Source organism: Misgurnus anguillicaudatus, unplaced genomic scaffold, assembly GCF_027580225.2.
Source record: "Misgurnus anguillicaudatus unplaced genomic scaffold, ASM2758022v2 HiC_scaffold_28, whole genome shotgun sequence".
NCBI lineage: Eukaryota > Metazoa > Chordata > Actinopteri > Cypriniformes > Cobitidae > Misgurnus > Misgurnus anguillicaudatus.
In genome coordinates, this window is record NW_027395278.1 from 4,268,813 (window position 1) to 4,390,708 (window position 121,896).

Consider the following 121,896-nt stretch of genomic DNA (forward strand, 5'->3'; position numbering starts at 1 on the left):
ACTGAAATAAAATAGCGAGATTGAGCACGCCTTGGCCTTAGACATCGTATTAAACATAAGATGTTTTAGATTTTAGATGTAAAACCCTCTAAGTGTGTCTGACATATTTTCTTTTTGCATTTTTTTATCAGGCTCTTATGTTTAGTTTAAAGAGTACCTAATGTCTGACTCACACTTTTACATTTCTTTGTTGTGTAAGTGTGTATTAGTACATGTTAACGATATGCTAAAGCTACATACCCCAAAGTAAATGATGACATGATGACACGACTACAACAAACACACGGATTGTAGGCAACAGATTACTTCCTGGGATTGGTGATGTAGACAAGACCGACATTATTATAATTCCTCCCGCTTCGGACTCTGATTCCCGCATTGCATTGTGACCGAATCTTTCAAACAGGGTAAGGAGCGTCACATTTCAGGTATTCAGGCCAATCAACGTACAGATAACCTGGCCAATCAGGGACACAGAGCTTTTCAAATCTGTGCGTTTCAGGAAGAGATTGAAATCTAGAGCTACAAAAATTTGAAAAATAATGTTTTTTAACCATAAACCACGCAAACACATTGTATTATACCAAATACACAAAATAACGTTGTTCTTTAGCAATGAAATAGGTGCTCTTTAAATTTTACGTCTATGGAAATGAAAAGGTTATTAGTATGTAATTGAAATGCCTTATTTTCAAATGTGATGTCACATTAGTCATTTCATTGGTACTTAACAAATTTGACTGCCATATTTTGGCAAAAACCTTCCACTTCACTTTTCGGACAAGACATAATAAAGTCTCACATATTATTATCCTCAGACACTTTAAAGGTGCAGTGTGTACATTTTAGGAGCATCTAGTGGTGAGGTTGTGAATTGCAACCAATGGCTCAGTCCACTGCTCACCCCTCGCTTTTGAAACACATAGAGAAGCTACTGTAGCAACCACTGGACAAACGTCATCGTCTGAGACAACTTAGTAAAAAAAAGTTTGTCCGTTAAGGGCTTCTGTAGAAACATGGCGGCCCAAAATGGCGACATCCATGAAAGGGGACCCTCAATGTATGTAGATAAAAACGTCTCATTCTAAGGTAATAAACACATAACTGGTCATTATGAAAGGTCTTTATACACCCCTAATAATATAGTTTTGAGTATTATTTTGCATTTCTGTCAAAAGATCCTTCTAAAAATTACACACTGCACCTTTAATAAAGCAAATCTTACCTGTGTAAAATATTAACAACACATTACATGCCCCACCAGAGACAAAACTATACTGGACCACTGTTACACCACTGCTTTTGGATTCTCTGATCACTGGGGTTATTATTAGGATCTCGCCGCAATTGGTCGTCCTCGTGTTTTGTTAGCAACGCCCGACTTTCAACACTCCAGTCACTTCCAGATAGACGTTATCAAGTCAGTGACATTACTTTTTTTATTACTCGCTGCAGAAGCCATTTCACTTGGATGTGCATCATGAAAGGGAAATATAGACAGTAATAACTTCCATTTTATGCCGCCTTAAAGACATATTTTGTCCAGAGTTTACACTGTACATCCATTTGCAGACTGAACCTGCTTCTTCTTTATTTTTTCTTTCCAGTCTGTTTTGATAGTTTCATAAATTTTGAAATGTATCTGCCCTCAATGATAAAAATAAGTTGGTCGCTTTACCAGACTCTGTTGCAAAGTAGATCATACTTTATTCCAATAGTGCAAATCGGCCTCTGCTAGTCAATCTGTATGACTGACTGGTGTAGTTCAAACTGTGTGGACTGCTAATGGGTTTATGCTTTTAAAAAGAAAAGCGCTACCTTAAAGAGTGACAGCAGCTTAATGATTGTGGTGTGCTAACTGTTCTGGGCTTTGGGTTTTAATGAGAAGGTTATAAGTTCAGTCCTAAATTGGTATGAACCAGGTCTGAAGTTAATGAGATCACAATCCTTTTCTATCACCACTGTACCCTTCAGAGCTCACTTAACCTTGGGTTACACCAAGAAAACTGTCCTTGCAATTACGGTACTGTCATTTTCATTGAATTAAAAGCATTTGCCTGAATGGGTTGTAGACAAAAGATCTGTTGCCTGGCATTCATTATTTGACAATGTAGATAAAACAAAGTCAAAAACTGTGTAATTTCACTTATTATAAATATTGACAAACTTGATAAGAATAAATACAGAATTGCTTTATCTGATGATTAAAATTTGATGTTGTTGACAGCAGACGGCTTGTATAATAATTTGCATATCACACATTTAGTGGAAAGTGGCTCACTGTTGCCTCACAACAAGAAGTTTTCCGGTTCGAACCCTGGCTAGGTCAGGTGGCCTTTCTGTGTGGAGTTTGCATGTTCTTCTTGTGTTAGTGTGGGTTTACTCTGGGTACATGGTAGCCTGACTACGTCAGACTTCGTACTTCCGCTAAATTTCATTACGCTTCTGTACTCAGTCTGAGATACCTCCCATTCAAACCGTTTTCCACCGGTCTCAAAACGACCGTCCAATCAACGAACAGAGGGCGGGCTGAGAGCCGTGACGTAGACGCTAAACGTCGAATCACGGTTGAAGTCTGTTGAGGACATGGAGATACAGAAAGCTATTTGCTCTGTTGTGGAGAACCGGCACTTGCCAACTTAAACCCGAACAAGAAAAGTGTTTGTTAAACATTTGAATGGAGATTATGTTGTTGCCCTGCTCCCGACAAGTTTTTGGAAAAGTTTAATTTATCAACTTTACCGATCGTCAGCGAGAAACTGTGTGCAGCACAGCTTGACGTGCACAACGATCGAGAAATCATGGAAGGGAATTATATTGTTCACAGTTAATGGTGGAGGACGCGTGGGCAAGCATTCTTTGGTGACATTCCTGATTAACCAGAAAATAAGGTAGGGAGATTTAATTTACATATGGTTATGGTTGTCTGGTGGAAGAGTTTGAGAGGAGAGAGGGGCTTTCCTCCCGTTAGACGTGAGTGGAAAGCCACCGTAAGGATAGTGTTCAACTAGCTCTGGCACGATTTACTTTACATAATCTGCAAAAGTCGTTCATAGCCATGTTAACTCTGGTATTTCGCTCGATGGGTTTGTTTTCACATCATACGTGTATTTTACAGCAGAGATTCGATGCGGCTGATCCGGCGCATAAAGCACATCATATCCAAATGTTATGTGTGATTGGCTTACGTTTAGACCAATGATTTTAAACTTCAGACAAGCCCCTCCCACGAGAAGGAAAACGATTGTCAATTATGCCCAGCCAGACTCTGTCTATGAAGCGAAGCAAAATAGCAGAGGATGGTATTACCAGGCTAGGTACATGGGTTTCCTCCAGCCAAAAATGTGCAGGTTAGGTGAATTGAAGATGACAAATTTGTCCCTCCCCTAACAGGTGTATGGATAATGTATGTATGGATTAACCAATTTGTGCAATGAATACAGCCAAAGATGCAGATGTGTTTGCGTGGTTTATGGTTAAAAACACATTGGAGACGATAACTTGCGTCACCGTTAACTTTGGGGTATGTACCTTTTGCATATCGTTAACATGTACTAATACACAAATGTAAAATCATAAATCGGACCATAGTCGATCTAAAAAAAAAACTAGTGATGAGTGATATAAATTATGAAAATTAAGTTGAATTAGTTTATTTCAACTTTATGTATAATTTATAGCATCTCCTCACTAGTCAAGAAAGTTGAAATTAATTGTAATTTCAAGTTGATTAAACTTAAAAATGTAAGTGCAGCAAGGAATTTTTACAGTGTAGAATATGCAGGATTTCCCCCTTAGAAAATAAAGTATGGACTCGTTTTCTTTTCATCATGACAGCCATTTAACTGAGAAAGTGATGGCACCAAGATGCACTTTAGGAAATGGAGTGGATGGATGGAGTGTGATGCTTTGGGTAATGTTTGCTCGGAAACCCTGGGACCAACCATTCACATGGACATAAATTTGACCAGTGCTGCCTACCAAAACGTTCCGGACCAGGTACATCCCTTCATGACAATGTTTTTTTCTGGTGGAAGTTTCTTCTTACAGCAGGATAATGGACTTTGCCACACTGGACACATTGTTTAGAAATGATTTTAAGAACATGATGAAAAGTTCAAAGTGTTATCCTGACCTCCAAATTCTTCAGATCTCAATCCAATACTCTCAGAAATAAATGTACAAATGGTGTCACTGTGTGCAGTACCTGGACCTAATATGTACAATTTAGGTACAAAAATACTTTTTGGAAAGGTATTGCCGCAGTGACAACTTCTTGTAGCATTTTTCTTACAGTGAATTGAGTCAGTGGGACTTTCGGTGGTCTTGTAAAATGCATACAGTAGCTTGGTGGGTTAGTGCCGTTTTGCTATTTTGGCGAGAACAGACATAATGTTTTAGCTCATGAGTGTACATATTTATCTCAAAGGTAAGTTGTAAAATGCACCACCAAATTATTATTTCCAAACAAATTTCAAAAGCTTTCTTTATCTGCCATTGGACAAACAGCTAGTCCTGCCCCCACTTACCCCATTGGTTAAGACATTTTTTTGCATTGTCTAGTGGTACAGAAATGACCTAATTCCTATTTAACTTTAATATCTTTAAATGTTTAGGGGCTGTGAGTGATAATGAAGTGTCGTAATTTTGCTATAAAACAAACATTTCAATAACTATTTCTAATTAAATGTGGGAGTGTTGCTATTTTCGAAACTGAGCAGATTAAATTGTATTCAATAAGTTCAGCCTTAGAATGTTTCTAGTGAAGTTTGCAAACATCAGCTGCTACTTTTTCTATGCCGCTGTTTCCCACGTCCTTTTACCCTTTCAGAAGCATGATGAAGAGAAAGTATGACAGCGAATGAAAGAAATGGCAAATTATAGCGGTAAGCTCTGTGAACATTCGTCTGCATGTCTACTTCGATCCTTGTGGAGAAAAATGCACCCAAATACCATTAATGGGAGAATTATGCCTGTCAACACCTAAGTCGTTTAATGAGTTTTACGGTGGCAACATCTGAGAGCATTTAAAAAACGAGACCCTGGAGAGTTGCTTGTATTTATGGATACCTTGTCTGATACAGATTCCATAAACTAAAAATCTTTGTGACATTATCCACCACAACATCTGAAGTATTGTGAGAGGATTTCGATCAATACCAATGCGGCTTATAATTGTGTTGTATTTTTCACAGTCACAGCAGAGAGAGTCAAAGTGACGTAGATCTATCTTGCATGTATAGGTCGTTGAAAGTTGGCATGGTTGAGAAATGTTTTGTCGAGGCTAATGTTAGTAATATATTGCAGTTTTTCTTCTATAATGGTCAGAGGAAAACAAATCTTCTGGGGCAGCCCAGCATCTGGGTGCAGATATTTATAAAAATAAAAACAAGGACATTTAGCATATCTTCTATCAAACTAGCGCAACCTGTCAAGGGATCTAAGTTCAGAATCTCAGTGAATGTTTCAGGTGAAATGTTTGAATGACACATTGGGTTATAATGTAACGTAGTGGTTCCTGTGTCCCTGTGTTTTGTAATACTTGTGTTTTGGTTTATGCTTTGTCTCTGTGTACCTGTGTTTAACCTGTGTTCATGTATATCCTTGTTCCTAGTGTAGCTCCCTGTGTTAATTAGTGTCTCCGCCCCCTTGTTTGTTACCATGGATATTCATTGTGATCATGCTTCTCCCCTTGTGTGTTGTCCTAGTTACTCATTGTTTCTGCTCTGTCATTGGTCATTGTCTTGCATTTATACCCTGCCTGTTCATTCTTGTTTTGTCGTTCGTTGAATGATGTCGTTGTCCCTAGTGTGTTCCCTTGCTCTTGTTTTTTACCTATTTACCTGTATTTATTGGAATAAACTGCATTTGGATTCGTACTTCGCCTCATCCTGTCTTACCTGGTTCTCACCCGTGACAGAACGAACGACCACTTCAGGATCCAGCAGCAATTCCTCTTTCCCGTGATTTCCCGAGTTCCCTGGTGTTTTCCCTGTGTCCTTATGCTCCGTCTCAGCAGTGTCCGAGTGCACGTTTCACCCCCCACCACGGAGGAAGAATGGTGGAACGCACTCGCCGACCTGACTTCCCTCCGGCAACAGGGGCAACCTGTTCGCAGTTTTGCGCAAACTTTCTGGTCACTTTCGCATGGCCTGGACCTCAGTGACTCTGAACTGAAGAACTATTTTAATGAATGTCTCGACGAACCCGTGCCGCAGCAAGAGGACGGGCTGCGTATACTGGATTTCTGGGGTTTCGTCGGTTACCTGCACAACCGTAACCGATGGAATTTGTGGGAGTTCCCCGCCGAAAGACCAGCAGAGACTGTAAAGACACTCGAGCCAGTCAACATGAAGCCAGCGCATTGCTCACATCATCGGCGGCGAAGGAAGAGACCCAAGGCCGAGCAATCCGCTGTTAGCACGGACGCTGTTCTCACCAGTTCTGTTTCCCCTGTGTCAGCGCCCGCGCACAAAATGGCCGCCACTTCATCCCACTCCATACCTCAGTTCGCTACTGTTAATCCATCCCCAGTTTTCGAGTTTGCCACATCCATACCAGCTCCGATTTATCAGAAAGCCACCATCATCACTGTACCAGTTGTTAAAGGTGCGGTAGTTCCACCTGCACCCGTTTTCAAGATGGCTCCCATACCCGAACCGTCTCACATAATGACTGCCATACCCACTCCTCCTCACCAAAGTACTTTGATGAACTCTCCAACACTGCCAAGGTTCCAATGTCTCATCGCCAGCCTGTTGGATGCCCCATTAGTATCTGTACGGGTGGCTGGGGTCCCTCGTCCTGTGGTCTCCAGCTTCCTAACACCCACTGAGTCATCTGAGTCATCTGAGTCATCTGAGTCATCTGAGTCATCTGAGTCATCTGAGTCATCTGAGTCATCTGAGTCATCTGAGTCATCTGAGTCATCTGAGTCATCTGAGTCATCTGAGTCATCTGAGTCATCTGAATCTTCTGAGTTTCCCGAGTCCCCTGAGTCTTCTGAGTTTCCCGAGTCCCCTGAGTCTTCTGAGTTTCCCGAGTCCCCTGAGTCTTCTGAGTTTCCCGAGTCCCCTGAGTCTTCCGATTCCCCCGAGTCCCCTGAGCCGAGTGAATCTCCCGAGTCCTCTGAGCCGAGTGAATCTCCCGAGTCCTCTGAGCCGAGTGAATCTCCCGAGTCCTCTGAGCCGAGTGAATCTCCCGAGTCCTCTGAGCCGAGTGAATCTCCCGAGTCCTCTGAGCCGAGTGAATCTCCCGAGTCCTCTGAGCCGAGTGAATCTCCCGAGTCCTCTGAGCCGAGTGAATCTCCCGAGTCCTCTGAGCCGAGTGAATCTCCCGAGTCCTCTGAGCCGAGTGAATCTCCCGAGTCCTCTGAGCCGAGTGAATCTCCCGAGTCCTCTGAGCCGAGTGAATCTCCCGAGTCCTCTGAGCCGAGTGAATCTCCCGAGTCCTCTGAGCCGAGTGAATCTCCCGAGTCCTCTGAGCCGAGTGAATCTCCCGAGTCCTCTGAGCCGAGTGAATCTCCCGAGTCCTCCGAGCCGAGTGAATCTCCCGAGTCCTCCGAGCCGAGTGAATCTCCTGAGTTTCCCGATTCCCATGAGTCTTCTGAGTTCCCTGAGTCTTCTGATTCCCCTGAGTCTTCTGATTCCCCTGAGTCTTCTGATTCCCCTGAGTCTTCTGATTCCCCTGAGTCTTCTGATTCCCCTGAGTCTTCTGATTCCCCTGAGTCTTCTGATTCCCCTGAGTCTTCTGATTCCCCTGAGTCTTCTGATTCCCCTGAGTCTTCTGATTCCCCTGAGTCTTCTGATTCCCCTGAGTCTTCTGATTCCCCTGAGTCTTCTGATTCCCCTGAGTCTTCTGATTCCCCTGAGTCTTCTGATTCCCCTGAGTCTTCTGATTCCCCTGAGTCTTCTGATTCCCCTGAGTCTTCTGATTCCCCTGAGTCTTCTGATTCCCCTGAGTCTTCTGATTCCCCTGAGTCTTCTGATTCCCCTGAGTCTTCTGATTCCCCTGAGTCTTCTGATTCCCCTGAGTCTTCTGATTCCCCTGAGTCTTCTGATTCCCCTGAGTCTTCTGATTCCCCTGAGTCTTCTGATTCCCCTGAGTCTTCTGATTCCCCTGAGTCTTCTGATTCCCCTGAGTCTTCTGATTCCCCTGAGTCTTCTGATTCCCCTGAGTCTTCTGATTCCCCTGAGCCGAGTGAGTCTTCTGATTCCCCTGAGCCGAGTGAGTCTTCTGATTCCCCTGAGCCGAGTGAGTCTTCTGATTCCCCTGAGCCGAGTGAGTCTTCTGATTCCCCTGAGCCGAGTGAGTCTTCTGATTCCCCTGAGCCGAGTGAGTCTTCTGATTCCCCTGAGCCGAGTGAGTCTTCTGATTCCCCTGAGCCGAGTGAGTCTTCTGATTCCCCTGAGCCGAGTGAGTCTTCTGATTCCCCTGAGCCGAGTGAGTCTTCTGATTCCCCTGAGCCGAGTGAGTCTTCTGATTCCCCTGAGCCGAGTGAGTCTTCTGATTCCCCTGAGCCGAGTGAGTCTTCTGATTCCCCTGAGCCGAGTGAGTCTTCTGATTCCCCTGAGCCGAGTGAGTCTTCTGATTCCCCTGAGCCGAGTGAGTCTTCTGATTCCCCTGAGCCGAGTGAGTCTTCTGATTCCCCTGAGCCGAGTGAGTCTTCTGATTCCCCTGAGCCGAGTGAGTCTTCTGTGCCGTTTGAGTCCCCTGCGCCTCATTGGTATGCTAGTGTGGTCATCCCGAAGCTCCAAAGACTTTCTATGGTCACCAAAACTATGGCCAGTTCTCAACTCACCGTCTGTTCCAAGATGGCTGTCCCCAAGCTCCTGGCTCTCACTGTCTGGTCCATAATGACTGTAATGGTACTCACTGTCCCGTCTAACCAGGCCCAGAGGGCCTCTCTCTGTTCTCCTCTACCCAGGTTCCTGGTACCACCAGCACCGCCCTGGGTTCCCGCTCTGCCGGCTCCGCCCTGGGTTCCTGACCTGTCCAGGCTTCTTGCCCTGCCGGCTCCACCCTGGGTTCCTGCTCTGCCGACTCCGCCCTGGGTTCCTGACCTGTCCAGGCTTCTTGCCCTGCCGGCTCCACCCTGGGTTCCTGCTCTGCCGGCTCCGCCCTGGGTTCCCGCTCTGCCGGCTCCGCCCTGGTTGCCAGTTCTGTCGGCTCCTCCCAGGTCCCAGTCTTCCCCTTTGGCTCCGCCTGCGGCTCCTCCCTGGTCCCTGTCTCCGCTACGGCTCCTCCTTGGTCCCTGTCTCCAACTGCGGCTCCTCCTTGGTCTCTGTCTTCGCCGGCGGCTCCTCCTTGGTCCCGGTCTCCGCCTGCGGCTACTCCTTGGTCCCTGTCTCCGCCTGCGGCTCCTCCTTGGTCCCTGTCTCCGCCTGCGACTCCGCCTTGGTCCCTGTCTCCGCCTATGGCTCCGCCTTGGTCCCTGCCTCCGCCTGCGGCTCCGCCGTGGTCCCTGTTTCCGCCTGCGGCGCCGCCTTGGTCCCTGTTTCCGCCTGCGGCTCCGCCCTGGCCCTTAGACTTTCATGGGCTTGGCCCACCATCCCTCCCCCGGGTCCACCTCCATACCACCGCCCACCTGGACTTTTGTACTTTGGGGTTCTTGTTTCTGGTGGGCGTCTGGAAGCCGCCCTTTTGAGGGGGGGCTATGTAACGTAGTGGTTCCTGTGTCCCTGTGTTTTGTAATACTTGTGTTTTGGTTTATGCTTTGTCTCTGTGTACCTGTGTTTAACCTGTGTTCATGTATATCCTTGTTCCTAGTGTAGCTCCCTGTGTTAATTAGTGTATCCGCCCCCTTGTTTGTTACCATGGATATTCATTGTGATCATGCTTCTCCCCTTGTGTGTTGTCCTAGTTACTCATTGTTTCTGCTCTGTCATTGGTCATTGTCTTGCATTTATACCCTGCCTGTTCATTCTTGTTTTGTCGTTCGTTGAATGATGTCGTTGTCCCTAGTGTGTTCCCTTGCTCTTGTTTTTTACCTATTTACCTGTATTTATTGGAATAAACTGCATTTGGATTCGTACTTCGCCTCATCCTGTCTTACCTGGTTCTCACCCGTGACATATAAAGTGATTAATGAATGATTAATCGTTTTTTATGCTGGTGGACATAAGTATGTTCGGGCCATGTGAATATATCCATATGAATCTTATGCTTATATTTGAGTATTTGTGACCCTCATAAGTCATAAGTCGCACAGGTATATTTGTAGCAATAGCCAACAATACATTAAATGGGTCAAAATAAAAAAAAATTATACCGTTCACATGTAATGCAAGTGTCATACAGTATTGTGGTTTAAGTCAGCTCGGTTCCAGACAGGCTAACTATTGCGGCATAAGTATATTACCCAGATGAGTTATGTGAGTGCTTTAATCTAGACAAACTAACTATTGCGGGATAAGTACATTTAATGGACATTTTATGTGAATGCTTTGTTAAAGAAGAATGTCTTAAGTTTAGATATACACATTTGTGCTTGGTAAGAACAGGCCTTAATTTGGCCCTAACATTTATTTCTCAAAGTTTGTTATTAGGGATGTTCATATTGTCCGGTTAACTGAAGGTAAGAATTTATATATTAATATTATCAGTTAAATGAAAAAAATATTTGTTACGCACAGTGCATGTTGATGTGCCTACAGACATTTTGCCCCTTTTCTATCCTTAAAGCCCCTCTAACCTAAAAAATTCACTTTTAAATGTGTTTCTATCAGAAAATGAGTGTGTGCAGAAACATTATGTTATAATACAAATCCATCTATTCTTTTTTGTGTAATCTCTCTTAAACCACAACAGTCACACAAAACAGGCTGTTGGAGATCCCCTATCAATGTGATGTCACACTGATTATGTCCCACCCATGATCGCTCACAGACTTCACATTATGAATGGGTAGGTTAACCTTCTGCCAGACAAACGTTTTGATGTAGTCCAAAGCACATGTGTAACTGTGCGTTCACACCAGATGCGGAAGAGCCGGCAAAAACACACTATTTGTGCGTAGATGGACACTTAAACATTTTGAGTTTACTCGCTTCATTAAATTCGCATCATGGGAAAGGCTTATATAGCTCAAATTGAGTAAACTTACCAGATTGTTCGAACTCCTCACTAACATTCTTTCAAACAAGATCCTTTAAATTCCTGTAAAAGTATGAAGATGTCTCTTGTAGCGATAACGATTGTCTTGCATTGTTGTTTTGTTTTTTTGTTGTTCTGGCGCGAAAATCCACCAAAGTTCGGATTTTTTAACATGCGCGGATCATGTGTCAACGTTCCATCCGCGCCGTGCCATTCACGCTTACTGCGCCGCAGGATACCTATTCGCGTCTTTGCATTGACTTTACATGTAAATCACTCTCGCTTGCCCCCTCTTCCGCGTCTGGTGTTAACGCACCATAAGTGCTATACCACTTACTTTGCATTCAAATGGCCATGTTCAACATCATATAATGAAAAATCTGTGGTGTATTTGGAGCTGAAACTTTACAGACACATTCTGGGGATACCAGAGACTATTTTCTATATTTCTGAAAACACCTACATTAGGGGCCCTTTAATTTTTGAATGGCCTGTAAATGACGCAAATTATTGCTGCCCTGATGGTCCGGTAAATAGGCCTAATCATCTGTATAAGAAATAATTTTTACTGCATATGTGTCCGTGCTTGAGCATGGTTTGGAAGCAGCACGGAAACGCATGTGTGTGCGCAAGATGGCGCGGCCCGTCTCCTAGACCCTGACCATAAACTTCTCTCTTTTTGCACAAATAGAGAAAGACGGCGCAAAGCAAACTTTTTAAAAATGTGTCCTGCTTTAGAAATGGGCACCTTGGTAGATGAAAAAGAGACAATCCGCCCTCTTTAATATTATTTTAATCCTCTGGGCTTGATAATGTAATGTTGCTTGAAAATTGGATAATGAATCCTGGTTCTGTTATTGATCTGTTGCTGCTGTTTGCACATTAAAATTAAATAAAATGTTTGTATTGTTTTTACAGACAACCATCTTTACTTTTCCTCAATGAGAGTTTAATATTAAAATCCCATTAGTTAATGGTTAATGTTTTGGTACTAGCTGCGGTTGTCGTCAGAAAAATTACATGAAATGAACATCCGTATTGTTGTTTCATTCAGCTCAAGATACTCCATGCAGTTCTCAGTAAGTTTCAATAAAGATTTTTTTCGTTCATTTGTTGCACATTAAATCCTTAACACAGGTGAGAATTAAAAGCAAAGCACCGTCAAAACTAACATAGGAATACTGATAAAGCCATAATATCTTTTTTTTTTAGTTTCTTCTAAAGAAGGAGGTGAAAAACATACTGTATAAAAGCCTCTCCATGTATCCAACAACCCACATGCAGAGACCTTAAACAGCTGACTTGCTGGTTAAAAACATTTCTGAAATCCAGGGTTTATGTGGCCAGGGCTGTGGGTACATTTTTGTTAAACCCTGCTGTAGGCAACTAGGTCTTTCACACAAAAAAACCTCTTGCTGTCAGAACAGATTTAGTTGTAGCTTTAAATGTAGTTTCCTAGCCAAATACAGGTTGTACAACCTGGAAAGTCTGATTCAATGTACTTGAATAGCCAAGGTTCACTGTCATACCATTCAGAATTTGGTGCAGAGAGAGATTGAATTAAAAATAGCCTTCAAGGATATTTGTGTACGTTTTATTTCCTTCACCTTAATATTAGCCAACCGGGACACTCACTGAGCTATAGCACCATAGCAATTGTGCATGTTCTCCTGCACACAATTTAATAAAAAAAAATACATGGCAGTTTTTAGTGTTTTACACATGTAACTATTGAGTTTTTTCCATAATTCAGTGTGGAAAAATACAGTTAAAATCTGCCATCACACAACCCAGCATAGCATTGTTCAGTCACACGCCACCATCTGCTGGTGACGTTTGGGTATTTTCTTTACAAGTTACAATACAACCCTATACTGTGTGTGCAATCTTTCCATAAAAGCTGCAAGTGAACAAGTGCATTAATGCCTTCAAGTGACTCTATTATTCTCAAATGGGAAAATGACAAAGTGCAGCTGACAAAGCAATTTCTCTCTCTTTTCACACAGACCTCCCATCTAAATGAGATGACAAGACAATTACGGGCCTAAGATTGATCTTTCAATGGGCTCTTCATTTCTCTGGTAATTACATACTTGATATGAGGTCTAATGAAGATATTGTCAAGTATGTAACGCGCTTAAGAAGAAATAGAAGAAAGAAAGAAACTCCCGCAATTTCTTCTGCCTCCGTCCTAAGACGCTGTCTTGAAGCTATTAGGTTCACATTCATTACACAGCCGTCTAACGTAATTCTGAAGGGATTTTTCTCCCTCTACCGCTTCTGTGATTTCACATATGGAATAGTCCCGAAGATTAATAAGCTTACACTGGCTTTATGTGTGAAAATGTCAGCGGCAACTGCAGACCTCACTGAGCAAACAAGTCACATTTCCATATTTCATCAGTCTGTGGTGTACCTGCTTTGGCGTCAGGCATTATTGGGTTTTATGTCTCTGCCTTTGGAAGATATAAATTTAATGCTGCATTTCACTGCCAGAGTCTCATTAGAAGTGAATGCTAATGTGCTTCCAACCTGTTAGGGCTTTAAAGGTGGGAGCAGTGCGTGTACAGTATGAGCTCTAATGAAGTACAGCGTAGGAGACACACTTCCATCGATGCTGCCTTACCCACTCACATGAAGAGTGCTTTATGTCTTTATCTTATTATTCTGTCATCTTTAACAAACACATGAGAGAATGACAATTCAGCACATAAATCCTCGCTGTAGTCTGTCACGGAGCTCCACATGAGTATAAGCGCTGGTCTTAGGAGTTATTGCACTGTCAGATGGATTAATGATCGGTGGAAAAAACAAACGATGTAGCTGGTATAAGTTGCGTAACTATGAAGATTACCATCTTTGATGATGTAGTCTATCAGCTATATAAACAGAAACTGGGCTTTTGGTTATGCATTATGTCTTCATTAGTTTTTTTTAACAAAATCAATGGAGGATTAAACAAATATCAATCAAAAAGTTAAAAATGATACAAAAATATTCGAGGGCGCACGATGCGAAGTTCGTCATAACATGTATGTAGCCCGTCATGTGTGTGGTTCGTAATTTCAAAATATGTGTCACGTGAACCTATGTGCATCACGTGTGTTGTCAAAATAAGTGCCGGCTGCAGACGCCAGTGGCGGCTGGTGACTTCTTTTTTTGAAGCGCACGATGTGAAGTTCGTCACAACATGTATGTAGCTGGTCATATGTGTGGTTCGTCATTTCAAAATATGTGTTCTGTGCTTTGAGAGATCGTGTGTGCATCACGTGTCATGCCAAAATAAGTGCCTGCTGCCTTGAACTTGAACTTGAAAAGAGACGCTCACGTTTGCCAGATACTTGCATATTCTCATGCGTAATCAGAGTTTACTGTTAAGGGAGTGTCTTGCGTGTATTTTGGGAACGTAAGCGTCTCTTTTGTCATAAACGGTTTTGACGCGTCTGCAGCAGGCACTTATTTTGACAAAACACATGATGCACATGGTTCACATGACGCAACAAACACATATTTTGAAGACACGAGCAAACACATGACTCTCTAAACACATATTTTGAATTTGCGCCCCTCGGAAAAGCAGCCACGGGCCGCCACTGAACATACGTCATAAGCCTAAAGCCTGTTTTTATGAAATTTATTTTATCTGGTGGTGAGATTGTGAATTGCAACCAACACCAATTTCAAAACGCAATGCAAAATTGTAAAAAAAAAACGTGCAGCAAAGCTGGCTCTGATTGGATTGTAACTTGCTGTAAAACAAGTCTATGTAGTTTTCACTCGACTTACAGGACCGCAACCCGACGGTTGGAAACTTAAGTGCGGTTTTGGCTGCAAAGCGAATGTGAAAATGCCGTTCACCCTGTTTCGAGTGGATAAACAACTGAAACTTTTTTGGAAACGTTATTTTAAGGTAAAAAAAAAACCTCTTTGGTGTTGCTTTAACCTTTGTAGCTTGTTGTAGCTGAATTGGTAGAGCATTGTGTTAGCAACATAAATGGTTGTGGGACTGGGTTCAATTTCCATGGGAACACGTATAATGATAAAAGGTATAGCTACAGTACATTGAATGCACTGTAATTCTGTTTGGATAAAAGCGTCTGCCAAAAGCATAAAATGTAAATGTGTTCTGACCAGGCCCAGCTGCAGAATGAAATGACTGAGGGGGCACGTGAAATGTTTAAGAGGGCTTACTGACCTTACACACTGAGCTGCGTTACATGAGATGCACCCAGCATGATAGGAATTGTTATGCTGCCAACAGAAATCCACAGTTTTCTATTCGTTTAGGGCGATTATTCATATGCTTCATTGCCAGAGGCGCGTAGCCCTGTTGCATATAAAAAAAAGAAAATTAAGAAACCTAAATATACTTTCTTTAATATTTTTAGTTTTTTTGTAAACATAAAATACAGTTTTAATTAGTTATCTTTTTGTAAAGCCTTGTTTTTTAAACTTGCCATGAATACCAAAAATAAACTTAGGGGGCACAAATCAGATCTGAGGGGGCTATGCCCCCTCTTGCCCCCTTGTGGCGCCAGGCCTGGTTCTTACCATACAAAATAATTAAAGGAAAACACCACCTTTTTATATAGTTTGCTGTTCTTACCTCAACTTAGACAAATTAATACATACTTAATCTTTGTACAGAGCGTCATGAATGTGTTAGCATTTAGCCTAGCCCCATTCATTCCTAAGGATCCAAACAGGGATGAATTTAAAAGCCACCAAACACTTCCATGTTTTCCCTATTTTGAGACTGTTACATGAGTTGTTACACGAGTAGGTATGGTGGCACAAATTAAAACATGGCATTTTTTTAAGCTGATAAAAAATGAGAACTATATTGTAGGGTGGAAGAGCACTTAGTTTGCACTTCTGCCTCAGCGCGCAGTAACATCATCACTCCTGACTACTCCCCTTCTCGCTATATCTTCTGTCAATAATACTGCATCTGAGGTTGAAGTGCTGCAAACTAAGTGCTCTTCCACCATACAATATAGTTCTCATTTTTATCCGCTTAAAATACGCCATATTTTATTTAGTGCCACCATACTTACTTGTGTAACTACTCATGTAACAGTCTTTAAATAGGGAAAACATGAAAGTGTTTGGTGGCTTCTAAATTCATCCCTGTTTGGATCCTAAGGAATGAATGGGGCTAGGCTAAATGCTAACACATTCATGATGCACTGTACAAATATTAAGTATGTATTAATTTGTGTAAGTTGAGGTAAGACCATAATGAAATATTGAAAAACGGTGGTGTTTTCCTTTAATGTCTTCACGTCAGCTTGGTCCCTTAGTGTCGTATTCTAGCTCTTACATGTTGATCAGTGTGTATTTCTAGATTTATAGTCCCTCATTTATTTTGTGGTTTAACTCTTTAAAATGTAGGTGTAGTTCTGACGTACAAAGGTATTTTTTGGGTATTATTTGGGTTTCAAATAAGATAAGAATTGGTACATTTCAGGTTGCCAACTCTGTTCCTGGGGCACTTCGTCATTTGGATGTTTCATTTATCTGACACACCCACTCCAGGTCTTATCTAATGAGCTGATGAGTTTATCTGGATGTATTTTATTTGGGGATCATCCAAAAGTTTTACTGTTGGTGTGCTTCCACAAACAGGGTTGTAAAAATGTATCAGGACATAATATTTTGGACAATAATGGCTTGACGGGCACACAAATACAGCCATTGATAAAAGTTAATGTTATCCTGAGCATTTAAGTAAATCCACCTTACCTTTGATGTAGATATGCTGTTGCTGCCATTTGTTATATTTATTTTAATTAACATTGTTAAGGTAAACAGTTATACTGGCGTTTACTGCCCTGGACACATAAATTGCAATGGATTTACCTGTCTCCCCTCCTTTTCACTGCATCCATCAAAAGCTGTGCAAGGCCAGCAGGCAAATGTCTGAAACATAAGATGGTAACTTTCACAAATTACCCAGGGTGCCACAAAATAATCTAAAACATATCTGGCTAGACACCTAAACCGGATTCATGCTATAAAAGGCCCTATCAGAACCCCTTTACCTACACTCTAACATTAAAGGGTCTAACATTATTAAGACAAACAGTGCTGCAATATGATGTATATAGGGAAAATGCTTTAAGAATAAACTGCTTTTGTGAGCTTATCTTTTAATGAACTGACAGTCTGTTAATTAATATTAAAATGTTTATGCCACTAAACATGGAAGTGAACCATGTTATGTTTATTACTAAAATTAGATGTCTTACACTTGTTTTTTAAGCGTGTATTTACCTTTTAGTGATGATTTAATTAGCAGTTAAACATTGGTTGTAAGCAGTGGTTATTCACTTTTATAGATAGCTACATTGGGAGCAAGTGAACAAAGCAAAGATAACAACTATTTGAAAATGAATTTATGACAGCTTAATTTCTATTTTTAAAACGTAATTAATGCAAAATATAGGAAAGTATCCTAAGGTGTAATTTAAAGGGGACAATTCATGAAAATCTGACTTTTTCCATGCCTAAGAGCTATAATTGAGTCCCCAGTGCTTCGATCAACCTAGAAAATGTGAAAAACATCAACCCAGTAACTTAGTTTGGTAAACCATTCTCTGCAAGCATGTGAAAAAATAGGTCATTGAAATTTGGCTCCCCTTGTGATGTCAGAAGGGGATAATACCACCCCTTAATCTGCACTATCCAACCACAGCACTGCCATTTAGTGCAGAGATCAGGTCATTTGCATTTAAAAAGACACACCCAAAAACAGCACATTTTTGCTCACGCCTACCAAGTGGAAATTTTAACATGCTATAATAAATTATCTATATGGTATTTTGAGCTAGAACTTCAACTATATACTATGGGGATCAAATATTTATTTGACATTTTAAAAAAGTCTTGTGAAATGTCCCCTTTAAGGATAACTGTACTGTAAATTTGCTGGCATATCTGCTCTTTTTCTTCTCCCTTTATTCTTTGGTCACTTTGGTCATCTTTATTTTGATGGACATTTTATTTTATATTGGAAGACAACCTGTGACAGATTATGATCCCACATTACCAACGCTTTGTGTTACATTAACGGTCTGCACAACCGGAGGCTGCAGTTTCAGGACCGCAGTTCTAGGACCCTAGATTTTTGTGACAGCGCCATCTAGTGAAACTGCAGCCTCCGGTTGTGCAGGCAAATACTACTCGCATAGGCTACTTTATTTTTGCAATTCCTTTTGGTGTCGCTGGAGTCGCATTAGAGTAAACATGAAGATTCTGTAGCATTTATCTGAAACTCTGGAAATAATACTGCATCTGACACTATTTTATTTCACAGTTTTTTCCTGTTAGTGGTTTTGTAATTAACTAAAATTTTTTCCTGTACAAATTTGTTAATGAATATTTAAAATAAATGAATTGTTACCATACCTCATATCTGCTTTACAACGGAACCTTTTTTCGTGGCTCTGGTGTTATCCGGATCATTTAGGTGCTGTGCATGCAGAGTAGGCGGAGCTTAGCAGTTTTTGGTTAATGAAGTAGGTCGGTGCTGAAAGTGTGACAGGATCATTGCGAGCTGACCGCGAGTACGACATGGCACTAAACCTGATTATCAACAGCAGCAACCCACCTTTAGGTAAGTACACGTGCGATATTTTGCATTTAGTGCATGCTAGGTGCGCAAATAAGTCGCAACTGAGCTCGAACACAGCTCAATGAATTGACACACAGAAGATCCTCGTGCCATCGTGGCATAGCCTGCAATATCTGTTTGACTTTTTATGGGACGCATGGGCCTTTCTTTTCATTACAGTGCATTTTAAAAGAAAGAAAATCTAAGCAAGGGCATTTTATGGTAACTTGTATGATGGCTTTTGATTAATAGCAAATCAAACTCACTGTGCATGGACTTATTAGTATGGGTATGGATATTTACTCTCACAAAGAGCAGACTTCCGGTTGTTGTTTTAGAGCCGGTCTGTTATACAATTTTGGTATGTTATGCTGTTTTTGAATGAAATAATGTTAATGTTGATGAAATGAGTTGAGTTGAGGAGAATACCGTCCTTTGCTGGGGGAGGAGTATCACCGGCTGATGCAAGCCATTTGAAAGAGTATCCCACAGCTGTCAAACTCATGTGTTTTGTGCAGTAGGGCACCCTTTTTGTCGAAAATGTTTCTTTATATATTAGAGTGAGATTATATTGATGTGCACATGTTCGTAAATATTTTAAATTAGAAATTAATTGGAACAGATTAATAATATTATAACTGTTTCATTGCAGTAAATCAAAACCGAAAGTTAATTGCTTACTATGTTATCGTTACAGCATCAACATCATCGCAATGCCCGCATCATTCGTAGTCACGACGCAGAACAGCATTTTTTTTTAAGTGAAACTATTTTAAACCCACAAGTATTCATGTAATGCATAAGTTAATTCCTTTCATACAGAGCTTTTCAAGTCATCTAATGAAACATTTCTTCTGTTGCAATATACATACCAGAAAAAACAATATATTATTATTTTGAAATTGTATAGTTGTTATAATCAAGCATGTGTTTTAATTGTATGTATGCAGACATTTAAGGGATGTTTCCTTTCTGTATAAAGCTGTGTTAAGCTGCTTTCTTTGTAATTAAACAATTTTACATTATATACAATTTATTTAATTTATAGTCTCCCAAGTTTCTTGCATTTAGGGGCAGTTTTCCAGACAGGGATTAGACTAGTATAGACCAAATTACATTTAAGAGTTGTCCAAACTGAAAGCAACTTGCACTGACATATCTTAAAATACATCAGTGCCCTTTGTTTTGCCCCAAAATGCACACAAGTAATTTTTTTAACAAGGCATGTGTGTTAAAACAGTAGTTATATTTCCTAATTAAACTAAGGCCTAGTCTTGATTTAAGCTAATCTCTGTGCGGGAAACCACCCCTTAATAATTTATAGAAAATAGTAATTATGTTGTAGGCTAAATGTCCCAGACACTGAAGTAGATAAACTACTTTAGTAAATACATCTTATAATGTCATTTGAAAACACCTACTTTTTGTTAAAGCTCACGTAACACACACTGTGTCTGCATTTCTGATGTTAATCTGGAGTACCTATAAAGTAGTATTACATCCTTTGTATATCCGAAGAGTCTTTAGTTTAATCAGATTTATAAAAGAAAGATTAGCTTTACTAAATCTTTCCGATAACTTTCCAAAAAATGAAGGAGGAGGAGTTATATCGCGGGAGGAGCGAGTACGAGTCATGCAACACTATACAACACTGTTTTAACTAATGATTGTGTTTTGGTAGTCGGCCCGTTTCCTTTTCCAAAGCGTTTTTCAAACATCGTAGACTCCGCCTTTAATAGTTAGATAATAGAGAGAATTGGGACCAGAATAATTGATGTACTTTTATATATTATTTCTTCGAGCCATTTCAAGCCTATCCTTGTATCATGTACTAAATAGGATTTAGAAAGTAATTAGTAATAAGTAATTAAATACTTTTTAAAGAGAGTAATTTGTGAAGTAATCTAATTACATGATTGAAGATGTAATTAGTAACTAGTAATTAATTGCTTTTTTTGAGTAACTTACCCAACACTGTGCAAGTTCTAGCGTCTCCCGCTGATTGACGGGTGGGCGGGGTTTTCCGGGGGAAGTGCCCATATAAAGAAGTGATACGTATAGAAAACCCCTGAAACGTCAGCTGGACCTGTAATCGAAAAAAACTTTCCAAAACTTGTACGAACCCTGGCGAAGTGCATTCGGCCCAGAAATACTCTGTAACACGCCCAACTGCTTTTTTGACACTTTGGCTACGTTTAGCATGAGGAAGCAACTCTATAACTGTGTTAATAAGTCAGAATGCTTGAAATACCATTGAAAATCCCCTTTAAATCTGAGGTTGAGCTTTTTATGTTTTCATGGCTTGCACATACCTCCACCCATGTTTTTAATTCAAGATTAAAGAATGAGTTTTATGTTGTTATGGATGTTTCTTCAGTCATTTTTACTTTATTGCCACTATAGAATTTCCCAAGTTAAAATATAATAAAAAAATTAACAAACAAATATTTGTATGTCATGGCTCCAGATTGCCACCAAAATTTGACAGTGTGCCACTGAATTTTACATCCAGTCGCACATGTGCGACCAGTAAATTTGACCTTTTTTTGTTATGTGACACTGAATTTGAAAACATCGCATTGTACTTTCTGCATCTATCAAAAAGGATTTTCTTTTTCCATGTTGATTTACGGTGTGCTCCTAAATTTTCTGGTTGCGCCCCTAAAACATTTTTCAGTTGGGGGCCACCGTGCTCCTAGTTAAAAAAGTTCGTCTGGAGCCCTGTATGTTAGTGTATAAGCGTTATACGCATGATTCATAAGATACTTTTTTTTGGGTAGGTCACTTAGGACAGCATATGTCGTTAATGTCAGATGAAGAATTTTAGCAGTCAGACTAAACTGAGTTTTGACATTTTTATATCTCGTATTCTTTTTTTGCCTGGTTGACATGAAAATAGCTAGTCATTGTATGGCATAAAAAGCAAGCAAACAAAGATGGTTAGAAATAGGCAGGCATGTCATTTTAAGCTTGTAAATTCAAAAAAAAAAATGGCTTGAATTTCCATGGCAGATGCTTTTATCTTAAGCGATTTACTGTAAGTTGCTTTGGATAAAAGCATCTGCCATATTCTTATGTAAATACCCTGCTTTGTTTGGTATGGATTTGCATGCAACTTTAATTAATTTCATTACTCTGCCTGTAGGGGCGCTGTTGGCTGCTGAACATGTGAAAGGCAGTGTCAATCTTTCTGTTGAGGAGGGTAAAGACACAATGCTTCTTGTGTCTGAGTGAGTATAAAATCAGTAGATTTCCTCCATATAGAGTAAAACAGATGCTGTTTTAAAATATATTATTTACACCTGGAATATACTTTCTTTTTCAACTATTTTATTAATGTTTCTCCTTTTCAGTAAGGTGCAGTTCAGTGACGTGAACTCCATCTCACGATATCTTGCTCGAGTGGCTCCAGCATTGGGACTGTACGGTTCTAACACGATGGAGCAAACTGAGGTTAGGAATCATTAATAACACCCAACTAGCTGCCATTCCATTAAAGATTTGCACAAAACTTTTGCGTTATTTTCTAAATGTCGACAAAAAACTTTTGCAGGAATATCAAAGTTTTCATTAACCGATGTACTGAGATTAAAACACAATTTTATTGTCTCGCGATAAGTTATTCCAAAAACAATAGCCATGGGTGTGTTTTATTTCATACAGTGCCAAGCAGACCGACATGCAGATGACATCAAAATATAGCGAGATACTTAAAGGGCGTGTTGCAGGTTAACCACCACTGTCGATTAATGGGTACATAAATCACTCAAGATATATATATATATATCATTTTTAAAATGTCTCAATGTCAGATGAGACATTTATTGCCATTTAATACTTACGTATAGAGTTTGGAAATCATATATACATTGTAGGAAATATATAATGTGGTATACTGCAAAGTTACCATGCTAATTATTATTTATGATATATGTGGGGATAAATAAAACTTCGCAAATCTGCTTATTTGATCCATTCATGTCCTGACCACCAGGCTAGAGATTTTTAAACATCCTTAATCCACACTTACTAGTCTATCAAATAATATCTCAAATATATTGTTTTGTGAAATAAAAGGATGCTTTGTTATATTGTTTATGCGATCATAGCGAATCACATGATCATTTTATACGCAGAAGCCGCGGTCAGCAGCTGCAGCACACTCGGATACGACCGCATACTGTAATAAACAGGCGTTCTGCGGCTTTTTACATCAAATGATGTCAAAGGCTATGCCATTTGAGGAGGAACCGCTCATTGAACACCGTATTTTTATAAATTCCTGTACATGTTTGGTCCTGCTGAGCAGGTTGAGCACTTTTATATACTTTGTTGAGCAGAGAGGCTGCACAGTTTGACCAGCGGGCTGCGGGAACCGGCCGCACATCACGCCGCCAGACGGTGTTGCTAATATAACTTGAATGTATAACTATTATCAGATCAGCCCACCGTAATATGGCGTAATGGCACTTTTGGGAGTACTTTGACTCGGCGCAGTAACACCCTCCCTCTCCCATTATGAGAGTGAGAAGGGGAGCGGACTTTTCAGGCGAGTCAAAGTACTCCCAAAAGTGCTATTACGCCATAAAATATAGTTCCTCTTTTAAATCCGCTTAGAAAAGTGCTACGTTTTATTTTGTACCACCAAACTTGCTCGTATAACTACTCGTCTTAAATAGGAAAAACGTTGATGTGTTTGGTCACTTCTAACTTTATCTCTAAATGGTACCATTGAATGAATGGGGCTAAGCTAAATGCTATCGAAGCGTCGCAGCGCGCTCCAGCGCTTACGTGCACGCACACAGATGATAGAGGGATGATTCAACAGTTCTAAGTTAAGGTAATAACATATTTTAATATTGAAAATGAGTAGACTATTCCTTTAAATGAAAAGGATTGGTTTATTTTGCCAGTAAATTATGCACACTCCAAAATATAAACTATATACACCATCTATTACAGTGGTTCATAAACTTTTTCAGCGTGCGGCCCCCTTTGTGTACGATGCATTCCTTTGCGGCCCCCCAAAGAAAACAGTTCTAAAACTTCACATTTTAATTAAACAAAACATTATATTACACAAAGTAGTGCTGCCTTATTTTTTTAGATTTAATTTCACAGAATTCATGATAAATAATGTATTTTATAGAATGTCATAAAACTAGGGCCCCCCGGCACAATCTCGCGGCCCCCAGTTTGAGAACCACTGATCTATTAAACGGGACATATCATGAAAATCTGATTTTTTTTTCCATGTTTAAGTGCTTTAATTGGTTCCCTGGTGCTTATATCAAGAAAATGTGAAAAAGATCTACCATTCTCTGAAAGCATGTGAAAAAATAAGTAATTGAAATATAGCTCCCCTTGTGATGTCAGAAGGGGATAATACCTCTCTTTAATCTGCACTATCCAACCACAGCAACAGCTCATTTGCATTTTAAAGGAAACACCCAAAAACGGCACATTTTTGCTTACACCTACAAAGTGGCAATTTAAACATGTTATAATCAATAATGTATATGGTATTTTGAGCTAGAACTTCACATACTCTGGGGACACCAAAGATTATTTTTTCTTAAAAAGTCTTGTGGAATCTTCCCTTTTACCATATTGGTAGATATTTGGAACTGATACTTGCCAGAATGGGCTGTTACGGTGATTTGTTAACGATCTCAAAATGTTCAGATTCAAAATAAATCGGTCTATTGTGGGAAATGTTCTTAAAATTGCTCTCTTTCTTGCAGGTTGATCATTGGCTGGAGTTCAGTGCCCGTCGTCTCTGTGGTCAGTCAGATCTGTCTCGTGGTCTGCTTGAGCTGGATAAAGCTCTGGCACTGAGAACCTTTCTTGTAGGTCACAGTGTGACATTGGCTGACCTCTCTGTGTGGGCTGCTCTCAAAGGTAAGTTTTTTTTTTGTGTGTGTGTGAATAGCGAATTTTGGTAGCTACAAAAATCTGCTTTTGCATGATGCTCCATCTGCTATGCTAGATGTCAGCAGTGCAACAAAAACAAGTATGCTGCGTGTAATATCATTTAGTTATATATATATCAAAGCTCAAGTGTGTCTTTGACCCTCAGGTAATGGCGAGTCACACATCAAGTCAAACTCATACCCAAATCTGTGTCGCTGGTTTTCCTTCCTGAGCTCTCAGGTGCCATTTAGTTCTGTGGGTAGTAAATGGGCAAGCAAGATCACTGCCAGCAAAGCCAATGTGAGTGTACCTTTTCACTTTAAATAATAAAGCTCTAAATAAATAAAATAATTGAATAATGAATTTGCATAATTTTTGTGTAACTTCTTCTAATACATCTACTTGAATTTCTCTGCGTGTTCTGTCGTTTGTAGGCTGTGCAAAAGGAGAAGAAACAAGATTTGGGAAAGTTTGTGGAGCTTCCTGGGGCTGAGGAGGGCAAAGTTGTTGTGCGCTTTCCCCCAGAGGCTAGTGGGTACGTAGTGTTCATGTTAATCTCTGACTATATGGATGTGGGATACTCTAATGTACATATCTCTTCAGGTACCTGCACATTGGCCATGCCAAGGCAGCTCTGCTCAACCAGCACTACCAGGTTACTTTCAAGGGCAAGTTAATCATGCGCTTTGATGACACCAACCCTGAGAAGGAGAAGGAGGACTTTGAAAAGGTATGACAGTAGTGTTACGTAATGTTTTGTTGCCAATATACCTTTATGGCTCAGATCCCATCCTTTCAATTTAAGCCTAACATGGGAGCATAAGATGGGATCTTTAGTCATCCACAATACTGTATAATTTAGCTCCAGGGTTCAACATACCTGCTGTAACCGCTAAGGCTAAGCCATGACTCCCAAGTTGCTAAAGTAACGGTGGGTGCTTTCTTGCTGCAGGTGATCCTGGAGGATGTAGCCATGCTACAAATCAAACCAGACCAGTTCACCTACACAAGCGATCACTTTCCCGCCATCCAGCGGCTGGCAGAGAAACTTCTGCAGGAGGGCAAGGCCTACATAGATGATACACCTCCAGACCTCATGAAGCAACAGAGAGAGCAAAGAATAGAGTCGCATAACCGCAGTAACTGTGAGTGCAACACATGTTTTTACTTATTTATAGAATATATTATTTACTTAGGAGTGCTGGTTTAATATGTTACCCTGAACGTGTTTTTGGTGTGCCGCAGCGGTGGAGAAGAACATGCAGATGTGGGAGGAGATGAAGAAAGGTACTGAGTATGGCCAAACCTGCTGCATGAGAGCGAAGATTGACATGAACTCCAACAATGGCTGTATGCGTGACCCCACATTGTACCGCTGCAAAAATGCTCCTCATCCTCGCACTGGAAGCACATACAAGTAAGGCATTGTTCAAGTCTCTACTCTAATAAAACTACAGGCAGCTTTTGGTTTTTGATATATGACATTTAGCCTTTTTGGTGACAATTGTGTATGATTCATGTACCGTATTTTCCGGACTATAAATAACACTTTTTTGCGTAGTTCGGCTAGTCCTGCGACTTATAGTCAGTTGCGACTTATATGTCAAAATTAATATGAACCAAGAGACCATTACCGTCTACAGCCGCGAGACTCCACTATATGCTGCTCCTATATTTATGTAATTCAATGGATTTAGTGATGTGGAATGATGAAATTTTGGCGGTATGATAAACTTAAACAAAAATACCACGTTTTCGCGATTTGGCAGTATTGCCATTGCAACACTACAATTTTTTATTTTCAAATGTCTACATATACAAACAACAACTTTGTACACAATACATTTTATTTTTAAGCAACATACAACATGTATGCCTGGCAAAAATAAGGCCTTCAATTATAATATTCTTTCAAAAAATTATACAAAATTATAAAATTAAAATGTATTAATAATATTAAATGTTAACATTAAATCAATGACATGACTTAATTATTTAACTTAATTTTGTGTAAACACAGCTTATACCTTGAAAACGGTATCACATAAAATTTTTGTGGTTTTGAAACCTTGACTCTTTAAAACCTCGGTATACCTTGAAACCGGTAACCGGCCCATGCCTATTTGGAAGTTTAGTGAACTTGATTTGGCTTGTCATGTTACCTTAGCCTATTCAGCCTCCCAGGTATGTTCTGTATGCTATTGTGTTGGCTGAATAACTGTTAATGTTACGTTAACATGTACAGACACCTGTTCAGCCTGCTTTTCTGTGTGCTATTGTTAAGTTGAATAACTTGCTTTTCCAGATTAAATGTCAGTTCTTGGATTTTGTGAAATAGTTTTCTAAATTAAAGCCACTTATAGTCCAGTGCGACTTATATGTTTTTTCCTCTTTATTACGCATTTTTGACTGATGCGACTTATACTCTGGAGCGACTTGTAGTCTAGAAGATACGGTATTTCTTCTGAAGTGATTTCAAATGTTTAAGACAAGTTGTATAATCTGTTCAGTAGAGCTGTGACAGTGGCAGTATTTTACCACTATGATGGTAATGCACGAATTCACCACAGTGGTGTGGCGGCAGACGCTCTGGAGCACCCCAGCTTGAATAAAATGGAAAGCGTTTTCTGTGTGGCTTTAGACGCGAAATGCCCCTCGCGAGAGCCACTAATTGGAGAGGCTCCCAAATATCAAAAGCGTTTTTATTCAAATCGAGCATATGTGCTTGCTTGGCCATTTCGGTGGGTGCTCGAGCCGAGCCCTGGAGCACCCATGGGATCAGCAGCTATGTGCGTGTTTATTGTAGCACTTTCATTCGTGAAACAACACACGGTTCAAGTTATAATGGTTTTCCAGCCTCGCTGGAAAGAGGATATATTGCCTCATTGTTCTTCCCCCAAGCCAGAAGGTCATCACTGATATCAGCTGCCTACCCTTGTAAATGGCGCACTTGGAATAGCGACTCAGAGTCTCGCTGGGCGAGGTGATACTTTATATTTTTATAGTTTGTGATGTGAACACCACCGCGATGGCACGTTGCATGGTGCAGTTGTTATGACAACCATCACAGGCCTACTATTCAGTAGTTTATACATGCTATACGTATACATCTCACAAAATGCTTTGTGCCTGTATATGCAAGAACCAAATGACAAAAATATTTCTGGAAAATAGAGACGTTCTTTAAATGTCTTATCTTTTTTGTTCTCCCAGAGTGTACCCCACATATGACTTTGCTTGCCCAATCGTGGACAGCGTTGAGGGTGTGACGCATGCCTTGCGTACGACCGAGTACCACGACAGAGACGAGCAGTTCTACTGGGTAATAGATGCGCTGGGTATACGTAAACCCTACATCTGGGAGTATGCCAGACTTAATCTTAACAACACTGTGCTCTCCAAGAGGAAGCTCACCTGGTTTGTCAATGAGGGCTATGTGGATGGCTGGTGAGTTTCATTAACACATAATGCGGTGGTTTCCCGGACAGGGATTATCTTAAACCAGGACTAGGTCTTAGATAAATTAAGAAATATAACTAGTTTTAACAAACATGCATTACTAAAAACATAACTTGTCTATTTTAAGATATGTCAGTGCAGGTAGTTTTCAGTTTGGATGGCTCTTACATTTATTTTAGTCTAGGAATAGTCGAATCCCTGTCTGGGAAACCACCCATAGTGTTTGAGTTTGAGTATTAAATGTCATGGTTATTAGATCTTACCGCTTTTCCATTCCTTCCTACAGGGATGATCCCCGTTTCCCAACAGTCAGAGGTGTTTTGCGAAGAGGAATGACTGTTGAGGGACTTAAACAATTCATTGCTGCTCAGGTGTGTTTAGGATTTTTTTTAACAGCCAAAATGCTTTATTTGTGACAAACATGAAAAGAGATTATCTATTTTAGCGTTATTTAACCTTAGTCTCATCCATTTTCTTTTGTTTATTCTACACTCAGGGAGGTTCAAGATCTGTAGTCAACATGGAGTGGGACAAGATTTGGTCATTCAACAAAAAGGTAAATATTGTGACCACACCCAAGATTCATCATGACTGCACCTGTTCTCCAGCTGGTCCTTGTGATCACATTCATTCACTTGTTAAAATATCTTAAACTGATTGGCTAGGTAGTCGTTTTACATTCTAAGTTAATCTTGAAGGATTCAGGTGCTAATCTTTGAAGTCGCTGGTAAGATTTTATTCAGATGTGGTGTTTTTCTTTAGCGTACCCCATAGCTTACCACTCACCTACTAACTCACCCCTGCATCTGTTTTTGTTCTGTCAGACATCGCAGTGCTTTTATCATTTACCTGTTTTCACAGCTTTTGCTTTATACCTGGCTCATGTTGTCTTTATTGATACTTCTATCTTCAAGTCATATTAACAGCCATCTTTCAAAAGCTAGAAACATGTTTGTAATATTGTGTATTTTATTGGTTTTCTGCATGATTGGTCATCTTCATCAGCCATCATCTTCTTACTTTTTTGCTATTCATTCTCTGCTTTTTTACACCAAAATTTCTCTACATTCTTTTTTGTTTGAGAGCAGGAGTGTTGTTTTTATGGTCAGGAAATATAATCTTTAGATAATTTTGGCTATTCAGTTCAAGTTTTTAGTTGCCGCTCATGGGCCTGGTCCTTATATTAAATAAGCTGAAAGAGTTATTGAGATATGCACACTGAAACCCTTCCCGTTCTGTCCATCTGTGAGCTGTGTGTCGCGTTCTGCATTAAAGTGCATCTCACTCTTCTGTTTACAAGCTGCCAGTTAGCTGTAAAAAGGTATTCCTACTCCTCCTTTTCCTCCTTCCTTTTTATTTCTTTTCCTCACATGTCCCCTGCATTTCCCCTCACTTTCTATTCCCTTATCTCTTTAACATAATCTTTTTATCAATATTCTGCATTTGTTTTATGAGAAAAATCCATTATCTCTTTCAGAAACTTTTTTTTGTGCAACAACGTGGACAAGTTGTTAAGCTCTCCAAAGAACAAATATCAGCTAAAGTCAGATTGATTGTTTTCTACAGAAAATCATCATAAATAATGTGAAGGAACATTCTGTGAAATTTAGCCTTGATATCTACAAAGGTCATGTTAAAGATTGAAGTGAAATCATATATGATGCCTCTAATCTTATAATTAGCCAGGATTTCACAACTCCCAAATTTTTCTTGGGAGCTAAAATGATTAGTGTGCGAGTCCTATTGTATTTAAGCATTGACTTCTCTTGGTCGAGTGTCTTCTCAATACATTTTTTTATTTATGCGTATTATGTGGACACTTGGCACACAGAAATGAATTATACTCCACATAGGCCCCCGTACACACCGCAAAGTTTCAGGAGTGACAACCACATTTAAATTCAAGAGTGAATCCCCTAAATGATGGATACATGTGTGTACAGAGCAAGACTTGCTTCCGCAAATGCCATTGACATAAAGGTAACCATAGCAACGATCTGCCACCTTGCATACTTAGCATGCGCTGTTTTACCAAAGTAATATTAAAGGGGTCATGTGACGGTGCAAAAAAGAAAATTATATTGTAATTGTATATTTTTTAAAAACACATTATTTTCTACATACAATATAACATTGTTGCTTCTCTATGCCCCGCCATTTTGAAAAGCGCGTTGTGCTCTGATTGGCCAGCTCTCCAGTGCGCTGTGATTGGCCGAATACATCAAGCGTGTAATGAAATGTTACACCCCAAAGCACAGCTGCCAAAGCACAGCGTCTCCACGACATGGCAGCTGTGGTAAGAATATTTGAAGAGTTTGGTTCCAAAACGCAATAAATCCATTTTGACAAATTTCGGTAAAAACTTGTTTTCTATACCAAGAAAGTGACAAGATGAAAACCACTATTTTCTGTTACAAACTTTCACATAGCATCTTTATTTTATAAAAACATAAACAATTCAAATCCATAACTTGATGTTCAAAGATTTATTACAAAAACTAATTATTTTTTCCATAAAATGCAATAAATCCATGACAGTTTTTGTTTTTAAAACGCTTCGAAATCTATTAATTCAATGTACAAATGTGCATTCATCTTTGCCATTTTATATTCATTTAGTTGAACAGTTGTACACACTGACTAAAAAATAAACATTAATGTCATTAATCAAAACACTTACTTTGTCATATTAAGATCACTGTCATATTGCTGCGGTTTTACTTGAGGTCGTCGCTTAGCATTTTTCACAGCGATCAGCTGTAAAATGTTTTGGTCCTGCTCGATTTTCATTGACTTTGAGTAAAATAATGTAAAGTTTTTCATAAGATCCTCTGGGGTCAATGTGTTAGCATGAGAAACTTGATGCTGTCGGGAGATAAGCACCAGTCTCCCGAGTGCTTCGCGTAAATTATTAGATGTTGATGGCGTTTCTTTCCCGTCACAGAAAACCATCACAGGTTTATCAATGCCATTAAAGTATTATTTTGTTTTTGTTTGTTTGTTGATCACGAAGTACAAAGTAGATGAGGAAAACTCCGTGGCGTTTATCGCATTTTGGAAAAAAAGGGAGAAAAGATGACAGAATAACACGGCGGATATTGGATTTTGCATAAAATTAAGAATTTACTTTTAACTACTGACCTGATATAATACTGATTTTGGCAGTAAATTTTTTTTTCAAAAATGGCGTTTATCGCGTTTTGGAACCAAACTCTTCATTTCTTTGCGTATACATTTGGGCAGTGTTATGCAAATCTTCCTACCCAGTGCATAGATATGTGTTTGAATGAGACATTTTAGGGAGACGTGGATAAGCCTTTACAGGTCTTCTATTTGGATAAACAGCTTTTAACACTCCAAAGACAAAATAAAACATGAAGTCGCATCATATGACCCCATCTAAAGATGCGCTGTCTTATGTCCACATATTTTTGGGGCTTAAATGTTTTCGTTTTTGGCTCAAGTTTTTGGAGTTTTTAAATTGGAAAGATGCGAGTCATGATAGTTTTCTAACGTAATGCATTTGGATTTATTATGGGTTTATGATGGTTTTGTGCTTGTTTGCTGTTTTTTGCACAAGATCTGGAAGCACGAGCAAGTAAACACTCCTACATGTTTTCCTGTGGTTTTCTGCATCAAGCATACCGAAGAGACTTGTAATGTTCCTGTCGCACGTATATCAACATCTACAGTTCCGTTCTGTACGCTGCAAAAAAATTGTGTAAAAGTGGTTGTCACTCCAGCATTTTGCGGAGTTAATACTGTTGTTGTCACTTTCATACAGAACAGGATTAAGCACTAAACGGTGAACCGACAAACGAATTTAGCTGCAGGTGTATGGGGCCATAGAACAGCTTAGACATGTTTTTGTGTTTCACTGAATAAAGACATCAGGGTATTAAAAGGTCATAAGGGTTGTTTAAACAACAATTTGAACTGGTTTGTAATTCACCCTTAAGTAGAGGTCGACCGATATGCTTTTTCTCTGGCCGATGCCGATTTTTTAGAAATGAGGGCAGCCGATGGCCGATATGTTTGGCCGATTTTCTATATGTACATAATAATCAAAATGTTCTCATCATTATTAGCAGATATTTTAAATGCAAAAATGTCACTATTTAAGTCAAAGTATTTAAAAATACATGACTGGTCTTTCTGAAGAGTTTTACAACCTCCTCTGCACCATGCATTTATCAGACACAGATATTACCTGACACTCTGCTGTCATCATCTTTGAGTTTTTTACCATGGCTTTTATTGCTTTGTAGGATAAAATCTTTATTTGGTAGACCTGATAAAATATTTATTCATCATAAAGTTAACATAGTAAATGTCTAATGTTTTTTTTAGTTGAGACTTATTTAGGGCAAATCTTTCTAAACACATTTACATTATCATTTCTGAGATGCTAAAAGTGACTGATTGTGCTGACAGTGACGTCTTGTGAGTTTAGTGTTGGGACAGATCTGTTGTTTCAACCGTTCATTCAAACGAATCCGTTCAAAGGAGTCAGTTTGCGAATCGGACGCGCTGTGTTTTAATCCAGGCTGAGCAGCGCAAAACTGTAAACAAAGTGTTACTGTAACAACACGAAAAACATTTCCTTTGTGGATATGATTTGGTCTTCCGACCTTTCGCCATTGAGTCAGTTTTGCTTTGAGTAATAAAAGCAGGGAGACAGAAAGCGTGCGCGCGCGGCTCTTCTCTCTCTGTCACGCAAACAAAACTCATCATCACTCATTAATCACATGAAATGAGCCTAATCTGTTGTACTGGCTGCTTAATTCGCGCGACCCCGCCATCGTTTACTAAAGCTGTTTGTGAACAAGGCATGGCTGCACACACACGAGACAGGAGCGATCTGCTTGCAGCAAGAGGCAGCGTCACGAGTTCTACAACAGCGCTTAGGTGCCCGCAGATGCGCCTGCCTATTAATCGGCCTAATTTTGCAGCAAAATCGGCCAAAGCCGATTTTTTAAAATATGCCAAAAATCGGCCAATTAATCGGCCGGCCGATAAATCGGTCGACCTCTACCCTTAAGTAACATTTTAGCTAGATATTTATTTTTGGCACATTTCCGTGAGGAGACTATCCCATGTACATTCTGTGTTTGTCCTATAAATCATTCTCTCCCTCATACAGCTTCTGGCAGATATCATTGAAAACAAAAATAACTTAAATGGCTGTCACACATAATGACTCACTCCTGTCCCATTTAAAGAACATCAATGCTTTAACGGTTAATGTAAGCTGACCCAACTAAAGCTGCACATGTGTTTTGGGCAGATATCATTATTTATACAGAATCTGTTTTGTATACAGTATAGTACAGTGTTTGGCTTCCCTTGCTCTTCATTTCACACTCATTTTCAGTATCTATCCTCTCTTACTTCATCTCATCACATTCTTTTCCCTCCATCATGTGTTATCCATTTAAGTTGCTTTTCTGGTCTCTGCAGAACAGTGTGTGAACAATAAAAGACTTAATAGTTGGGTTATTTTTTTTTCTTGCATTAATAACTTCTACTCTGGCCTAAATAATTGTTTCATTTATTTATTTGTTTTGTGTCACTGTGTTAGGTCATTGACCCAGTAGCCCCAAGATACACTGCCCTGCTAAGCTCTCAGGTCGTTCCAGTCCACGTTTCTGAAGCCAAGGAGGAGATGAAAGAGGTTGCCAAACATCCCAAGGTAATAGATGCTGCACACATGCATTCATTAAACTTGTCAGTAGCATAAAAAGATGTGTTTTTTGACAATGACAAGACATTTAGCACGGAATTCCCATTTGAATCCCAAAAAAGCGTTCTTGGAATTTGCATCTATTTGCCTTTCTGTAGATTTGTCTAACTACCCATGCCTGGTAAACTGGGCCTTGTCTGGTGAAAATGATTATCAGTTGGAATTTGTGGAATTTTTCAGAATGCAGATGTGGGAATGAAGCAGGTGTGGTTCGGGCCAAAGGTCTTTATCGAGGGTGCTGATGCCGAAACGTTCACAGAGGGTGAGATGGTCACCTTCATCAACTGGGGAAACCTTATCATCACCAAAATCCACAGGTAAAGCCATCTGTAAAACATGCTGGGCACACAAAGCACAATATTTAAGGAATAGTTTAGGAATTCTTCAGCATCATTAACTTCCTTTCCTTGGCCGAACACATTTAGAGCTATTAAATAATATCCTGGCTCTTTCTAGCCTTTTAATGGCATTGAATAGTGGCTGCTTGTTTAATGCACTCTTTCGACTTTTTCTTTGTAGGGACAGCAGTGGAGTGATATCCTCTATAGAGGCTCGTCTGAACCTGGAGAACACAGATTATAAAAAGACCACTAAGATCACCTGGATTGCTGACACCGCCCATGCCCCCCTTGTGCCCACTGTATGTGTGAACTACCAGCATCTCATCACCAAACCAGTCCTAGGCAAAGATGATGATTTCAAGAGTTACATCAACAAGAACAGCAAGGTATGTTGCGTGCGTGCGTGCGCGTGTGTGTGTGTGTGTGTGTCATGGCTTGGTGCAAAAATATAGTGTCTGAAATTAGCTGTTAAAAAGTTTTAAATAAATTTTGTTTAAAGGAAGGATAGGTAGGAATTATCAAAAAGAAACTTTTTTACAAATTTGTTTAAACTGTCTTTATATACCAATACAATATAAGTAAAATGTTAGTACTCTGAAAAAGAGAGTATAAAACTCGAGCGTCTGTAGACCTCTCACCACTGTTTTAAACACAGCTCATTTTTCCATTCACTTCACCCCCTCCCTTCTGGGTTTCTTCTAAAGCCACACCCCCAAAACACATGAACGCGCGATGCTGACCGGCTCTGCTGGGAGCAGCATTTACCCTAAGATGAGTGGAGAGGAAGGAGCGCGGTGCATGTAGTAACATCATGTCAGAATCACATGTAATAATACACCTAACTTTATCACTATGAATATAAACAAATAGGATGGCTTTTAGTACTCTCTATTAAGCCAGTGTTTTGCATGGAAGAGTTTCCGTGATGAAAGCATTGTTGACTCTGATGAGGACTACACTCCGGAGACAAAACCGCTACCGCATCGTTGATATTTACTCTCGTTTGATTTCTTCGTCTATTCCTTTTTTTGCCTCGTTTGCCTTCGCTGACTGGATATGCAGGTACTGTGAGTTTTGAATGCTCTTTCTCTGCCGTACTTTTGCTCTTCCTAGAGTGCCTCGTGCACGTTCAAATCAATCGGGTATGCGCATGTGTGGGCAGATCCCATAGCAACAGGGGTGGTGCCATGGTCGCTAGAGAGAGTGATAGTCGCGCAAGCCAATCATTTGTTTCGCCCCGAATGGAAATAATGAGGTGTGTTAAAAAAAAGGCGTGAGAAGTCTACAGACACTCGAGTTTTATACTCTCTTTTTCAGAGTACTTACATTTTACTTATGTATTGGTATATAAAGACAGTTTAAACAAATTTGTAAAAAAGTTTTTTAGATAATTCCTGCCTATCCTGCTTTTAAATGGAAAATTGGATTTGCATTGTGAATGTAGCCCAGCTACTTATGTTGAGTTTTTCATCTTTTCCACGCTGTAATATACATTTATGTGATATTTTGTTTCCAGATGGAGGAGAAGATGCTGGGAGATCCTTGCCTTAAAGATTTGAAGAAAGGTGACATTATACAGCTGCAGAGGCGGGGCTTCTATATCTGTGATCAACCCTATGAGCCAATCAGGTTACCCAATGAATCTATTCTAACTTAATCATTTAGTCTCTTAATCTACTCTTTTTGCCAGAAACATATTTAAAGGGGACATTTCAAGACTTTGATGTCAAATAAATCTTTGGTGTTCCCAGAGCACATATGTGAAGTTTTAGCTCAAAATACCATATAGATACTGTAATTTATTGTTTATTATATTAAAATTTCCACTTTGTAGGTGTGAGCAAAAATTTGCCGTTTTTTGCAAATGAGCTGATCTCTGCACTAAATGGCAGTGCTGTGTTTGGATAGTGCAGATTAGGGGGCGGTATTATTATTATTATCCCCTTCTGACATCACAGGGGAGCCAAATTTCAATTACTTATATTTTCACATGCTTGCAGAGAATGGTTCACCAAAACTAAGATCTTTTTTTACATTTTCTGGGTTGATAGAAACACTGGGGACCCAATTATAGTACTTAAACATGGAAAAAAGTCAGATTTTCATGATATGTCCCCTTTAATGCAATACAGAGACAGGAACGCTTGACTACAGATGTAATGATGCATAAAATTGAACTTGCGTAACTAGAAATGCTAGTTACATACTTGCAGAGATAATTTTTCTGGTGTTAAATAAGACTTGATTTCAGTTGATTTTAATCCCTCCTCTATTGATTAAATGTTTGATTTTTATCATTTTTGTCTGTCTCATTTATGGTTAGCCCTAATAGCTGTAAGGAGAGCCCCTGTGTCCTGTTTTACATCCCAGATGGACACACAAAAGATATGCCCACTGCTGGATCCAAGGACAAGAGCAAGAGCCAGGCTTCTGCTAAACCAGTGAGTACAGAGAAATGTCCATATTCTTTACACCAACTGCTTTGTTTGTTATTTTTACGCATAAAAACCCTTTCCATTTTGTTTTTTGCTGAAGGCCGAGTCTGCTGCTCCCAGTAAAGCCAAAAAAGCTTCGACCACCAGTCCATCATCAGCCAGTTCAGGAGATTCTTCTGCCCTGTTCTCTAGTATTGTAGCTCAGGGAGATCTAGTCAGGCAGCTTAAGACAGATAAAGCCCCTAAAGAGCAAGTTGACGCCGCTGTAAAGCATCTCGTGGCCCTCAAAACTGAGTTCAAACAGCTCACCGGACAGGAGTACAAACCTGGCATGACACCGCCCACTTCTGCTCCAGCACTAAAGAGCTCCGCCCCCACTCCTGTAGGTGGAAGTCCAAGTCCTGTTTCCTCTTCTTGTCCTTTCACGCGTGTTGCAGAACAAGGGGAGGTGGTTCGAAAACTGAAAGCAGAGAAAGCACCCAAGGTTTGTTTATGTAGCTTTGTTCTAAAACTTGATATGCTGCGAAATGTATAATGCTAAATTATATATTTAATTTATAAATTGTTAGACAGTAAAGTCATTATTGGCAATGTCAACACCATTTTACAGGAGCAAATAGATGCAGCAGTGAAACAACTTTTGGCTTTTAAAGCGGAGTTTAAACAGCTTACTGGTCAGGACTATAAACCAGACATGGGTCCACCCACAACTCCCCCACATTCTGCACCTTCATCTGACTGCTCATCTGCTGGCTTATATGCACGCGTAGCTGACCAAGGAGAGGTGGTTAGAAAGCTGAAGACTGAGAAAGCACCAAAAGTGAGACAAGGAATTTTTTTATTTTGATCAAAATCAGTCAAGCAAAATAATGACACCTTATCAAACCTTCCCTTTTCAGGAACAGATTGATGCAGCGGTAAAGCAACTTATGTCGCTAAAGGCAGATTATAAGAAAGTGACGGGCCAGGATTACAAGCCAGGAGCTCCACCAGCTGGTGCTTCTCCATCACAGCCTGCCAGCACTACACCTGCCGTGTCAAGCACCTCTGACGGCTCCCCTGTGGCCATTTATGAACGTGTAACTCAACAAGGAGAACTTGTGAGGAAGTTGAAAACAGACAAGGCGCCAAAGGTTTTTACGTTTTTTAAATGTTGGTAAACATTATTTTGTTTTCCAAATGTCAGTGATATTTAACGATCCTCAATTTTTCTAGGATCAGATAGATGCTGCTGTCAAGCAGTTGCTCAGTCTTAAAGCTGAGTACAAGCAGCAAACTGGACAGGACTACAAACCAGGCGTGCCTCCTTCGACAGGCCCTGCCCCTTCAAAATCTCCCCCCACCCAACAATCAACCAGCTCCTCCCAACCTCAGTCCAGCTCCTCCCCTCAGGCTCAAGCGCTGTTTGCAGATATAGCCCAGCAGGGGGAGCAAGTTAGACGTCTCAAAGCAGATAAAGCTCCTAAGGTTTGTTTGCTTTTGGGTATTCAGTTGTTCTAGCTAAACTAGGATTTAGAGATGTGTTGCTTTGTTCTTTCATATTATTCGATTTTTGTATTTATCTCTTTTCCCTGCCGGCGTTTTTTTTTTTTAAAGTTGCCAGCGCCAGCATTTTTTTTAAAGATTTTTACAAAAGTTGAATGCCTTCAGGAAAATGTTCTTCTTTGAAATGTATAGAGCTGCAACAACTAATCAATAAAACGATAAAAATTAGATGTCACATGCGCCCGCACCACCGTCGGCCAAGGTGCACATGCATCAGGTGCTGTTTCTTCATACGGTGGGAGCTGCCTGCTCAAAGTCAGTCACGTTTTATTCATAGCCTACAATGCAAGCTGTCACCGCCTTCTCTCCGCCTATTTATCTAATCTGAGGTACTAAACACAATGTTTTACGTCTTTTCTGACTTCTGGCACAAACACATGGTGTACAGCGCTATTTTTAGCCTTTCATTGATAAAACTAAAACGGCTGATCTCCGTGTAGTTTCATTTTGCGAGCGTGTGAAAGTTGCGCGATCTTATTTCATCAATTGCGCTGAAATATTAGCGAAAGCTCTAACATATTCATGTACAAAACACTGTGCCGCATGTTAACTTACAACGCAAGCAGCGGATTCCGACAAAATAGTAGTTCGCGTACATATAAACTCGTCATTACTCCCGCTCGCGTTTAAATGACAGCAGAGAGACTCGCCCACAGACCACCCCCTCAAAGTAATCAGGACAGAAGCGGTCAAAAGTGGACAAAAGAGACTGATATAAATACCAGGTGTAAACGTGATGTGTCTCTCTCGTCCACTTGTGATTTGATCAACGAAAACACATCTTAATACCAAGTGTAAACAGCCCCAAAATGTCAGGTGCTGTTTCTTCATACAAACACGCCCCTACCCCAATAGAATCTGCACCTTCTGTTGATAGACCCACCCCACACATACGCAACCCGGCAAGGATGTCGGTTAGTAGACACGCTCCTTACTGCTGATTGGCTATAAGTGTGTTTTGGTAGTCGGCCCGTCTCCTTTTCCAAAGCGTTTTTCAAACATCGTGGACTCCGCCTTTAATAAATGGTTGTTTAATTGTTGTTGGGTTTTCATAAAAATAATAATGAACCACAAGCATCTGTTTTAAAGTAATTTTTTACTGTAACAATGGATGGTATATCACCACTTTCATATCGTAATGGCTTATTTATTTAACAAAAAATCTTAATATTCATCAAGGTCTAAAGCTGAAGATTAAAATTAGTTTATTATATCTGTGGCAAAATTCTTAGCACATCCCTAAGACTAAATTTATTTAGTTAATTGATATTTTGACATTTAAAGATGTTTTACTATTTAAAAGCTGCACAAACTTTTTAATTTAAGGCTTAAAATATCTTAATCAAAATAGTATATTAGTAAAACTCTGTAGTAGTGTGTGGCTTTTGCACTTTTAAAAGTACATTTCTACATGTGAATACCCTAATTTAGTGCCTTATTTAGCTATAATATGTGAAAACATCTAATTAAGTAAATATTTATATTTTATCCGATTAGTCGGTCAATCGAAAAAAGAATCGCTCGATTAATCGATTCTGAAAATAATTTTTAGTTGCATCCCTAGAAATATATAAACATACAATATATCAAATGAAAGAACAGACCCCCTGCTTTCAAACAAAAAAATGTAATGTTTCATCCTATCTTCATTTGTCCTCTTTTTATCACCTGTCAAATATGGGTAGATTTCTTCAAAAATACCTAATTTTGAGCAAAAAACTGAGATAATTGCATTTTCGTAAAGGACTTTTGTTAGAGATAGGATTCAGAGCGATAATCAAAACATACAAAACAAAACATGGAGTTTATTACCGTAAAAACTCATCATTGGCAGGGAAGCAGTTTCCCAATCCAATCCTTGATTCTGATTGGTCAATAGGTGTGCTTTATTTACGATAAAGCACTGCTATGACCGCTTCACCCAACGGTTCTATTTAATATCACTGCGCCCTTAGCAACACCCTTAGCAACACATATACATATAATGAGACAAAGTCTGAGAACAGTTTGTTGTTTTTATTTGAGCTTTCATGTTATTGTTCGCAGTCAGGGACTATTTTTTCTAGCGGAAGGAATGCTTTTATTGATTTAACTTCATGAAAGTTGCACTAATATTTTTTTTTTCTTTAAGATTGTGTGGTAACCATTTTATAAAAGCAATAAGGTACTCGAGGCAAGTGCTGTATCGTGAATAAGTAACGGCTGAAGGGGTTACTCCGCTTCGCGTCGTGCCTAACAACGCCCTTCAGCCGTTACTTATTCACGATACAGCACAGCCTCTCGTACCATATTGCTTACATATGGCTGTATTTAATGCTCATGGGATTGTATGATGTATTTGTTCAGGAGCAAGTGGATAAAGCATTGAAGACTCTGCTGGAGCTGAAAGGTCAGTATAAAGCCCTCACCGGGGAGGAATACAAACCCGTGACAACACCAGGAGGAAACACAGGAGGAGAAGACAAGAGCCGCAAGGAGCGAGAGAACAAGTCTGAGAAGCAGGGAGGAGGTGGAGGCAGTGGAGGACGCAAGCAGCAGAAGGGAGCAGAGAAACCTCAAGGTCAAGATGCTGGAGCAGGTGGATCAGGAGATGGCCAGGGGCCAAAGAAACAAACACGGTGAGACATTTATGAGATGTCTTAAGATAATTGAGTCTATTTAAGAGGTGACAGAAGACAAATGGTCCGATATGTAGGAGTACCTGAAAGCTAGTTAAAATAATAAGTCCCAAAAGGTTTACTTGGCTGATAGGACATTCTAGATCGGAGGCTTGAGAAAGTTATGCAGTTTTTTTTTTGGTACTGCCACAACTGGTTCTGTCCTCCAAGATTAAACATCAAACACTGCAGCTCTGTCTGAATGATTTATTCAGACCATTAGCTGTGTTTGTGAACACTTCATTGAGGTCACAGATGGCTACAAAGATTATGTATTTGAAAGTGTTGAAAGCAAGAACAACAGGTTCACTTTGTGTTTTTAATGTAGGCTTGGACTAGAAGCAAAAAAAGAGGAAAACCTGGCTGATTGGTATTCACAGGTACGTCTGTGCTGTTAAGTTGCAAGTCGCTTGATCATAAATCATGTGCCTAGTTGTCAGTTTGATTTCACTTTCGGTTTTCAGGTTATCACCAAAGCTGAGATGATTGAGTACTATGACGTCAGTGGCTGTTACGTGTTGAGGCCCTGGTCTTTCGCCATCTGGGATGCCATCAAAGAATTCTTTGATCGTGAGATCAAGAAGCTGGGTGTGGAGAACTGCTACTTCCCCATGTTTGTTTCCCAGGCTGCCCTGGAGAAAGAGAAAACCCATATTGCAGATTTCGCTCCAGAGGTGAAAAAAATTTGAAGGGTGGTTTCAAAAAGTTAATGGTTTATGGCATAACTCAATGCAAAGTGGCTTACAGAATAAACCATTAAACTGGCAAGTAGTTGGGTTAGACTAGGCTGTTGTTATTATCTGTGGCACGACTCAACTTTTAATCTGCAAATTCTCATTAGGTTGCTTGGGTGACAAGATCAGGAAAGACTGAACTGGCTGAGCCCATTGCTGTACGTCCCACTAGCGAGACGGGTGAGCGAATTTTGCCTTCACATTAAAAACTCCTCCAATAATTAGACTCTTGTCTCATGTACTTTCCACTGTGTTTTTGCAGTGATGTACCCCGCTTATGCCAAGTGGGTTCAATCGCACAGAGACCTGCCAATCAAACTTAACCAGTGGTGCAACGTTGTGGTGAGTTTTAACCTCTGTGTCATGAACTCCATATCCCTTTTATGAACATAAAAGAATTAGCTGTTGGCTTCATAATCCTCTCCTTTTCTTCTTTTAAGCGTTGGGAGTTCAAGCACCCACAGCCCTTCCTGAGGACCAGAGAGTTCCTTTGGCAAGAGGGACACACAGCATTTGCTACAAAGGAAGAAGCCACAGAGGAGGTTAGTTGTGCCTTGTCATACATCATTCATCAGTTGCATACCGATGTTGTTGAAAGCCGTTCTGTGTTTTTGACCTTCCCTCTCTATGTCTATCATGTGGGTAGGTTATGCAGATCCTAGAACTGTATGCTCGGGTGTATGAAGAGCTGATGGCCATCCCTGTCGTCAAGGGGAGGAAGACAGAGAAGGAGAAGTTTGCAGGAGGAGACTACACAACTACTGTGGAGGCTTTCATCTCAGCCAGCGGCAGAGCTATTCAGGTAAACATTTGATTTCTAAAGCCCCCTTGCAAACCTTTTCAGTAACGCTTTACTAGAAGGGGTATTCTTAAGACTGACATGACACCTTCATAATCATGACTAGGGATGTCCCGATGCCACTTTTTCATTTTCAATCCGATTCCGCATATCAACGGATACCGATATCTGCCCGATACTATTGTAATTAAATGTTTATAGTGCTTTCTGCTACATCTAGTATTATTTTAAATGTTAAAATCAATAATTTAAAATGATTTACAGGAAACATCAGTAAATATTAATCATGACAGTGTTTAGGAGAACATATAATAGGTACGTTTGATCAATTAAGTATGCTAAATATTTTTTCTTATTTGCGTAAAACTTATGCGTTTAACCGGACTTTTTATGCACATTCCGGGTGCAAATTGATGCGCCTAAGTCATAACACGCTACGTTCGTGGGGTTTCTGGGTGCAGAATTGATGCTCTTGAAGCATCCTCTCATGGGAATCCTCGCACTGCAATGGAAAGTTTATAACTGTTAAAACACAAAGAGAATAAGTGCATCGTGTGCGCAGCACATAGTGAATTGCATCCATCCAACGGCATACTGAGACTGTAGGCTATTTCAGATCTTTAAAATAGCCTGCAGTTATTTTGTGTGTGTGTGTGAATGACGCGTTTTATCCGTCCGCTTCACCAGTGGATTAACCCAGTTTGCGAGTAAGTTAACGTTACAGTGTTTCTGTGATCTCAAATATCTTTAAATGTGCGTTTGTTCCTTCACATGAAGCTGTTGAGTGTATTAAAAGACTTTGAATATAGTGCATATAACGTTTAGGGTGCTTTTATAATACGTTGTCCTTTTAATAGCTTGTCAGTAACAACCACGGCTAACGCACATATCGGAATTGGATCGGTCATGTTGTCGGTCAAAGCCTGGATCAGAACCGATACCGATTAAGCATATCGGATCGGGATATCCCTAATCATGACATGACACGTGTCATGAACATCAAGGAGATTTTATTTTATGTTTATGTCATTTAAGTGTCATTCGTTCAATTATGTCATTTTTAATTCTAAGATGACATTGTTTGGGATATCTTCATGACAACTTGACATAAACCAAAACATCATAACTTGTCATAATTTCTTGACATTACCAAGACAATATAACTTGACATAGCAGATTGATGAGCAAACCTAAGAAAATACTAGGACCTGAATGTGCATAGCATGGACTCCTTTTAGCACCTGAACTTGTAATACGCGCGGCTCTGACATTTCCTTGCACTAGAGAGGTTGTTAGGTGCGCAGAGGGTTAAAACCAGCAAGTTTGTTGTTCCCACTCCCTGAGACACAGTAAATTTTTAGAGCGCCTGGACTTAATGATGCAGATGGATTAATGGCATCAGTTTTTAGAAGGTTGCGGTAATAACACTGTTGCTCTTGCTTCTTTTCGTCCACCAATCAAGTCACTTGTCATAAATAAGTGAAAATGAACAAATAAATAAATAAATGAGTAAACTACTGCCTTGCCCCCCGCCCCCCGATACTATTGTGTATCGGCGATCTCACAGGCTGACAATAGGACGAAGTGACTAGTGGGATTGGCTGTCTTACCCGCCACAGCTGAAATCTACCCGCATTTGGCGAGTTGGTGGGTGTTAATGCCAAGCCCTGAGTATACATATTGTGGACAATGTTATTTTATCACTGTTAGGGTAAGCAAGCACCTAAGATTATTTGCAGTAATTGATGTTTCTAATATTTATTCAATTACCATAAAAACCTGTCGCTGTGAGACGTTAACATTGGAAAGACCACACAGATTTTTGTCTGAAATTTGTGTAGTTGAATTTTAGCCCAAATAGACTAATGTGCTCTCAGTCCCCAGGGATGTGATTTTTCCGTATAAATAAGGATTTCCGTTTTTTCTGACCTTGGTGGGATGACCCGTCTGAATCGCGTAAATCCGATGAGTTTTTTTTTTTGAGGGGGGGGGGTAATCACGCGCGTGTTGTTGCAAGTGCTGTCTCAGTATGTCTCAGTATGCCTGTGTTGTCTGTATGCGCGCGCTGTCTTTGTGCGCGAGCTTCGCCGTCATCCAACATGGATCCCAGACGTTTTCTGTGTTCTACGTCATACAAATCAGGCATGAAAATCCCTCACCTTTCGGCGAAATTCGCCGTTTTGAAGCCAAAAAAGGTGACCCACGTGAATCGTGTAGATTCGATGAGAAAACATTTTCGGGGGGAGGGGGGTATGCGCGCGTTGTTTGTAGACGCGCTCTTCCCCGTCATCCAACATGTATACCAGACATTAGATTTATTTGAGTTCATGCTGCGCTGCAAAAACGGACAGGCAGGCGCAGGTGACATCAAAGTATCACGAGAGCGAATCGAGATGTCATAAGGAAGTCTGCTTTCGAACGGCTCTCGCGCTACTTTGATGTCATCCGCATTTCTGTGTTCTTCGTCATACAAGCTTGTTGAAGATGCGTAGAGCGACTGCCTTCGGGATGTAAAGTCAACACAAAGTGCTGTAAAACTTTCATTGTTGAATACTAAGGCATCAATCAATTAAAACAACATATATACACGGACTGACATTGCAAAGTGACCTAAAAGATTTTTTGTTGGAATGGATTTGAACGGATTATGGACATACTCCTCGCTTGTAAGTCACATTGGTCTAACTAGTCTACGGCTGAAGTACTTAAATGTAAATATGGTGAAACTGCAAAATATTGCATGAAATGCTGTAATAAGAACATACTGACATACTGTTACTAATACTGTTAATAAGAAAGTTTACAGTAACATTTAAGCGATTTTAGACTATTTGATCGACAAAGATGCTAAAGTGAACTGTTTTCAGTGCGCATACGCGCATAAACTCCAAAGCCCACTAGCGTTTCAAAAATCACGCAAACACATAATTTCTTTGGGCTTGACAGGAGATATGCGCAAAAACTATATTGTAATGTCACAGTCGCTGTAAGTATTCTCACGGTGTTAAAGGGACAGTTCATCTTATAAGAAATGCTTATGTTTGAGTCATTATGTTAATCAAACTACAAGACAAAAGGAAAATCACTTTTATAGCTTTAAAAAGATCAATTATATTTAATTTAAAGAATGAAAACAGTGTTATATATTAATTTAATACAGTTTCTCTACCTAATCAATACTGTTAGATCATCTTACTTTATTTGTAACTTTGTTCTTTTCTATTTTATATGCTTGTAATGTCTTGATTTGTTCTTATTTTATTTTCCCACATCACTTTTTTGCTTATCTGAAAATTATTCAACCCATGACTCAAAAACCATAATGCAATTCATTTCACCAGTACTATATTGTAAAATTAATTCATTTCAAATTAGATGTAGGCCTTCAGGTCCACCTTATTCCAAGGCCAACTTAAAATGGTATAACCTTGCGAGTGATAGTCAGATTATGGCAAAATAAAATTATTGCAGATGTAAAATAGTAAGGGAATGCTACTTGTTACAGCTTTCCACATTTATCAACCCATTTAATTAAACATGGTTTCTGTCAAATGTTTACATTTTAAATTTGAAATCTAAATTTTCCGTCAGAATTAAATAATTGAAATAATGGTCATAATGTATTTTCTGCGTATGTTATGGTGTGCATTTTGTTTCTGCCCACGTGAAGGGATGTTAAGTTCCTTCCTTCTTTTTTGTCCTTGGCCAATCACATGCCTGAGTCCCGGAGGATACATGAATGAACTATTAACGCCCTGTCATACATTTAAAACCTAACTTTTCGTATCACTCCTTCAGGGGGCCACATCTCATCACCTGGGCCAGAACTTTTCCAAGATGTTTGAGATTATCTTCGAAGACCCTAAAAAACCAGGCGAGAAGCAGTTTGCCTACCAGAACTCATGGGGAATAACGACACGTACCATTGGAGTCCTAACAATGGTTCATGGCGACAACATGGGCCTGGTACTGCCACCCAAAGTAGCCTGTCTACAGGTATGCAGGTATCTTGTTTTTCTAAAGGATGATGGACAGTAGCATTGGATGCTCATTTGCACACACTGTTTCTCAGGTGATCATCATTCCTTGTGGAATAACAGCCACTCTACCAGAAGCAGAGAAAGACCTTATATTGGCCCAGTGCTCCAAATATCTTTCCAGGTTGCAGAAGGCCGACATCAGAGTAAAGGCAGACCTACGTGACAACTACTCACCTGGCTGGAAGTTTAACCATTGGGAGTTAAAGGTATGGAGGTTCTCATCTGTGGCATTACTTGCTGAATTTGAATTTGAAGTTGAACTTCCTGTATTATAATTGCAGGGTGTACCCATAAGGTTGGAGGTTGGGCCAAAGGACTTAAAGAAGGGCCAGTTTGTTGCAGTAAGGAGAGACACAGGAGAAAAGATCACCATACCAGAGGCTGACACGGAGAAGAAAATAGCAAACCTCCTAGATGAGATCCAGAACAACCTTTTTAAGAAGTATGTACACATTATGATCAGAAAAAAAAAAATCTTGATAATTGGTTGAATAACATGTCCTTGTTATTCACCTGGCATCCTCACCACATTAAAGCTGTGCCATCTCTCGTTGCCAGCAGATTTGTAATAATGACTCATGGATGGATTTTCCTCTTTTTTTCAGGGCGTCTGATGACCTGAAAAAGCACATGGTTGTGGCAGACAGTATGGATCAATTCCAGAAAGAACTGGACCTGGGAAAAGTAAGTGAACACCATAGATCTTTGATGGAAAATTAACATTTTGATAAGCTAACTATATATTTTTTCTTTTAGATTGTACAAATACCCTTCTGTGGAGAAATAGAGTGTGAGGACTGGATTAAGAAGACAACAGCCAGGTTAGTGACTGACTGACTGACTTGTGGTCTCGTACACACTGCAAACTTTCGGGAGTGACAACCGCATTAAAATGCGGGAGTGAATCCCCTAAATGTTCGTTTCATGTCTGTTCGGAACAAGACTTACTCCCGAAAATGTGATGATTGACACAGAAATAACCATAGCAACGTTCTGCCGTCTTGTGTGCTTATCACTCACAGCTTTGACCAACATAATAACAGCATTGTGTTTTGCAATAAACCTCCGTCTTGGCGTTGTGTATTTTACGCTTTTGTGAGGCTGCTTTCTTGCACTGTTGCCAGGTCCTCGTCTTTTTTGTATGTAAATTCTGTTTTGGCGCTTAAAGGAATAGTCTACTCATTTTCAATATTAAAATATGTTAGTACCTTAACTAAGAATTGTTGATACATCCCTCTATCATCTGTGCACGTAAGCGCTGGAGCGCGCTGCGATGCTTCGATAGCATTTAGCTTAGCCCCATTCATTCAATGGTACCATTTAGAGATAAAGTTAGAAGTGACCAAACACATCAACGTTTTTCCTATTTAAGACGAGTAGTTATACGAGCAAGTTTGGTGGTACAAAATAAAACGTAGCGCTTTTCTAAGCGGAGTTAAAAGAGGAACTATATTTTATGGCGTAATAGCACTTTTGGGAGTACTTTGACTTGCCTGAAAAGTCCGCTCCCTTTCTCACTCTCATAATGGGAGAGGGAGGGTGTTACTGCGCCGAGTCGAAGTACTCCCAAAAGTGCTATTACGCCATAACATGTAGCTCCTCTTTTAAATCCGCTTAGAAAATCTCTAAATGGTACCATTGAATGAATGGGGCTAAGCTAAATGCTATCGAAGCGTCGCAGTGCGCTCCAGCGCTTACGTGCACATCAACAATTCTTAGTTAAGGTAATAATATATTTTAATATTGAAAATGAGTAGACTATTCCTTTAACCGTTTATGGCTTTTGGCTCATGAAGCGATCAAGTTTTTGGTGTTAATAAAGTGTGAGGGTGCCGGTCCCAATATTTTGATCTTTGAGGTAAAGCATTTAGATTTATTTCGGTTTATTTTTTGATTTTTCTTGTTCGCTGTATTTTTTAGTGCAAGATCTGGCAACACTAGTCAGCAAACGCTTGTTCCTCTGTCATTTTCTGAACCACGCATACAGAAGACTTTTTCCTCTTCTAAGCATTTATTTTTTCAGACGAGAGACCTGTCCTGGTTATGATGAACGTTTAAACACTTGATTAACTACTAGTTGTTCAATTCGGTTATGTACACACTGTGCAGAGTTTTTGTAAATTCGGTTGTCACCACCTGCATTTTGCGGGAGTTAATTCGGTTGTAGAATGCTCTTGTGAGTTCCGTAAATTACTGAACTGTGTGTGTACAGAACAGGATTAAGCATTAAAAGGTGAAGTGACAACCGAATTAATATGCAGTGTGTACGGGACCTGTATGTCTAGGCCCTCAGGTTATTGTTTCTGTGATAACCAGTTTCTGATTAACTGTACGTATGCATACCTGCAGACATGGACCGTATTAACACACCTCTCTCACTCTCTCTTCCAGGGATCAAGATCTGGAGCCTGGGGCACCTTCAATGGGAGCAAAGAGTCTGTGTATCCCTTTCAACCCCTTGAAGAAACTGCAGCCCGGTCAGATGTGTGTTTGTGGGAAAAAACCCGCCCAGTTCTACACGATGTTTGGCCGTAGTTACTAAGAGCTTGTCATTCATGTCTATACCAAACTAGTGGCTTCCTTTTAACAAATGTACTAGCAGGATTTGTTGTAACTTGGAACTGTCATCTCTAAACTCTCAAAATACTGCTGTCTACCACATTTAGGAGGAGTTCACCTTTATTTTTCTGGTCATATTTTAAAAGCTAAATAAGCAGTTTGAAGCTGGGATTAGGTATTCTCTGTGGCTAAACCTTTGCACATCTTTGTCCTTTATTAAACAAAAATTGCCTCTAATAAATTAAAGGATTCTGACTTTCTATTACTTTGTCTTTAATTGTGAATTTTGTATGGGGTTTTGTTTTTTGTTCTCTTCAACCACAATTGATCCAGTTAAGGTTTGGTCAGGCATGCACACACAATTTAATAAAAAATAATAATAGGGAATGCCCTAAATAATTTTTTTCGGTGGGTCTTGTGAGGTCATTTTAAAGGGGACATATCATGAAAATCAGACTTTTTCACGTTTAAGTGCTATAATTGGGTCCCCACCCAGTGCTTGTATCAACCTAGAAAATGTGAAAAACATCAACCCAGGAACTTAGTTTTAGTAAACCATTCACTACAAGCATGTGACAAAATAGGTTATTGAAATTTGGCTCCCCCTGTGATGTCAGAAGGGGATAAAACCGCCCCTTAATCTGCACTGTCCAACCACGGCACTGCCATTTAGTGCAGAGATCAGCTCATTTGCATTTTAAAGGACACACCCAAAAACAGCACATTTTTGCTCACACCTACAATGTGGTAAATTTAACATGCTATTATAATTTATCTAGATTTTGAGCTAAAACTTCACATACGTACTCTGGGTACACAAAGGGGCGGTTTCTCGGACAGGGATTAGCTTAATCCAGGACTAGGCCTTAGGTTAATTAGGAAATATAACTAGTTTTAACAAACATGGCTTACTAAAAACATTACCTGTGTGCATTTTGAGGCAAAACAAAGGGCCCTGATGTATTTTAAGATATGTAAGTGCAAGTTGTTTTCAGTTTGGACAGCTCTTCTAAAATGTTTTAGTCTAGGACTAGTCTAATCCCAGTCCGGGAAACCACCCCAAAAGGTTTATTTGACATCTTAAAAAAGTCTTGTGAAATGTCCCCTTTAATGCTTATGAGAGTGTTCTGAGACCATCCTTACTTCAAACACTGGTCTTGCCACTGTCTGAATGTACACTTTCAAGCTCTGATTTTAGGCTGGACATTTGCTGTGACCCTCAGCAATTGCATAAACAGCATTACATGAAGGACTATAGCTGAACATGTGCTATTCAACTCCTGTGGGAAATGATACATATAGGGGCAGTTTTTTGGATGGGATTTATCCTATACCCAGACTAAAATGCATATGCTGCCTTAATTTGAAAACAAATTGCATTGACATATCAAAGCCATTGTTTTGTCCCAAGATGCACACCGGTATTGTTTTGTAAGGTGTGGTTGTAAAAAAAACTACTTGTATGCCCTAATATAACTAAATACTAGTACTGGATTAATCTAAACTTTGTTTTGCATACACTCGTGTCGTGATCATGCACTATGCTTGCAAATAGAATTCTGTATTAAATAAATACAATTCATATCATATATAGTACAAAATATATCTGGCTCGTACGAATGTTATTTTTCATACAAAATATTTAACCTACTGTTGATGATGCTGCAATACGGCGTTACCTGTGCTGAGCGTGTCGTCAAACAGAAAGGTGTGCGCATCACTGGCCCCGCCTGTTATTCTGACGTCAAATAACGAGTGTAAAATGCGGAAGCGCTACGTGGATAATCATTTATGTCCACTTTATACGCCATTCGCTAATTATTTAACAAGGTAAGTGGGCTGTTGTTATTTATTTATTTGTTTGCTTATTTGAACACAGGACGTTATGATTCGGTTAAGAGAACATGATGTCACGTTAAAATGTTTGTTTACCTGCCGGTTGAGAGGGCATCGTTGTAAAAAGGCAAAGCCAAGAAACGATACCTGCTTAAAAACGATTGGTCTCAAAAATCTGTCTTTGTAATATGTATGTTTAATATTCTGTTAAATACTGTATATTGAAATGTTCATTGGTATTTAAAAGTTTAACTGCCATCTTTACTATTTTCCACATTTAAACAGTAAAAGGATGTAAAAAAGACAAGTGGATTGTTAAACTATATATAAATCAAAACTTTTTAATATTCTTAAAATAGCCAGTCTTTGCCCAGAGTTCAGGTCTGTCTTCTGCTTTTTAAACCATATGCCAAGAGTTCACAATATATGTGATCCAGTCTGTAAAAACCGAGATCTGTGATTTGCTGTTGTACATAAAATCATCACAAAAACAAAATGTAAAAATGTTCTGTGGAAAATAATCTTGATATTTAATATTGAAAGATTGAAATTTAAAGTTAAATTGGTTGGTGAACTCAAACTTTAATGCTCATAATCTGTAAGTCTGGTTTTCACGGGTCACATATGAACTGTATTGTTTTGGGCATTGGATAGTTTCTAGCATATGCACAAAATAAATGAATTTTTAAGCATTTAATATTTAATATTCTTGGACCAAATAACCATGTTCTCTCTCTCTCTCTCTCTCTCTCTCTCTCTCTCTCTCTCTCTCTCTCTCGCTCTCTCTCTCTCTCTCTCTCTCTCTCTCTCTCTCTCTCTCTCTCTCTCTCCCCCTCCAGATTCTCCGGCCCTTTTTTGGAAAATCGAAACAAACCAGCCAAGGAAATGCAACAGCTGCTTTTGTATTTTAAAGGAAGCATGTGTCACTAAGCTTGCATCTGAAACACAATTGAAACTTGCTGCCTGCTGCCAGAGATCCAAAACCACAGCTTAACAAAGACAACTAAAGTTAGGTCTGGCGTGAGGCTGGTGGTTGCTCCAACAATCCGTGTTGATCCTGTTAAAGTTTGAAAAAGACTGATGTAGAAAGGACTTTCGGAGTGTTTATTGTATTCATCTGAATACCTGAATAATAACAGGAGTAGTTTTATGTAATGGGTGAGTGTGTGTTGGACAGCTATGGTGAAGATGATTTTCAGAGTTCTGAGGGATTTGACGACGATTGGTCCACCTTTAGCTCTGCAGACTGGGCAGAGCCTCGACAGGACAACAACAGGTCAGACTGGGCTGAATTCCAGGACAATACCAGGAAAGAGGAAGAATTATCTTCCATACCTGTTGTAGAAACAGGAACTTCAGCGCTTCCCGAAGAAGTATGTTTTTTAGCTGTAGTGGTAGTTATTTGCTGTATTGTGTGGTGTTGTAGCATTTAACACTGCTTTGGTTTACAGACGGAAAATGGGAACCAGGCAAATGTCCAGTTTGTTTTTCGTGAGTCTTTTCATGATGGTGGGGCAGAAAAAGAATCTCTCAGGATGGAAATCCCTACACTGTTCCAGCTACTGCACAGCAAAACAGATCTGGCCTCTCAGCCTGTAGAAATATCAAGGTACGGGTCTATGGCTTTTGCCAATTTTAACTATGAGTGAACCAGATTGTGTGTGGCTGTCATCATGTAAATATTGGGTGTCTTGTGCAACTGTGCATTATACTGCAAATTATTATATTATAGAAGGATTTTATAAAGATATATTTGATAAAGGTATAAAATGTATGTAAGCAATAATGCTTTACAATAAGGCTGTAAGTAAACATTAAAAAGAATAAAAAAGTTTGAAAATATTTCAATATTTTAGGTATTACCAGTTGAAGTAATTGATTACATTTACAGAACATTTTAGGTTGAAAATTTAACCTATTAACTGCCCCCCCACACACACACACTTAAGTGTGGGGGTGAAAAGTTTCCAAAAATGGTGATGATATAAGTTTCCAAAAATGGTGATGATATATGAAACCTACACTATTAGAGCTTTCCAATCATATATTGTTTGTCAAAAGTGTTAGGTTTAGAATAGGGTATTCATTTTGTAATTTTGTAAATAAAACAATGTGGGCCTGCCTGAGAGCACGTGACCTTTTAGAAAATGACTTGCACTTATCCCAAAATAATGATGACAAATAAAACACTTCATTCTTAGAGATTTCCAACAATATGTAGTTTGTCATAATTCGATAAGAATTCATATGCAAAACACTAAAGTAAAAGTAGGTGTCCCGCTGGCGGGACAATGACATTTAGCAGGATTATCAATGTTTTAAGGCACACTCATTTAATAATTGAATCGCTTACTCTCCCTACATAATTTCTTTTATAAAACACTGATGATTTCTGTATTCTAGAGGCTTAGACAGTTTGTCATGATTCGATAAATATTTACATCCAAAATATTGAAGTAAACTCAGGCGGAGGAACAGGTGACAGTTAAGTAATTTAATTATTAACAGTTAAGTATTAATTCTTGTTATTAATTCATGTTAGTTAAAGTCGCCATGAAACGGAAGTAGCGATTGCCTTATTTTCCCCGTGGTGAGGTATATCCTAATGAAACGGCTTTTGAGATGAAATAAGGCAGGGGTGGATTTGAATTTGTCCATTGAGATCTGATTGGATCGTTTGAAGTTGGGTCGTGTTGCTAATTGCTAATCGCTGCGATCTTCTCCCGGACCCCGACCGGAAGTGAAGAGAGATCGTTTTGAGGAGGGGAGGAGATTTGCATTTTTGATTAAAGATTATGAGCACACACGAATTTTTAAAAAATAATGAAGCTCACAGATAAGTCATTTGTTAATAATACCACAATATTAAAAAATACATATAGTTTTTCATTTCAATTTCATTGCGACTTTAATGTCAATACAGTTATTCAAGTTCATAGTGCATTAATTAATGTTAACAGTTACAACGCTTGATTTTAATAATGCATTAGTAAACTGTTGAATTTAACATGAACTAAGATTAATAAATGCTGTAGAAGTATTGTTTATTGATTGTTTATGTTAGCTAATGCATTAACTAATTGTTAACAAATACAACCTTATTGTACCAGAATTACTGGCGACGGGCTGTTAAATTATTTAAAAATTATTTAAAGCAATTATTCCACAGTTGTACATAGAATAAGACATTTTTCAGGTGTTTTATATAATTTGTTTTTGTCCTTAAAATGCTGTTGTGAGTATCACTAATTTTATGCGCATGTCATTTAAAAGCCTGTGGAAATTGCTTTTTGTGTTCCCTTTTTTATTCATTCTGGTTGTAAAACATTCAAAATGCACCTGTTTTAAATGATGTGGTGTGGTAAAAGATTATTTGAAGGCTTCTTTCTTCCTATTCCCCAACAGTGAAGCTGCAAATTTCTGGTGTCATCTACAGTCAGATGTTCTCAGACTGTCAGGCATTAGACCCAAATTACACTGCAGGGAAAAACTCCTGAAAACACTCCAGCTCAGACAACCTGACACAGACACTTCCTCACAGGTGGGTTTATAAAGGTTGTGATAGTGAAGAATCTATAAAGAATACAAGTAGCACTATCTAAGATGGAGTATCAAAACGTAATGACTACATTAAAAATAATGCTACCCAATATTAAACCATTTTGCTGAATGGTTCCATAAAAAAATCTTTAACTTCTGATTCACAAAAGGTTCTTTGTATTGGAAAAACATTTTTTAGTCTATAAAAAGGTGAGAAAATGGTTCTCCTCGGAACCTTTGATTAAATGGTTCTTTGGGAAAACAAGTCGATGTTTTATGGCATTTATGTAAAAAAAAATTTTAAGGGCGTAAGACAGTCATCGCAATTATTATTATTTCCTGATGAGATTTAAGTCCAAACCACTAGCTATAGCACTACGGGGCGGTTTCCCGGACAGGTCTTTTCCTAGTCCCAGACTAAAATGCATGTGTGAACTGCTTAATTTAAAAACATCTTGCACTACCGTATCTTAACACATATCAAGTGCCATTGTTTTGTCTCAAGATGCACACCAGTAATGTTTTTTGTAAGTTATGTTTGTAAAAACTACTTGTTTTAACTTATATTAGACTAGGCCTAAAACCTAGATTAGTCTAAACTTGTCCGGGGAAACTGCCCTTAAATGATTAACCCTGTATATTTTTGCCACTGGACCAATGAAAAGTGATGTGATATAAATTGAAGTAAGCAGATAACTATGTAAACAATAAAATTTACAAAAGTTGTCTGGAATTAGGAATTTTAGAGAAGAAATTAGTTTACAAAAAATTAAAATCAGTCGTCATTTACTTGCAGTTCCAAATCCAAATGACAAATTGACAAGCACCACCAAGGTCATCGAAAAACCTAAAACTGTACTTACTACATCAACTTCCGACACAAATGTAAAGCTCACAATACATCGCAACATAAATAGAAAACAAAATAAAGTAGAAAAAAGAACATGGTATTAACTTCTATTGTGGTTCCACTAATCTAAGCAATTTTCCCCTTTTTGCAGAGCTCAATTCTTTCTGATCTTAAACTAGAAGATCCTGAAGACCTTCCTGTAGCACTTATTCAAACCAAGGTTAGTCTTTCTTTATCTACTATGTGTCTCAGTGCCTTCATAGATGCAGCAAATGCAATTAATTTGTTACCAAGAGTAATAATAATTGGTAATTAATTAACAAATAAAGAGTTTGATTCCAAAACGCTATAAATCCATTTGACTAATTTGGGTAAAAACATGTTTTCTATACCAAGAAAGTGACAAGATGAAAACCACGATTTTCTGTTACAAACTTTCACATAGCATCTTTAGGTTATAACATAAAAAATTCAAATCCATAATTAGATTTTTAAAGATTTATTATAAAAGCTGATTATTTTTTTTCAAAATGCTATAGATCTATTGAATCAATATATAAATGTGCATTCATCTTTGCCATGTTATATTCATTTAGTTGACTAGTGGTATACATGGATTTAAAAAAAATAAACATTAATGGCATTAATCAAAACACTTACTCTGTCATATTAAGAACACTGTCATTGCTGCTGTCATCCTTGGGATGTCGTCGCTGAACTTTTTTGACAGCGATCAGCTGTAAAATGTTTTGGTTCTGTTCGATTTTTGTTGACTTCGAGTAAAATAATGGAAATTTTTTCATAAAATCCCCTGGGGTCAATGTGTTCGCATGACAGAAGCTTGATGTTGTCGTTTGAGGACAAGCAACAACTGGCATTTTTCCTTCGCAACTATTTTTTTTAAATGCCGTTTAGTGAGTTTTGGAACCAAAATCTTCAAATTTAGATCAAATAATTACCTTAATTCAGCATACACTAAATGTTTTAATTCCAATGCAAAGGCAAAATAATAAACATGGTTCATTGACTTCTGGTTTGTACTTTAGCTGCTACCACCATCAAACTGTCGAAATGCACCAGGATTCTTCTATCAGATCTCACAGCAGTGGCTCGGCCAGCACAGATGGAACCAGAAAAACCCGCTACAATAACTCACAATCACATTTACACATCACACTATTTACAAAGACTAAAAAAAAGAATAGTTTACCCAAATCTGTCACAATTCACTCATCATGACATTCAAAACTTAATATGTTGTATGTTTTATTCTGTATAACATTTTAAAGGAGCTTAATTAAGTTGCTACTGATCATAATTGTAAAGCTTCCAATAACCATAAAAAACACCATAAAGTAGTAGTAATTCTTCATAGTACTGAATCAAACTACTAAATGAGGAACAGACCCACATAAAGGAACTTGAGTAGCATTCAAATCAGATATGGTAGCTATAAATAACCATGAGATGCACGACAATCATTTGGTTAATCTCAATGATGTTCCACTTGCGTCATACATTGTCGAAAAAGAAGACAGAAAATGATCCCTAGCTGTCACTGGGGCAGTACCCTTACAAAAAGTACACATTTGCATCAAGGGTGCATATCTGTACCTAAATGAAATATATTAGGACCCTGTTAAAAGGTGCTGTACCAGTGACAGCTTGGGACCATTTTTTTTTTTTTTTTTTTTCTGACAGTGCAGGTGTTGTATTTAATTTGAGAGCTACATTTGGATGAAAATTATCCTCACACTTCAGTTCACTTGGACTACATGCAGATGTCATGTTATCTCTTTGCGTTACATTGAAAAACCAGTGGGAGTGAATAATGACATTTTTGGATGAACTGTTTCTTTAAATGCAGTCAACATTATATGCACACTGCTAAAACGTGTACAAACAGTATAAACAAACACAAGCAAGGTCTTCTGACAGAAACCCTGTCATGCACGACTCCAGGAAGAGCCTGTTACAAAGAGTGCGGCACAAAAGCACGAAGACGTACCTCTATGCACAATAGGTCAGGAAGGAATTCCTTACATGAAGTAAACGCATTGCACAAGCTATTATAAATAGCTCATGGACTATAGAACGTGCGCCTTACAACAAAATACTGTATGCTCTTAAAGAGAGGAAACGAACAATGATTTATATATTTTGCTGCCTTAGAAGACTATGAATGCTATTTTATTACATGTGCACTGCCATCTAAAATGTTTTACTTTTTGATGTTTTTATATGAGTAATATTTAAACTGGAATATGTACTGTATGTATATTATTAAATAATAAATAACTAATAATTAAAAGACAGAACAACAAAATGGAAAAAGTTGTAATAAAAAACAACATTTTAAATGATATTCTGTGTAATTGCATTGTGTAAGTAAAATGTATGTTTTGATAATCCTGAAAATTGAATTATTTCAGCTTTTTGCTAAAAAAATATTTTTGAAGAAAAATACCCATGTTAAGAGTTTATAAGCAGAGAAAAAAACATATAGATAGGATGAAAGTTTTTTTCCTGTTTTGTTTGTTTGAAAGCAGAGGGTCTGTTCTTTCATTTGATATATTTGTATGTTTATATATTTTTAGAGGAAATTTTCATGGAAGGCATTTTGTGAAACTTGTGAAAATCAGAAAAAATGCTGGGGGCCACCTTTGCAAAAAAAAAGGCTGATGGAGAATGAGTTAAAGGATAAGTCTATTTAAAAAAAAAACAGATAATTTACTCACCACCATGTCATCCAAAATGTTGGTGTCTTTCTTTGTTCAGTCGAGAAAAAATTATGTTGCTGTTTTTTTAGGAAAACATTCCAGGATTTTTCTCATTTTAATGGACTTTAATGGACCCCAATACTTAACAGTTTTAATGCAGTTTAAAATTGCAGTTTTTAAAGGACTAAACAATCCCAAAAGAGGCATATGGGTCTTATCTAGCGAAACGATTGTCATTTTTGGCAAGAAAAATAAAAAATATGAATTTTTAAACCACAACTTCTCGTATTCCTCCAGTCCTGTGACACGCCACCGCGACCTCACATAATACGTCATCACGTCAAGAGGTCACGGATGATGTATTGAAACTATGCCTGTGTTTTAAACTATGTGTATTTTAAACTGCATGAAACTGTTAAGTATTGGGGTCCATTAAAATTAGAAAAATCCAGGAATGTTTTCCTCAAAAAACATAATTTCTTCTCGACTGAACAAAGAAAGACATCAACATTTTGGATGACATGGTGATGAGTAAAATATCTGGATTTTTTTAAAGAAAATTGACTAATCCTTTAATCTATTACCTGTTTGGGATTAGAGGGAGAAAAGCATCTTTTAGATAAATATTGCTGCTTTATCTGTTTAAGAATTTTGTTTATTAATATACTCAAGACAATAGATGTCATCAAAGGTTGCTTTAATACGACAATTTTGACAAACTGATTTTCTCCTGACTAAATCTATAGTTTAGATTCAGTATGGATGGCAATAAATGGATCCTCCTCTGTGTGGCTGATGTAGAAAGTGGCGCGTCCATCTGAACCCACTGAGATAATTTTCCCTGTGCAACTGTCGCCACTCTTATCTCCAGAGATAATTTCACAGTACGTTCCTTCAGGCAAACCGGTGTTCAAGGTCTCATTCAGGTCCCTGTGGTATTGGTAATAATTAATTTAGCACTTATTAGATATTTCATTCAGCACATTTTTAACATTTAAAGGGATAGTTCACCCAAAAATAAAAATTCTGTCATCATTTTCTAACACTCATGTTTTAACAAACGCAAACACAAAGGACGATATTTTGAGAAATGTTTGTCACCAAACCGTTCGTGGACCCCATTCACTTCCATAGTAAGAAAAAAAAATACTATGGAAGTAAGTGGGGTCCACGAATGGTTTGGTTATAAACATTTCTCAAAATATCTTAATTAGTGTTCATCAGAACAAAGAAATTTTTACAGGTTTGTAACATAATGAGTGACACATCATTTGTAAATGATGACAGAATTTTTATTTTTGGGTGAACTATCCCTTTAAGTGTTAGAAGAGTCTCACCAATCATCATTGTTGATCACAATGAATCCTTTGCTGCCACGGCTAAAACTGATCTGACTATTGCCATTGTCCCACCAGTTGCTAAGAGGCTGACCATTGACCACATTGCGAAAAATGACCATATTTCTATAAACAGACAGCACAGAGTTAACATAAATGACAGGATTTTGATATTTAATAAGGGTTGCATTCAATCGCACCAACCTGATTTGGCGCCATCTGTGCTCACACACCCAGTTGTCCCCACATGTGGTGTCTGGATTAATGGGTACTGGTTTAGTGGATCCATCAGAATAGCTTGGAGGGCCCATCCAGTCATTCTGATCCTGCATGTAATGTCACAGAAAAAATTAAAGGAAAACACCACCATTTTTCAATATTTTACTATGTTCTTACCTCAACTTAGACGAATGAATACATACCTATATTTTTTCAACGAGTGCACATAATCTTTCTACAGCGCTAGTGAATGTGTTAGCATTTCGCCTAGCTCCATTCATTCCTATGGCTCCAAACAGGGATGAATTTAGAAGCCACCAAACACTTCCATGTTTTCCCTATTTAAAGACTGTTAGTTACACGAGTAAGTACAGTGGCACAGAATAAAACTTTTGTTTGGAGCCATAGGAATGAATGGGGCTAGGCTAAATGCTGACACATTCAAGAAGCGCTATACAAAGATTAAAAGTGCACACATTGAAAAAATATAGGTATGTATTAATTCATCTAAGTTGAGGTAAGAACATAGTAAAATACTGAATAACCGTGGTGTTTTCCTTTAAGATATTCACTTTAAACTTTTGACTTGTATCAATATACTATCAGACTAAACTTCTAAAATCAATATTTTCTTGAATGATGCTTTTTACTTTTCCATTCACAAAGTGTCGATCCCAGCGGAAGCTAGACATCACTCTGGTCACACCGTATGGATGAGCCAACATGAGTCCTGTACCGATCTTGTAAAGCCTAAAAATACACAGAAATGTATAAAATACCATTTATAGTACGTCAGGAAGAGTATTGACTCGTCAACAACAGCTTTTATTAATAACAGGAGAATATAAAACGGTTACCTGGAGTCCCAGAATGTTAAAACAGAAGCTCCACCAGCACCGTGGCCTCTCTGATTATCATGATTATCCACAAACACCACAGCTTTATCAGAGGGCATGAAACCCCAGCCCTCTCCCCAGCTCCTATAAGACAAAATAACATTATTTTACTGTAATTACAGACATAAGAATCACAACTGACATCACCAAACACACATTAAGAGTAACTGCTACATACTTCAGGTAGCTTAGCTTCTCTCCGTCCCATTTACGTATGACTGTCCCCAACTTTGCACTGTGCTTGAACTCTGTCACTCTTCCAAACCCAAAATACTCATTGGCTTTAATGGGCTCACCACCTAAGTCGATAACCTGATAAAAAAATGAGTTTTATCTGTTTCCTGATTTATTCAAGAATCAAGTCAGCTAAAAAGATATGTTGGTTCAACTTAAGTGTTTATGCTGCTTTTAATTTTGAGTTAAAGGGACATTCCACATTTTTTGAAAATATGCTCCAGCTCCCCTAGAGTTAAACATTTGATTTGTACCGTTTTGGAATCTATTCAGCTGATCTCCGGATCTGGGGCCTCGTTTATAAAATGCTGCGTAAAAAACATCCTACATTTGATCTTATGATCATTTATCAAAAATGCGTACGTGTGATTCATAAACCGAACGTACGCGCAGAAAACGCGCGTACCCCTTTCAAATCAATAAATCGCAAACGAACTTGAACTTGTGCGCGCAGCCGAGCAGTTTCAGATCTCCGCCTTTAAACAATGCCTAATTAATGTCATTGACAAGCGCTCTTTTATATGTCTATGTTTAAACCCAATTCCAAACAGCAAGAATGGTTTATATTTCCAAAAATCTGCAGCAACCAGACAAGCAAAAGTGCGTACGTCTGCTCAGACCCTGACGTGGCGCTAAGCACTTTTCCACGTCAAAGACAGTTTTTATAAATATGAACTTTGCCGTATATTTTTGCGTACGCACACTTTACGATCAAATCTGTGCGTACGCATGCTTTATAAATGAGGCCCCTGGTGCTAGCATTTTTAGCATAGCTTAGCATAATCCATTTAATCTGATTAGACCATTAGCATCGTGCTAAAAATAACCAAAGAGTTTTTATATTTTTCCTATTTAAAACTTGACTCTTTTGTAGTTACGTCGTGTACTAAGACCGACGAAAAATTAAAAGTTGTGATTTTCTAGGCAGATATTAGCCTGGATGCCAGCCGATCTTAGCACCGCCCACAAGATTTTGAGAATGGGAAGATGGGTCTGGGGTTTCTGCCGTCCTTCCTACGGGATTCGGCAAAAGTTGGTCGCAACTGAAACTGGTATCAAGGCTATGCAACTCGGCGTGCATGACGAGATGGATATAATTAGTGGTCGTTGCCAGCTTCTTTTCGGAAGCCCGGAATCATGGTTGCTGAATAAGTGGAGGGACATGCTAGGCTCCAATATTTTCAAGCCAACGTAATGGGTATCGTCGTGGATGAAGTTCACCTAACGTACAAATGGTAAGAGATAGTCTTACTGTATGACTTAGTAAATACTTAATGTTGTGATATAAACGAAATGTTGTAAACATAGTAGGTGTTGATGTACGTTCTCTAAGACTTAGTATAATCACAATCTTAGTGTCATTGTAGCGAAATAACTAGCAGTTCGGTCAGGCTGCAAAAGACGTAACGTACGTCACACACTCCGTTGCTCTGATTGGTCGTAGGTCTATCCAATTGAGTGCAGAGGCATTTTTCGGTTGAGACACGCCTCATAATTATAGCTCAATGGAGCGGTATCAGACTCAAATTCTGACTAGAATTGAGTATGACAACGTCAGGCTAGGCAGATATGGCTAGGAACTATACTCTCAAACTGGCGTAATAATCAAGAACTTTGCTGCTGTAACATAGCTGCAGCAGGTGTAGTGATATTAGGCACTGCCCGAAAATAGTCCACGATAGTACACGATGTAACTACAGAAGAGTCAAGTTTTAAACAGGAAAATATTGAAACTCTTTGGTTATTTTTAGCGAGATGCTAATGGTCTAATCAGATTCAATGGATTGTGCCAAGCTATGCTAAAAATGCTAGCGCCAGACCCGGAGATCAGCTGAATGGATTCCAAAACGGTAAAAATCAAATGTTTAACTCTAGGGGAGCTGCAAAATGAGCTTATTTTCAAATAAGTGGAGTGTCGCTTTAATTCAACTTTTCAACAAGTATTAGTTAAGTCAAAAAACTATGTTTTTTAAAAAAAACTAAAATTTTAAAGCAGCACAAACACCTACTCTTTTAAAGGGATAGTTTTAAACAGGATTTAAATTTAGTTTTACCCAGCTTTGATCAGCATGTCAAATGTGCAACACGAGGGAATAATATACTGGACTGTGTATATTCTAATATTAAAAAGGGATACAGAGCCTTCCCCCTCACACACCTGGGACAGTCTGATCACTTGTCACTATCCCTGATTCCAGCGTATCGCCCCGTTATTAAAAAGCAGAAGACTATTGTGAGAACTGTTAAGAGGTGGCCTGGGGATGCATCTCTACAGTTACAAGACTGTTTGGAATGAACAAACTGGACTTTTTTTTCATTCACTTTTTTTTTCATTCACAATCAGGATGTGAATGAATATGCTTTTACTGTTCTCTGTTATATTAGGTCCTGTGTTGATAACATCACTATTAACACAAGCATTAGGATCCCTCCCAATAGGAAACCTTGGATGACGGCAGAGGTCCATGTCCTTCTGAGGGAGCGCAACACAGCATTTAAATCAGGGGACAGAGCATCATATAACACATCCAGCTTGAAAACTTGAAAAAGGGCATCAAGCGGGCAAAAGCAGCATACAAGGAAAAGATAGAGGGCCATTTTGCCAATAAAGATCCAACACGTATGTGGCAAGGAATACAACAAATCACCAATTACAGGGGCAGTCGTGAATCACATACAAACATTAATGCCTCCTTGGCAGAAGAGCTCAACCATTTCTATACCCGTTTTGAAACATTAGGATCAGATAACGGAACCGCTCCTCTCCTTGCTGATACAGACCCAAAATTTATGGTAACGGCAGAGGAAGTGAGATGCAGCTTTAGGTCTGTAAAAACTAGAAAGGCTGAGGGACCTGATGCGATTCCGGGGAGAGTGCTCAGAGAATGCGCCTACCAGCTCGCAGATGTCTTTGCAGACATATTTAATATGTCTCTGGCCACATCAACCGTACCGACCTGCTTTAAAACAGCAACTATCATTCCAGTGCCCAAACAGAGTCACGTCAGCACCCTGTATGATTACAGACCTGTGGCGCTCACCCCCATTGTCGCAAAGTGCTTTGAGAGACTGGTGATGAAGCACGTTAAAACTGTCCTTCCCATCAACTTGGACCAGCATCAGTATGCCTATAGGGAAAATAGGTCTACAGAAGATGCTATCGTTACAGTCCTCCATAAAGCGTTGACACACCTTGACAAGGGGAAGACATACGTGTGACTCCTTTTTGTTGATTACAGCTCAGCGTTCAACACTATCATTCCTAACCAGCTGGTCACTAAACTTCTTGACTTGGGCCTCAGCAGCAGCCTGTTTATGTGGATCAAGGATTTTTTGACAGATCGCTCACAGACAGTGAAACTGGGCCCACACCAATCCTCAAGCCTGTCTATCAGCACTGGAGTACCACAAGGCTGCTTGCTGAGCCCGTTGCTGTATTCCATCTACACGTATGACTGCATCTCCACCCACCCTTCAAATACAACGATAAAATTTGCAGATGATACAACCGTGGTGGGAGAAATCTCAAATAACGATGAGAACGCCTACAGAGATGAAGTTGACAGACTGACAGGATGGTGCAAAAACAACAACCAGACTATGAATGTCAAAAAAAACAAAGGAGATGATAGTGGACTTCAGACGGTGTAAGGAGGCCCCCCAACCCCTCATCATTAATGGTGAGGAAATGGAAAAGGTATCTTGTTTTAAATTCTTGGGGATACTGATCTCAGAGGACCTCAAATGGGAGATGAATACAATCGCTATTTTTAAAAAGGCGCAACAGCGACTTTACTTTTTAAGAACACTTAAAAGGAACAACCTGTCTGCTGAGCTTCTTAAAGTCTTTTACCAATGTGCCATTGAGAGTGTCATAACATATGGGATGACTGCATGGTATGCCAACAGCACAGGGAAGGATAGGAAATCTCTTGACAGAGTTATAAGATCTGCTGAAAAAAATCATTGGACTTCCTCTCCACCGATTGGACGATATTTACAAGATCCGCTGCCTCCGCAGAGCACATAACATTCTGCAAGATGAGACACATCCCTCAAAACACCTTTTCTCTCTGCTCCCATCTGGCAGACGGTATCGTGCTCTCAGAGCACGTACTTCCAGGCTGCAAAATAGTTTTATCCCCAGGGCCATCACAGAACTGAACAACCATGTACCCCTACCAACCTGTCAGCACATTTGCACTTTATAAATAGGGATTTTATTTAATGGGACTTAAGTGTAAAGATGGATGCCCTGTTTTTTATATATTTTATATTTTATTTATTGTGTGAGTGTGTGTTTATGTAAGCAGTGTTGGGGAAAGTTACTTTTAAAAGTAATGCATTACAATATTAAGTTACTCCCAAAAAAAGTAACTAATTGCATTACTTAGTTACTTTTCATGGAAAGTAATGCTTACGTTACTTTTAGTTACTTTTGCGTTACTTTTTCTTGGCTAAAGCTTGATCTCTTTCAGGCCTTGCAGGTGTTTTTATGACTGAAAAGTTCTGCCTTCAGAAATTGCATATTTCATCACAAAAATGTTTAGCTCTGGCCTGCCATCTCAGTTTCTGACTCAAACTGTTTCCACACAGGCACAGAGAGTGCATACGTTTAGTTTAATTCAGTACATATTTTTTAATCAAATTAATTAATATAAAAAAGTAACTTGAGTTACTTTTTTGAAAAAGTAACTCAAATATTAATGTGTACATTTAAAAAGTAATGCGTTACTTTACTCGTTACTTCAGAAAAGTAATATTATTACGTAACTCAAGTTACTTGTAATGCGTTACCCCCAACACTGTATGTAAGTGAGTATTGTTAGAGGTTGCACACGTAAATTTCGTTGTACATTACTACTGCACAATGACAAATAAAGTCTATTCTATTCTAGTCTATTCTATTCACCCAAAAATGAAAATAATTTAATTAATGACTAACCCTTATGTTGTTCCAAACTCGTAAGACTTTCGTTCATCTTCGGAACACAGTTTAAGATGTTTTAGATTTAGTCCAAGAGCTTTCTGACCCTTCATTGAAAATCTACGTACGGTATACTGTCCATGTCCAGAAAGGTAATAAAAACATCATCAAAGTCGTCCATGTGAAATCAGTGGGTCAATTAGAATGTGTTGAAGCATCAAAAATACATTTTGGTCCAAAAATAACAAAAATTACGACTTTATTCAGCATTGTCTTCTCTTCTGCGTCTGTTGTGAAGTGCATGTGTGAAACTAAAGTCATGTGACTGCAGCGACACGGATGACGTGTTATCTATCCTCAGACATGTTTGCGAAGTTTTTTTTTCAAGCTTATAGCGTACTTCTCCCTCAGACTGTAAACGAAGCTCAGGCGCACAAAAAAAACAGCTGGGGCGCACCAGATAACACGTCAGCCGTGTCACTGCAGCCACATGACTTTAGTCTCGCGCATGCGCATCACAACAGACGTGGAAGAGAAGACAAATGCTGAATAAAGTCGTAATTTTTGTCATTTTGGGACCAAAATGTATTTTTGATGCTTCAACGCATTCTAACTGACCCACTGATGTCACATGGACGACTTTGATGATGTTTCTATTACCTTTCTGGACATGGCTAGTATACCGTACATAGATTTTCAACGAAGGGTCAGCAAGCTCTCGGACTAAATATAAGACATCTTAAACTGTGTTCAGAAGATAAACGGAGGTCTTACGAGTTTGGAACAACATGAGGGTGAGTCATTAATTACATTATTTTCATTTTTGGGTCACCTATCCCTTTAAGTTGAACCAACAAATATTTTTTAAAGTGTGGTCAGAATGCACCACGGTTGTTACCTCTTGATATATGAAAGGTTTGGTGCCAGATGGAAACCATTTGGTGTTCAGGGTTTTGAGTCTCCCAAAAACATTACTAAGATCACCAGGCCACATGTGCTTGCAAGCATCCACTCTGAATCCAGCCATACCCATGTCAATCAGTTTGTTCAGAAATTCAGCCACTTTTTCTCTAACGTAATCCTTCTCCAGGGCCAAATCCAGGAGATTTACCAAGCGACAATCTCTGACCTGTTCAATATAGCAGACAAATCAAAAGAAAAGCAGATTAGTCTGCTTGAATTAGTTTTTGTTCATACAATATCTCTATTGTATGTGCTGTGTTAAAAAGAACCTGGTATATATCATGGTAGTTCTCAATGTCTCCACTGCCAGTTTTACATTTGTAATCATTGAAGTCCAGATATGAGTAGGGGACAGAAGGGAAATCCTCCTTGTGGGTGTTGAAGTATGATCCACAGCTGGAGTGAGTGCCCTCTCCACCAGCAGCTCCACACATGTGATTAATCACCACATCTGCATACACATTCACCTACAGTATCATACAGAGCAACAACAGTAACATTACAACATTTTATTAGAATTGTTCAAACAAAAATAAATACAAGCATCAAACTAAATTTTATGAAGAAACAACAATACACGTACACAATAATCAAATACTAATATAAATAAATAAATAAAAATAGAATATTTAATACTAATATATATACATATATATTTAATAATACTAATATATACATATATATTGTGTGTTCTTTCCAAACAACTCAATTTTGGTTTCATTTGTCCACAGTATGTTTTGCCAGTAGTGCTGTGTAACATCCAGGTGCTCTTTTGCAAACTTCAAACGTGCTGCAATGTTTTTTTTTGGACAGCAGTGGCTTCCTCCGTGGTGTCCTCCCATGAAGTCCATTATTGTTTAATGTTTTCCTTATTGTAAATTTGTCAACAAAAATGTTAGCATGTGCCAGAGATTTCTGTAAGTCTTTAGCTGCTGACACTCTAGGATTCTTCTTCACCTCATTGAGCATTCTGCGATGTGCTCTTGCAGTCATCTTTACAGGACGACCACCCCTAGGGAGTGTAGCAACAGTGCTGAACTTTCTCCATTTGTAGACAATCTGTCTTACCGTGGACACATGGACATCAAGGCTTTTAGATATACTTTTGTAGCCCTTTCCAGCTTAATGTAAGTCAACAAATCTTGATCGAAGGTCTTCTGAGAGCTCTTTTGTGCGAGGCATGGTTCACACCAGACAATGCTTCTTCAGAACAGCAAACTCAAAACTGGTGTGAGTTTTTTATTGGACAGGGCAGCTTTAATCAACACATCCAATCTCATCACATTGATTGGACCCCAGGTTGGCTTACTCCTGGCTCTAATTAGCTCTTGGAGAAGTCATTAGCCTAGGGCCTAGGGTTTCACATACTTTTTCCACCCTGCACTATGAATGTTTACATGTTGTGTTCAATAAAAACATGAAAACGTATAATGTTTGTGCGGTATTAGTTTAAGCAGACTGTGTTTCTCAATTGTTGTGACTTAGATGAAGATCAGAACACATTTTATGACCAATTTATGAAGAAATCCAAGTAAGCCCAAAGGGTTCACATACTTTTTCTTTCAACTGTGTGTATATATATATATATATATATATATATATATATATATATATATATATATATATATATATATATATATATATATATATATATTATATATATATATATATATATATATATATATTAGGGCCGGGACTTTAACGCGTTAATTAAGATTAATTAATTACACAAAAAATAACGCGTTAAACATTTTAACGCATTTTAATCGCACTTATTAATAGAGTCATTCGTAAATGCTGCAGACCCTGTTTTAGTTCGAGAACTCCGGGGTTGTGATGCAGTGTAAATAAAAGTAGACGGAACCTAAACGAACAGCTGATTTTAACGTGACAACGCATCAATTTCAAAGTAAACATGATTTATTCTGGTAAATGGAGGTTTGCAACGGAGGTTTTGCCCAATAAACATCTACCAACAAACTACAGATTATTTTAACATGTATCCTAATGTCTGTTATATGTTAATGTTTGAGTATTGTTGGGTTTAAATATTGTTGTAATGTTGTTTTGTTTCAATTTAATTAGTTTATTACGAGTTTAATTTAAGTTTTGTTTGCTACTTTAAAACGAATTTCGTTTCAAATAATTTGTCTCGTAATTATAAACAATGTTTTGTTGTTAGGTTTTGTGAATATAAATTAAAAAGAACATTAAAAGCAACACCGTGCATCTCATTGATGCATATGCTACCGAATGCCAAAACATGCAGTGAGTAGCCTATATCACTTACTTTTCAAAAAATCAGCCTGGCAGTGCCCAGAAGTTAAATTTACACGCGCATTTAGAGCATACTGTAGCAGCACGTTTGATTCGCGGTGTGCTTAAGACTTTTAAAAATCAACTTCATATTAATTTTAATAGGCTACTTTGACGGAGGACACGCACAGAGAACAGCGACGGCAGGTAAAGGAAAAAAGTTAAACAAATAGAGTCAGTTTGTAAGAACATTTTAAATTGACTATAAGATCATCAATATGAACTCTGAACAATGAACTATTATAAACATAACAGCAAGAAAAGCTGAAGAGGAACTCGCAACATTAAAGCAATAAGCATTTATGTAGGCTAAAGCTATATATCACCTCTTATTTTTTTTTTATTTAGTTAAGTTTCAATGGTAACACTAAAGGCGCGTACATTATGCAGCGCTTTTCACATCCGAATCCCACTTAAGAAACCTATAAACGATGTGCAACTTAAAAAATATATTATGCACATTTTTATATATTTTAATTTTAATATAGGCTATATAGTATATTATGTTTTGTTGTTTTTATACGCGAGGTGGGGCATCCGCGCACATAGGTACCAGAACACAGACAGTCAAAACCTGAGAAGTCCCGAACCCTGCAATATTAAACAAACTACTTTAAGAAATGCGGGCCAGGAAGCGGGTCGGGTATAATATATATATATTTTTTCTTTGCGGTCCGAGTTGCGGGCGGGTTGTTTATACATTGACCCGCGCATCACTGGTAAGCGTCGATAAGAGCATGGTTGTGTGTAAGATATGCAACAAGGAATTCACATATCACCGCAGCACATCGAGCCTCAAGTATAATCTCAATGCAAAACATACAGCAGCTAGCTTGGACATTAGCCCGACTCCGGGTACAACGACTTGGTTGAACAAAAATAAACAATATTTTGTTAAGCTTATGTATTCAGTCATTATTCATAAAAATCCATGTAAAAATACTTCTTAATGTTCTCAGGTCAAATATTTATATGAGATTAAAATGCGATTAATTTAGATTAATTAATTACAAAGCCTCTAATTAATTAGATTAATTTTTTTAATCGAGTCCCGGCCCTAATATATATATATATATATTATATATTATTAAATATTCTATTTTTTCGATACATATAAACCTTATTACTATTGCTTTTTGCTAATTGAGGTCATTATTATTATTATAATCAGTATTATTATTATTATTAAATTTTATTATTATTAATATGGGTACACACCACAAAATTTCTGTGCTGAAACCAATATTTGATTACTTGGAATGACACCTATTCCGATACTTTTGCTTTTTACTTCTTATTTCACAATATTATGTAGTGAAATCCTAGAAATGCAGACTGTACAAACTGCAATTCTGTTGTCATTGTCACCCATTTCACAATAAATGCTTTTATCTGCCGATACAGATTATAGGCAAATTAATCAGTGCATTCATAGTTATTATGAAAGTGGTAAAGAGACTTATAACTAGGGATGCACCGATACTGGTATCAGGTATCAGCCTCGATACCACATTTTCTAAAGTACTCATACTCGTTAAAAGTCCCCCGATACCAGGGATCGATACCACGGTCTGAGAAATGTCTATGTTTTAGCGGCGTGTAAGGGGTTAATGCCTCTTGTGTTGTCCAAAGAGGCAGAGTTTAAAACAAACTGGAAAACTAGTCCCGTTTTTTTTTTTTATTATTATTATTATGACTAAAGCTGTTAGCTGTAAATTTTAATCATGTTTTTTTTATTAAGTACTCGGTATCGGCATGTACTGAAATGCAAGTACTCGTACTCGTACTTGTATTCCAAAAAAGTGGTATCGGTTTATCCCTACTTATAACGTATTCAGAGCAATGTCAACATGGCAAATGTGCAAATCTGGTTGAGATTACTGATTGGTTGTCATTTTTATACAAAAACATCTGTGTCTGCTGTGATGAAGGGAGAGGTGGTGGATGGCTTATAGAGGAGAGCATTTTCTTAGTCTTGATGTTCTGGCTTTGTAGTGTCTGATGATGTAATAGTGTGAAAGGGCTGTGATGGGGTGACTGATGTAAGGAATAATTGATGACGGGCCATTGAATTATAAAAAAATAATGTACACCCAAGGCAGTGGCGGATGCAGAACGTGACAAATGGGTGGGCATGGATTAAGTCCGGGTGGGCCTGAATCTATGGGTGTCACTTTTGAATAAGAAACTATAACAAGTCTATAAAATTCGTCAAAACTTCAGAACACTAATTTAAACAGCATACACACACACCCGAACTGCACGTCACATTTTTGACATTATTGATACTTTAAATTGTAATGCAACGTGACATTTATTAAGCCTTTTTGGTAAAACAAATATTAGCCTACAAAAAAGAACCTGCACACAGTGACAGGAAATATAAATGAACCCAAAAAACCTTATACTTTTTTAAATAACCTATTAAAGTGTTCAAATAAATACGGCTACTAAATGCTTAAAATGAAGCTTCTAACATCATATTCTCTTCATGCAAATCACTAAAAATATATTTTCGTTCTCACATAAGTTAACTTACTAAATAAAAAAAGAAAAAGGGAATTGCTAGAATAATGTTAGACTCTGGGGTTAAACGAAATGACAAATAAATAAACATTTAATATACTTTTTGATGAGCACAAGAGCAAGCCTACTCGTGAAGAGCGGAGCCGAGGAGCGCGCATATCAGACGTGAACGAAAGGAATAATGGATTTAATGCCTTCACTTCATTTCCTGACAGTTTCACGTGTTAGTGAGGATAGTAATGGCTAACAAGATGATGCCGAATTACATACAACATAATTACCTAACTAAATCTGAGAGAATGCAAACACATTACAATATTTTTTCCTCCGCCCGACGGCCAAGGCGCATCATTTTTTTTAGCCCGACAGGAATTCGCCATAGCCCGTAATGGACGTCGGGCAAGCGATTTTGCGAGGTTTGTTTTGTAGAAAGACTTTCTTTAAAGTAAATTTCGTTTTGTATAAATTGTATCTTAATATTAATCAATGTTTGATCAAACAATTGCTTCGATTTAATAAATAAGAAGCAAACCAAGAACGTCAGTGTGGATTGAAGTGAACCCACTATATTTGCGCAGCCTACGTCTTTCTGCTTTAATGCATTTCTTAAATTAATGTCTCAATTACACAGTAGGCTTATAGGTTGTTATGATAGGCTATGTGTTGCTTAAAAGCAATAGGCTATATTGTATAAAGTGTAGCAATAAACGTGGCGTGACTTATAGTGCTGCTATATCGCTATATCAAACAACATCACTATGATCAGATGTTTTCTTTCTATTTTTTACCCCGCTGTCATATTTGTTGTGTGTTTATGTTATTGAGAGGAAAGCACGCAGCACATATTTATAACGTGTTGTTAATCAAAATACTTTTTCTACTAGTTTTTAAATAGTTATCAGGCTTACTTATAATTTTACTGTTTTTAACATAACATGCAATAGATAAATTACACCACATAAAGTAGTATACATGTCTAACTATACAGAGTAGTATTTTTTACATTTCTGATTGGGCGGGCCAGCTGTCAATCTGGGCGGGCCCAGGCCCGCCCAGGCCCGCCCATAGCTCCGCGCCTGACCCAAGGTGGTTATGCAGCACGACGTGAAGCAGAGGTTACACCGTGGGTGTGCATTATTTTTAAATAATTCAATTATTTTGCTTATACCACAGTTACCAAAAACATTGCTCTAGTGGATATATTTAAGACATTTGAGAAGGTGTGCGGTTTATGTATGGACAGGGACTATTTTTTCTAGCGGAAGGAAAGCTTTTATTGATTTAACTTCATGAAAATTGCACTAATTTTTTTACTTTAATATTGTGTGGTAACCATTTTATAAAAGCAATAAGGTACGAGAGGCTGTGCTGTAACGTGAATAAGTAACGGCTGAAAGGGTTGCAGGCACCCCGCTTCGTCCCAACGCCCTTCAGCCGTTACTTATTCATGATACAGCACAGCCTCTCGTACCTTATTGCTTTTATAAAATGGTTACCACACAATATTAAAGTAAAAAAATTATTAATGCAACTTTCATGAAGTTATATCAATAAAAGCTTTCCTTTCGCTAGAAAAAAATAGTCCCTGACCGTGAACAACAATGCTCCAACTTCCACTGTGTAAAATGCATGAAAGCTCAAATAACAACAATTTTTTTTTCTCAAACTGATACATGTGGTTGCTAAGGGTCTTGCGCAGTGATAAATAGAACCGTTGGATGAAGCGAGCCGTGTTTTAACGTGAATGAAGCACAGCTATTGACCAATCAGAATCAAGGATTGGAACTAACCGTTTCATAAGTCTTATTAACGGCTCTTTTAATGGTTCTGGTGATTAATAAATACAGTATATTTTACCCCAACATTGTTACAGCGTGTGATCATGTCCCTTAGCTCAGCCTCTGTTCCTGATCTGGAGCACAAGTTGTAGCCTATTGGCTGATACCTCTGCCACCAAGGATGCCAAGGATTAGTCAGCGTAATGTGTTCACTGGGTGGAGAGATCTGCCAGACAAAAATAATTATAAAAGTTTACAAATTTGTACCATAAGGTCAGATAAATATGACTTCACAATTTAAAGGTCCAACTTGCCACACATGAGAAAGGCTAATCATTACAACCACTATTGAATTGATATTTTAATAAATCAGCCAAGAAAACATTTAATATTTAAAATAATAACTAATAAAACATTTAGTAAAAATATATTTCTAACAGTATTGTGCATTTGGTAGCAAGGCTTAAAGGGATAGTTCACCCAAAATGAAAATACTGTCATCATTTACTTACTCTCATGTTGTCACAAACCCGTATAAATCTCTTTGTTTTGATGAACACAGAGGAAGATATTTTAAGAAATGTTTGTAACCAAATCATTCGTTGACCAAATTTACTTCCATTTTTTTTTCTTTTTCCTACTATGGATGTGAACGGGGTCCACAAACGGTTTGGTTACAAACATTTCTCAAAATATCTTCAAAACCAGATGTGTATAGCTGTGTATAGCTCATGAAAGTGAGTGATATATATATCATTCTCACGAAACCATTGAAACACCACGGCACTAATGATTTTAGCTTTAAAATGTGTAATATAGTAACATTAAAAAGCATCAGAATTAACACAATACTGTGTTCTACCTTGCACAATGTGTGATTTCAACATAAGAATTTATAATTGTAAATTTTATCTCATTTCTGCTGAAATTCTCATTACCGCAATGTGTCCGGCTGTGTTTGAACATGTGTTATGTTGTAATTTAATCAAATTAACACAAAAATATTAAGAAAAAAAATAAATGGATGTTTTGCTAGACTACTTTAGATGACAGAAAAAATATTTACTGAATATTCATGTATAATAATAATGAAGAAAAATTAGGAAAATGATGTGTCCATGCCTGATGTTCTCATCCTCAGCAACACTTTTTGAGTGATCATATATAATTGTTTCTCAGTCTCTTTAATAAAATACATCCAGAAAATACAGGAAATGTATATAGTATTAATAACTATATAAAAATGTAAACTGATGTGTCATGTTTTTAGGGTAAACTCCCCTTCCACTTGAGCAATAGCAGGAAACTGCAGGATATATTAAACCTAAATAAAATTAAATCCTAATTTCAAATTTTTAAGAAATTTGTCTTTTTACTTCATTCTGCTCAAAAACACTCAAGATGTGTTTAGTGCCAAGAGAGGTCACACTAAACACAGACGATTCCTAAAGAAGACATTTAGTCCTGTTTTTTTTTTTTTGTAAATATTTCTTGTATTTTCTGTTTGTATCTTAATAAAATAGATTGAAAAATAAATATGGATGGATATTAAAACTTCTAAGACTGGTGGTGGTGGCCTAAGACTTTTGCACAGTACTGTGTCACGGTAAAACTTAAAAGTTAACTCAACTCAAACCATTTAAGGAAACCCGTTGCATTAAACCATTTAAGTTTTAAAACACACACATTTGAGTACTGTGAACTTAAACAAATTGAGTCATATGCAGTTATGCACTTATATTAAAGTTCACATTACTTAAATATAAGTGCATAATTGAACATGACTCAAGTTCACAGTACTCAAATGTATGTGTTTTAAAACTTAAATGGTTTAAGGCAATCAGTTTCCTTAAATGGAGTTAAGTTAACGGTTTTACATGTATATATAATTGGAGCACATACCTGAACTCCAGCGTAGCCATTAGGTGCCAGGTATCTCTCACATTCTGCAGCTATGTCTGCCCAACGCCACTCAAACAGATGAACAATGGAGGTCCTGCCATGTTTAGTGTTTGGGTCGTGTTGGGCAAAGCAAAGCCCAAAGAGAGCAGCCACAAGCAAAAGCTTCATCGTGTGTATGCACACAAAAAATCATCTAAGGGTGAATAATCCTACTCTCGTTTTATAAGATGTCAAGCCCATGGGAAATGTACCCCTTTAAACAAATGCCTTTATCATATCAGTTTTTGGAAAACCACAGATGTTAACTGGTGAGGTGTTCCCATACCAAATTCTCATATTGGAGACTGGAGAGTGTCGTAACACATTTTGTAGTAACATAACTATCAAACTGTGTTGTGTGTAATATGTTATATAAAATGAATGACAGCAATGATCTGCATTATTAGTTTTGGTTTTTATTTCAATCAATTTAATGCTCACTGAAATCAATAGCATACAGCACAAAGAGTCAAGTGGTGGACGTTAAATAATTTATTTCCCTTTTATTGATCATACATGCTTTTGTATAAATTGGGAAAATTACCTATACATCTATGTACAAGAACTGTTATCATCACCATTTCAAATAAAACGTACAATAAATATTAGAGGTGCCATTTAAATGAGAAATTGAGATTTTAATTTTTTTTAGTTCATCCAAATATTAAATTGACCAAATGCTTCCCAGAAGAAACTGACTGAACACATACTGTTTTGTCAAAACAGAAAGAAAAACAAAAAAATGCTTGTTTATTTGAATATTTTAACAATGCGGAAAACTACATACAGGTTTTGTGTCCTTATCTTAAGATAGATGTGCAGTATAGACTCCTGTAATGCAGCTGCTTAGGAATGTCGCCTGAGCAGCTTAACAAAACTGACAAAGATAGATTAGGGATAAAGAGCATCATTTTCTAGAATCACTGAAATATAAAGTGCAAGTGGTAATAAAAACCACACACTCCACGTTTGAGGACTAGTTTCTAACACGACAACTGGAAAGACAAAAGCTACACAATATTGTGTTACTTGAACGCCAGACAAATTTATTAGTGCTGTTTCGAATTTGAAGAAGTATGTTAGCCATAACTCTAGTTATATATTTGACATGTTAAGCCTTTATGTGTAGATTCCACAGAACTGAATGTTCATGTGATTTTACAACCCAGGGTTAAATTAATTCATGAAAATTTGACATTTAGCATAAACAACTAAGCTTGTTTTTTGACAGCCTTTCTTGCATGGATATTTTTAAAATCAATAAGTGCATATTTGGCAACTCTCAGTAGCCCACTGTAATGTGAATATTTTTTTTTTACTTTTTAATAATAATTTAGGGTGGGCTAACAAATTTTTGAGGTGAGAGGTATCCAAATAAATTTTTACAATGTAAACATTTGAAATGGAAACAAAGCAGGCCTTATTTTCTTTATCTTTATGCAAAATATAATTTCTTCGGCAAAATCAAAAAATGAAAAAAAAAACATAATCAGGACACTTTGAGAGATTCACCTTTTGGACAGCTTAACATTACACAACAATGGTCACCAGCATTTCTTTAGAAGTGAACAAGCACTCTAGGTTATTTTTGACACATAATGGGTAAATATCGGACAGAACACACAGCTGGGTTCAAATTGACCCAATGCTGCGTTGTTTTAACCCAACTGCTGGGTTATTATTCCCCATGGTTGCATAACAACAACCCAACATTGGGTCATTTTTAACCCAGCGGTGTGTTCTGTACAGTATTTATTTACCCATTAACTGTAATATAAAGACACTACTAGAATGTAAACCGGTGGGATGAAAAAACGAATTCATTAGAGCTGTGCATCTCCAGTTATGTGATTCAATCTCTCCAGTTACTGTAGATATCATAAAGCGGTGTTAAAAAAAAGCATGAAATAAACTTTAGTCTCCTCTAATGCTTCATTTGGAGGTCAAACTTTTTCTACCACAGCCTGTGATCGTCTGCCTCCAAAACATCATGAGCGCTTTATACAAAAGCATAAGCAGAAAACTGAAAGTGGCCACATATCACCTTTACAGGCATTAAACACACTATTCAAAGTCAGCACGTGTACTATGGGCCGATACGTCAGCTTGAATATCATTTAAGATATGCGGGGGCAAATTTGCGAGAGCCCAGCTCATTCTTCCCCCAAGCGCCACTTCTGGGACTCTTCCTGTCGTGCGTCGGGGTGAATCTGGTTCCTCATGCCTCCCAGCACGTTGGAAGTTGCTTCTGTGGCAACGATAAGAGGTTTAACGACTGCAGGAGGAAGCTGACGCAGGACTCCGCCCACAGCGCCCGTCATGCCCCTTTGTTCATGCTCGCGTGTAGCAGTGTCATAAATAGTCAACGCTGTGTCTGTAATGCCCTGTAAACACATATTACAGTTAGATTGTGCGTTAATGTTTATACGTATACAGTCTGGAAAGTTTTACAATCATTGTATATTAGGAGGCAGGTCATACCTCTTTCACTACACTGTATGCTTTGGCTACTCCCTCTCTGAGGTCCACTGGTTGATGTGCCAGGCAGTAATGTGAGTACCGTTTAATCTTTTTACATTCATTCTCATCTGGAACTGGAGAGACCATGTCATAAGCTGTTTCAGCAGCCGCCTGCGTAAAAAACACAAAAAAAATCAAAATATCAAATAACAGATCCGGTGCTATTTATTTAATAACTGATTTATCATAATAAAAAATATTTTACACCAAAATCTAAATAAAAATTGCTTGTGTTTTCCCCAATAGGTTTTGTGACTTTAACCAAAGAAGCATAACAATATAGCGTGCTGATACACTCACCTAAAGGATTATTAGGAACACCTGTTCAATTTCTCATTAATGCAATTATCTAATCAACCAATCACATGGCAGTTGCTTCAATGCATTTAGGGGTGCGGTCCTGGTCAAGACAATCTCCTGAACTCCAAATGTCAGAATGGGAAAGAAAGGTGATTTAAGCCATTTTGAGCGTGGCATGGTTGTTGGTGCCAGACGGGCCGGTCTGAGTATTTCACAATCTGCTCAGTTACTGGGATTTTCACACACAACCATTTCTACGGTTTACAAAGAATGGTGTGAAAAGGGAAAAACATCCAGTATGCGGCAGTCCTGTGGGTGAAAATGCCTTGTTGATGCTAGAGGTCAGAAGAGAATGGGCCGACTGATTCAAGCTGATAGAAGAGCAACTTTGACTGAAATAACCACTCGTTACAATCGAGGTATGCAGCAAAGCATTTGCGAAGCCACAACACGCACAACCTTGAGGCGGATGGGCTACAACAGCAAAAGACCCAGTACCACTCATCTCCACTACAAATAGAAAAAAGAGGCTATAATTTTCACAAGCTCACTAAAATTAGACAGTTGAAGACTGGAAAAATGTTGCCTGGTCTGATGAGTCTCCATTTCTGTTGAGACATTCAGATGGTAGAGTCAGAATTGGGCGTAAACAGAATGAGAACATGGATCCATCATTCCTTGTTACCACTGTGCAGGCTGCTGGTGGTGGTGTAATGGTGTAATGGATGTTTTCTTGGCACACTTTAGGCCCCTTAGTGCCAATTGGGCATCGTTTAAATGCCACGGCCTACCTGAGTATTGTTTCTGACCATGTCCATCCCTTTATGACCACCATGTACAAATCCTCTGATGGCTACTTCCAGCAGGATAATGCACCATGTCACAAAGCTCAAATCATTTTAAATTGGTTTCTTGAACATGACAATGAGTTCACTGTACTAAAATGGCCCCCACAGTCACCAGATCTCAACCCAATAAAGCATCTTTTGGATGTGGTGGAATAGGAGCTTTGTGCCCTGAATGTGCATCCCACAAATCTCCATCAACTGCAAAATGCTATATAATGCTATCAATATGGGCCAACATTTCTAAAGAATGCTTACAGCACCTTGTTGAATCAATGCCACGTAAAATTAAGGCAGTTCTGAAGGCGAAAGGGGGTCAAACACAGTATTAGTATGATGTTCCTAATAATCCTTTAGGTGAGTGTATATAAAGAAATAACTGATATGGTCACATTTTGGAAACGTGTAAAAACAGTATTTATGCACATTAGTAACTACATCAATTACATAAAGTTTTACATGGGCAGTAAACTTTATCTTACACATACATGGTGCTGTGTTTTACCTGTATTGTTCGAACCATGCGATTGGTTAGTTCCAATGCCGCCATTGCAGTGGAGGTGCCGAAAGAGGCGGTGCCTCGCTGGAAGCCACGTACTATTCTCCCATCCTTCCGGTACTGCTCAATGGGCAGCCACACTAGATCCTTAAAACCCTGAACTATACAGAGAGTACAACACTTCTCAACACACTGAAATTACTGGACCATTGTTCATTTACGTGGTCACAAAAAACAAAAGCCTTTCATTCACTTGGTATAATATAAAAGTGTGTTTGACCTAGCTGCACCAGGGAATGTATGGGTCCCACCCCTCCAAGGATCCCCGGCAGCTGGTTCTTCTTTATGTCATTTAGCCACTCGTTAATGGCATAAGAAAACAGCTTGTCAACACCCAACAATCTATAAAAAAACAAAGAAAAAATGAATTTATGAGCTGACTCGAATTGTTTTGTGAGATAAATTAAGATGACTGTTCTTACCCTTGTCTGTAACACAAGCGCCGTAATTTGAGTTCTGAGCAGTTTAGTTGTGTCAGTCCAATTACAATACCAGCAAATGTGCCCTGAGAAAGTAATAGCACAACATCATACCCAGAAATCATACAATTATTTAATCATATATTCTCTCAGAAAAATGTCTGGGTAATATTTTACTCAATAATCAAAAGAATAATATTAAACATATATAGCTGCAAACAGCAATTACAGGGTCAAGTCCAATAAGGGTAGAGTTTAAGACAGAGGAGTTTATAGAGACAGAGACATAACCTGAAAACCACGCCGACCGGGGCGGAAAACAATCCATCTGTCTCCATTGACTTTGTATTGCGAGAGGCCGCCTCCTTGTCATTTCTGGCTTATAACAAAAAACAGAATAATGCCTAAAAGCTGCTGTGTGACAAGATGTACAGCTAACAAGCCAAAAAACCCAGAAATAAGTTTGAGCACAAAAAACGAGCGTTTAAAGACACAAAAGTGGAACCAGGCAACTTTTCATAGTACTCCCCTTAGTAGAACTGCGTCCACTAGGGGGAAGCGTAGTCGGGGACCCACTTAGCTTGACAGCTTAAAAAAACGTATTTCTGGGATTTTTGGCTTGTTAGCTGTACAACTTGTCACACAGCAGCTTTTAGGCATTAATCTGTTTTTTGTCATAAGTCAGAAATGACAAGGAGGCGGCCTCTCGCAATACAAAGTCAATGGAGACGGTTGGATTGCCCCCCCCCAGTGGGTGTGGTTTTCAATTTTGCATAACTGCACTCTGTCTCTATAGAACTAAGACCTCATGATTTCAGAAGAAAAAATTATGATTTTTTGGGATTTTTGGAAAATTGGTTATGTTTTATATATTTGCACCAGTAGGTGTCACTGTGACAAACTGTGCATGCACTTTCAGGCCATCATAGTGATGACATGTTTCCAGCTTCATGTCAATACACAAAAGTTTATCAATGATTTAGCCATTGGAGTGCTTTACAGCTGTAACTGGGCAAACCATGCTTTGTCATTTTGTATTTAAAATGACGGCCATGTCTATCAAGGTCCACAAATGACTTAATGGACTATGATAGCAACTGAGACAAGGACACAATTTTTAAGTTAATCCGACCAAAAATACTGCAGTCGCAGCCAATTCAATGCAATTTATAGCCAGCAAATGGAGCAGTCACCCCACCTTTTTTATGTGTCCTCAGACTGTGCCCATACCACAGTGTCAAATCTGGTGATATAATATATCTTTATGTATACAAACACTAAAAAAATATGTAATGACACTCTAAGGGGGCGTGCACACCAAAGCTTTTAGGCCGGCGCATGTTTTCAATTGTTTCCAATGGAAGCGCAACGTTTTTCAAAAAAGCCATAATTACGAAGTACCAAGTTTCATGTCAATACGCCTTGTTTTTTAATGTCAAATCCGCTGGCGTGCTATATGACCGTTTACTGAAGTTATCAAAAATCCTTTAATAACTTAATCCTGAATGTCTCCAGATGCTACATACTCCATTTTATGGCAATTGGACAAACACTGTAAGAAGAGTTTGAAAAAATAGGTTAATCATATATTTTTAATAATGTCATAGGGTGCAATTGAATCGTCATTAGCCAAGGATTCTGAGGATTATAGGACGCATTAGAAGTTATAAGCTTGACCCCTAATAATATAAAGATTATATTTTTGCAATTAGTGATTTTTTTGTAAATATATAATTGTGACTGTAAATGGTTTATAAATGGGAAGTCATTCATATCGCACCTGCTCCATTGCCATGTGTTTTCCATGGTAGTCTAATCTGATCGGCACCTCTGACGTGAATAGGAACTCTCTGAAAAACAACCATCACCAAACATTTTGTTTGCTTTAAGTAAATGATTCATAACTTCTAACTACTTGTTTGATGATTCAAACAGTTTGTTTCATGATTTAAAGGGGACATATCATGAAAATCTGAGTTTTTCAATGTTTAAGTGCTATAATTGGGTTCCCAGTGCTTCTATCAACCCAGAAAATGTGTTAAAGATTAACCCAGTAACTTAGTTTTGGTAAACCATTTTCTGCAAGCATGTTAAAAAATAGATAATTGAAATTTGGCTCCCCTTGTGATGTCAGAAGAGGATAATACCGCCCCTTAATCTGCACTATCCAACCACGGCACTGTCATTTAGTGCAGAGATCAGCTCATTTGCATTTAAAAGGACATTTTGTGTCAATTTTAACAATGAATTATCTATATGGTGTTTTAAGCTAAAACTTCACATGTGTACTCTGGGGACACCAAAGATGTATTTTACACCTTTAAAAAGTCTTGTGAAATGTCCCCTTTAAGATCATTAACTAGGTTTCTCTCACGCAAACACACCTGAAGAAAATAGGTTGGTCTGTGAAAGATGAGGAAGCAGTTGTGTCTGTCTCAGCAGCACCTCCTTGGCTGCAGGTGCTGATGAAACTTGGACTGCTACGTGCTTGCGTTGGCACAGAGATGATTGGAGCGGGGTCCTGACTCGTCCCACCATTGTATTTGGAAAAACTACAGGAGACGTCAGGGCCGGGGGGCTTCTTTATTGACATGTAGAACACTGCAACACAAATCGATAAATGATTGCAGTGATAAAACACTTCATAGTCCCTCGTAGTTTGTGTTTTGCATGCTGTGCATCACCTTCTTGCTCTGGTGGAGAAAACAGTTCAACTTCTGTTGACAGACTAGTGAAGAAGTTCTTCAGAAAGAACAGAGCATCCTGTTAAACAGTTTTTACAAACATGTTAGAAAATAAACAGCACTGGTGTGCAACTTGAGACAAAACAATGGCACTGATATATGTTAAGATATGTCAGTAGTAGGTGTTTTTAAAAATTAAGGCAATTCAAACATGCATTTAAGTTTGGGATTAGGATAAGCGCTGACTTGATTTTGTTTGTGTTGTGTACACAAAGCAGAATGTGTGGGGTGTGGTGCTCTGTACCTGGTCGATGTTCAGACGAAGGGGCATTAGAGATACACGTAGGCAGCATTCCTGAGGTGCTTGGCCCACCTCTGGACACAGATGCAGGGCTCTGATGGTCAACTAAACACATAAACACTCATTTAAGACTGTATAATTTGTGTTATGTATGGCTTATGAGTGATGCTTTAAAAACCATGCTGCAACCATCTGCAGATCAGGTGAGATATTTGATCATTATTTGTCTCTCACCATGTTGGAGTGAGCCTTCCTGGGCATCTCCTTACTGGAGTACAGGTAGAGGAACTTGTTCATCATGGAGGAGGCCAGCCTATCTCGTATCTCAAGGTCTTGCACAGAGAACACCTGTCTAGACACAGGCTTCTCTGCTGAAACACCTGCCTCTGGTGCCATCTGTGAATACACCTCATGCTGGAACCGCACCTGTACAAGATTCAAGCATAGACTGTATTAAATACGGACGTGGGGTCTGTGACGTCACCCATAGGTTTGTGAAGAGCTTTTTTGAAGCCATCACAAGGGGCGCTAAATTTCAATGCCCAATTTTTTCACATGCTTGTAGAGAATGGTTTACCAAAACTAAGTTACTGGGTTGATCTTTTACACATTTTCTAGGTTGATAGAAGCACTTATAGAAGCACAGATTTCCTTCCATACACTTGGGACCCACTTATAGCACTTAAACATGGAAAAGTCAAAAAGTTTCATGATATGTCCCCTTTAAAAAGTTTATGTGTTTGTCACTCTTAAGCATCCAGATATAGATGGAATTCAAGCGCTAAGAACAAAACACCAGTTTCCAATATAACCATATTAACCAGTATTAAGATTTTGCATCCAGTGAAAAGACTTTCTCACCTTACTGAGCTGAATCTCCATGAGAACATCAGCATTTCTGCTCCACCCTCCTCCAACACGGGAGCTTCTTCTGGCCTGTCTTACAGGAGTCTGTGATGGAGAACTGTGTGGAGTGCACCTACACACACACAAATCAACATACAGCTTTCTGAATTGTCATACTGCGCACGCACAGATTTATTTCTATGAACCGAAAACTTTTCCATACCCTCGACTGCGAGCTGGCGAAGAGGAGAGTGCCCCGCCTCCAAAATCCTTTCCTCCGTACAGATGCCAAACCACTGAGATCTCCTTGACAAGATATCTGACTTCAGGGATGGGGAAGTGAAGTGGGCCCCTATTAGAGCTGCTGCCCTCTATAGGCGCATTGAAGTAGTTCTCCTTTAATAATATGGGTTCTGAGGTCAACTTCTTTACCACAGGCTCCTCATCCCTTTCCTGAAATAAATGCCACATCTTAGCAATATGTAGTTAAGTCTGAATATTCCCATTAAAGGGACAGTACACTTTTTTTGAAAATATGCTCATTTTCCAGCTCCCCTAGAGTTAAACATTTGATTCTTACCGTTTTGGAATCCATTCAGCTGATCTCCGGGTCTGGCGCTAGCACATTTAGCATAGCTTAGCACAATCCATTGAATCTGATTAGACCATTAAGCATCGCACTTAAAAATAACCAAAGAGTTTCAATATTTTTCCCATTTAAAACTTGACTCTTCTGTGGTTACATCGTGTACTAAGACCGATGGAAAATTAAAAGTAGCGATTTTCTAGGCAGATATGGCTAGGAGCTATACTCTCATTCTGGCGTAATAATGAAGGACTTTGCTGATATAACATGGCTGATATTACGCAGTGCCCGAAATTAGTCCCCTGCTATTGAAAGTAACCAAAAAACTATTTTCGGGCAGTGCTTAATATCACTACGCCTGCTGCAGCCATGTTACTGCCTTATTACAAGTCACTGATTATTACGCCAGTTTGAGAGTATAGTTCCTAGCCATATCTGCCTAGAAAATCGCAAATTTAAATTTTCCGTCAGTCTTAGTACACAATGTAACTACAGAAGAGTTTTAAATAGGAAAAATATCGAAATTCTTTGGGTTTTTTTAGTGCGATGCTAATGGTCTAATCGATTCCATGGATTGTGCTAAGCTATGCTAAAAGTGCTAGCACCAGACCCGGAGATCAGCGGAATGAATTCCAAAACGGTAAGAATCAAATGTTTAACTCTAGGGGAGCTGGAAAATGAGCATATTTTCAAAAAAAGTGAAATGTCCTTTTAAAAATTTGCGCAAAATTTGGCATCATTTTCTAAATGCAAACCAAAAAAACGATTGCTAAATGACAGTGTTTAACTGATGTTATGAGACTAAAAAGTAAATGTATTGTCTTGCGATAAGTCATTCCAAAAACCATGGCGAAGGGTGTGTTTGAATTCATACAGCGCTGCGCAGACCGGCATGCGGATGACATCAAAATATCACCAGAGCAACTTGAAAGCATACAGAATAGTTGACTCCTGGTATTCTGATGTCATGCGCTTGAAGGTCCTTATGACGCCACATGAAGTTGACCACACCTTTTTTGTACCTGTAAATGTAAAAAAACTTTTCTGTTTTGCAATATATTCCTTTTTCAAATTGTCTGAAAAACCACCTTACCCGAGCTTATAAACCTTTTTGCGATATATGGGAGTGGCATTTTCAATTCGCCATTTCAATTAGTCTAATTTGAAGGATAATGGAAACGCAACTAATGATGTAACTCACCATTAGTTTGGAGCTGGGTGTGTCCAGAATGCAAAAGTCATCAGAATCGTGTTGCAGGGAGGGAACGGGAGGAGAGATGAGTGGGGAGTGCAGGGTGGGGTATATTGGGCTCGGCTCCTGCCCCAGGTTTCCGCTCTCGTCAGGAAAAAGGAAGAGATCTGAGCGGGGTGGGTCTTGATCATGGGAGTGATTTTCATTGACACCTGCAGCAGAGATCAACAGATTCAATGGGAGGAAGACCAGTGCATTACAGCATCCTTTATGAAAACAGCATGCAGCGAGTTAAGAGGTTCGATTTATTTATGTTAGCCTACTTACGGAAAAATTTAACTGGAATTGACTTAGTAACCCCATTTATACATGGTACTACAAACATCTATCTGTGAGCAGAGTCTGACCGTTTTGCTGAAGCGTGTGAGACTGCAGGCCGTCTGTCTCCTCCATAGCATCGCTCATTAGATCCTGAAGAATCTGTTGCTCTGCCTCAGGAAGCAAAGGAGTCTGAGGCGGTGGGCGGCTTCCCGCTTCAGTCTGAATCAGCATGAATCATTCATAAACAACAGCTCAGTGCATCCTCAACAAGACAGGTTTATTTCACATAATAATAAAAAAAAACTGTGGATAAATGATTAAATATCGCATATAAGACTTTGAAAAAAGATTAGGTCCACCTGAACTGACCTTCACTCTCTGCTTAGTGCTTCTGCTTTTGCTCTCCAGTCCAGAAGGGGGCAGAAGATCCCCATAACTGGCTATGTACTGAATAAGGTTCATAAGAGCGGCGCAAGAGTCAGAACAGGTGCGAATGTGAATAACATCACTTGAGCAACGCAGCTCAAACCTTGGCTCCGTCTAAAGACAAAAACAATACACACAGCATAAGATTAAGATAAAAAACTCAGTGAGATTCATGAGGGAAAACATATTCCTACCATTTTGCCATCTGTTCCTGGTTTCACTGCTGTGATCCTCAATTCCAGAGTGCCCATATCAACCACCTGTACATAATCTAAGACATAAGAGTATAGGAAATGTTAGTGTCTATTATAGGAAGACACATTCTGATGCTGCATTCAACATACAGTATTCAATTCCTCACCTCGAGCCAGATTGACAGACACAGCATTGATTTTGTCAGACAGAAACAGCGCTGCCTCATCTAAAATGATTCTGTAAAAGAGAGAATGGTATAAGCAACTAGACTACCCATGTTGGAATTAAAGGAAAACACCACAGTTTTTCAATATTTTACTGTGTTCTTACCCCAAATTAGACTAATGAATACATACATATCTTTTTTTAATGTGTGCACTTAATCTTTGTACAGCGCGTTGTGAATGTGTTAGCATTTAGCCTAGCCCCATTCATTCCTTAGGATCCAAACAGGGATGAATTTAGAAGCCACCAAACACTTCCATGTTTTCCCTATTTAAAGACTGTTACATGAGTAGTTACACGAGTAAGTATGGTGACACAAAATAAAACGTGATAAAGCGATAAAAAATGAGAACTATATTGTACGGTGTAAGAGCACTTTGTTTGCAACTTCGACCTCAGCGCGCAGCAACATCATCACTCCTGACTACTCCCCCTCTCACTTAAACTTCCGTCAATATTACTGCGCCCAAGGTCAAAGTGCTGCAAACTAAGTACTATCTGCTAAAAAAATCCCCACGTTTTATTTTGTGCCACCATACTTACTCATGTAACTACTCATGTAACAGTCTTTAAATTGGGAAAACATGGAAGTGTTTGGTGGCTTCTAAATTCATCCCTGTTTGGATCCTAAAGAATGAATGGGGCTAGGCTAAATGCAACACATTCACGACGCGCTGTACAAAGATTAAGTGCACGAATTGAAAATAAATAAGTTTGTATTAATTAGTCTAAGTTGAGGGAACATAGTAAAATATTGAAAAACTGTGGTGTTTTCTTTTAAGTAATGGCTGGTGTAGATGTTGACATGATCCAAGCTTTACCTGAGGTTAGAGGAAGAGTGATCTAAAGATACGCTGCTGGAGATGCTGAAGGTCTCCACAGTCAACAGAGATCTCATAGGTAGGTATAAGGGTCTATAGAAAGCATAATAAAGCATAATGAATATCTATTTGCACAGATTACAAAATAAATTACCATTTTAAGTGGAGAAATATTTATGATATTTTTTAAACATACTAACTAAACCATGTAGAACCATGTAACTAATTTGTTTTATAATATTACTTTAATGTTACTTTAAAATCATGGCAAATATTTACATGATAAATCATACAGTAAAATTAAATCATGGCAAATATTTACATGATAAATCATACAGTCATACTCTGTCAACACATATTTCTTACAATAGGCAGCTGTAATTTTTAAAGGGATAGTTCAGCCAAAAATGAAAATTACCCCATGATTTAGTGCAACCAAAAACGACTTCATGATTTACTCACCCTAAAGCTCTTCCTCTTATGTATATGGATCATATTTTTTCCGACAAACACAGGCGGAGTTAAATTAGAAAATGTCCTGGCTGTTTCTTTATAATGGTAGTAAATGGTAGCCTGGTCCAACCAGACTCTCGTACATTCATTTCATTTGTACAGAGTCTGGCCACGCTCCATTGCAAAGCGTTACTTCCGTTAAGGAGGGTCCTCTGTTGAAGTTTAAAACTATTGGATCTGCCCAGAGTCACTCAGGATCTGCCATAGGCGATCGCTAACGTGTGGTCGTGACATATATCATGCACCGAAACCGTCCGGAAACAACAAGTCAGAATAATCAGACAAACAAAACTTAGCAAACCTGGTTCTTGCTCCGGCTTTAACTTCTGTATATTCGGCAGTTTTGCAACAATGGACCGAATAGCTTTTCTCACAGGTTTCTCTGCTGCCATTACTGAACTACAACTCAAACTGACGCACAACGTCATCGTTCTTAGCCACCCCCATCTGTTCGCTGATTGGTCCTGCAGATTTTTGCAGGAGAAAACAAAACTCTACAGAGCAGTCCCAGACGTAGTACTGAAGTGAAATGAAAATTAAGCGGAAGTACGTAGGAGGGCGGAGCCAGGCTAAGTAAATGGTGCTTCTGATTTGAAGCCCAAAAAGTCTGTTTACTACCATTATAAAGCTTGGAACAGCCAGGACTTTTTCTAATATTACTCCAATTGTGTTAATCATAAACATCAAGGATGGCTTGAGGATGAGTAAATCATAGAGTAATTTTCATTTTTGGCTGAACCATCTCTTTAACTGTAAAGTTTACATTGAACTATAGGTAAAGGCATCACCTGTAATCGAGAGAACAGCTCCAAAGGTGTAGGTGAAGGGTAGATGCTGAAGTTTGGGGGTTGTAGCCAAGGACTGGCTCATCTGACACATTTAAAAAGTCAACTATCTAAAGTGGACAGACAACCAGAAATGTATAGCACAGATACACACTAAAATCAGCTTTATTGTATTATCAAATCAGATGTCAGCTCTTGTGTATCATTTCATCTTGATAGAAACTACACAAGTTGTAACAGAACAGGGGCTAAAAGCTTTTACTTTAGGTTTGCACATGGTTCTGGTTTACTACCTGATCGTACCATCCCAGACTTGAAGGCACCATTCTGTGCTGAAGTGTGACCCCCCTCATGCCAACGGCTATAAGGAACTCCTAACAACACAGCAACACATATCAAGACCTCAGCAATTTTAAGAAACTTTTTTGAAAAAAAAAAGACATTCAATGGAAAAAACACCAAACTGGAAGGCATTAAACTTTATGAAAATCATAAAAAATGCTGGTGCTGGCTGGCAACTTAAAAAAAAAATGCTGGTGGGGAAAGAGTTAAACATGCTTCCAAACATATTTGATCCACACTTCAACAGTTGCACGATATAAATGTTATTTATTCATGAAAATAAACACCACAGTCTTCAATTATATTTTCATTGTGTCTTTGCTGTGTCTGTTTTGCTTGGGAACCGTGCTTGCAGCCACACTTGATTCTGAGGAACTACTTTGTTTGGCGGAAGAGTAACAGTGCATTCACACGGGGCGTAAGCGTTAACGCTTCCCATTCACTTTCAATGGGTGACGTCATGCATTGCTGAACTGAATTGTGGATCCGTCGGCGCCGCGTCAATGCCAGAAGTTGAACATTTCTCAACTTTTCAAGCGCCAACACGTGCGTCAGCCAATCAGATTGCCTTATGCAAAAAACCTAGGCAAGGCCAGCGAATTACATTTATGGAAGACCGGAACATGTGTTGCAGCCACTGTGATTGGCCGTTGGCCATGCTTCAGACAAGCCTTCCGTCAAGCGTTAACGCTTTCGCTCCGTGTGAATGTACCGTAATATTTGTACTAAAATAATTATTTGTGTTTTATTTTATGAAACCCTGCTATCAATGCATATAAAGTAATCGTATTATAAAAGCATTAAGCCCTTATAGCTTTAATAATCTGCCCACAGTTGCTGTGGCTCACCTTGACATTGCGCTCAGTGTTGTGCGAGGAGATTTTAACAGCGACAGACAGCATGCTGTGAGGCTCCAAACTGAGTCCCTCAGAAGGAGACGCCCTCTCAGGTGCCGATTCAGACGCATACATCACAGGCTCCAGCCAATGAGGACGTGTCCTGCAGGGCAGAGTAACACTCCAGTCAGGGGCATCTCCATCCACTGAGCCTGAGGAATTCAAAAACAAAGAAAAACTTAAATAACAATCGAAATGAACAGAATTCAATAAGTATGATTAGCTCATTGAGAAGAACAAAGATTTATTTACCGTGGTGATAAAGGCAAGCCTGCGATGTATGAAAGCAGATGTAATGTTGGTCTTTGTAGCCCTCATGCTGTGTCACGCCAAACAGAGTCCCGTTTTTCACTTCTAACCAAAACTCTCCGTGTTTGTTTGGCAACACACTATTATCCTCCTGCTGGAAGTATTGCCATTTGTTAAATATGTAAGTAATGTATCAATAACTTAAATAATCGCTATTACATTATTGATCTAGTACTCTAAATGGCAACTATGCAAAGGGCAAAAATATACTACACTGAAAAAAATGATCATTGAATTTAATAAAAAAATTTAAGGTAAGTGGTTGCAATCAATTTATTTAAGCTACATTTAAACAAAAAAGATTAGTAACAAAAAATAAAATATAAAACTTTTGTTTAAATGTAGCTTAAATAAATTGATTGCAACCACTTACCTTAAAAAATTTATTAAATTCAATGAATAATTTTTTTCACTATAGTGGGCAACAATTTGGGACCCTATATATTTTTTTTTTACGTTTTTATCAAAAATGTGGAGCAAACACATCAAGGTGGGTTGACACATCATTTAAGCTGGGTTCGCATTGGCAGCTTTCCTTCATATCTGTGTGATACCAATGTAATACCTTGATCTGTGTGTGTAGAGACAGCAGGCCGTGGTTTACAGACAAGACAATGGAGAAGAGGCTCTGTGAGTTTTTGGGCTGAATCTTACTCCTCTTCTTCCTCCTGCTCCTGTAGCCAAGCTCAGCAGGAGTGTAGTACTGCAGGGCTTCTTCTTCAGAACCACTGTCTTCCTCTACGCACACAGACAAACAAACACATAAGCATGTTTAAGGACTTAAAAGAGGCACTAAAACACCCCAGAAAACATTATCATCTGACAAACAGCATGCTTTCAAATCCAAGTCTTGGCAATGAATGTTATATTTTCATTATGTGTTGTTGTAGGGCTGGGCAGTATACAGAATATTGGTAATATATCAGTCGTCTTCTTTGCAACAAAACCTCAACCAGAAATGTACACTGGGGTCAGACATAAGCTTTCTAATCAGCTTGCATTGTAGGCAGCTGTGTATGGGAGTAAACACCTGCCTTTAAATTTTATTTATTTTCATCATACGCTGTTTGTGGTGAATGTGACTAACATGAAGCTCTGACTTACATGTAAATGTTTATTCAACTTTGCAGAAAATACAACCTGATCTCACGAAAATCCGTGTTATAGTCACGGAAAATTTTATCACTTTATCCGTGTCCATGTCACGGAATTCAGCTTTTTTCTGTGTCACTCCCACGGATTTCTCTTGTCATTTTATGTATTGTTTTTTTCATTGTTTTTTCCTATTTTCTTACCATTGTCGCTTGGGGTTGGGGTTAGAATCACTTTGTTACATTTTTAGACATCCTAACCCAAACCCCAACTCTAACCCGAACTCCAGGCGAGAATAGTTTTAAAAGCGGAAGAAAAACATGTAGAAACCAATACATAAAAGTACATTCTACTAACCCAAACCCCAAATCTAACCCCAACCCCAAGCGACAATGATTTGAAAATAGGAAAAACAATGAGAAAACAATACATAAAATGACATGAGAAATTCGTGGAAGTGACACGGAAAAGATATCCGTGGTCCCGTCACGTAAAAAAACTGAATAAGTGATCACATTTTCTGTGACTATACCACGGATTTCCATGAGATCATGTTGGAAAATATTGATATATACCGTATATCGCCATTCATCAACAAAAAATATTCCTATATATGATTTTGGTCAATATCGCCAAGTCCTAATATGCGGTCTGGATAAAAAAAGTGATTAAGGCCATGTAGGGTTTTGAATGGGATGTGCTTTTACCTTCAGGGCAGGTAGATCTGAACTGACTAAAGCTGTCTTTATTGTAGGTGTTGATGAGTTGACTGGCTACAGACAGACCAACACCATATGGGATGTTCTCCACTGTCTCCACTGGTGATGGGGCTGTGGGCTCCCATAGCAGCAGGTCATTGTTAATCCTGTCAGAGGAATAGAGAGGATTGTTGGACAAACTACATTTTTGTTTTAATTATATAAAGCAGTAACAAAGTTTTAAAGAGCACCTATTATCCGACTCACGATTTTACATTTCCTTTTCCTTTTTCCTAAGTTACAAATCCCAAAGTATACGAATGAGCAGGTTATCATCCCCAACTGAAATCTCTTTTCTTAGATTACAACTAACGCAAGGATTGTAGGCAACCGTTTACTTGCGCAGACGAATTAGGTAATCGTTCCAATCACAACGCACTGTATAGCTGGCCAATCGGAGTACACGGCACCTTTCAGAATGATATGCTTTGTACAAAATCTATGCGTTTTAGAGAGGCAGGGCATGAAGGACAAAAATATACAGTATGTTAAAAATAATGAGTTTTTTAATCCATAAAGTTTACCATGCAAACACAATGGGTCTCAATCACTAAGCATGCGTATGCACAAATTTGTACGCGAGATGTGCGTACAGATGTTTTCACAAACAAAAACTTTTGTATCAAAATGTCTTCTAAATGTACGCAAAAATTCAAGAAAACTTAAAACCACTTGTACGCAATAATTACGTACGCTATAATCAAATACTAGGCTATAATTATAATGTGTATGATAATGTTGATATATAAAATTTACATGATTATATTTTATATTATAATATTTTCTGTACAATATATTATTATATATGATCTATATTATTGTTATATACATTATATTATACATTAGCCTACTTATTTTTACTACACATATAAAGATGATGCACGTAATGACAAATCTTCACGCTTTTCTTCTTCACTTTTTAAATCTTTATATGAAAGCGTCTGCTTAATGCCTAATGTAAACGTCATGTAAATGTAATAAGAAATCCAAACGTCAATCACTTGATTTCCTGTCTGTTTTATTGTAGATACAAATGCGAGCTCTGTCATATTAATTAACTCTTTTCCCGCCTTTGACGAGATATCTCGTCAATCAAGACAAAATGCTTCCCCGCCAATGACGAGTATTTCCGTATTTCCGCAATACCGCTATTATCCACTAGGTGGCGCCCTTCCACAACTTTTTAAAACCGGAAGTATTGCACTATGGCAAGCTGCTGCATGTCCGTGTCTGTTTTAAAGATCGCTCTGAATGGGATCTCTATGAAAAGTTCGTCACAAAAATGGAATTATCTCTGCTTTTTGCTCAAAATGTGGTGTTTTTGCAAAAACCTACCCATATTCAAAAGCTGATTACAAAAGGTCTACTGAAGGTAGGATCAAAAGGGTTTTTTTGTTTGAAAGCAGAGGGTCTGTTCTTTCATTTGGTACATTGTATGTTTATTTATTTGAAAAAGAACATTTTCTGGAAGGCATTAAACTTTTGTGAAAATCATGAAAAACGCTGGCGCTGGCTGGCAACTTTTTTTTAAAAACGCTGGCGGTGAAAGAGTTAAATGATATATTTGCTAACACATCCAATACTTATTTAATGTTACTCTGGTTGGTGAACAGCCTTGGCTTCCTCCAGCGACAGCAAAACCTCCCAAATAAAAAATGCAAAGCAAAACGTAACTTTACCAATAATAAATATGATCACGGATTTCTTTTCGAGCTCTTTTGCTTCTATGAGAAACTGCTCTAGAATTTTCTCTGGACTAGCGCTACACTGTGGAAAACACTCATATGGAGCTGGTTTGGGCGTGTTTAAATTACCAACATCGTGCACGCGGCCGCTCATGTAGAACACTCCAAATTCACTAACGTAAGAACAAGTATAAGAACAAACTCATGTGCGTACTATGCACGTGTTGTGAATTAGGCAGAAAGTTTTTGCGAGAAGTGTGCGTATAAATACGAAAAACGTACGCAATTATTAGTGAATGAGACCCATTGCATTAACCAAATACACAAAATAACATTCTTTTTAGCAACATATTAGGGGTTGACACTGTATGTAAAGGTTCATCAGTGGACTAACAGTAATATTGTTACCTGTTGTGTAATTTCTCATAAAAGGCTTTATTGGGCAAAGCGAGCTGAACATTGGGAAGAAACAGCTCCAGGATGTAGCGAGAGTTGCTCATGGTTTTTTCCTGGAATTCCGTCATTTCCAACACATCTCCTGGGATTACCATCTGCATCAAAACATTATGAAATTAACAGCATAATAAATGAGATAAATCTATTTACATATAAGTGTTTGTGACTGCCCCTGCAAAAAATTAGAATGAAAGCTGTCAGTCATTTTTTATTTACTTTCCTCGAAAAAAAAAACCTATCAAATTTCTCATCACTAACTTAATAACATGACTTTATTTCCAAAGAAAAAAGCAGTTTCTACCTCTTCGTTCTCATACATGACACGCCGTGATGAGAAAGGGGAGGGCTCAGCTTTGCCAAAATCACACACGTCCTTTAAGGAGTGGGCGGCTCCTTCCTCCTCCTCTTCTTCCTCCTGTGAATGACCATCCACCCCTTCCTCCTCTTCTTCGGTTGTTACACGCTCTAGGATGGAGTGCACGGCCTTGGGGTTCACCTTCAGAACAACTCTGAACAGTAAAAGAACCAAAACTTCAGCTTCTGAACCTGGATGATTTCTACAGGTAATGTTTTATAGAACAAGCTACAGATTCAGAGAGCCTAGCGCAGCATACCTGGGCCAGTCGAATTTGCCACAGTCAGAGGACGTCATGTCCTCTTCCATGGTGTTAGCTACTCGTAAGAATCTGGTTGCAGGGTGATCTTTGTCTTTTTGGAACGACCCTGGTACAGCAAATTAATAATGTTTGGCTGAAAATTGAATTGCCTTTTGTAGGACACATTGTGAATGTTACCAAATGCAGATAAATTACTGAAATATAAAAAGTCACCTTAAAACTTTTTAGATTATATATTTGTGTTTTAAACTGATTATATAAAAAAAGTAAATTGATCACTTTTTTATCCACTTTGCTTTATCTTTAAATATGACAGGTAAAAACTAGGTTCTGTAAACATAAAACTTTCAAGAAGTACACCTGTATATCTTTGCAGAACTGAGTTTTCTATGTTAAAAAAAAAACAAGAATTGAGGCTTGTAAAAGTATATCTGCATCCTATATGTGGAGAGCACAGCAGCAGTGTATTCATTTAAATAAATCAATTACCTAGACTTCCTGTCTAGGGTCAATTTACAGAACTAAACCAAAATTGCATTTAAATTGTGTGTGTCTGTAAGTTATTACCACTGAGCTCTTTGAACATGAGCTCCATCTTGGTCTGTTCTGATGAGTTTCCTCCAGTGAACTCTGTCTTGAACTCTACGTCTTCTAGCTCCAGACACAAAAGCTCTTTCTGCAGGGATTTCTTAAACCAGGGGCCCCTCTCCTGATCCGAGCGTAGATCTGGGATGGGAAAGCGCACCACCAGCGCCAGCAGGGGGGCGTTTATCGTCACAGACACATGACACTGCGCTGGGTTACGACTATCGTCCAGGAAGACTTCTGCGAATGCCTTGTGCTTGTGAGGAAAACACACAACTGTGAATCAAATGGCTACACAAGTACAGAGGCTAAATAACACAGAGTAGGGTGCTAGTGTTTCTCACCAGACTGACGTGTTTATTGTAGGATGTGTACATGTGAGACGCCATCATCTCTGTTGTAACCAGTTTCTGGGGCTGGAGCAGAGAGTTGAGCCTGTCCACGATACTGACATCACACTCAGAGCGAACTTTACCCAGCTCAACCTGCAACTCTGCCTTACGAGGTATGGCACTTAGACGTACCTGCCCGCCCTGGTGAAAACAAAATGCGTTTGTCAGAAACATTTGCATTTATTTAATGGAACTATTAAGTCATGATGTCAAGTAAGCAGCCTCAATTTACTTTAGAAAGACGAGGTTAAGGTAATATAGTGCTTTAGCTATATTACTCTAAGTGAAATATTACATTCAAATCTGTTAAGAAGTGTTGCATTATACTGATCAGTTACCTGCGGGCCTCTGCGTTCTGTTAGTTTGTAGAGTAGATGGAGGCAAGTGGGATGGGGAGATTCACTACTACTGGTTGGGACGTCAAAAGTAAGAAGCTGATATTTCACACAAAAGACACAAATAATTTCAGTATTTAATCAAGGAAAACATGCCGTCAGAATGTCCTCTAAGTCAACAGTTCTATGTATGTTATGTTAGCTACAGTATGATTGTGACTTATCTTCATGTGGGTGTGTATATGTACCTCTGTGTATTGTGCTCCACTCTGTGTAGTGCGGCTGTCAGCAGAATACAGGCATTCCAGCAGCTCCAGCTGGCTCAGGGAAAGATCAGTGTTTAGTGTCCGTACACTGGAGCTTTGGCAGTGCTCATAAGTCACTTTTAATTTCTGACCTATGAACCTGAGGAGGTAGGAAATACATTATCAAAAGTTACCCTGTATTTAGTGAAACACCTTCTTTCCAAAACATTATGGATATGAGGTTCCACAAGGCTCTGTCTTCGGTCCTTTACTTTTTTTATCAGAATAAGTAAAAAAAAATATTTTTGTCCATTAAAAAAATACTACTAAAACTTTTGATAGCTTTACATATTACTTATTAAATTTTGTAAATTACCTTCTTATAATTTTACCTGAGATGATCATGTGGACAGGCTTGATCAAAGACAGTTCGTGATTGGATAAAACCCCCTACAGTGAGTTGATTTAAAGACAGTATACGGAAAAACTCTGAGGCCATTGGTGCAAGAGGGTTGAGGGAGGAATCTGGTGGTGGGAGAGGGTCAATATGTAGGACTGACAGACAGACGCTCCCCAATGACAGCCTGAGAACCAGCTCAGGCCTGGATTCATCACAGTGGCCCTTAGATGGATGAGCTAGAGATCACACAGAAATTAGATTCTATTGGTTAAGAAAACATAAAGGTGAACAATTCCAATAAATGCTAAGACTGAGATGAATCCCAAAGGTGAAGTTTTACAGAAAAGACAATTTAACTAAGGCCTAAACCCGGCCTAATCTTAAAATGAAATTTAAACATTACTGGTGTGCATCTTGAGACAAAACAATGGCCTTTAAATATTTGTAAGCTTTTGTAAGAAGTCTAGTCTAATATGTAAAACCAGGCAATAGGGTTAGTTTAGTTTAACTCTTATTGACCATAAACGAGACTCACATGTCTGCCGAAGTAGCTTTTGGGGGAACTGAGAATCTCTGGAATGCTGTGGCATCTCATTAGTCTGTTTCTCCTTTTGTTTAGAAACATCTATGCACTCATCCCACACAGTCTTGAAAAACACAATATAAGGCACATTAAATATCTGCATATGCATCTCATCAAGTCATTGATCAATCATCATACATTTACAAAGATTATTTTTGCAGACAACTTTATTTAACAACGCTTGTATTCAAATGTGTGATATGACCCTGTAAATAATATTAATAAAACAAAGAGTTCACTACTAAGGTGAGCAGTGGTGACATACTGATACATTTCCAGTCGGCGACTCCCCCAGGGAAGTGGAGTAGTTGCTATTTAAAGACAAATCCAGATCCACGGTGGGTGGATCTCCAAGAGGTGGAAGAGATGACAGGCTGTGTGACATGTCCATATCAGCCATAGAGAAAAAGACATCCTCTGTCAGACCAATATAAAAAGACACATATCAGCAAAGTAAGCTACAGAAACAGAAAGCAGTGAGACTTAAACGATGTGCTGAACTAACCCCTGCTGGACACTGTTCTGGTAGTCTGACTCTCAAACAGGTCCTGGTCTGTGACTCCTGAAATGATGTCCTTCTTCATGCAGCGGTTGAGCTCCATTTGAAGGCGATATTCATCCTCTTGCTGCATAGGACGATTCTTCCTATCTTTTCCTAAAGCAGACCACTCCTGCCCTGCTAGATACACATGATAATTCAATCACACTTACTGATTGCACTGGTGCCCGTTTATGATGAAACCGTATGAGTGAATCCTGTGTGATTGAAACTACAGGTGTCACCTGAGCTGGAGAAGACACCAAACATGTCCAGTAAAAGGTGAACTTGACGTGGTGACAGTAACATGATTAGAGATTCAAACTGTCCATCGATGTCCAACTGTGAAAACCAACCATGAAACATACCAATAATTAACCACTTTTTATTATTTTTATTGAAAAGTTCACCGCAAAATGAACATTAGCCCATATTTTATTCACCCTCAAGCCACCCTAGATGTAAATCTTCTTTCAGCCATACACAGTTGAAGTTTATTACAGTTCAATTTCGCATCAAATTTATTTTTCCAAACGAAAGTGGCCCAAATCAAATGTCCTATCAAATGTGTTAATAGCTGTTCATGCTGAAAGCCAAATGACAGATCTGTGTTACCAAATAAATCAAAATGAAGCCGCAATCCACTGGTTTGTGAATGTAGATTATGTGTTAAAGGGACTTAAGCAATGAACACTGGTTCTTATTTACTAACGCACAACATGTGCGTATTCACATGAATTTATTTTTATCCTTGTTCTTATGTTAGTGAATTTGGATTGTTCTACATAACCAGCAAGGTTGGCAATTTGCATAATACACTTCCAAACCAGCTAAATATAGACCCTTTTACAGTCCACGTGATCAAATAGCCTGCACGCGCATTTTGGCAACAGAAGTAGTGTTATTCCCATTGGTTCTAACGTGGAAAAACTCAGAAAGTTTATTAAAACCGTTTCCCAAATGTCTGGTTGTTTCGTTTGGTTGCACTAATATAATCTACTAATATACGTACAGTATATATGTATCTGGCCATCTGCTAACGTCTTCTATCCACTCCACTATAGTACACAGATCTGGTAGCTGTGTTGAAAAAGCTGATAAGTCAACTTTTTAAAATAACTTTCTCTGTCTGTGTTGCTTCACTGCTGATTCTTGCCATACTTCCGTTGCCTAACTGTGCGTGCATACGTTGCCATGTCATCATTGTGTACAAACAGTAAAAGGGTCTATTAGGGCTTTCCGCACCGCTTGTCCCCAGACATTTTTGGAGCAGTTTGTCATTGAAGCAAAAGAGCTAGAAAAGAAATCCATGATCATTTATCATCTGTAAAGTTCTGTTTTGTTTTGCATTTTCAATATGGAAGGTTTTGCTGTCAGTGGAGGAAGTGAGGTGCACTGTGTGTCCTCCGGAATAACAGGCAGGGAGCTACACTGCGACCAAAATGGTCGCATATGCGACCTTTTGAACTGCAGTTGCGACCCTAATTTTTTATGGGTCGCAAATGTGCTACCTAATGTTTTAGACAATATGCTATGATTTACTATGAGCATTTATTAAAACATAAATGTGGATTTTAAGAATACGTTTTATAACGTGCTCTGAGCCATCAACACGTTGGCTTCATTTTACGTGAAAGCACGTCGTGTCTCTCCCCATCAGTGTGCGTTTGCGTGCTCAGCTGTTTCTCAATGAATTGGGTGCGACGCGACGCAAGCGCAGTGTCTTCTATGTTTCTGAACTTGAGCAGAGGTCTTTCTTCACTGAGGACACGGGACCCGTATGGTTCCGGGTTTATATTTTAAATGGTCTGTCGGGTCCGGTTAGGTCCTAGTTTAATTACTTTGGGTCCCAAGTCTGCTTAATATTGAGTTTATAACCCGAGTCGATCGGAAAACGGCCATGAGCGCTACCGTGCTAAAGCTCGAGTGCAGTTTAGCGTGCCTTCGGTTTCTATGGCGATGGTTCTTGTTACGACAACGCGCTGCGTTTTCTTTCTCACATGTTTTTAATAATCTTATTATTAATAAACCATATATTTTCTAAAACCATATCCATATTAAGTTTGCACAGATTGTAGCAAAAAAGCAGTGCTTAATGTCAAGCCCATTGCACTAAACGAGCAAAGCAATGTAAAGTTTGTCACCGGGACAGCAAGTAGATTTGAAAATAAAATAAGTGGAATAATATTATTGAAATAATAAGTGTATTAAGCTTTTTAAATCGGCAAGAGAGAAATAGAAAGATAGAGCAGAAGCAGTAAAAGTGCCTATTTAATAGAAATTATTACCATTATAACATCAGTCATAACATCAGTCACATTTATAATCTATAGACCTGCACTGTCTATTAATATACTATACATAGTATTGTATTATATTGAGTTTGATAAAAGGGGTCTAATTGCTTCATATATCAGTGCAAAAACAGTAAGTGTTTTCGTGGTGCTTTGACAAACAGTGTCAGCTTTGTTAATGGCAAAGAAAGTTTGGAGTGTTTAGATTAATGAAATATAATGTGAAATTAATATTAATTTTCAATAAATCAAAGTATTGTGTTGTGTCACACATTATTAGTTCTTCGTCATATGTATAGTAGACCATTATTTGTCAGTGGGTAATGATTGCCCTTTTTACCGGCTACCACCACCAAGTAAATTTCAGATCTGTGGGAAACACTGACTGCAACGTGTAAGAAAACAAGGCGGCATATGGTTTAAAAGATGGCAAGTAAAATAAAAAGCATATCTGTATGCAATACAGTTTCATTATTGTTCATTATTAACCAGAGCGCCTTAATATAACTTGAAAAAAATATGTGCGACCAAATCATATTTTGCGCCAGTAACTGAAAAAGTTGGTAGCGCAAGTGCCACCAGTGGAAAAGGTTAGTGTAGTTCCCTGACAGGTATTGGTAAAAAAGTATATGAGATGAGATAATGACTTAACCAGAGATGCGCATCTGTAAGCTCTTTAAAATAAAACAGACAGGAGACTAGGCATGTGCGGGTATAAGATTCTGGCGGTATGATAACCTTTAGCAAAAATACCATAGTATTGCCATTGCAACACTAAAATGTGTTATTTTCAAATGCCAGCTAAAAATAAAGCCTTTAAATTATAATATGCTTTCAAAAAATATATACAATTTTCCTAATGTATATTAAATGTAAACATCAAATCAATCACATGACTTAATGATTTAATGAAATTTGTATAAACACAGCTCATACCTTGGAGACGATATCACAGAACATTTTTGTGGTTTTGAAACCTTGACTGTTTAAAACCTCGCTATACCTTAAAAGCAATAACCGGCCCATGCCTACGACCTAGATCAAGTGATTGACTTTGGACTTCTCATTACATTACATTACGTTTACATTAGGCATTAATGCTTTCATAGAGATTTAAAAAGAGAGAAAGCAAAGTATGAAGATTTGTCATTACGTGCATCTTCTTTAGGTGTAAAAAAATAAATGATAGCCTATATAATAATACATAACATACAGTATATAATAATAATAATAATATAATGTGTAATAAAATATATGTAAATATTATATATCAACATTATTATATGCATTATAACTATAGCCTAGTATTTGATTAGTGTTTACATGATTATTGTGTACCTGTGCTATTAGTTGTTTTAGAATGTTTTCATACATTAAGAAGAAATTTTTATACGAAAGTTTTTGTTGAATCATGATTTGTCAAGACATTTCATGCACAAAGTCATGTGTATGCACACTTAGGGGGTGTGCACACCAAAGCTTTTAAACACGTCTGAAAATGCCTGAAGGACACCAAATGCCAGTTGTTTTTTCAGCTGAGCGCCAGCTTTTTTTTGGTTGCTGTGATACTTCTGCTTTGTTTTTAAGTAGGGCTGTCAAAATTAACGCGTTAATAACGCGTTAACGCAAATTCATTTTAACGCCACTAATTTTATTAACGGAGATTAACGCAACACACAATTTCTGTTTGACCATTGGTCCAGCCCATAGTTGAATGAACAGAGACGCAGACAAATGTGACTCTCTCTAAATGAGTAAAAGGTGTTCATAGAAATAAGAACATTAAGCAAATCGTCTACCAAATCCAATGCTCTAAATGCTCGTTGGACATCTGATATGATCTTTATTTATACGTCTGAGAGGTGTAACGTTACCGTCCTCCTAATGCTTAATCTAATACAAAAATGCGTCTCAATTCATTTTGGTTTCGCTTTTATGCATGACTTAGAAAATAGACTGCAGGACTTGCTTGATGTTAAAAGAGTCATTAAGAGAGATAAAGTTCGGTACCTGATTAATGTTAAAGAGTTATTAAGAGCGACAAGACTCAAAAGCGATCCCCTCACGCTGACTGACTGATATCTGAAGCGCGTGCACACAGACGCGCGAGTGCGCGACCCGGATACATAGACATCTACACAAAATTACAGTTTTACAAATATCTGTTTTGATAAGAATTCACGCAGGTAGGCTCTATAATCTGTTATGTTTTAAATGTTTGGTTAACTGTTGGGTAAAACTATCTGATGTGTAACATTATATTAGATCACTTAGATTTTAAGCAGTCTGTCTCAATGTCAATCAAACAAAAGGAAAAGAAGTTGAACATACATTGATGATGTTTTTGCTTTGTGTGTGCTAAATCTATTAGTTTTACCAGTGATTTTAAGGTAATGATGTGGTAATATAATGTATGGATGTGGAAATTTTTGTGGTAATTTGACTCTTTCAACTTCAAACACGTGTAGTTCTGTCATATTTTGTTATATTTCAACAAATCATGCATTGTTCTATGTTTTAATAGAGAATGTCAAAATATGAACAACTATTTTTTTTAAATTTGCTAATTCCGACTCAACTTGCCAGCACAGCTAGGTCACAAATGATACAGCAGCAAACAAAAATGGAGAAAGAAAAATCTTCTGAAAGGAAAATTCATATACAAAACAATGGCTGGTGATTCTGTTAAAATGTAAACAGGCTGTTGTTAACATACATTTGCATAAAGCATCTATATATGTATATATGATTAGAATATTAAAAACCTGAAAAGTGTTAAATTAGGGTAAATTTAGAATGGATAAAAATGTGCGATTAATTTGCGATTAATCGCAGTTAACTTATGAAATCATGCGATTAATCTAGATTAATTTTTTTAATCTATTGACAGCCCTATTTTTAAGTAGTTGTACGATGCGCCGGTTGCTTGTTGTGATATTTGTACCGCACTGTGATTGGTTGGCCGTGTGAGAACTGACATTGACACACTGAGCTTTTCACCCAAAGTTGAAAATTTTTCAACTCGCAACCGCTTAACCACTGAGCACCTGCTTTCACCATGGAAAAAAAACAATGCTAGCTGCTGGTCATTTTGAAAAACGCCAAGCTTCCATTGGAAACAATTGAAAACATACGCTGGCTGCGGGCGTAAAAGCTTTGGTGTGCACGCCCCCTTAGTGTAAGCCTGCTAATCTCTGCAATACCTTTATATGAGCTAGAGCTAGACTATCTGTTACTGCACAGTACAGTTATTCAATATTTGAAGAATTTGCTTCCAAAACGAGATAACTCTGTTTTTACATTTCTCAAAAATCTTGTTATTTGATTGTGCATTCCAATTAATAACAATCAAACTGCAGTTGTTGTTTTTTTTTATTTATGCCTTCATAACTAAAAAAAAACAGCTAAGTAGCACAATTAAACACAACAAAAACATGATAACATCATAATAAACATGCTTTGACAACATTTTTTAAACACTAAGTTATCTGGTTTTATTACACGGCTCTCTGGAATGCTTGATTCTGATTGGTCAGTTGAGACATTTGCAGGTTCGTTCTTTTCAAATAATAACCGCTCCAAATTAATAACGCATAGCCGGACTACTTGCACGAGTAAAATCGCTCCGCGCCAATAAAGATCAATAAAGATTACTGTCTGTTTGGCGCCATCTTATGACAAACACTCGACAACCACGACAAGACACAGACAGCTTACTGAGACTGAACTTGACAAAATAGAGCATGACAGCTACGAAGCCAACACACACAAAAATACAGAATGGGGATTAAAACTTCTCAAAGACTGGCTAAAAGAGAAAAAATGGAGACAGACAAGTATGAAGCAGCGGATCTTAATAAGGTATTACGATCATTTTATGCATCTGTGCAAAGTTTCGCGGAAGGATAAAAATGTTAATTTAAAACAAATATGCCAATAAAATGTTTAAAATTCATATTCATGTCCAGTTTTTTTCTTATGTGGCAAGTAGCCGTGTAATAAGCGGGATAATGTAGAGGCAGCCGGTAGTTATTGGGAAATAAGCCCCTTCAGTGTGATACAAGACCCTCCGGGTCCTGATCACACTGTCGGGGCTTATTTCCCAATAACTACCGGCTGCCTCTACATTATCCCTTACTTGGAACCAAATTTTCCATTTGTACCCACCTTTGCTCCTGGGATGGCTTCATTTTGCTTCAGAACCACGGACAGCTCCAGCCGACCACTTAGGCAGCCTACCTGCACCGGCTCAAATGGCATACTGGATGAAACAGGTTCTGGGAACTGGGGATGAGGCTCACAGATGATTCTTGGGTTCCAACTCGGTGAAAGCTTAGGTTCAGTTTCCTTAAAAGTGTAAAGGACATATGTATTAGAGTGCTTTCAAATTGGCTGGTAAACAGCGAAAAATAAATGTCCTAACATTAAAGGGATAGCTAACCAAAAAATAAAAACTCTGCTAAATAGCTCTTTTAGGCTAAATAGACCGTAATATGGTATTTTACTGATGCAAGAGTGATGACAGAATTGTAATTACTGTATGAATATCATCTTTACGTTAGGTTTATTTCTAAAAATAATAAACATAAAACTATAAAAGTCTAGGATGATTGTTTGATGACAACAGAACAAGTAATCTCACTGTTTGAGGAGGAGGTGATTTGAGGCCGGCACGTGCTGATTCTGAAAACTCATCCCAGAACACAGAGGCACCATCCAGTGTTAGATTTTTATGTGCAAATGTGGTGGGCTGATGGATATTGACACTGGAGTCCTCCATACTCTCATCACAGTAAATCATCCTATACATCACAGCATGTACAGAGAGCATGGTGACGTTTCAATTAAAAAAAAAGCAATTACTGGACCAAGTCAAGATCAAAGTGAGTTAGGTAAGATTATACAGGGCACTTTTCTGAAAGCACATCGTGCTGCATTAAAAATATTACTTACTTATTAATTCTGAGTTCGAGGGCAATGCCAGTTTTAGAGTTCTCGGGAACGTGCTCCATCCGTAGAACAGTATCCACGAAAGTGATCTTGACTCTTCTCAACACTAACAAAGAGATGAGGGAAACATAAGATCATAACATATAATAACATAATGAAAAACTTTATTATGAATCCTGAATTAGAAAAGAGCAAGCTCTAACGTCTATAACTAAACATCTATAAAACAAAATGTAGAATAAACATGGTCTATGGGGAGAAGGATACCTGTGTCAATAGTCTCTGCAAACTTCTCCAGACCATCCAGAGGTTGGAAGCTCTCTCCCTGATCATCAGTGAGTCTTTGGCTTAGACACTCTTTGGCCAGCTGCATGCTGCTGGCCATGAAGCTGGACCAGTACATAGGCTCCATCCCGGATGCTGTAAATAAGTATAAAAAATATATAAACAAAAGTTTATATATAAACTGGTTTTCTACAGTGATTTGCCATTAAATGTGATTTGATCCTCATGTAGGTCGCAAAAATAGACAAACACAATGTGCATAAGCTGACAAATAATTCTAGTTTTATGAGTGTTTTTATAAAACACCCATTAAACATTCACAGTGCTGGAGGAATACATAAGTGAACCCATAGACTAAATACTTTAAAGACACACTATGCAGTTATTTTACCTTAATATAACAGCTTAAAAGTTATTTCAGTGGTAAACAAAGTCATAGTAAGGCGATAAAGCGAGAATCATGACTTGCTTTACGGCAACGACGTCACACACGTTAGGCTTGTTCGACTTCGTGTGGCGCTGCAAGAACCGACCGCCAGATGACGTCAAAGTAACCGCGAGAATGATCCGAGACGGCACTTTGACGTCATCCGGCTGTCGGTTCTTGCAGCGCTGCATGAAGTCGATCAAGCCTATAACAACAACAACTGCACGCGCAAATTTGAGACGTGAGGCTAAACGATTTAAAAGTTAAGAAAGCGCGTTCGGAAGAGAGTAGGAAGAGGAAAAGAGAATCTGACCACGTTAGGAACCGGACAAGAGTCCGACTCGGTCAGGCTTTCACTCGTTGGCGTGAGCTAAAAGACAGCACTGGATGGGATGCTGATCCGGCGATCTTGTTGATGGTCATGGACTAGTAAGTAAATCTCTCATTTGCAAACTTGTTTGCGGTCTATGTTGTATGTTGTTGCGCTTGCTTGTAGTATGTCATGCGATTATCATGACAACAGTTGTCAATATCTCACATAATTATCTGGACATAAATAAGCCTAGAGGTTGTAAATAGTGTAAACATGCACAATTTGCAAACTATTATGATAAATAGCAATAATCATGTATAGTGACATTATAACGAACAATGTTATGAGATAATGCAACGTACACAATTAACTTTGTCAAGGCATTTTGTAATGTTTACTTGTGATTTAGCTGCAATCATGTAAAACGTTTATAAGCTAGCAAACGCGGTACTTTATTATTATATGCACTCTACACTTGGAATAAACTTCTTATTATCATATTAACATCATCTGTAGTTTAGTAGACTATGCAGTAGCCTAATATTTGTATGAAATTGTGAAACATTACCTGGTCATTATCTTCGGAGTACTAGAATGGGAAATTACGACAGTTGCAAGTATTCTCCAGCGACTCTAGGGGTCGCTGTTTGACAAAAACGTCGACAATGCATAGAGCGGCTTTAATGAAAGCTAATTTGTGTAAGAAGCTGGCAAACTGTAGTTCAATTAATATAATTTGGTTAAAGGTGTGGTTTAGTGCAATTTTGATTCATTAAAAGACTTAAACATTTTAAGATTGCTGTCCTTAAGAAGCATCAGCTCTTATGAACCATACCTCTCTAAAGATATCCGATCAAAAGTGGTAGCATCTGCACCACAAACGGTTGTAGAATGCACTAAAATGCAACCTAGACATCTGTAAAAATAAAATGCATATGTGATTGCATCAGTGTTTCTTACTCATTCGAGGTCTTGGCCTGAGCACCATCTCTAAACCCCTCACTTCCAGCGCACAGTTGTCCTGAAGCAGTGAGGCCCATGGCACAGTGAGGGAAATGGTCTTAATAAAGCCTTCACTTACTTCAAATGGAGCATCCACAGACTCCAAGATCTCATTCAGGGACTGAAATGCAAGAAACAAAGTCACTGAAATGTAATCTTTTAGATGGCTTTATAATTAAGAAGCAAATGTCAAATAGGGATTTTTTGTGGCAACACCACAAAACCATAGACTTACCCATTTGTCAAGTGGCACTTGAGCCAGCGAGCCTGTGCCCTGATAGAGATCCAGACTAAGCTGGTCCAAACTTAGCTTCTCTTGGAGGAAATTGCCAAGATAACGGTGCAGCAGGTACCTGCATGCCCGCTTCTTAATAGATTCAGAAAATGGCCATGGCATCTTGACCCGTGCTTGAGTTTAGTGTGTACTAAAACAGAAAAATCCAGGGCATTTTATTAAGCAAAAGACACATTACACACACATTAACCAGCCATAAGAGCTTTTTTGCTAGAAATATCTTAAAACTTTAGGAAGCCAGAGACTAGTGTGCCTAAATAGTGCAGTTAAAATGTTGTTACTCTAAACTAATGATGAAATGATACACTACTGTACACAGTACATAAAATGCAACAGCTTCTGCCGTTTAAAAATAGTACTGGCAACCTGACAACTTCTCACATTGTCTTACTAAATACCACACCTACAAAGTTAACAGTCTGGTTTATGTGAAAAGGGTGTTGATAGTAATGACGAGGTATAAATACAAGACCTGATTCTAGATGACAAATTCGGATACACTGATCCAAACTCTCATTCCAAAGTCTGAATGTCAAACAGAAAATGACAACTAATTACTACACTACACTACACTACACTACAACACAACAAAGCGTGGTGATTTTAAAAAAAATTTAAAAGACTACATCTTAAGCAGTCTCGTATGCATCTGCATTTGCGTGCATAATACTGCTATCAAGAATTACAGTATTTACTGTAATGAACAGCGTTTGCGCAACTCCCTAATGTAAGTTACCGAGTTTGTTTGCCTGTCAACAATACTAGATCATGATGCAACAATAAAACATTTCAAAAGTGACAGCATGCACCGGCCTCATTCAAAATAAGATATTTTAAAGTCAAATATCTCACCTGTGTTAGAAAATAGCTGACTAACCGTTGTTCCTTAGCTTTGTGTGAACTAGCATGCTGGCTAAACACAATCCTTCAGATCTTATTCACGTTTGTCTGTTCAGCTGAAGCATCGCGTAATAATAGTATCTATATTAAACTGGAGATTGTGGGCTTTGGGTGCATTATATGTGGCTGTCAGGTCGCATGAAAGCAGCATCACTGTCTAGCTATGTGTTTAAATGAGGCTAATGATAGTGTTTACAAACACGCTTGTGACTGCGCACTCTCATGCGCGGTGTGTTCACGAGCAACCGCTCTGCGCAGACATTGTACAGTTCAGTTAGCCACGCAGATACAGGAGAGTTTTTTTACGGAAGGAAACATCATTTAAAAGCATATGTTAAGCAAAAGTGTTTTGTTTATGGTAAGTCTCTTTAAATGATATAGTATAATGGATTTAGATGATCTAATGTGTGGTATCAGATTTTTAAGTCGTTTTGTGCTGTAGTTGTGCGTTTTCTGTGTGTGAGTTTCTGTAGGCAAACAGTTAACCGCACATAGCGCGTTGAAAAGACCCAAATGACGAAGGCTAAATTTAAATTCTTTTATATTTTTTTGTTAAAACCGACGTGGATTTCTTTGCATGCGATTTAAAATATTAATTTGAATACGTTTATTAGAGTTATGCATGTATATGTATGAACAACTATTTTTAACTCTTACATTTAAGAATACACGCGTTACAAACATATTAATTGCCTTTATAGCAATACTATTATAAGTTATTATAATTTTAAAAACTATATTTATCGATTTATTTTATAAAAAATTGCATCGATTTTAATTAAGAATACAGAATGCTCTGGAAGCCGCCGCCCCCAAAGCTCATACACACGCACTGTTACATAATGAAGTATTAATTATATAACTATAAACCTTTTTCATTTTCAAATCATTTATTGGCATATATGTATACTGTACAATATGTATCTTCATACACCGCAGATTATTTTATAATCGCATGCTGTTGAGGATACGTCTTTATGCACTGCGCAACTGCTGCGCATAATTGACACTGATGAGCACGCAGCACTGACACCGGCATGAGCCGGAAGTGTTCTGACGAATTACCCCTGGAGGAGGAGGTTAGTACAAAATTGCTATAATAAATAATTATCAACCACCACTGCAAACTTTTATCATCTATTATCACTGGGTTGTTTGTTTATCCGCACGATTATTGAAATCGTATCAACGTATGTCACCGTTTTACACTACAGCAGCTCTGTAGACGGCTAACGTTAGCTGTTGTTATATTTTGTATTATAAGCTTATTTTAAAAATCGATATCGTACGCTCCACTTGTAAATTGCTGATGTCTGATTCCTCCAAAACCTGTATTCTTACTAGTAATGAGAATACAATGTATGGTTTGGTACTTTAATCAGTTGCAGCATGAGTCAGAGAGCATCACTTTACGAGCGGTCGCTCGCGCCCCCTCGTGATCAGACGACGTCAGATGTTAATGAAAATGCAGTTTGTCTCCGCAGTTCATTAGTTTTGTATTCGATAATCTGAATGCTCACTGTTGTTTTAGGGAATGGAAGTGGACTGTAAACCAGAGGACCTGTCCAAGTGTTCCTATGAGGAACGCTGTGTGGAGCTGACAGATGTTAAAGATATGAGGGTGGAAGCTGAGGCGGTGGTCAACGATGTGCTCTTCGCCGTGACAACCATGCACGTCTCTCACATTCTTACCAGTGGAGTGGATGTAGCGTATATAAATGTCGAAACCAGAGAGGGAAACCGGTATTGCTTGGAGCTCACCGAGGCTGGGTTGAGGGTGAGTGATAAAATAGAGAAAAAGTCTCCAGGGGTGTAGATCTGGACTAAACATTGATCGTTATATTGACAATTTACTGTTTTCCCAAGCAAGGATGGGTAATGGAGTAAGGGATGTGTTGATCTAGGCTTGTACTTTAAACTGTGGAATATATTTCTGCCATGATCTTAAAGCATCTGTTTTTTTTTTTAGGTGGTGGGACACATCTTTGATCAGGTCGATGATGGTTTGAGCACCCAGTATCATGAGACTGTTTACTCACTGTTGGATTCCTTAAGTCCTGGTTACAGGGAGGCGTTTGGAAATGCTTTGCTACAAAGACTAGAGAGACTTAAACAAAATGGACACTGAGGGGTTCAGTATCACTCAAAACATCATTGCTCGCCAAGTCCTGTGATGCCCTCTGCTTAATACATCATTGATATTTTGCCATTTTCAATTTTTAACTGGTTATTTGTTTTACAGAACTTGTGATTATTTGGAAAATGACTTGCTTGTGATGTTTTAAGTATTATTTAGAGAGGTATTATTAGAGGCTGTAACAGATAAGGAGCCCAGAATTAATACTCCACATAATTTACTATGTTAAAATATTTGCGAACTCATTTTAACCAAGATCTTGTGTTAACCTAAAGGTGCACTGATTTCAGCTTAACAGAGCCCAGCAAAGTATTATATTTTAAGCCTTAAACTGTACTTTTGTCATCTGTTTAAAGCTTGGTACAGGAAGTATTATTATAATTAAAAAATAATATCAGATGCTAGTGATGTAGTAATCGAGTCCAGTCTCCGACCGTTTTCTGCTTTTTCGGACTCGTCTCGGACTTGTTCCTTCAAAGACTCGGTCTTCACTCGATCTCGGACCACAGTGAGAGGAGAAGGACCATGATTTCCAACCAAGTCCTCGAGACCAACACATTTTTTTATGTTCATATAAAAAACCACATGACAATAATTCATAAAATGCAATGTTGACGGGCATTTTTTGAAAATGACATCCCATAGTGCAATGCAAAGATACTGCCATTAGAGCCGTTTATTTATCTACAGAAAAATAGGCAGAAGATGATGCATGTGGTAGGAATTTTTTTAATGATAGTAAAAGCATAGTCGATATTAAGACGTTAAGATTGCTCCTCTAAACAAGTCCCAATCTAGCTTAGTCTGTAGGCCTAACTGTTGATTATTAACTGGGTTGATATTAAATCATGAATATGAAAACTGACATGTTTTTATGGTCTTGGTCTCGACCTCCTAAAGTACTCAGTCTCGACTCGGACTTGCTTCCTCAAAGACTTGGTCTTGACTCGGACTTGACTCTATTTGAAAACCAACGGACTTGGTCTCGACCCTTCAAAAACTTGGTCTTGACTCGGCATAGGCGGTCTCGTCCCCATCACTATCAGATGCCTTACTTCTTTCATTCACACATTTAAGTTTGAGCTGTCCACAGTGTTGGGCATAAATTAGTTTAAAACATAACATGTTCAGCATGTTACCTTACAATTGTTTGCTCATATCAAACCCCCTTAATGTAATAATGTGTTTTAACTTTTTCGTTGCTTTCTCAACTTGACAAAGTCAGTAGAAAGTACTTCAAAATCTTGGAGGATTTCTTTACCAAACATACTGTGGGACATACTGTTAATGTAGACGTTAGTCTTTTTCTTAAACCAGTCCTACACTGTAAATTTTTTTTTTAGAAATTACAGTATTACTGGGTATTACTAGCAACTAGCTGCCAGTAACTTACTGTAGATTTTACATTTGTTATTTACTGGCAACAGTTTGTTCAAAAGTTAAATGAACGTGAAACATTTTCAGTCTTTATCTTCTACAGTAAGTTACTGGCAACCAGCTGCATATTTACAGCTAATTTGTTACAGTTTAAAAGCTTCATATTTTTATTTGCAATGTCCCTATTTTTGTTGTAAAGATTGGTATATTTCATGGTTGATTAAACATACCACATAATATGTGATTAGAATATTAGTGTTTTACAAGTATGTTTTAAAAAATATTTTGGTTTGGGGATGACAGATTTTATGTAGTGACTAGTCTCTGATTTGGTTCAAAATAATATGCTCTCTACATATATATTGCACTAAAGGACGTAAGAGAGTGATTTTTTTGGCTGCTGAAATATGCTACAAAGATTACATTGCATTTCATTTTTTTCCTTTCATCTCCCTATAATTCATTTGAGAGATAAGATAAAAATTCAAGCTCTAAAATGGAAAGGCAAGTCTGGTATTTAGTGTATCCAGGTGGTTTGCATACAGTACCCTTCATGTTTTGCAAGCGTCCTAATAATTTTCTCAATATTTGTGTGGACAAGATTAAACACAGAAGTGTGTTTAGATGAATTACATGGCACAATTATCTTATGTATCTGAAGAAAGTTGCTTGCTTTTCTTTCCTTGTAATAAAAAGCACACATTCATTTTTTTTTTTTTGGTTTGATTCGATGTACATATGTTTTGGAGCTTATAAAGCATATAAAAGCAGTGTTCTTACATCATTAATAATAAAAAAAATTCAGAAGCTACTACTTAGTTTCAAGCTTTGAAAATAACTTTGGAAGTTATTTTTGTGATTTTGTTTTTACCATCAACACTGAGAAATCTTGACCTTTGGTTATTATTATTATATGATGGTAGCTAAAGCACATGTGACAAACCAGGCGAAGTAACAATTGCTCATGAAAGGGAACTAAAACAATGTGCGCACTCAAAAAGAGTCACTTTGCTTTCATAGGCAACATTTTAAATCATGGTATACACTTTTAGCTCATTCCTGTAGTTTTAGAAACCGTGATCCTTTTACCCAGATATCTTTAACTGTGATAAATTGGAATTCACTTTTAGTTAAATTGCACACAAGCAATACAAATAAGCTTCTCTTTTACAGCTGTAAAGTCAAATAAGACAATAAAAACTTAAGTCCAATAATTCAAAACAATCACATTGTACCATATAAAAAGTATTTTATTTCTGTCAGAATAAAGTTGCTAATAAACACAGCCTTGCAATTGTGGCAACTTAAGACAACAATTTTAAAATGCAGTTTTTATTTAATATGCAAATTTAAATGAGTAAAATAAACATCTGGAACATAAAGAAAAAGATTAAAACAGTGCGGTCAAGCCTTATAGCAGCTAGCAAACAATCACATGAGCCTGATTGAATCACCAACACTGATCTTCCTCATAAACCAAATGCCATTTGTCAGCAACTCATTCTAGTAAATCATTGCAATAATTTTAGCACATCACAAAATGGAATTAGACAATTGTTTGTAAAGTGGCATTTGTCCATAGATGGATATCAAACATTAAAATGACAGATGTGTCACGGTTAGAAAAACAATCATAAAATTACGTTCTATTAAATTAGATCTAAAACGTCTGTAGATAATCATTTAGGCACACAGAGGTTAATAATGTCCCTTTTTTGAGAGTCCTTTTCTTGGTTTCAGTCGACCTTTAGCTCACAATCTCAACAGGGAACTTGATGCAGAACAGATCTTTGTTCAAGTCATCTCTTAACTCCCATTCCACAACCAACCTGATCTGATAAACAAATAAAAACATACAGTATAAGGCTACAATAGGCGATATGACCATATTTAAAATTAAAGCATGCGCTCTTTGAAGAGGATGTGAAACCAGTGTCTTAATACACTTACTGCTGGGTACTCGCTCTTGACAGGCAACTGGTTGACGTAGCTGTAAATATTTTTTTCCTTAATCGGGCACTGGATTCCACACTTGCAACCATCGTCAATTGGGATTGGGAACGGAATGGGCACTTTAGCAATCACTCCATGTACGATAGCTTTACTGGTCTGACTCGCAGCATCTAGATTAAAAGAAAGAAGTTGTTGCTTCTCAAAACATTGCTCTGCTTCACATGTATTTGTCCTGATGCCTAAATGAAAATAAAAATAAATCCACTTACTACTGCTGAAGGTTACATTGACAGTGTAGTCTTGTCCCTTGTGAAGCTGGCATGGTTGTTGTGGGCAGGGCTGGATGTCAACCCCAATAACTGTACCCTGTACTGAGCCTATGAGAGCACATGAGGGTACAAATTATACATGGTAAAAAAACAATCTGTATGGAAGGCAGTAAAGATTATATGCATGACCACACGTTCCAACAAAATTACTCTTATTCTGGATACAATGCATTGGAAATGTAAAACTTAAAAAGATGAGGAAAAACTACCGCGGTCAAGCCAGCCGCTGTTTGAAAATACACGGTCAAGCCAGCCGCGCTTCAAATTAAGCGTGTGCGCCTATTACTAAACATACGGTAATTTCAAGAACAGCAGAGAGAACGCGCTTTCAGAGCGCTTGGTTTCCACTCGCTCGCTTTCTCTCTCTCTCTCTCTCTCTCTCTCTCTCTCTCTCTCTCTCTCTCTCTCTCTCTCTTTTCTCTCTTTCATTCATTCATTCTTTCTTTCTTTCTCTTTTTTTCTCTCTTTCTCTGTCTCTCTCTCTCTCTCTCTCTCTCTCTCTCTCTCTCTCAAAAATCATAATTATGCATACCTCATAATTAACCATTTCACTGCACCATTTTGGACATATATACCATCACTCCACTTTAGAGGCCTATAAACACTTCATTTCAAAAGAGTAGAAAAACATTATGATCTGTTTTTGAAGGGGACGTCCCATACTGTATGCATACCTCATATTTAACCATTTCACTGCGCCATTTTGGAAATATATACCATCACTCCACTTTAGAGGCCTCCAAAGACTTCATTTCAAAAGAGTAGAAAAAAATTATGATCTGTTTTTGAAGGGGACGTCCCATACTGTATGCATACCTCATATTTAACCATTTCACTGCGCCATTTTGGAAATATATACCATCACTCCACTTTAGAGGCCTCTAAAGACTTCATTTCAAAAGAGTAGAAAAACATTATGATCTGTTTTTGAAGGGGACGTCCCATACTGTATGCATACCTCATATTTAACCATTTCACTGCACCATTTTGGAAATATATACCATCACTCCACTTTAGAGGCCCCTAAAGACTTCATTCCAAAAGAGTAGAAAAACATTATGATCTGTTTTTGAAGGGGACGTCCCATAATGTATGCATACCTCATATTTAACCATTTCACTGCGCCATTTTGGACATATATACCATCACTCCACTTTAGAGGCCTCTAAAGACTTCATTTCAAAAGAGTAGAAAAACATTATGATCTGTTTTTGAAGGGGACGTCCCATACTGTATGCATACCTCATATTTAACCATTTCACTTCTCCATTTTGGAAATATATACCATCACTCCACTTTAGAGGCCTCTAAAGACTTCATTTCAAAAGAGTAGAAAAACATTATGATCTGTTTTTGAAGGGGACGTCCCATACTGTATGCATACCTCATATTTAACCATTTCACTGCACCATTTTGGAAATATATACCATCACTCCACTTTAGAGGCCTCTAAAGACTTCATTTCAAAAGAGTAGAAAAACATTATGATCTGTTTTTGAAGGGGACGTCCCATACTGTATGCATACCTCATATTTAACCATTTCACTGCACCATTTGGAAATATATACCATCACTCCACTTTAGAGGCCCCTAAAGACTTCATTTCAAAAGAGTAGAAAAAAATTATGATCTGTTTTTGAAAGGGACGTCCCATACTGTATGCATACCTCATATTTAACCATTTCACTGCACCATTTTGGACATATAATAATAAAGTAGAATCATTTTTTTCTACTCTTTTGAAATGAAGTCTTTAGGGGCCTCTAAAGTGGAGTGATGGTATATATTTCCAAAATGGTGCAGTCAAATGGTTAAATATGAGGTATGCATACAGTATGGGACGTCCCCTTCAAAAACAGATCATAATTTTTTTCTACTCTTTTGAAATGAAGTCTTTATAGGCCTCTAAAGTGGAGTGATGGTATATATTTCCAAAATGGTGCAGTGAAATGGTTAAATATGAGGTATGCATACAGTATGGGACGTCCCCTTCAAAAACAGATCATAATATTTTTCTACTCTTTTGAAATGAAGTCTTTAGGGGCCTCTAAAGTGGAGTGATGGTATATATTTCCAAAATGGTGCAGTGAAATGGGTAAATATGAGGTATGCACACAGTATGGGACGTCCCCTTCAAAAACAGATCATAATTTTTTTCTACTCTTTTGAAATGAAGTCTTTATAGGCCTCTAAAGTGGAGTGATGGTATATATTTCCAAAATGGTGCAGTGAAATGGTTAAATAAGAGGTATGCATACAGTATGGGACGTCCCCTTCAAAAACAGATCATAATTTTTTTCTACTCTTTTGAAATGAAGTCTTTAGGGGCCTCTAAAGTGGAGTGATTGTATATATTTCCAAAATGGTGCAGTGAAATGGTTAAATATGAGGTATGCATACAGTATGGGACGTCCCCTTCAAAAACAGATCATAATGTTTTTCTACTCTTTTGAAATGAAGTCTTTAGAGGCCTCTAAAGTGGAGTGATGGTATTTATTTCCAAAATGGCGCAGTGAAATGGTTAAATATGAGGTATGCATACAGTATGGGATTTCCCCTATAAAAACAGATCATAATTTTTTTCTACTCTTTTGAAATGAAGTCTTTATAGGCCTCTAAAGTTGAGTGATGGTATATATGTCCAAAATGGTGCAGTCAAATGGTTAAATATGAGGTATGCATACAGTATGGGATGTCCCCTTCAAAAACAGATCATAATTTTTTTCTACTCTTTTGAAATGAAGTCTTTAGAGGCCTCTAAAGTGGAGTGATGGTATATATGTCCAAAATGGTGCAGTGAAATGGTTAAATATGAGGTATGCATACAGTATGGGACGTCCCCTATAAAAACAGATCATAATTTTTTTCTACTCTTTTGAAATGAAGTGTTTATAGGCCTCTAAAGTGGAGTGATGGTATATATGTCCAAAATGGCGCAGTCAAATGGTTAAATATGAGGTATGCATACAGTATGGGACGTCCCCTATAAAAACAGATCATAATGTTTTTCTACTCTTTTGAAATGAAGTCTTTATAGGCCTCTAAAGTGGAGTGATGGTATATATTTCCAAAATGGCGCAGTGAAATGGTTAAATATGAGGTATGCATACAGTATGGGACGTCCCCTTCAAAAACAGATCATAATGTTTTTCTACTCTTTTGAAATGAAGTCTTTAGGGGCCTCTAAAGTGGAGTGATGGTATATATTTCCAAAATGGTGCAGTGAAATGGGTAAATATGAGGTATGCACACAGTATGGGACGTCCCCTTCAAAAACAGATCATAATTTTTTCTACTCTTTTGAAATGAAGTCTTTATAGGCCTCTAAAGTGGAGTGATGGTATATATTTCCAAAATGGTGCAGTGAAATGGTTAAATATGAGGTATGCATAAAGTATGGGACGTCCCCTTCAAAAACAGATCATAATTTTTTTCTACTCTTTTGAAATGAAGTCTTTAGGGGCCTCTAAAGTGGAGTGATGGTATATATTTCCAAAATGGTGCAGTGAAATGGTTAAATATGAGGTATGCATACAGTATGGGATGTCCCCTATAAAAACAGATCATAATGTTTTTCTACTCTTTTGAAATGAAGTGTTTATAGGCCTCTAAAGTGGAGTGATGGTATATATTTCCAAAATGGTGCAGTCAAATGGTTAAATATGAGGTATGCATACAGTATGGGATGTCCCCTATAAAAACAGATCATAATGTTTTTCTACTCTTTTGAAATGAAGTCTTTAGGGGCCTCTAAAGTGGAGTGATGGTATATATTTCCAAAATGGTGCAGTGAAATGGTTAAATATGAGGTATGCATACAGTATGGGATGTCCCCTTCAAAAACAGATCATAATTTTTTTCTACTCTTTTGAAATGAAGTCTTTAGAGGCCTCTAAAGTGGAGTGATGGTATATATTTCCAAAATGGTGCAGTCAAATGGTTAAATATGAGGTATGCATACAGTATGGGACGTCCCCTATAAAAACAGATCATAATTTTTTTCTACTCTTTTGAAATGAAGTGTTTATAGGCCTCTAAAGTGGAGTGATGGTATATATTTCCAAAATGGTGCAGTCAAATGGTTAAATATGAGGTATGCATACAGTATGGGATGTCCCCTATAAAAACAGATCATAATTTTTTTCTACTCTTTTGAAATGAAGTGTTTATAGGCCTCTAAAGTGGAGTGATGGTATATATTTCCAAAATGGTGCAGTCAAATGGTTAAATATGAGGTATGCATACAGTATGGGATGTCCCCTATAAAAACAGATCATAATTTTTTTCTACTCTTTTGAAATGAAGTCTTTATAGGCCTCTAAAGTTGAGTGATGGTATATATGTCCAAAATGGTGCAGTCAAATGGTTAAATATGAGGTATGCATACAGTATGGGACGTCCCCTATAAAAACAGATCATAATTTGTTTCTACTCTTTTGAAATGAAGTGTTTATAGGCCTCTTAAGTGGAGTGATGGTATATATTTCCAAAATCGTGCAGTCAAATGGTTAAATATGAAGTATGCATACAGTATGGGATGTCCCCTATAAAAACAGATCATAATGTTTTTCTACTCTTTTGAAATGAAGTCTTTAGAGGCCTCTAAAGTGGAGTGATGGTATATATTTCCAAAATGGTGCAGTCAAATGGTTAAATATGAGGTATGCATACAGTATGGGACGTCCCCTTCAAAAACAGATCATAATTTTTTTCTACTCTTTTGAAATGAAGTCTTTATAGGCCTTTAAAGTGGAGTGATGGTATATATTTCCAAAATGGTGCAGTCAAATGGTTAAATATGAGGTATGCATACAGTATGGGACGTCCCCTTCAAAAACAGATCATAATTTTTTTCTACTCTTTTGAAATGAAGTCTTTATAGGCCTTTAAAGTGGAGTGATGGTATATATTTCCAAAATGGTGCAGTCAAATGGTTAAATATGAGGTATGCATACAGTATGGGACGTCCCCTATAAAAACAGATCATAATTTTTTTCTACTCTTTTGAAATGAAGTGTTTATAGGCCTCTAAAGTGGAGTGATGGTATATATTTCCAAAATGGTGCAGTCAAATGGTTAAATATGAGGTATGCATACAGTATGGGACGTCCCCTATAAAAACAGATCATAATTTTTTTCTACTCTTTTGAAATGAAGTGTTTATAGGCCTCTAAAGTGGAGTGATGGTATATATTTCCAAAATGGTGCAGTGAAATGGTTAAATATGAGGTATGCATACAGTATGGGACGTCCCCTTCAAAAACAGATCATAATTTTTTTCTACTCTTTTGAAATGAAGTCTTTATAGGCCTCTAAAGTGGAGTGATGGTATATATTTCCAAAATGGTGCAGTCAAATGGTTAAATATGAGGTATGCATACAGTATGGGACGTCCCCTATAAAAACAGATCATAATTTTTTTCTACTCTTTTGAAATGAAGTGTTTATAGGCCTCTAAAGTGGAGTGATTGTATATATTTCCAAAATGGCGCAGTGAAATGGTTAAATATGAGGTATGCATACATTATGGGACATCCCCTTCAAAAACAGATCATAATTTTTTTCTACTCTTTTGAAATGAAGTCTTTATAGGCCTCTAAAGTGGAGTGATGGTATATATTTCCAAAATGGTGCAGTGAAATGGTTAAATATGAGGTATGCATACATTATGGGACATCCCCTTCAAAAACAGATCATAATTTTTTTCTACTCTTTTGAAATGAAGTCTTTATAGGCCTCTAAAGTGGAGTGATGGTATATATGTCCAAAATGGTGCAGTCAAATGGTTAAATATGAGGTATGCATACAGTATGGGATGTCCCCTATAAAAACAGATCATAATTTTTTATACTTTATTTAAACTAAGTGTTTATAAGACAAAAGGAGAGAAAAAAAGAAAGAGAGAGAGAGAGAGAGAGAGAGAGAGAGAGAGAGAGAGAGAGAGAGAGAGAGAGAGAGAGAGAGAGAGGGGGGATTAACCAACTTTTATTCCTCTTCATTTATGTATCATACATAATCACAATAAAAAATAATAATAAAATAATTAGATATTCAATATCAACTGACCCTCTAATAACACACATAAAATATCTTTAAAACACCATATATCATAAAACAGCATTTGATTATTCACAAGTTTATAGTAAGCAAATTCAATTTTGATTTTTGAGAGAGAGAGAGAGAGAGAGAGAGAGAGAGAAAGAGAGAAAAAAAGAGAAAGAAAGAAAGAATGAATGAATGAAAGAGAGAAAAAAAGAGAGAGAGAGAGAGAGAGAGAGAGCGAGAGAAAGAGAGAGAGAGAGCGAGAGAGAGAGAGAGAGAGAGAGAGAGAGAGAGAGAGAGAGGAAACCAAGCGCTCTGAAAGCGCGTTCTCTCTGCTGTTCTTGAAATTACCGTATGTTTAGTAATAGGCGCACACGCTTAATTTGAAGCGCGGCTGGCTTGACCGTGTATTTTCAAACAGCGGCTGGCTTGACCGCGGTGAAAAACTCAAATTGCAGTAAAATAATTGCTAAACATTTTAAACAAGCGTCAAGATAAACAGCACTTACCACAATCTAAATATTTCACATGTTCAGCGGAAGCATATGCGATGAAAGAGAGCAAAACAACGCAGATCGCACGGTATTCCATAGTTCAGGTAAATGCTGTCAAGAAAATGTGTTTACTGAGTAAAGTTACAGACAAAACAAACGTATTACTCAATCACATGACAGGGAGTTAAAACTACTGAGTTTACACTTTCAGTACGCTTCCTCTTAAAAAATAGTTTCAATCTGCCAGAAAACTATGTTAAAACGAAGTGAAAATAAGTCAAACAGTCTGGACCTTTATGAAAACGGGATAAATATCTTCTATTAGAATAAAAAATGCGTTTACGCACCAAGCCCTGTTTTGAGTCCCGAGTTCTTGCACCTTGTTTCCGTGTCACGAGATTAGTGTGACTGTCACCCAATCAAATACTGTCTTTGTGGGCGTGGACAGTGACGAATGTGTCTTTCTATTAAACGCTTAACCAATGGCAGTGACTCATGGGGAACATCATGTTGCCAGATATATTACAAGTTTTCACTACCAGTCTAGAATTGTTAACCGATACACGGCGATTACAGTTTTTTTCGATTGCTAAACGACAGTGGGCACAACTGGAGTCACATGTGCAAAACTCTAACTACAGTCTGCACAGCAGCAGTTCATGTGGACCAAACTCTAGTTCGTTTTTCATTGCTTGAACACAGTTTTCAAAACTCTACACACTTATCCCATGACTTTAACCACAACCTGCACAACACTGTGGATTTACAGCACTTTGTTCAAATGCTAACACACTGCTGTCAAAACTGTGAGCCACACATTCAAAACAGAATTGATTTCAGACTTGTGCCTTTCAAACACTGCTGATTACAATTTCATATAAATATAAATTCCAATTTCATATATATATTTCATATATATAAAATATTACCTTTCATGTACTTTTAGTTTCTACCTTTTTTCTCATTACTGTAATTCCGTAAATTACTGAAGCAAACTGCTAATTTTCATTTACTTTAAAGAATTATGATGTTCTAAAAAATGAATAAATCATGTCATGTGATAAATCAATAAATAAATAATTCTTTGAAGAAAACATTACTTTGTATGAAGTCACTGAAATTGTTGAAACTGTAAAGTTGAAAACTTTGTATTTTCTGTATTGGTGTTTGATGTTAGTGTTTTTCCTCTCAGTGTGTTGTGAGTGACAGTGTGTGTTATCTCAGTGAGGGTTGTGTTTAGTGTTTGGCTGCACTGAGCTGTTTTGAGTCATGTCACATGTGTTAAGAGTTGTGCTCAGGTGACTTTTGGT

The 121,896-nt window shown here is 38.1% G+C and overlaps 6 protein-coding genes and 1 non-coding gene across 13 annotated transcripts; 4 read left to right on the forward strand and 3 right to left on the reverse strand.

The window, feature by feature from the left end:
- Positions 1-18,554: 18,554 nt before the first annotated feature.
- On the forward strand, positions 18,555-49,199 carry LOC129417193 (bifunctional glutamate/proline--tRNA ligase). Of its 2 annotated transcripts, XM_055171697.2 has the most exons (35): positions 18,555-18,712; positions 21,855-21,939; positions 22,063-22,162; positions 24,454-24,610; positions 24,789-24,922; positions 25,057-25,157; positions 25,226-25,352; positions 25,575-25,767; positions 25,868-26,039; positions 27,836-28,069; positions 28,368-28,452; positions 28,578-28,637; positions 29,382-29,402; positions 33,663-33,773; positions 34,005-34,141; positions 34,344-34,551; positions 35,682-35,794; positions 36,489-36,606; positions 36,701-37,084; positions 37,211-37,420; positions 37,500-37,733; positions 37,816-38,067; positions 40,492-40,763; positions 41,131-41,182; positions 41,267-41,476; positions 41,644-41,716; positions 41,799-41,878; positions 41,977-42,078; positions 42,183-42,338; positions 46,134-46,331; positions 46,408-46,581; positions 46,657-46,817; positions 46,981-47,059; positions 47,132-47,196; positions 48,767-49,199. In XM_055171697.2, the coding sequence occupies exons 1-35, from the start codon at positions 18,670-18,672 to the stop codon at positions 48,915-48,917; spliced, it is 5,052 nt and encodes a 1,683-aa protein (XP_055027672.2). In that variant the 5' UTR covers positions 18,555-18,669; the 3' UTR covers positions 48,918-49,199. The 2 variants fall into 2 exon arrangements, with proteins under 2 accessions (XP_055027672.2, XP_055027673.2); XM_055171698.2 differs by lacking the exon at positions 29,382-29,402.
- Positions 40,909-41,044, forward strand: LOC129418380 (small nucleolar RNA SNORA47). The gene has a single exon (XR_008636143.2). It is a non-coding gene; the product is annotated as a small nucleolar RNA SNORA47 (small nucleolar RNA).
- A 1,405-nt stretch (positions 49,200-50,604) lies between the features above and the next one.
- On the forward strand, positions 50,605-57,537 carry LOC129417195 (uncharacterized). Of its 2 annotated transcripts, none has more exons than XM_073864827.1 (6): positions 50,605-50,764; positions 51,610-52,143; positions 52,222-52,379; positions 54,176-54,311; positions 55,312-55,380; positions 56,207-57,537. In XM_073864827.1, exons 2-6 carry the CDS (start codon positions 51,925-51,927, stop codon positions 56,309-56,311), a joined length of 687 nt encoding a protein of 228 aa, XP_073720928.1. In that variant the 5' UTR covers positions 50,605-50,764; positions 51,610-51,924; the 3' UTR covers positions 56,312-57,537. The 2 variants fall into 2 exon arrangements, with proteins under 2 accessions (XP_073720928.1, XP_073720929.1); XM_073864828.1 differs by lacking the exon at positions 50,605-50,764 and adding an exon at positions 50,804-50,960.
- A 1,023-nt stretch (positions 57,538-58,560) lies between these two features.
- Positions 58,561-75,192, reverse strand: LOC141362579 (alpha-amylase-like). The gene is made up of 10 exons (XM_073864856.1): positions 74,979-75,192; positions 73,156-73,302; positions 66,726-66,923; positions 66,392-66,622; positions 60,511-60,644; positions 60,294-60,416; positions 60,087-60,186; positions 59,422-59,543; positions 59,218-59,343; positions 58,561-58,810 (listed from the first exon to the last, which is right to left on the reverse strand). Exons 1-10 carry the CDS (start codon positions 75,144-75,146, stop codon positions 58,621-58,623), a joined length of 1,539 nt encoding a protein of 512 aa, XP_073720957.1. The 5' UTR covers positions 75,147-75,192; the 3' UTR covers positions 58,561-58,620.
- Positions 75,193-75,417: 225 nt separating this feature from the next.
- On the reverse strand, positions 75,418-108,460 carry LOC141362578 (autophagy-related protein 2 homolog B-like). Of its 3 annotated transcripts, none has more exons than XM_073864854.1 (43): positions 108,207-108,460; positions 107,295-107,484; positions 107,018-107,180; positions 105,300-105,452; positions 105,036-105,138; positions 104,725-104,884; positions 104,250-104,429; positions 98,034-98,130; positions 97,756-97,926; positions 97,516-97,667; positions 97,203-97,314; positions 96,660-96,903; positions 96,271-96,427; positions 96,026-96,121; positions 95,640-95,828; positions 95,278-95,551; positions 94,708-94,816; positions 94,395-94,602; positions 94,046-94,188; positions 91,902-92,059; positions 90,668-90,840; positions 90,046-90,196; positions 89,746-89,945; positions 88,849-88,929; positions 88,559-88,665; positions 87,258-87,350; positions 86,378-86,448; positions 86,211-86,287; positions 85,960-86,130; positions 85,677-85,809; positions 85,279-85,481; positions 83,715-83,944; positions 83,507-83,624; positions 82,880-83,071; positions 82,649-82,750; positions 82,345-82,423; positions 82,045-82,261; positions 81,441-81,510; positions 79,664-79,746; positions 79,462-79,583; positions 79,188-79,342; positions 77,499-77,648; positions 75,418-77,401 (listed from the first exon to the last, which is right to left on the reverse strand). In XM_073864854.1, exons 2-43 carry the CDS (start codon positions 107,454-107,456, stop codon positions 77,171-77,173), a joined length of 6,240 nt encoding a protein of 2,079 aa, XP_073720955.1. In that variant the 5' UTR covers positions 107,457-107,484; positions 108,207-108,460; the 3' UTR covers positions 75,418-77,170. The 3 variants fall into 3 exon arrangements, with proteins under 3 accessions (XP_073720955.1, XP_073720956.1, XP_073720954.1); XM_073864855.1 differs by having other exon boundaries at positions 90,046-90,193; positions 97,756-97,929; XM_073864853.1 differs by having other exon boundaries at positions 97,756-97,929.
- A 12-nt stretch (positions 108,461-108,472) lies between these two features.
- On the forward strand, positions 108,473-110,795 carry LOC141362581 (GSK3-beta interaction protein-like). Of its 2 annotated transcripts, XM_073864859.1 has the most exons (4): positions 108,474-108,612; positions 109,194-109,333; positions 109,786-110,031; positions 110,224-110,795. In XM_073864859.1, the coding sequence occupies exons 2-4, from the start codon at positions 109,292-109,294 to the stop codon at positions 110,380-110,382; spliced, it is 447 nt and encodes a 148-aa protein (XP_073720960.1). In that variant the 5' UTR covers positions 108,474-108,612; positions 109,194-109,291; the 3' UTR covers positions 110,383-110,795. The 2 variants fall into 2 exon arrangements, with proteins under 2 accessions (XP_073720961.1, XP_073720960.1); XM_073864860.1 differs by lacking the exon at positions 109,194-109,333 and having other exon boundaries at positions 108,473-108,612.
- A 2,289-nt stretch (positions 110,796-113,084) lies between these two features.
- Positions 113,085-121,049, reverse strand: LOC141362580 (NPC intracellular cholesterol transporter 2-like). 2 transcript variants are annotated; one of them, XM_073864857.1, is made up of 5 exons: positions 120,934-121,049; positions 120,602-120,697; positions 113,991-114,098; positions 113,719-113,891; positions 113,085-113,602 (listed from the first exon to the last, which is right to left on the reverse strand). In XM_073864857.1, the coding sequence occupies exons 2-5, from the start codon at positions 120,681-120,683 to the stop codon at positions 113,516-113,518; spliced, it is 450 nt and encodes a 149-aa protein (XP_073720958.1). In that variant the 5' UTR covers positions 120,684-120,697; positions 120,934-121,049; the 3' UTR covers positions 113,085-113,515. The 2 variants fall into 2 exon arrangements, with proteins under 2 accessions (XP_073720958.1, XP_073720959.1); XM_073864858.1 differs by having other exon boundaries at positions 120,602-120,717; positions 120,934-121,006.
- Positions 121,050-121,896: the final 847 nt, after the last annotated feature.

Coding starts and splice junctions, on each gene's coding strand:
- LOC141362580 (XM_073864857.1), bottom strand. CDS start 120,683: ATGGAATACCGTGCGATCTGCGTTGTTTTGCTCTCTTTCATCGCATAT. Junction 114,099..120,601: donor TGTGAAATATTTAGATTGTG/GTAAGTGCTGTT, acceptor GTGCTCTCATAG/GCTCAGTACAGGGTACAGTT. Junction 113,603..113,718: donor TCAAGAGCGAGTACCCAGCA/GTAAGTGTATTA, acceptor TTTGTTTATCAG/ATCAGGTTGGTTGTGGAATG.
- LOC141362581 (XM_073864859.1), top strand. CDS start 109,292: ATGAGCCGGAAGTGTTCTGACGAATTACCCCTGGAGGAGGAG. Junction 109,334..109,785: donor AATTACCCCTGGAGGAGGAG/GTTAGTACAAAA, acceptor CTGTTGTTTTAG/GGAATGGAAGTGGACTGTAA. Junction 110,032..110,223: donor TCACCGAGGCTGGGTTGAGG/GTGAGTGATAAA, acceptor TTTTTTTTTTAG/GTGGTGGGACACATCTTTGA.
- LOC129417195 (XM_073864827.1), top strand. CDS start 51,925: ATGGGTGAGTGTGTGTTGGACAGCTATGGTGAAGATGATTTTCAGAGT. Junction 52,380..54,175: donor CAGCCTGTAGAAATATCAAG/GTACGGGTCTAT, acceptor ATTCCCCAACAG/TGAAGCTGCAAATTTCTGGT. Junction 54,312..55,311: donor ACACAGACACTTCCTCACAG/GTGGGTTTATAA, acceptor CCCTTTTTGCAG/AGCTCAATTCTTTCTGATCT.
- LOC129417193 (XM_055171697.2), top strand. CDS start 18,670: ATGGCACTAAACCTGATTATCAACAGCAGCAACCCACCTTTAG. Junction 25,353..25,574: donor AGAAGGAGGACTTTGAAAAG/GTATGACAGTAG, acceptor TTCTTGCTGCAG/GTGATCCTGGAGGATGTAGC. Junction 41,717..41,798: donor ACGTCCCACTAGCGAGACGG/GTGAGCGAATTT, acceptor GTGTTTTTGCAG/TGATGTACCCCGCTTATGCC.
- LOC141362579 (XM_073864856.1), bottom strand. CDS start 75,146: ATGAAGCTTTTGCTTGTGGCTGCTCTCTTTGGGCTTTGCTTTGCCCAA. Junction 66,623..66,725: donor ACTACCATGATATATACCAG/GTTCTTTTTAAC, acceptor TATATTGAACAG/GTCAGAGATTGTCGCTTGGT. Junction 59,344..59,421: donor CACAGATGGCGCCAAATCAG/GTTGGTGCGATT, acceptor GTCTGTTTATAG/AAATATGGTCATTTTTCGCA.
- LOC141362578 (XM_073864853.1), bottom strand. CDS start 107,456: ATGCCATGGCCATTTTCTGAATCTATTAAGAAGCGGGCATGCAGGTAC. Junction 89,946..90,045: donor GGCTTGCCTTTATCACCACG/GTAAATAAATCT, acceptor TGAATTCCTCAG/GCTCAGTGGATGGAGATGCC. Junction 88,930..89,745: donor ACACTGAGCGCAATGTCAAG/GTGAGCCACAGC, acceptor CTGTGTTGTTAG/GAGTTCCTTATAGCCGTTGG.